This window comes from Leptinotarsa decemlineata, unplaced genomic scaffold (assembly GCF_025532065.1).
Source record: "Leptinotarsa decemlineata unplaced genomic scaffold, Ldec_3_MD MMD2_tig00002082_RagTag_RagTag, whole genome shotgun sequence".
NCBI lineage: Eukaryota > Metazoa > Arthropoda > Insecta > Coleoptera > Chrysomelidae > Leptinotarsa > Leptinotarsa decemlineata.
The window spans coordinates 7,211,520-7,355,698 of NW_027412573.1; the positions used below are offsets into that span (position 1 = coordinate 7,211,520).

Consider the following 144,179-nt stretch of genomic DNA (forward strand, 5'->3'; position numbering starts at 1 on the left):
GTTCCGTGTACAGTGTAATGTAATGACACAGAGTACCTTACTTACAGAAGAGACCTCAGAGTAATAATAAGACATGTTACTCTGAGGAAGATACACTTTGCACGGGACAGGAACCTGTCGAGATGACATCGTTATAATTTGTAGATTGTAATTGAATTATGTATCCGATAAGTTTCAAATAATTTGAATTTACTGTTAAACATGACATTAAACACCTTTCAATATCAAAGTGCTGGTAGACGAGTATGGTAAAGACCAAAGAGTACGCCCACTCTTTGGTAAAGACACGGTTCTTTTAGCATTATAGGCGTTTTCTGGCGCTCATGTATTCAAAACGAATTCGTCTGTGATTGGCTTAATGCGCCTCAATGGAATCAAAAACCATTAACATAGAGAGAGAGAGAGAGAGAATTCACATTCAAATACATTCATTCCGGCGTTGAAACGATGACGTTACTCAACTATGATTAGAAACGTATTCATGTGTGAGGTTGGTTTTGAAATGGAATTTTATTTTACGTTACGTCAGTTTCTGCTTCATTCTGATCGTTATATTTTATAAAGTGCTGAAAATATTTTATCAAATACGTTGTAAGGATGTACAAAATAAAGCTGTATGCACAAATTCGATTTTAATTGAGGTTAGAGGAAATTGAAAAGTTTGTTTTTATTATTGATTTTATTTCATTCTGACGAATCTTCTTATTAATGACGTCACTACGAATCGTTTTTGAATACACGCTCGAATGCGGTTAAACCCCAGAAAACACCTCATACTTGTGGTAAAGATATATTTGAACCCCAATTGCGCCTGAACAGGAAGCATCGGCCAATAAAGAAGAGAAGATATATTTGAGGTTGACATGTGGCATGATATGACAACCAGCAATGAACAAGAATGATTGAACTGATCCTCAATCTAATCCAAATTCATATTGAATAATTCAAAAGAAATAGTAAAAATGGTTACTAAACGAAGACCAATTCATGCAACAAATTTGAATTTTCGACCGAATCTGAACAATTCCAATAACGTTGAGCAAAAAGGAACCAAACCAACTAGTGAACCTACTTCAGTCAAGGAAATTTTTATATTGATGGTATTATACATCTGCAAGAAATCTTTATTCTTCAACACTGACTTGAAAGTATGCATATATTTAGGGTGCCTTTTCGTAATATCACTAATAGCGGACGTTCTCACAATACCGAAGACTTATCTGTCCCGGTCTGACAATATTTTCAACAAATTCTTCGTTAAGTTCGCCTGGGGATGGAATTTGACGTTAGTTTTACCTTTTGTTATTCTCACATCTTTCATTTACTGCTGTGGAAATAAGCAAAAAATCGTCAAACAACATTTGCCTCGGGTTGCAACTGCAACATTTTTCTGGTGGTTTTGGACGACTTTGTTCAATTTTATCGAAGCATCACTTGGAAGGTGTGCAAATAACACCTTCAACGTGAAAGCTGACTGCCTACAAAGTGGCTCTTTATGGAATGGTTTTGATCTTTCCGGGCACTCTTTTATCCTCATATATGGTAGTTTGTTTCTGGTAGAAGAAAGCAGGTGCATAATGAATTGGGATACCATTAAGGAACACATTCGTCTAGAAGAACATAACAGAATGATTAAAGATAATAAAGAAAAATCAAATCCTCTTCGTCATTTATCAGAGAAAGACTTGAGACAAGTAAAAGAAAACTATGAGAAATTTACACCTTATATAAGGCTTTTATTTGTTTGTATAGCGGCTATCCAGATATTGTGGGACGTTATGTTGCTATCTACAATGTTCTACTATCATATAATGATTGAAAAGTTCTTGGGTGGTGCCTTGGCCATATTAACATGGTTTTTTACCTACAGAATTTGGTACGTGAAACCATTTTTAATTCCCAATCTTCCTGGAGAAGGGGAATTCAAATATATGAAATCTAGTACAACGTCACCAACTCCTGTACGTATCAGAAGAAAGGAGAGTCTGATTGATCAAGGACCTCGCTTTATGGGAAGACCAATTTACGGTAATGTGAAAGTTGACGAGACCCTATCTGGAAGATAGCAGCTACTTACGTAATGCACATCACCATATCTGTTTGGTATATTTGTTGAATGTTTTTTTAATTTATTAATGAATTTTATTTATATGGGTATTTTGTTGGAATATTTTGCAAATAAAATTGTTATTCTGATGTGTTCTGATTATTTATCTATCATATAGAATAGAAGATTAATTTTTCAGCAGTATTTCAACAAATTTGGTCAGCACTGTTGACAAATTTGAACAGCAAATATTGTTATTGAAAATGTACACTTTATTTTGCTTGAAAGAACCAGAATGAATAGATCCACTCTTCACAAACATTATTCAAAGGTACTGAATTTAAGACAAATGAAGATTTTGAAATACCCAACAAGGATGAAAAATGAGACTTGAAACTTCCTATGTTTGTATGATCACCTACATCCATCAATTTATCCAACAAGGATATTTGGAATCAAATATATTTCAGCTCTGGGTTTTGCAAATAAAATAGCTTTTTTCGGGAATTCAAATGGGATATTTAAATTATAGTGATGGGGTCATCATGGTTCAAGATACTTTCTTGAAGTCATGGTGTTTTTAAGTCATGGTGATTAGTCCAAATATTCAATGTTTTATTCATTAGGACGAAGTTCTTTCTAGATTATATAGATTCATGCAAACAAGAAATCAGTAAAGTAAAAAACTGGTTGATTGAAAACTGAAAAATTGTACTGATGAACTGTGAAAATGCCTCATTAAACATTTTTTTTTAAGAAAACTGATTTTTAGTTCTGATTTCCTACGTTTTTATACCACTTGTCATGCTGAATAACCTCACAATTTTCAGAAATGAATGCAAACTTTTCTGTAATATTTGTTTTATTAAGACATTAATAGTAAATCACAATTAGGCCTACACTATATTTCCGCGATTACTTAATTGGTAACTCCTGTTGCCATCAGCACAAAAACCTGGTAACATTATTTGTGAAAATCAAATATGTGATCCAAAAATTCATTAACTGAAAACACTTTTGTGTAACGGCAACTAGGGATTTGGAATAACAAAGTAGTACAGAATAGGATTTCTTTGAGAAGCAGCCATTCAAAAAAAAATTAGCTTTATCCCATTCTGCTAGAGTTGACACTTCTCATCCAAAAAACACCTATGGGGGCGTCTATAAATTATGTGAGGCGTTCAGAAGGGGAAGCGTTCCTGCCGAATCTCACCCATTCCCATGCAGGGGAAAGGAGGCAAATAAAACATACTGTTTGGGCAAGATGTGTAGCTACACCACAAAGTGAAAGAGTATATTAAATACTAGTCAACAGGTTTGAATTGAAAATAATCAGCAAATTACGTTTTTTCAAAAGAAATCCAACACAATTATGCGTAAAAAATTACATGAAATTAGAGCCAAATTTTACAACTCGTCAGGGAGGAATGGGAGTCAAAAAATCGCCAAACGTATAATGGACGCCCCCTATCATACCAATTGTGAAGGATGATGAAAGGTAACTCTTTCTTTTTCTATTATTCATTCTATATCTAAAGTAGCTCAAATGTCATACAAAAATAACTCTCATTAAACTCATGGATGAAATGAAAATTATAACTACTTCAATGGCAAATATATTGTATTTACAGTTTCAATTCACGTATCACATGGTTGTATACACCACTAACAAAAAATAAAGCATATTTTGATTTGGTTTCATCGAAAAATCAAGTCTTTGCTTCTTATTGAAAAAAAAAAATGTTAAAAATGGTTTAGTTGTTATAATATATATGTTGGCAGCACTGACGTTTGACACGCGTACTTGCCGATAATGATTACTTTTGACATGGAAAATGATAATCGAGATATTCTCGGGTCAAGATGATTGCCACTGGAAATGGAAGACGATAAGGTAACTTCGATAGAAATAAAAATTCTAGTGATGAACCATTGTGCTTATAAGCCTTACCTACAGTTTACCTTACCAATCAATCATAAACATTACGGATTATTAACTGTGAAACAGATAAAAACTTCAGAACTGATATTCAAAATAAAAACTCTTTTGAAAGTGACAATGTATCACATATTCAAACAAAAAAAATATTATTGTTAAAAATATACAGTGGGGACGTAAATGGCCGCCCTCTCCAACTTTTGAACAGAACAGATATCAAGGCTGGATGAAATTTACGTAAAATGCATCAATCACTTTCATTATCACACTTTCTGAGTTATTAGTAGGGTCATATTAGTTATGGAAATTTAGAAATGTAATGATAAATATAATTTTAAGAAAGAATGTTTTTCTTGAAATTATTATATTTATAGTTTGCAATTCTTTGAACAAACACAAAAGTGCTAATTACTTGGGAATGGCTAATTTGATTTCCAACAATATATTTTTATTTCTTTCAAAAGTTAAGAAGGAGACTATTAACCTTAGTTTCAATAATACACCTTACAGAGTTTAAAATCTTTGAACGGAAACTAAAATCACTCATCCAGGCTGCTAAGATAAATTGATGTTCTTCACAGTTCAATAGCTTCCAATCAAATTACCAACTTTAATTGTGAATCTTTTCAAAACAAGACTTAGTCTTATCACCCAGTTCAGGAATCTAGACAACAAAAATAACTGCCCCAATCTCTACATCAATCAACAAATATAACCTATGAAAATATACATAAAAACCGATCTGCTGATAAACCTTTAAAAACAATATAACAATTCCTAAAGTATATTGTCATTGTCTAAAGCAGAGCCAGGAGGCTATTATAAAAATCTTGTAAGATACAAAATAGATACAAAAACTGGAATATTAATTTCTTCAATACCCTATAAAACAAATGAACTTCCACGGGCTCTGCAAGTGACAGCTACTGTTATGGCTCATTCATTTCTCTGCAATAAGAATGATCTGAAGAAACTTCTATACTGTTCTGACGTGACAAATAGCCAAGTATGATAGCTAGGAACAAGATTAGAATTATGGTTGCTAACTGGTAATACTGTGTCTTCCTGATGGCGGAGTGGAGTTCATTTTGACAAGTGCTCAATTGCGATATGGCAGCTGAGAGTTTGTTGTAGTTATTCTGATCATTTTCTTGAGTCGGGGTACTTTGTGATACAAAATTACCAGTCAAGTTCATGTCTCCACTCTGTATGCATTTCAGTCGGTGCTGATTGATTTTTCGTCCTGACGAATTCTGCAAAACAAATCGTTATTTATTTATTATGCTTTGAAAAACTGATCAAAGTCTATAAAAAAATTGGTTTTACTTTGATGGTCGAGAAAAACTATATTACCATATAAAGTTGTCGAGTTTATTATTATTACTATGCGGACAAACAATTTTAAGATAAAATTTACAATAATATGTGAAAACATATATACGCAGTATGTTTGTTAAAATATGATTCAGTGTAGGAGTAAAAAAATTAAAAAAATATATATACAGTGTCATCCCCAAAGTATGAGAAACTTATTTATTAAGAGTTTTTCGACAAAAAGTTATTCTTGATAAAAGTTTGTGCATCCCCTAAAACTAATCATGCACCAAAAAATACAGTATACCACGCGCAATATGGAGCCTTCAAATTTTTTATTTTTTTCAACATTCAAATACAGACCGATATTTTGACCAAAGTAAATATGAATTTCTGATGAAATTATTAAAAATGTAGCTCTATTTCCTTGAAGGACATTAAAAAATTAAAAGCTCAAGTGACACAGAATTTCCCTTGTTTTATTTGACTTCTTTTCATCATTTGAATGTAATATATTACTCACCTTCCATATTTCAACAGAATCCACATTGCCAATCTCATCAGGTTCAAGCGTTGTGCTCATCACCAGGAATTTATCTTTGGAAAGTCCCCCGAGTTGGAAACCGGGAAATAGAGTAACCGTGACAGTATTAGATTCTCCGGGAGCTAGCAACCCTGTACTAGGTTTGACCCTGAATTTTTCCGGAGATGTCGTCTTCAACTGAAACATCGAATATTCTTGTTGAGATTATTTTGCTTAGATCTGTATGACTAGAAATACCTTATATGATATGTGAATGCTGCTGTCGACATTCTGTAGTTCCATACTACTAACAAGTTCGTTTCCTTCTTTGGTAAATGTAATGATACTGGACGGCGTAACTTTGAGAGGAACGCCATCTGAAATAACATTAGAAACCGTAAATTAATGAAAATATGTATGGTAGATAAATATTTTACTATTGGAATACTACTATGCAGTGATTTCACAAATATATTGTTATTTATCATGCCCTAAAGAAAATAACATCGGCCGCCACTGGTAGCCATAAACCAATTGTGACGTAGAAGCAAGCCTAAAGTTGTCTACAAAGAGAACATGAGTCGTGATGTCCCTTCTTCGAATGTTTTCGGGCCGAACAACCTCAGGGAAGGGGATAGTGTTGTAAATCATGCCCTAAAGGAAATAACGCCGGCCGCCACTGGTAGCCATAAACCAATTGTGACGTAGAAGCAAGCTTAAAGTTGTCCACATAGAGAGACTGTGTCATTACATGGGTCGTGATGTCCCCTCTTGGAATGTTGTTCGGGCCGAACAACCTCAGGGGCGGAGGTCGTGTTGTGAATCATGCCCTAAAAAAAATAGCGCCGGCCGCCACTGGTAACCATAAACCAATTATGACGTAGCTAAGAGCGCGCGACTGTTCGATGTTCACCGCCGTTCCAGACGTGGCGTTTCATCGAGAATAATGCTACCGGCTTCGATGGCATTCCGAGGAATGTTACGGCGCGTTCGATTGCCAAATATAAGCGCCATCCACACGCCCATTGAGACAGTCAAGTGGAAGTTACAGTGCGGTACGCGAAGCGATCTAGTAAGGCGATAGACATTCGAATAATAGTTGAAGTTTTAGTACCCTTTTTTTTAGTTACTGAGGTGTGTTCGGAACAGTGTTCCAAGCTTTTGAGAAGCAGTCTTTGCAATTCCAGCAACATGATTGTGCCAAGACATATTGGTGTCCATTTTAACCCCCAAGAAACATATTGAAGCAGAAAGCGAAATATTCTATCGTGACATTATTATATCCGGTTCGAAGACATGTGTCTTCTTGGAGAAAACCGATGCCTGGGTTTTTGTGGCATTGAATTGAATCTAGTTGCTTTCACTCCAATTCGAAATCACTTCTAGATCCTCATCAAGATATGCAACCTTCTGCTGCCGGTGAAGATGTGCTTTCGTAGCCGATGTCCTTGAATCTAAATGGAATGACGAGACAAGTGTGCTGTCGTCAGCAAAGCAATATATTGGATTCTTGGTTTTCTCCAATAAGTCGTTGATATACAATAAAAAGAGAGTTGGACAATATGGATCCCTGGGGAACACCAGCGTTGATGGTGAAAGTATTCGAGAGATATCCAGCAACGGACACTTGCAGGGAATCTTCTTTCAGGAAGCTGAAGAGCCTGGGAGGAACAAAAAATTTTAAAAATAGAGACAGCCGTTGATGTGATGTATATTCACATCTGTGCAATAAATTGAGATTTACAGCCACTGAGAAACATGAAAACTGCGAAAGTACAATTTTCACGTATTGTGTAATATCTTTCATCACAAAAATACTGAATAGTGGGGTGATATTCCAAAAAAAAAGTTCTTGGGGTTTTTGTTGATGCTTGTATTGTATTGTACGGAAGCGTAGAAGGCTCACAGATTATTTGTTTATTTGATCCACCATAATTTCGAGTTTTATCTCGTAATTTCGACTTTTATTTCGTAATTTCGACTTTTGTCTCGTAATTTCGACTATTATCTCATAATTTCGACTTTTATCTCGTAATTTAGACTTTTATCTCGTAATTTCGACTTTTTTCTCGTAATTTCGACTTTTTTCTCGTAATTTCGACTTGATAGTCATAATTTTGATTCAAAGGTAGAAATATGGTTCCTTGAGTGCATTATAATTTACTACGAGGTGATGTTAACAGGAGGTTCGTGAAATTGTTGTGATTGAAATTTCAATGAAAATATGTGGTTGAAAGTGGGATCAACCTCAAGCGACCCTAAGGTCTGAATCAATCAATAATTTTAACAATAATCATTTCGAACTGATGTTGAATCAAGAACAAATATTTCAGTTGAATATACATTTTTGAAAATGCTCGTGTCAATGATATTTCGTTAAATTTTACCACACTATTCATTATTTCTCATCTTCACACTTCACAAAATTAGTAATTTTGAAGGTAATTTGAAGATATTTCTTAAAAGGAGGATGTCCCAGAACTTTACGAATCGATATGGGCACTGAAAATGAAGTAATGGAGAGGATACAAAAAGCCTTTCATGAAGTATTTACTAAATCAACAGATCGACCATGTTTTTTTGTATGAAAAAAGCATGCACAATCAAAGGATAGAATCTTGGTGGTCTATATTACGTCAACATAATGCACAATACTGGATGAATTTATTTCAAATCCTAATAGAAGACAATTTATTTGATGCATCATTTTCGGACATGTCTCTAGTTCAATTTTGTTTCATACCATTAGTACAAGTAAGTGATGAGTTGTTGTTAATGATATTTCAATTATAATTTTTATTTCAGAGTGATCTTGATCAAGTATGTTTTGAATGGAGTATTCATAGAATACGGAAAACAAGAAATGATTGCTCCAGCAGGGATACCAAGTATATTGTATGCGATGCCTTCCCTTTATGGAGTTACAGATCACCTCATCAAGATTCCATCATTCGCTTTTGAACATTTTTCGTCGGAGTGTACATATCCCCGGACAGCCTGCGATGAAGATTTTTGGAAATTATGTTCAATTTTTATGAAAAAAATGATTACACAAGGTCCCTAGATCCTTATGCCACAATTGATTTATATATTAACCTGAGAAGTGAATTAATTATGTTATTTGAATAAATTTTAGATTGATAATTAGGCATTAATATTATTCAGTACCTTTTCGAAAAAGTAAATGCTTTCCGTACGAGTAGGAGAAAGTTAACTTTGGCCAAAATATTAGTTTCTCATCATAATAAATCAATCTGATCAGTAATATCCTTACTTCATTATCAAAACTTATCTAAAATTCAGTTTTCACTACAACTGAAGAAATTTCTAGTAGAAATTTATTAACATTTTGAAAGAATACAGTTTGCAATGGCAACCAAATAATACTGTTGGTATGTTCTTCGAAGAGATATAATGTTCATTTCTTAGGTATTTTGGGTTTTCTCTCTTCGTTTCGAAAAATCGTAGAGATCTAATGACGCAAAAAACCTAACTGGAGCAGAATGGTTCCCGAAGGTTGAATAAAAAAATGAGTAGGCTTCGAATATTCAATAACATCGGTTTCTGTCATATTCCTTCGTAAAAAACATACCACTATGAGAAGATTGGAGCACTGTCGAAGTGATTTGAAGAGTGTCGAAATTACGAGAAAAAAGCCGAAATTACGAGATAAAAGTCGAAATTTCGACTTTTAAGTCGAAATTATGGTGGATCAATTAAACAAATAATCTTTGGCCCTTCTACGCTTCCGTAGTATTGCTTGTATGAATATCGTTTTTTTTTTCAAAATGATGGTTCAACTGATAAATTATTTTTAAGAAACACTTCACTCCTCAATTGTTTTTATTCATCAACTGTCAATGCTATTCTCTCTCGATCATTTGCTAATACAGTTCGGTTCATCAACCATTATGTACAGTGCTTTGATGATAATTCTCACTGATAAAAAAATGAAATAAGTAATTAAAGTGATAACGTCCTTTGAATGTATTATTATAAACGAAACTTGATAGTTATGTGTTTGGTTGGTCCGATAGGGGCAAGCAATCACGATGACGAGATTTTATTTACCTTGAACAATTGTAACTGAACTTCAACCTTTGGATATTCAGGATATACAGATATATAATAGCAACTATTGAGTTTTATCTGGTATATTATTTGATAATATTTAACAATTTGTTGATATAAGAATACACTATTACTTCAGCGGGGAAAAAAAATTCGATTCAAAGCGTCCTGACCTGGACAATAAAAAAAACATAATGATGAACAAAAGACAAAATAACCAGAAAACATTAACAACTATTACATAACACCCTTTCTGGCGAAAGTTTTGACGCACCACAAAAACTCTGAAGCGCAAATAAACGACAATCACTCAGACATCCGAAAAACGATACAAATAACGTAAATTATAATAAATAAACTCACCAGATTCTTTATCAACACTGCTAGCTGATACTTCTGACATTGAACCATCCACAAAGTGAACCTGCCACAATGTTATTGATTAGTTTTACTCTGTACTGATTCTTCCCCTACAAACAGCTGGATAAGCTTTCTTACGGGGTGATACAAGTACGGAAAAAGGAATGTGAATTATACATGTTTACAGTGCGATCATAATGTAATTAGGATGATATTTTTTAAGTTTCTACTCAGAATAATGATAGTTTCCTTGCCAACATTTCGAATTCAATCAAATTCTTCTTCATGAAGTTTCATGACATACCTCCCACAATATATATTACTTTATATCTGTTGTGGTTTTAATAATATTCTTTTACTAAAATTACTCACCGAAAAGTAGTTTTTCCGTATTAAAAATAGATTTTTTTTAAAATCCATCAGATTCATCAGCTACATCAAGAAATAACAAACACTGGAGACAAACACTGGAGACAAACACCAAACTGAAGACAAACACCACACAAATGACATGAAACAGCCCAATGATTTTATCTATAATGTTGATAAAGTGGTACCCGTTTACAGTTACGTGAGGGAAAATGGGGATGTTAAAAAAGGATGTTTTTTCAAGCCTCTTAGTTATAATGGGAAATGTTCCTCAATTTGGGTTATTATAGCAAATGCAAATTTGAACAAAATAAAATTGAGTTTAATTCATGAGTTTTTCAAATTCACTTCGAAAAGTATTCCAATTGATGTTTCAAATGTTGGGTTTTAATTTTTAAAGAGGTTTGTTTCTAATTCACATATTGTCAACAGCGCATATATCAAGTTGAAATAATTTATACGTACCTAGATATTCTGCTTTAAAAAAAGAAAATTATCTTTATAAATCAACAATTAAGGCAAAACATAAATTATAGTTCAATACCACCGCCACAAGCCACATAAACAACAGTTGTTTTGTTATTTATTTATATAGAGGAAGATAGGTTAAGTGTACAAAATGTCATATGTTACAGAATGTCTCGGAACATAAGTAAACAGAACAGCACGCCTGTGAAATATGTCATCCTTGTTTGTCTCATTCAGATAACAGATTCATTGTCCTTTATTAGCTATAACCGATGTTGCCAAATGGTGAAATAGAAACCAGTCCCTTTAAATGTTGAATGCATTATTTCATTCCTCTTTTTAAAGTATTTAAATAATTTTTTAAAGAAAAAGGTTGAAATGATAAGTTTAAAATCCGTTGTTTTAGAGCTCTTTTATGAAAACTACTTGATTTTCGTCAGGAAGAACATTCCCCATTAAGGCTAGCATCACATCCGCAACTTCATTCAAGCAACTTTTTGATCACAAAAAATATCATTATTGGATGCGGCAGCTAAACAATTCCAACATCTTAGATTTTATTGGAGGCTTAATTGTTTTAGAAACTCGAAATATTGTATATACTCACAAAAATGCAATTTTTGACGTAACCGGATATTTTTCCGACTTCTGGTTTTTCCGGACATCAAAGTTTGATTTTTAAAATACATTTTTCAAATCTACATAATTTTCTGAACCCGATGATACCTCATATTTGATATTTGAATTATAGTTTGGAACACATAGTTCTTTCTGTCAAGTGGCCTGCAAGATAACCCGACTTAACCCCTTTAGACCTCTTTTGGGCCCTTGCGGGTTATCGAAGAAGTTGCTATGAAACAATAAAACAACTTATGGTTTATTGTTAATGTTAATTGAAGAGGTTAAGTTGGATGATTTTACATGCCACCATGTCTAATCCAACCAACTTATTTTCATTGAGCGCTTGCAAAAAACTAGTTACACAGTACACAAGAAACTTCAATTGAGCATGTATAAAGTTTTAGAATGTAAGCCATATGCATGTATCAATTTAAATTTATAATTTTATTAAATTCATGTAATAAGGCCTTGTAAGCCTGTTTGAAGAATAAATAAATAAATAATAAATGAATAATTCAAATATTAATTATGGGATAATATTGGATTCAAAAAATTATGTAGATTTCAAAAATGTAATATACATAAAAATCAAAATTTGATGTCATTTCCGAAAAAAACGGAAGCTGAAAAAATATCCCGTTACTCAAAAAAAATTTCCTCTTTGTGATCATATTCGGTATTTCGAATTTCGTAAAAATAACTCGAGAAATAAAGAAAAAAATGGGGGTGTACTACGAGTCTATGCCACCCGGTATATGTTATGTATCTATATTTTAATATACATTTAAATTTCGGTAAGTTTTACCATTTTCTTTATTATTGTATTTCATGATTTTAGTTACAGATATGAAAAAGCTGAACTAATTTCAATAACGAGGATAACAGAAAAATTACAAGAAAGAAATGCGATCTTCATTATATAACGTATGAATAACAGCCGTGTAATTAGTCTGGTTCACATGTACTCGATTTAGCTTTTTTTGGTGACATTTTTCAGCCCTGTCCAAAAACCATGATTTTTAGAAAAAAAAAGGTTTCTTAAAAAAATTTCTTTGTTGCTAAAAAATGCGTTTGTTAATTAACGATCGTTTTTTGCAACTAAATATTAAAATTAAGGAACCATTTTTTTTAATCATAAATTCTATTGTTCTTTAAGGTTTTGAAAAAGTTTTCGCATTGTTTATTTAACAATCATTTTTTTTTCAATACTTTGTTCTATAATAAAAGTAACTATGGGTTTTTTGTTTTTTAATTTATTTTATTCTTTATAAAACTTTTAATATTGTGATACCTTGATACTTGTGTTTTTCATTCGCTCCTTCGCTTTTATAATTATATAATTATAATAACTTTTAAACTATTGCAGTTATGACAAATATGCTCCAAGTCTTTTTTGTTCATTATGAATTTATTAACAATTTAAGCCTTTTACTAAAGTTGTAGTCCTATTATTTATTTAATTATTGATCGTTATTTATTAAAAAAAAGAAAAATTTCAAGTTTTCAGGGAATTTACTAAATCAAAAACATACTGAAAGTTATTTTGAAAATTTATTAAATCATGTACAGTACAGTTAAAAGTTTTTTTTATAATTTTTATAATTTTTTTTGTAATCTTTTAGATCGTTTTAGTGGCGCTGGCTCATCATCTGTGGTTTCTTCTGTATTTTCTTGTGATGTTCCTTGAACCTCCTCCTCTTCGACTTCTTCAAGTATCGGTTCACAGTATTCTTGAACTCTTACTGGAAAATCTTGATAATCATCAAGGGCGTTTTCATTTCCATCGGGATTACTATCGATAGCATTTAATTGGCCGATGACCGATCATATCAGTATCATCATTGTCATCATCAAGTGATGGCCTTGTACTGTTAGAACATGTTTCACCTTTACAATTTTTGCATAAAGATGAGCAAGGAAGCCCAGCTTTTTTACATCCACATCGATTATTACACTGTTTTATGCAGGCACAATTCACCAGCTTAAGTAAGTCGTCAGGCGCCAGTTTTTCCGTTGTTTTTATCGGCAGGAACATTGTTTCAGATTTGATCCAACCCCAATCTTCCGGATTCAAATTATAATTACCAATCCAAGACAGAACTTGGTAATACGTCCTAAATGAGTGTAAATGTGTTGCTATTGTTGTTGGAGGTAAAGTTGCTAAGTTGATCGCAGTCTTTGATTTCGCAATCATACTTAAGAATCGAGAAACACGACACTGGTCTGATGTTGAATTAGTATCGAATTGACCGTACAAGGTAATTTAAAAATTTGTGAGCATCGGAAATTTAAAGAAGGTTAATGAGTAAACTTATTAAAATTAAATTAACAGAATGACTGATTGCTTCATTTAATTTTCTTAAACTCCAAACAAATATGACAATAAGTGAATGTTAATGATCCTACAACTACTGAAAGTGCAAGTAATAAAATCCTTATGATTTATTGTTACATGACAGGAAGTTTATGTTGAAAAGACTTAATTTTTTTTTTTTAATAAATAACCATCAATAATTAAATAAATAATAGGACTACAACTTTAGTAAGAGGCCTAAATTGTTAATAAATTCATAATGAACAAAAAAGACTTGAAGCATATTTATCATAACTGCAATAGTTTGAAAGTTATTATAATTATAAAAGCGACGGAGCGAATGAAAAAGACAAGTATCAAGGTATCACAATATTAAATGTTTTATAAAAAATAGAATAAATTTAAAAAAAATACATAGTTATTTTTATTATAGAACAAAGTATTAAAAAAAAATTAAATAAAAAAATAATTTGCTTATAACAATTTTTTTTAAATAATCAATAAAAAAATAATAAAAAAAGAGGTTTTTTTAAAACCTTAAAGAACAATAGGATTTATGATTAAAAAAACGGTTTCTTAATTTTAATATTTAGTTGCAAAAAACGATTGTTAATTAACAAACGCATTTTTTAGCAACAAAAATTTTTTTAAGAAACCTTTTTTTTCTAAAAATCATGAATTTTTTTCAATTACCATAATGCAAAAAAAATTTTCGAATTGCTTACAAACAATGTATTTGTTTATAATAAATTTATCAACAATAGCTGTAAAAAATTAAAAAAAAAATATTAATTAGTTTTTAGCCATGAGACATCGAAACAATAAAAAACTTTAAAAAAAATTGTATTGTATTTTTTATAAAATTATAATTTTCAATTGTTAATAAAAAAATATAAAATAATAATTTTTTTATTTTGGCAACGGTAATCTATTTTTTGCCTATTAAGGATAACTTCAACAAAGGAAAAAATGCCAGGGTTTTAGTTTAATAATTATAGGGATTTTTATGTTAACTTTCAATTCAGAAAAAGTTATTAATTAACAAATTTATAATTAACGTTAAAATTGGGACAAAAATTTTTTGACTGCGGATTATTGTTTATTGATGTATCCCAACATTACATGAATTTTTTGATTCCTTAATATTTGCATTTAATATGTTTAAATAATTTTTTTTGTTTTTATGTCAGAGTGACGAAAGGCGCGCGGAAGCCAGACTACCCGCTTTTGACTCTATTTTCAGGGCTCTGTAAAAATTATAAATAATCGAGATACAGTTTCGGGAGTCGGGACTTTTTTTACGCAAATTCATTGATCTTTTCAAATTTTTCTTCAAATTTCCAAAATTTTGAAAATTTTCCGAGATATTAAGAAAAAACTAAAGCCCCATTTTTTTCACTTAATTGTTTATAACTTTTATAATTTTCATCGGCGCGTTTTCGGACCTGTCCTTAAACTTTCTAGGCAAAAATACGAATCGAATGACACCTTGGTCGTAATTTTTGGACAGGGCTGAAAAATGTTACAAAAAAAAGTACATGTGAACTAGACTATAAATGGACTCTAATGCAGACTCCAGTGAGATTGGGACAGATCATATGAATAAAGAACATTTTTATTTTATTTTAATTTAACAATTTTCGTGAGTAATTTTTCATAATCAAGAAAAATTAATTATCTTGACATCAAGCTCGCCAGAATTAGACCTGGCAATGCCGTAAGAATTATCCATCACAGAGCGTGAAATAGAATAGTGTATACAGAGATGTTTAATACACGTGTTTAGTCAAGCAACGGCAATGAAATATGTTTGAAATAGACTAATGGGAAGTTCATGGCTGACTGGGCATTAGAAATCGTTGAAAAAACTTACTTGACTATTGTTATTAAAGAGATGTTTGTACATTTGTTTATCAATGTTTTAATCCACAACTTTCACAAAATCATTTTGAGATTGGTATATTTTCTTTCTATAATCACTTCTTTTATTTCAAAAACTGCTTGAAAATGTCATAGAAGTGTTTCAATCAAAATATTTTCTACTCTCCTAAAAAGATTTAGCAAGTTGTTAAAATACAGAATTCAACTTATTCAAACAATAATATGCTCACCCTTTTCTTTATTTTAGGTGTTATTACGACTTCACTTGAAAAATCGTTTACGTCTAAATAAGAAGAGTCATTCATCTTGCAAGCTATTTGGGAAATGTTTCGGAAGTTTTCACAAAATCTTGTCTCCTATCCACTAGTAGTCAAAGAAAAAAACGGAAAAATACACCACCGAACCTTTCTTAAGCACCAAATAAAGTAAGAAGCATTCAGGTATTAGGTAGTTACCGTACTTAGTCAATGTAATTTTGACTATTTGCGCATGCGCTGTCCTACAAATTCACCATCAACTTATTGCACTTTACAACAGGGCTACCAATTGCTGCATATTTATACATTTTCTGTGAAATTCGAACCCCTGCTGTGTAATGCTCAGTTCTGTGTTATATGAAATCAATCTAGACAATATTATCAAACTTCCTTATTTGAACCATTGCTCCATTATTTCATAATCTTTGAGCCAAAACCTCATTAACAGAAACTACAAATGTTGAAAATAATGAAAAATATTCGGTACTATGGGAAAGAAAGTTTTTGGCTTTCTACTACTCCATCTTAGGAAGATCCCCACCTTTTTTTTATATCAAGTTGGAGTAGTAGAAAGCCAAAAACTTTCCCAAAAATTTGTCACTCCTAAAAGTATAACCCCTTCAATTCATGATCATAATAAACGGCAAATACAAAATAGAGTTTCGCAATCATATAAATGCAAATTTTGTCAAAAATGTAATTTTTCATGATGGCGTTGATTTACTCAATAAAATTCCCAACAATATAAAAAAAGGGGTCTGGAAATTCAAGGCACAACTGAAAGAATATATTTTGAAATAGATTGACAATTTTGTTGTTTCAAATATAAGAAAGTCAGTTAGTCAAAAATTCAATGTTTTGAAGGTTGTAATATTCAGATCTGAACGAAGCATGTTGATCAGCTGTGTAAGGCCTCATACAGTGCTTTTCAGATAAAAGTATCCACCTTTAATAACTTTTGTAATACTGGTATTTAGGAAAAATCCAAAAACACGTCAATTTATGTTGGAAGGGGCAAGCATTATGGCTTATTTAAACTTACTGGAAAAGCCACCCCCTCACCCCTAGCATCATCCCTTTTTTTTCAAATTACTTCTCATATTTTTCATGTAAAATTTGGATACTCCTCTTTGAGCTGATTTCAAAAATGTATAATACTTGTAGGTTAAAGTGGTTAGTTTATGAGATAAACAATTTTTCTTTTAATAGCACAAATTTTACTTATTTTTTACTTTCACTTTATTTGCCTGTACTAAAATGGGTTGGCTCAATCATGAGCCAAGAATGACAGCCTTCTGCATCTGTCCGGCCAAGCCGGTATGAGTGATCTGGATAGAGTCTGCGGAGTTCGAAGAGAAAATCTCCACGACAAATATCGTTTTGTTCTGGTGGCCGAGAAGGACTACATCAGGCTTATTAGCTTGAATGAGCCTGAGGGTGGGAAACGACTAGTTCCAATAAATTCGGCACTTCTCGTTCCCCACAACGGATTCAATATCCCCCGGAGCGTAGGGCAACACCGGTGTCTCGTCAATACCGTAAGAGTGCCGTAGATGGTAATATGGCACTCTTAGGGCCGCGTTATGTCGATAGATATAGGCCGAGACCGCATATACTGGACATGCTGATACCAAGTGCATTAGGGTCCCGGTCGCCTCGCAGCAGGCCCTGCACCTTGTGCCAGGAACATCACGCGACTGCGGTAGACTAAGGTGTTGAAGACACCTTTCTTTGCATAAAATTCTTTTTGTCTCATGTGAATTCGAAGATCTAATCATTGAATTTGAGATGCCCACCAAAATTCTACGATTTCACAACCAAGTCATTTTGCACCTTTTCAAAGGTCTTGGAGTGTATGTGTACACCACATCTATCTAGCGATTTTTCCGCATAATCCAGAATTCTGATAATATATCAAATGAAAGAAAGTCTCATGTCTTACAATTTCTTTACAATTTTCAAAGGCGATTTTACAACGGGCACAATGTGATCAACTTTCCGCCTCTTTCCTTAGAACTTGAAAATGTGAAATTATTATTCAGATTTTTATCAACCATCCCATTTAAAATTCAGATCAAAATTGAAAACATTACATTATGTACCTGATCTCTAGACAGGGTGGATTAGGTCATACACCAATAATGCTGACAGTAAAGACATAACAGGTAGATGAAAATTCTGTGAAAGAAACTTTATTATAGGTTTGAGACCCTAGAAAAAACTTTTGTTAACTGAATGGATATTTTATGGCCATTCATAAAAATTACTGAACCAATGACAAGATTTCAATCAAATAGACTTTTAAACTTTACTAATCTTGATCCCAAATCAGTTTGAAGATATCAAAGAGACGTTCAGTAAGGCTATATAATATTATAACCATTAAGGAATATTTGAAGGGACCAAAGAAATTGTTGTTTCCATGAACAGCACAACAAACTTTCAAGATTGTGTGTATAGTCTAGTCAACGAGCGCTGAAAAGAATAATGTAGTAGTAGAGTGTGTGAAAGATGCGATTGTTTTCGACTTCAAGGTTTGTTAAGAGTAGTAGTAGTAGTTGTAGGTAAATACGAGGGTGATCCGAAAAGTTTCCGACCTAACAAAGATACACGATATTTTTTTTATTTTTCAACATAGTCTCCTTTTAACTCTACACATTTCTCCCAGCGATGCTCCAGTCTCTGTAAACTGCCCAATATAGTACTCGACGGTTTTCTCTGCAAAATAATTGTTCAGGAAAGTGAATGCCTATTCATTTGATTTAAATCTCTGTCCTCCAAGCGCAATTTTTATATGAGTCGCTTGGGACTAGATCTGGTTAGTAAGGCGGATGATCAAGCAGTAATTCGTGGATTTTCGCCATGGCAATCGCTGAGGTGTTAGACGATGCGTTGTCCCGGTGAAATAGGATTTTCTTTTTCCGCAAATGTGACCGTTTTCCGCAAGTTCTGCCTCCATGGTATGCTCCTGCATGGTATGCTCCTGCAATGTTTTTTCCTTTTTGAAAATAATCGACAGCATAGTGTCAGAGACTCGATTAATTTCAACACGACTCCGCTACATATATGAAACCTTAATCTGAGAGATTGTTAACTAGTAACAACTCCATATCGTGAAAAAAGCCTCAAGCGGAGAAGAAACATCTCATATTTCGAAATAATAATCTCTTCCAACTACCTACACAGTAGGCTCTGGTAAACATCGAATACTACGCTGGATTTCTCAGAAACTGGAGAATAAAAAAAATGTTTTTTGAGAAAAATGAAAATTCACCTTTGGTATATCTGTCCCAGATAAAGGGGTTTAACACTATTTTCAAAATATTATTATGGTTTGATACTAATTATTGTATTAATTGCTTTGTATTATTCACTTAGTTTTGCTCTATTAAGTCTGACTTCCACATTGTTTGAACTATTTGATTGTTGAGAGATTCGAATTAAACTACAGGTTTCAAAGTCAAGCAGCAAGCAGTGAAAATAAATAGGAAAATAAAATTTGTCATCCATTTTTAATACCCTATATCTTTGAAAGAATCTGAAAAAACACTACTCATTATGTATTTTTTTGAGATTTTGAACATTGGAATTGTATATAATTTTAGGGAGAATATACATCTGTATCTGTAGAGTAGGGAGGATGAATGTAAGCCCACAGCACTTAGGCCACATGTGACCCATTGTACATCCTCCCGAGGAGTGGTCCTCCTAGGTCATCGTCCATCATGTCCTTTCCAGGAAGGTGGACAGGTCACTGGGATACATCTCCTTTATATCGGCAGGTGTAGGCCAAGACTCGCCGAACATACACTCTCTTATTGACGATAACTCCGGGCACTCGCATAGGACATGCCTGACAGTCTCATCTTCCTGTTCACACATCCTGCATATCGGTGTGTCCACTAGCCCCATATTATGGAGGGATTTCCTAAGTTGACAGTGGCCAGACAGAAATCCTACTGTTAAGCGTAGATTTTTCCTGGTCGCCAGATATTTCTTTCCTGGGCGCCACCTTTCCAGGGTCGCCTAGGGTGATCCTGGCAAGATTGCATTCCATCTCTTCAGGGATTGAGCATGGGCTAGTTCTGCAATTGTCGAAGTCATCAAGCCTTAGGTGCCACTGGATCCTAAAATTCTTAGTCCAGCCGATTCCTTGGCTAAAGAGTCGGCAATGCGATTACCTTTACTCCCTTAATCCACCTCGGGATAATGTTATTATCTACCGAGGCTTTGGCTAAATCTTGGTGACACTTGCTAGTACTAGTACTAGCCCTGAGGTTACACGTTGTCTGTTCAAGGCTAATAGGGCTTGTCTGCTGATTGTTATGTTTTTGCCAGAAATTCTTCTCCTGGTTATTTCTTTTGTGGCGATTGAGATACCAGCCAGTTCTGTTTGGACCACGCTGGTATTTTTCCCATTGCCAACTTAATCCTTAGGCTTGGTGATCTGGAGTATACTCCACATCCTGAGCCTTCTTTGGTTTTTGAGCCGTCTGTATATATGCGTATTGCATTTGTAGCATCTGACTCTATGTTCTGATTTATTTGTATTTTGTAGGGTTTATTAAGCACAAACCTGGGTTCAATTGCATCACTGGTTGTTTGCAGCAGAGGTTGCACAGTAAATGCTTCTCGCCATAGGCCCAGCCTCAATTGACCCATTCCTACTTCGAGGTTTACACCAGCAGTGCGCAATCGTACCATGGCCATTAATGCAACCTTCTTAACGTATAGGTCCAGAGGGGTCAGACCCGTAATTATTTCCATTGCCGCGGTTGGTGTTGTTCTCATGGCTCCTGTGATGTTTAAACAAGCCATTCGCGGATAATATACATATACAATAATCTTATGCTCTAAGAGTCACGGTTTTTACCAGAAAAGGAGAATAGCAAAACAGTATTTTAGAGCTTGTACGAGATAATAAAATCAGAGAAGTGCATAAAGAAGTGAAATGTTTGTTATTACAGGGTTCGCCGTATATCCAAAAGGATATACAATCATAAGGCAAACTTCTGGCTAGGACATTTACACCATCACTATCTATGATATTTAGTATACAGGGTAGGGTGGCCTATCTGTATATAGTCGAAAAACATTTTTGAAGGTTATTTACCGGGCCACTTTGTGAAAATGTTCCTTTATTTTAAAAGATGAAACCACCAAAAATTCAATTCAATCCAAGAAGAGGAAAACTTGTCACAAGTAGGTCAAAATATTAGGTATAGGTACATACAATATTATATTCACATTTTATTTATCTATTGAGGGATAGATCAGTGTCAGACTATTGTGTTGCCTGTAATTAAAATATTTATTTCTCAATGGGTCACTTCTAAGAATAAAAATATACCTGACTCTACAGGTAGTTGTTTTCTGGGAATTTTTCTGTGTTTACAGTGGCTAGCCACTCTATGTAATAATTTCATACTTATCATAGTATGCAACAGACCTATCTAGAGATGAATAGAGTTTGTGTATTTTCTTTGTGAAATTAAAAAACAAAAGTTATAATGTCTAAGACTCGAAGTTTACGAAAAAATAGTGTCGTGTATTTAAGTGGACATTATACACCCCAAATTGTTGGTACTGAATTGCCTTCTGAGAAACAAGTTCTGCATGTTTCATTTTTCAACATGCGTAAAGTGAAACTAAGTTTACGTGAAAGTGCAGCCTAGCTACTAAAGAAGTTTCTATTTCTTGGGACAAAGCTTGCATACCAATACGATAAGAAAATCACTGTATTGAAAAACTGGAAAAATTTTACGCCGAGTGGAGACGGTTACAAAAGTCAGATAAGAGAAAGAGTGAAAGTGCAAAACAAAAAGAACAAAAATTTGTGGAAAAGATGGACGATATATTTGATATACCCCATACATATTCTCTCTATCAAAGCTAGATCCTTACAAACATTATTTAATCTTTCTTTATCTATGGGAATCTTCCTGAATTCTGGAAGCAAAGTTTTCTAACTTCAATTTACAAATCTGGTGATAGAGAAAATATTAAAAACTACCCTCTAGTGAGCAAGCAATCTGAAATTTCCAAGTTGCTGGATTGTTTGATAACTAAAAAACTGACATTCAATACAAAAAACATAATAAATGAACACCAACATGGCTTTATATCTGGTAGATCCAACACTACGAATTTGTTGCTTTATCAACATTTTCTTTAGAATAACCTAGAGGAAAAACACCAAATTGACTATTTATACTGATTTCTCTAAAACCTTTGACAGGGTGAATCATGATCTTCTCATGGCTAAGCTCCTAGCATTAGGCATCAATGGTAACATGTCAAAATGGATAAAGAGTTATTTGCATAATAGAATTCAGTATGTTATATGCTGGTTCCTGTAACGTCTGGCGTACCTCAAGGATCGCATATAGGCCCAATACTCTTCATTATTTTTGTAAACGATGTGTCGGATGTCATACGCCACAGCTATTATTCAATGTTTGCAGATGATCTCAAACTTTACAGGGTTTTAGACAACTTTTATGATGCAGAACTGTTACAGATAAATTTAAATAACTTATCTCGTTGGTGTGATGAAAACATGCTTCTTTTAAATATAAATAAATGTTATCAAATAACATTTTGAAGAGCTGTGAAACCTATTGTACATCCATATAAAATCAAAAACATTAATCTAACGTTGACTAACAGCGTTCGGGGCTTGGGAGTGTTGTTTGATAGCAAAGTAACCTTTAAAGGTCATATTGATCACATTATATCTAAATCACTCAAATTATTGGGATTTGTTCAACAATCCACAGATAAATTTTCTATAAATACCTTTAAAAATATTTTACTGTTCTTTGGTATGCTCGGTCTTGGAAAATAATTGCGTGATATGGAGTCCTCTGTATCAGACAGATATATCTATGATTGAGAAAGTACAAAACAAATTTCTCAGATTTAAACTCGGATATCTGAGGTCCGACTATGAGTACTCAGACATTCTGCTTCTTCTGAATTTATCTACTTTGGAGCACCGCTGAGCTGAAATTGATCTAAGACTTTCCCATAAAGTTATAAATGGTAATATGAACTGTCCATTTGTAACACAAATGATTAACTTCAACGTAAGTTCAAGAAGAACTAGAGTGTCGGAGGTGTTTAAAGTTCCTTACCATTCTACTAGCTATGGCTTAAATGAAACCATCACGAGAATGCTTAGGTTAGCAAATAAGAATAGCAACTATATTGATTTGTTGGACTCATCCTTGTACTCCTTTAAAAATCAGGTTGAACGAATTGACCTACTATGAAGAAACTGCTGATTATTATCAATAATTGATTGATATTTGTTTTTTGGTATTCTATATTATTATTCAATCGTTTATTTTTCCAATCCACTATTTATGTGTTGATTGTATAATGGCAAGTCCGTAAATAAATAAATAAATATAAAGCAAAGTTCCGTCCGGGGTTTATGTATGGCATGGCATCGACTACCAGCTAGCTGATCGGGAAAAAATAGCTGAAGAAAAACATAAAAAAATGTCGGAGCGATTTGAACGAAGTCTTCAAGAAAAATCTAAACTAATGAAAACCGTGACACTTTCATCCTCAGGAAGCAAATCCTCTGTTGAAAGTGAGATAGATGAAAGACTAGAATGCCAAGAGCAAGTACTCCTAAGCCTAGAAGAGCCATCACAGCCAAAAAGAAGAAAATATCGTAAAATGACAACGTAGGTACATTATTGTTCAGATATTTTTTTGTAATTGAATCACTCCAAATTTGAAAAAGTATACATGTAGTGTTATTTTACCTGTCGAGCATAAATTATTCTTTTAAGAGATAATATATTTCTTGCACTAAATGCGCCTTCCGGATAACAAAATCTTGTTTTGTAATAGATTTCCCCTCAACAAATAAAAAATATTTGCAAAACTAGGCAATCATTGATGATTTAAAAAATAATTGAATAATTTTTTATCAGAATTAATGTTGCATGCGGCACCACTTCTTGGTATCCGATCGAAATGAAATTTTGATGGGGATGTTTTTTCATGAAATAGAACCTTTTTGAGGGGTGGCAAAAGATGACCACTCTAAATTACAGGGTGTTTTCTAATAGCAGTGAAAATATGTAAGGACATGTTCAGGAGCAAATTTTATGAAAAAAATTTCATTCAAACATGGGTTTGAAAATGCATTGTTTCCAAGATACAGGGTGATCAACTTTTCTAATAAAAAACCTATTCTGCATTAATATTCAACATTATTGATCAAAAACTGTACGCTAAAGACATTTCTTGTGATATTTAATTTTCTGTTGGTAAGAAATCCAAAAATACAGCTTTTTTATCAATTTTTTTTCATAGGTTGCTTTGTTTTCCACAATAAAAATGAAAAGCACTCTATTGTATATCCCTCGATCACACATTAATTCATTTTCTTATTGCTATGTATGACACATATACAATTTAAAAATTAGATGTATCAACAAATTCTGTTGAAAATTATCCTTTGCCGCCAATATTAATACAAAAAATGAACTTTTGCAAAAAGTTCAGCATCGTGTATTTTAGAAACAATAAGAAAAACTATATACTTTTTAGGGGCATCAGTAATGCTATTTCAAAGTTGGATTTTAACACAACTGGATCTTCATCACTAACCTTTTTGTTGCTGGGCGCACTGGCTTTTTCTTCCTGAACTGTCTCTGGTACAAAACTGAATACATAGGTATTCTGACCACCCCACTTTTCTAAGATATGTTCTGGAGGCACGAAGGTTTTTAAATCCTTTTTACTAACAAACTTGATTTTTTCCACAGCTTTTTCAGGCAACCAACTCTTAACTATTTTGAAGGCAGCTGAAAACAACACAGTTATCTCTGACTGTGAAAGTTTGGAATATGTACAACTATTACAGGAATTTACTTTTGGTGATAAAAATTTGTTGAATGATATCTTTTTTTCATAGTCATATCCTGCAGACCATTCATGGATTCCAATTGTTTTTGCAGGATAAAAAACTTCTATTTCAAAATATTTCTTTTTGGAAACATGTTCTGAATGATATTGCTGCTTCACTCAAAGTTTTTGTTATTATTTGTTGGCAATATCACCAAAATGTAGAAATAAAAATTATGTTGCCAAATTCTGAAAATTTTTCTCAAAATGTTCTTCATGTCGCTCTATCTCTCATTAAAATTAAAGGTGTGTTTACTTTATTTGCTGGTGACACCACAATAGTATGGCACTCAAGAAAGGCTAATAAAATCAGTAAAAAGTATTTATTATCTGTTCTAGAACATATTGGTACATCTGTCCTTTTTCATAAGTTACATATTATATTTTTTAATGTTGAAATTACTGTATTTTCTTTTTGACAGACGAGATAATATCTAAAAAAAGATTTTATATATGAAATGATTTTCCTCTATTGAAAATGAATTTGAAGCAAAAAAACATTGTGAATTGAAGTTTGACTTCACGCTCTCTCGTCACAGTTGTTCATTCTATCAAAGTATGAAAATTAAACAAACATACCTGTTAGGACCCAAGGCATCTCAAAAATGAGTATGTAGTTCAGAAAATATGGATAGTATTCTTTAAAAAGCCCTATAAGATACTTTATCACTTCCATGTCCATATTACTAAGACCACAACCTTCCATATCAAAAAATATGGTTATTTGGTTTCCGTTAACCATCCTAAAATAAATACAAATCATATTGATCTTAAAATAACTAAATATTTTCAATAAAAAAATTAATTCTCACCTCTCTACCCTTTCAAACCAATATATGATACACCTCTTCAGTAAGTTAATATCCACAGCCCCTTTGACATGTTTGTTACATTTGAAAACTAGTAATTTACAACCATCAATATCAGCTCCATGGGTAAAAAAAGCTCCAGAACAGATTAAATCCATTTTGACATTACTTTCATTTATATCTAGAAGAAATAATACCTTTGACAAAAGGATTGTGTATCGACATATATTCCACATACAGAAACAGAAAAAATATTCTTCTTTATATATAAAATAATTTCAAATGAAAGGGTCTTAACACCAGATTTTTTAAATAATTATACTTTTGCTTTCAATACTTTCAGAGAGTTTCTCTTCACAAACAACGAAGTAACCAGGTTTTTCTAATCTTATTTACTCTGTAGCTCCACAAAAGAACTATATCTTGAAACTTTATGTGCCATAAAATACTGAAATCAGAAGGGTTATTTCGTTTATGCAATTATATAAATTAACAAATGCAGTCAGAATTAGCACCTCTCCTTGGATCTACTGTACCTGTATCTACTGTAGTATTTTATGTAGTACCGCTACTTTACCTACCATTAACTTGTTGATCTTTCCTCCATTTTACAGCAACCCATAACATGTTAAGGGCCATTTCTACATTTCCTTCATTATGTAAAATGAATCTCTGCAACCAGCGATCACTTGTTTTCACCTTCTCCACATCTCTTGGATCAACCTCTGAAAAAACAATCATACAGTTTCAGAAAATGAAGAGTTCTCATTTGATTAGTTCTGATAAATGAAACTCATTTTTGAATAGTACATTACCGTCTGGACTTTTGGTAGATAAATCATTTAAAAATCTGGACCTGAGATCATTTATTTTATCTTGAGATATTTCCAAATGATCCTTAACAGGCATCTTGGATATATCAATATTCAACAATATGGTATACTTTTTCTTTTCAGCTGCGGCACCAAGGTCTTAGACTTTATACTATAAGTACTGATAAATATTAAAATTTAAAATCAAACTATTCAAAAATGAATAATCCAAATGTCAACGATCATTGTCATTGTCACCTGTCAGTCATCGTTACATTTCCCAAGGACATAGATATCACAGAAGAGTAAACAATCAGGATCGTCACTCCTAAACTCGAGAAAATCTTGAAGCTTTTCTCGCGTACAAAGGTCGTCATTTTCTCAGGAGAAATTGCTGTCTGACACCTAAATGTCGCTAGTTCAGTGTTTGAGGTCCGATATTTTCACCTAAGATATTTGAAATCAGGTTCGAAAAAACAAATCGGGATTTGTAATCACAATTCTGCAGCAGAAACTTTCGCACTGATTTTACAGATCTGCAAGCTTGATTCACGAAAAGATTATAATATGTGTTTTCAGTTTCTATTATAGAACCAAAGTACACTTGTTATTTTTTGAATATGTGTTCGCAAACAAAGAAAAAACAAGTTGTGGGAGAAGTTAATCTTCAAATCTTCGGTAATGACAGAAATTTTGGAAGCGAGTATTTGGCAAGATAGTATATTAAAATTATTTAGGCTAACTGAAATGTTTTGATTTTCAGATATATAATGGAAAAAAATAACGTTCAGTTGTTCACAGATAGTGTGAAAAGAACATATGTTTTTGAATTGATTGTTGAATTAGATTTCGACGCAGTTGATGTTTCCATAAATATTGATATTCCTGATTTTAATAGTCCCATGTCATGAGAGTATATTTTTTGGGTTATGTAGAATTTATAACCCATCTAACCATAAATGATTGTGTAGTGTGAAGATTTGTGGCTTTTGATGATGAAATGATATATTCAGTACAATTCTTAATCCAAATCTAAGTTCACCACAAAATTTCATTAATCATGTTGAAAAGGCTAGTTACGGCACCCTACAATGGCAAAAGAAGATTATCTACTCTCTTTCAACCACAACAATCAAATGGTATACATTGTACTTGATAAGCAATACCTCAGTGATACATTTTTTATTATGGGATATGCCCATACTCGATAAATATCCGTCGTAAAATTACTGAATACAATTTACTTACTGGTCGAAAAATCTTTTGCATAGCAAAAAAAATTACTTGGTGAAAATCTTTGGTAAAAGCTTTGGATGTACTTCAGTCTCAGATTTCACACAGTTAACTAAACAGCAGCACGTTTTACTATACAATCGCTTTTTCAGTCATGTTTGATACTAAACTGAATTTTAAACAGTGCTTATATACACTAATGATTTGAATTATAATGTACTTCACAAACTACTTAATGACTAATAATTTCAACTGCTCAAAGTACAGACTCATCAAATGAACTTGAAATAAAAACTACAGTTCATCAGGACTAGCCTAATCGGTAAGCTTTGGAAGCGCAGTTGATTGGGCTGTAGAAATCCACTTAGCCCTCTCCCTTCTCTTAAAGCATTTCTCACCTGACATACTATATCTATGTTTTTATTCCAATCTTCATTTGATTACTAGTTTCATGTAAAGAAAAAGTTGGGAAAGAACAGTTATTCAATTCTTTTTGATCATTGAGCAAACATTCCCAATTTTCAAGTCCACCAGTTTAGCAGTAGGTCTTTTTGGAAAAGTGATTTCATGAAAATCTGATATTGAATTGTATTAAGCAATTTTATATATCTATATCATCATTATTTTTCTTCATGTACACTAAATAAAAATTATTGAACTCCTTCTTTTTTCCAGTACTTGAAAAGGAAACAAGAAAAGATGACCCATTACAGCACCCAGACTACTTCAGTGTGCACAATCTATTCACAGTGAAGGATTTGCTTGATGCTAGAGTACACTATGGTCACAAAGAAGGATCTTTGGATGAAAGAATGCTTCCATATATCTACGGAAGCAGACTTGGCCATATAATATTTGACCTAGACATTACTGCAGAATATCTAAGACAAGCTCTCAATGTCGCTGCTCATGTTGCTTATCGGGGAGGTATAATAACTTTTTTTCTTAGAGGTGCACAAAATTCACATCTGGTTGAAACTACAGCTAAAGAATGTGAAGAATATGCACACACGAGATTCTGGAGGGGCGGAATTTTCACCAACGTCGATAAGCAGTTTGGAGCAGTTACAAGACTACCTGATTTATGTATTTTTCTCAATACATTGAATAATGTTCTCATTCAGCATACAGCCATAAGAGATGCTGCTAAAATGGCCATTGCAACCATAGGCATTGTGGATTCAAATTGCAATCCGAATTTGCTAACTTATCCTGTACCAGGAAATGATGATACCCCAACTGCAATTGAACTTTATTGTAGATTATTCAAAAGTGCTATTTTGAGAGGGAAAGAAAAACGAAAAGAACATTTTGGAAGATAGATACTTTGTATGTGTAGAATATCATTAATTATACTTGTTTACTAGAAATTTGTGTTTATTTATTGTAATCCTTGGGAGGAATTCATTTCTGGCAAAAAATATATTGAATGAAACACCCACAAATAAGTAAAATTTCTTGTCACTATTGGAATCCTACTGTGGTACTTCGAGATATTGAACCATACTCTGTCATCTGAAATAAATCAAATATAATATGGGAATATCTGCTATATCCAGAAAAAGAACTTCCACCCACATTTTCATATTTTTTCTTCGATATAATATTGAATTTGCCAGATTTTTTCTGACCTGTAACTAAAGCCTTAAACCATGTTTATAAATTTCATAATTAAAAGAAAATCAAGATATATCTGATGAAATTGATTCTCAAAGTGGTGTAATAAATAGGAGGTCTGTAGTCTATGCTTTGGAAAAAAGTGGTGTAATAAATAGGTCTGTTGTAGTCTATGCTTTGGAAAAAAACTTTTTTTTTCATTCAAACCACATACAACTCCACAATTTGGTGCCCTTCATATAATGTGGATTTTGACATGCTTGAAAGTGTTCAAAACAAGTTTACAAAGAACTCTAGGATATCATATTGGTGAATATAACTATAAAACTATATTGGACATTCTAAACTTGAGTACTCTGACTCATAGATTAGAATCAGATCTTACATTAATTCAAAAAGTACCCTTTTGTCATACCAACTATGGCCAGAATGAGTTTATAGGTAGAATTTTGAGACTTTCAAACAGTTACAATGTGGATTTAGAACTTTTTTATTTGGAATCATTTAAAAAGACTGAAAAGATTGTAATTGATTGGCTTATTTTTGTCTATTTTTTCCTTACATCTAGCTGATAGTTATAGTATTTATGTGTGAATTTGTTAATTATTTTGTAAAAACTGACAAAGCCGTATATAAATAAATAATTGTCATATTGTACAAATTCAATAATTTCTGTACAACTACTTGTCCAGAATATGGACATTGAATTATATCAGACAGACGTTTATGCTCCTCACAGAAGAAATTGTTAGATGCTTCTCGTTCGTCCAGCAGCAGAATCTCACTGAAATTAATCGAGTACATCACCTGCAGATCAGTTTAGGGGTATTACCCCTCATCAGTGTAAAAAATCCAATACAGAAGTGTGTCTGGGACTCGACTGACTTCAACAGCCAACTCAAAAAACAAATCGATTTCAATTAAAGCATGCATCTTAATATTCAAAAAATGAATTCGTAGATGTGCCACATAAATCATAAAATCCTTGTCACTACTCAAAAAACTCACCGACTTGAAATATGAAACTATATACATATTTCAAAATCAATTATAACAGTTCATCCATATGCTGAAGTTCGAATCCTTCTCACAAACGAGAATGCATTATTTGGATAGATAGGGAGCTAAACTACTCAATACTAAATAAAGTTAAAAACTTCAAAAAATCAAAAATATTTATTATTCAACAATCTCTGGATTTGAAATTGTTTCAACAATTGATGCAAATATTTCAAACTAGATAAGTTCAGTTGATTTAATAAATACATGTTTAGTATACCTATATTACAAAACTTAATTACCCCAAGACCATGAAAAGTGCAGACTAGTGCAGTGAAATGAATACAAGAACTTGCAGAATAATGTTAGTAAAGAGTTTGAAAAAAGTCAAATAGTCCTCAAACTATATCTACAGTTGAAGAACCCTCCACCAAATCATCAGTCTTTACGTTTCATCTGAAAATTAAAATCACAGAACATCAATACCAGCATATTACTACCATCCCACCACCTATCAAGTAACCGTCAAAAGGAGCTGACAAAAATAGTTATTTGTGTCAAATATTGTGACTTATTCCACATTTGAACTGACTCAAGAAAAACCTGGTTGAATAAGTTAATACTCTGTACATCTTTTGTCGGTAACTGATATAGCTGATGGGTATATAGTGTGCCTCAAGTTTCATGGAACCGTTCCTACATCACAAAAAATTACGATATATTTTTAATTTTGATTTCAACCGATTAATCCCTGGAGAATCGACATTCACCGTGACTACAGTTTTCATCAGGAGAGAGTTGGAATTTCGGATATACTTTTTTATTATAATGGATACTAAAGTGAAAAATTGTACCAGTTTTCACTCTTTTTATATTTTTCAGTATATCTATTTTTGAATTCATATTGGGTTTTCTTCTACATATTCCTTCTTCAACAGCTCAACCGAAACCTTGAGTACCACACGTGAAAAATATCATTAGGTTAATTTTACTTATTATAAAAACTACCAAGCAAAGCTCATGAATATGACAAGTTCCATCTTGCTGAAACGTCTTGATTGTTTTAAAGATGAACGGATGTACTCCGGGGATACTACTTCAGCACGTGATACCATAAGTGAAGAACTATGCATATAATAATAATAACGAAATATATATAACCACAAGGACTACCGGGTTTTCAGTCGAATCCAGCTTTTAAAAAGAAACTTACTATACTTCTACAGTATGTCTAGCTTTCATCCTAATACTAAGGTGAAGTCTATGTTGAATATTCTTGATTTTATGTACATGGATTTTTAGATAGGCGGCCATATAGTGCTACAAGTTTCTACTCTCACAAATCCGAAAAGATCCTCCATAGCTTTATAAATTGCTGATGTGGCGGGATGGTCAAAAGGCTGTGTTGTGGTCCTTCACTACTAACACTCTCCAATCAAATTGGATATTGTCAAGTGAGGGTTACATTTTATAAATTTTCTACAGAGATGGTAGCTCTTTGTGTGACACTTGCTGATAATAAGAATCATTCCATTGTTTATACCTCAGTCCAGTTTGTCCAAGCTTTTCTCTCTATTTACTACAGAAAGATCAATGGCATACCGATTGCGAATTGGTAATCTTTCAGAGCACATCGAGAATTGAAAATCGTTTTTATTTTTGTGATATTTTTATATAAATTGTAATTTCAAAAGTAACCCCAGATTGTTTGTAATGAGTTTTTTATATATCAGATTTCCAGATCAACACTTGACTTCAATAGCAACAGTCATTTTTAAACTCGTCTTTCTTAGAAGATTTGAGTCGAACACAATCCACATAGAATCAATTCTGCAGATTATTTCGTTCAATGCATAAAAACGATTAAAGACTAGGCAGCATTTATAGAGTTTAACAGCAATTACATGCACTAGACCCATTTAACCTACAAAATGAATATAAATCGGTGCTATTTCAATAAAATCCTAAAATTTGGTTTTTGAAACTAAACTGTTTGAGTTTATATGATCGCTCATTCAATCAATTCTTGCGCAATCAGATTATAATACAATATGATCAATGGCTTAGCAAACCAATTAAACTTGGTGCACTTAGGATATGACCCATGTGAATAAATGTATTGGACAGCATATTTCCATAATAATTTTTTCTTCGTGATTCATATCCCTTCCAAGGACCAAATATAATATTATTGAAAAAAAGTATTATGCTATGTATACATTAGGATATTCTAATGAAGAGGTAAAGAGTAAAGAGATAAAAAAGGTTTTGGAATACAGTATCCGTCCGGGGTTTAGAATAAAAGCTAAGGAAAAACACCAATAATATTGGTATAATGCTGACATCAAGCAATATGTACCTCATCCAAGTCCTTGCTGTCTCTTAATTTGAATAATGTTTCTGGTCCCAGCAGTCTGAGCGCGCTGAAAATCAAAAAAAAATCTTAAATTATATACAAAATATATATATAACTATAACAGTATCAACTTATTTTATGTCTTTGAAATTTCGATTCAAATGAATTTCTGAGAAATATTTTTACTTTGAAACTGAGTAAATTTGTTTAGCAATATGATAAATAAACTTTTGGGACTTGTGGGTTTATGTAACACTCTTCCTAATGAAACAAATAACTAATAGTTCAGTCAAAACTTGACTTAAGCTGTATTTCGGTTCACTATTTCAACAGTTTTCAAACTGTCAAATGTAATCACACTGTTGAGTCTTGAAAAGTTTTAGGATAATCAGCTGGGTAACTTTTTTTAACCAACCTAGAATCGTTTGAACTGCGAACCCAAATACGCCTCAAGACTAAGAACTATGAATAAGACTAAGAGTTAAGGTTAAAACGAAAATGAAAATGCCCCGAATTGAAATATTTACAGTTGCTATTGACCTGATAAATTTCACTAATATTATTTCAAATTTGTACCTATTATAATAATGGAAAAAATGATTTAGAGAGTGTTGAACAATTTTTTGTTTATATAGAATTATTTTCAGTGGTATAGTAAAATATTAAATGAAGAATAATTGTGGTTATGTTAACACGTGCATGAACGCATAAACCAGACACTTTTCTTAGGTGTAATCTTAGTTACTAGTTACTGGGTTTAGTTCACAGGTATTGTTGCATAAACCCGGTACAAAAAGTGTGCATGAAGTAACATGTTTCCATTTTGTGCCCTTCAAAATAGTCCTCTTCAGATATAATACACTTCAAAAAATAATGTAAATGTTCAAATTTCGCGGGCTTTCATATTCGGTTAGCGACTTTTTACTTTTTGTGTTGGTACACTTGTTTCGAACATATGTTCACAGTTTCAGCTCTTTAGAATGTTCAGTTTGTTGGTAAGAGGCATGAAGGATAGAAGTATTTTGCATATTCGGCGATTATCTGCTATCGACAAAAATGGACCAAAGGACTTGCAACAGATTTTGCGTGAAAAATGGAATTAGGTGTTCAAAAAACATTTGAAATGTTGACAGTGGCATACGGTGATTGTACTCTGAATCAGAAAATTGTTTACAAGTGGTGCAAGCTTTTCACAGAGAGAGAGAGAGAGAGAGAGTAAAGAACATTGTTATGGAGAGTCCTCGAATCACTATTAGAGAAATTGCTTAGGATGTTGGGACGGCATTTTTCGACGGTTGTGGAGATAACAATCGAATCGCTGAAAGAGCTCAAGGACATACCAAAAAGTGCATATCATAGTTGCTTCGAAGATTGGAAAAACACCGACACAAGTGTATTATATCTGAGGGGGATTACTTTGAAGCGGACAAAATAAAATTGATGAATAAATAAATATTTTTTGAGAGAAATGAAAATACACCTAATGTTTTTACCAGATCCCGTAAATAAGAAATTTGCCTTTGATTTAGAAATGGTATAAAATTTCAAAGTACTGACAGTACTACATTTAAATGGAAAAGTATTTTCATACATGTTGAAGACGATTGGGAAGTAAACTGCGATATATGTGAATGAAATTAAAGGAAAAACGGCTATCCAAGATTCGGAAGTTTTGTTGGCCAGAGCTACTGCGCTGAGATAGCCACATCTTTCGGCTGTCATCCGCTTGTCTGAGGGCTGGACCGATCCGTTGTATTTCTAAAAAAAAAAAAATAATAAAATCCTTACATAACAAAAGATATCAAGAATAGGCTGATTTTTAAAGAAAATAAATTATGGGTCAGAAAAATCCCGTAGACAATAATTATTGTTTTGGTATTTCATCCATTTTTCTTTTCGAATTGTTGTATATTCTTGACATATCAAGTGCATATATGTGAAATAAAATGAAAATAAATAATGGTGAAAAAGCAGGAGAACACAAGGAAAATATTTCTAATTAGGCTCGTCCATGAAAATTACTGGAGTTTAATCCCAACACAAAAGCGTTATTTTCAACACCTTGACACGTGTTTCAATCACCAAGTGATCATATTCAAGAGAAAGAGTTTAATCTTCCTCTTGAAGATGATCACTTGGTGACCGAAACACGTGTCGAGGTAACGGTTTGGTGTTGGGATTATCCAGTAATATTAATTACTACACCAAAGGTTCCAAAGAGTACATCACAAGGGTCGTTCATGACGTTTCAATCATCTGATGATGACTTTATCTCCTTGACTAAACAAAAAAAATGTGGAGACGAACTTTCATTAGCATTACTGGGTGTCGGGATTGTTAGACAAATCGCAATTTAAACTCTACTTAGGATCAGTCAGGAGTACTGCTAAATCCGCTTTATTCCGGTCAACAATCCATACCCACATCCTCGTCTAAATTGCAAAGAAATTTCAAGTATTATTCTTAAAATTTTCATAAGAAAAAACATAGACCCAAATTCGGATCTTCATTTCATGGGGTTGTTTTCCACATGACAACATTTTCGGTACAACTAGAAGTGAGACGCAAAAATAATTACCTCGCCTTCTTTTTCAGTGAAACATTCCGCCAAGAAGTTAGAAAACGTCGGTCCCGGGCATAAAAGCGTGACATGAATATTTTTACCAAGTCTCTCCGTCCTGAGAGAATTGAAATAACCCTGCAAAATAATATCAATATCAAAAATAGGACATAGCAATTTCCGCATGTTGACTAGTCTTTGAGTGTTATGTTCATCAATCAGTAACAAGTGAGAGATAATTCCGTAAGCTGCAATAATAATAAACGGCGATCAGACAAAATGTCTGATATACAACTGTGCTATATAGTAAAATACAATTGTACAATTTTATAATTAAACTTCAATGAAACAATTTAGATTCAGGTGACGTACAATTCACTTTCGTTTCCTTCAGTCAGTTTCTTCGCTTCAGCCTTTGCAAATAAACTGTTGTACTTGTACTCTAGTATTCTATAGAATCGTTATAGTATGTGATCACACAAAAACTCGTGTAGTAAATGTAATCATTGAGTACATTATATTGTAAATGCTCTAACCCATTATTTAATGAAAATTAATAAAACTGTCCACATTCATGGTAATAATTATGAAATTCAAAGAATGTAAACTTTCACGGCCGGAGCTAACTGTATAAAAGCTATTTTCCGTCGTTTTTATGCCTGACGCTTCGTCTACTACTGCGGTAGACGTTATCAATGGTGATGTGGTAACGGTCGCAGTTGTTGTTTCCGTGGTTCCAATGCAGAACCTATGATGCTGGTTTTGTAGGTGGTATGAATGAAGTGTTAGCAATGAAGAAAAAAGAAGGAGAAGAGTAATAGGTTAGGGTAAAGGAAAAATAATTGTATAGAAAAAAAACCTTCTTTTCTTTGTTCTCCGTTGTAATGGTTGTGTTATCAGATGGTAACATGTAATGTAAGCAAGTGAATATAATGTAAAAGAAAAAACGAGTTCTGACTTATTGCAAAGAAACTACCATAATAAATAACAAGCTGGTGGTTAAAGAATTTAATTTCATCAGAAACCCAATTTTTGATTACTGTACAGTTTGAATCAAAATAATTTAAAATTATTTTTTAAAAACATGTTCGAAGCCTTGGTCAATTTAGTGTTGTACAGTTCACTGCATTTTTCATGCTCAATTTCAGTGATTAATTTATCAATTGTGTTGTCATTATAAGAAAGTTTAGATTACCTAACATCTCCTGCAGATTGATTTTCCAAACAAAAATCGAAAAGTACATATTTGTGATCAGATATGATAGGTATTATCTACAACACAACACCTTTATCGGTGCAATTACTAAATATGTAATCAATAGTACTGTCTGTATTTAATGTGAGCGTGATTGGACATTCTACCATAGATCTCATAAAGCTACCTGTTACTTATTCTATTTGTATTTGTTTATATCAGTTAAATGTTCATCACTATGTATAAGTTGTTTAATAAATATCATAGGTTGTTAGAATTAGACAGATGAAAAACAAATATAATAACTGTCAAGCCAAGTCAAGATTGAATTCGAAATTGTTTGAATTCGTCTTTAATTTGTTGAAGTATTTTACATTGGTCCTTCGAGTAATTATTGAACCGCTTTGGAACAATACAATGGAGCAGATGAATCATCACACGTCATGCAAAAATGTCCTACAGAGTGAGAGGCCCAACAAAGGAGTTCCACCACTTTCGAGATTTATAGATATGTCAAATGTAGTATTTGATTCAAGTGTGGTTACGGGTAAAATTCAACCAGGTCCAAGTAGCTACACAAATTCTGCAAGAAAAGTCACATCTAGTAAAAATTCTCGCCAGTGGAAATTTCCTACAAGTGAACTTCGCAAGAGCTCAATTTCTGCTACAGCAGGGATTGACAGTGTTATTTCTGTAAAAATTTTGAAAGAAAATTCCGTTCCTTCTCACAATTCAAGTATCAATCGACTAATTATGGAAATGGAGCTGATAAAAAGAAAGAACTTACTGAAGAAGAATCTAAGGAAAAGTTGAAAGTCTTAGAACGTCAGTTTTTACGAAAAGAAGCTGAAATACGAAGAAAAATTGGCGATAAAAGTGTAAATAGTTCGGTGAACGAAAAAGAGGTATTTCCAATTTGTTCCAAACATTTTTATGCAAATCCAAATGTTATCGATAATTAACCAGGTGCTCTTAGATATTGTCAAACAATATGCACAAAATGCGAATGCCATAAATGAAGTTCTTGTACAACAAAAAATGAAGAATCTCACGGAATTTTCTGGCGACTCAACTGATTGGCCTATTTTCATATCGACGAGTTTAGAAGATCTACAGACCAGCTTGGGTTATCTGATGAAGACAATTTAATCCGTTTGAACCGGGCATTGAAGGGCAAAGCTCAAAGCTCTTCTTATTTCCCCAACAAATGTCTCCAGAATTATCAAGAAGTTAGAAATGAATTTTGGTAGATCGGAGTGGATAATTTTGTCGCTGATAGAAAAGGCGAAAAAAGCTGGTAACATTAAAGAAGGCAAGTGGGAATCATGGATTTATTTTTCTAATGTTGTAAATAACATGGTAACCATAATGAAAAACGTCAATTATCATCTGTATCTCTACAATCCAGATCTATTATGATCCTACTATGCAAAAGTTATCATGGAAAAAATTCAAGTATCAACGTGATTTGAAAGGAATACCAACGTCATTAGAATATTTTTTATGAATGGTTTGAAGAAGAGCTCAAGTTGATGGCCGCTTTTAGTAATCCTTTTCAAAGAAATTCTATCAGAACAGAAACTATCATGATTTCAAAAAAGAGATAGAATAAAACTAGTGAGTGCATTTTTTGTAAAAACCTGGACCACGTATTATCAAAATGTACGAAATTCTCTGAATTATCAGTGAAAGGAAAGACGAAAGAATGTTCTCAACCTCAAATTATGTTTCCTCAGCCTCAAATTTGGGCATATGTAGAATAAATGTTTTTTGAAGTCGAGGTGTGTTAAGGATAGTTGTAGAGGTAGACATCTTTAATTTGCTTAAGTATTTTACACTACCTTTTTTATTTATTATTATTATGTTCATTATAGTGTTTGGCCCTAGTAAAATTCAGCACGTTGGTTATGCATCCTCTCAAGAATAACATCAATGTTATCTGAAGGGGAAGACTTACCTCTCGAATATAAATTAATGGAGGCTTCCTCAGGCGAACCGTTGCAAAGTCAAACTTCGACAAGATTCTCTACAGCTACAGGTTTCGCTGTAAGGCAACTAGTTGAAACCAGGGCCCAAAATCATGAATGACATGTTTCGGTTCAATCAGTTGCCTTCCAGTGAAAGCTACAGAGAAGTTTGTCGAACCTTAGCTTTGCAACGGTTCGCTTTGGAGATATTCCAGGAGTAACTTTTCGGTCGATCTGATAGATGGCGTCTTCGTAAGGGAAATTCACCGTGTATGCCCAATATATTTTTATATTCTTTTCAAATACTTACATGTATGGCGTGTTTGGAGGCTGTGTAAGTACCGGAATAAGGCACTGGAAGTATCCCCGCCAGACTGGAAACGACGGCCACGTGTCCACAACCGACCTTATCGAAATGCTCCAGTGCTACCCGAGTCAGACTCACGACTCCAAAGACGTTGAGATCGAACAGCTGTCGGTCTACTGACATCTCTGTAGTCGCCCACATCGCTCTCTGAGACCTTCCGGCGTTGTTGACTAGAATATCCACTCGGCCAAAGTGGAGGACGGCATGTTGGAAATGCTTTCGATGGGAGGCTGTGTCGGTCACATCCATCTGGATGACGAGGACATCTCTGTCTTCTAGAAGGCCTTTGGACGAGTCTGAAGAGATTTGATGATTTCAGTAGAAATGTGGTGAAATGAACGAAAATCTATTTTTAAAGATATTCGATACAAACAAATGCAAGAGCGTAAACTTTCACGGTCGCGGATACCTGTGTCAAAGTTTTATTGACAGTTTTCCAGTACTGACATTTTGTCTACGACTTCGGAATTACATCATACTGGCCATGTATGTTGTAATGACTATGTTACGATTGCGCACGGCTGGTGTAAACCTCGAAGTAGGAATAGTCAACTGAGGCTGAGCCTATGGCGAGTAGCGTTTACTGCGCTATCTCTGCTGCAGGCAACCAGTGATGCAATTGAATCCAGGTTTGTGTTTAATAAACCCTACAAAATACAAATAAAACAGAACACAGAGTCAGATGCTACAAATGCAATACACATATATACAGACGGCTCAAAAACCGAAGAAGGCTCAGGATGTGGAGTGTACTCTAGATCACTAAGCCTAAGGATTAAGTGGGGAATGGGAAAAAATACCAGCGTGGTCCAAACAGAACTGGCTGGTATCTCAATCGCTACAAAAGAAATAACCAGGAAAGGAATTTTTGGCAAAAACATAACAATCTGCACTGACACTAGACAAGCCCTATTGGCCTGCTTAGAACAGACGTGTTACCTCAGGGCTAGTATTAGAGTGCCACCATGGCACGACAGGAGTAAAGGTAATCGCATTGCCGACTCTTTAGCCAAGGAAGCGGCTGGTCTAAGAATTTTAGGACCCAGTGGCACCTACGGCCTGATGACTTCGACAATTGCGGAACTAGCCTGGTCATCTGGCGATGACCAGGAAAAATCTACGCCTAACAGTAGGATTTCTGACTGGCCACTGTCAACTAAGGAAACACATCCATAATATGGGGCTAGTGGACACACCTCTATGCAGGATGTGTGAACAGGGAGATGAGACCGTCAGGCATTTCCTATGCGAGTGCGAGTTATCGTCAATAAGAGAGTGTATGTTCGGCGAGTCTTGGCCTACACCTGCCGATATAAAGGAGATGTATCCCAGTGACTTGTCCACCTTCCTGGAAATTACAGGATGGACGATGAACTAGAAGGCAACTCCTCGGGAGGATGTACAATGGGTCACGTGTGGTCACATGTGGCCCTCCCGACTCTACAGATACAACATACTAGTAATATGTGCTGTGAGAGGATAACTCCGTTACTTCAGCGTCTCTGATGTCTACCGCATATGTAGATGAGACTTCAGGCATAAAAACCAGCAGACCAGCGCCCACAAACCAATATAATTATATAATAATAATGATTTATTTTTCCAAAAAATATACATCTAAAATAATTCAAACCTTCAACATAATGAGGTACGAACAGAGCCCTAAAAAAATATAAATCAGAACTGAAACTTGAGAAAAACATTGATGACTGAATATACTTTAATCTCCGGAGTTCGAAAAGTATGCTTCAATATTTCATCGAGGAGGATGACTTCAGGCTTTTTAGCTTGTTTTTGCCTGAGGGTGGGGAACGAGTAGTTTCAATAAATTTGGCTCCCCTAATTTTTCACAACGGATTCAATATCCCGGTGTCTCGTCAATATCGAAGGAGTGTCGAAGGTGGTAAGCTAAGTCACGTTATGTCGGTGAATATAAGGTGAAACCGCATATACTGGACGTGAGAGGTCCTGCAATTGTTGAAAAGGACCTCTATATAGTTATTATTTTTATTATTATTATTACCGAAGGTTAAGCTGGTCGGGTTGTGTCGGGAGGGCGTGCCAGCATTATCAACCAATCATCATACTGCGGGGTAAGTGATAATTGGGTTCGAGGATCATGTGCTCTACGCAGACGTAATGAGTTAAGAATGACAGCCGGCTGAGATTTCTGCCTTAGTGCGGCAAGCCGGAATGATCTCCAATGATCAGAACAATCATGTTAACAGAGTGGTCTGGATAGAGCCTCTTTTGGAAAAAATTCGGAAAATTGACGGAAAATACAAATTTTCTCAAAATATGGTTATTTTGAATCGATATCTCAATTAGTTCTCTAGAAAATGAAAAAATACGACAGATCAGAACCAATCAGGGATGAACAGACAACCATGGGTTTATCTCTTCAAATAAAAGAGTTGGAATCCGCTATCAAAGCCAAAGTACAGTAATCCTTACTCTCTGAAAGCCGTATCAATTAAGAACTTCATCTTTCATCGAAATTATACTACCTATGCAATTTCTCTTGACCCTTTGCAATTCTTCATTTCTTCGTGCTGCCAAAACCAACCTAACACCACATTTGGCTAAAGCGTATGCAATATGCTCTCCAATTCCACTGGAAGCGCCCGTTATAAATACCACCTTTCCTTTCAATCGCCCTAGAAATAAAAAATATATAACTGATATGTCTAATGGTTGATTTATTCCAAATGGAAGAGAAAAAAAATCGCACATTCGAAAATAAAAATTTTAATACTAGGACCTAATTAGAATAAGCAACAATATAAAATGATTCCCACTTGTAAGTAATATTTTTGGAAACAAAATTTCATAAATATGCCCTGAAATGAAGAAAAAAAACTTTAAAATAAATAAAACTCGTCTCGGAGACTAGCTTGAACGTTTGAATTTCATTTCTTTAGATATATTTTTTACTTGGAGTTTGCATTTTTATTTATCTGCTCAGGTAAATCTTGCGACAAGCTTTCAAAAATTAATGCGTTTTTTTTAAGTAAGGTCGACGACGACTATGGATTCGACAGACCGAAGATAACCACGATGTCTGGTTTTCAAGCGTTTTATTTTTTTTATTTTCTTATTTTTAGAGCATTTTAATGAAAGCCTGAAACTATTTTTACTATTGGAGGAGACTAAATTATAGAAATTATCGAAAATAAATAATCTACAAAAGAGTTTACATCGTACCGATTGGTTTTATTCGGGATCGATGGCATACCAATAAATACAGGTTTCCGATGAAATAACATGTTTCCTTGCAAAAATGAAGAAAAGAAAGTTTTCAGGCATCGATTCCCCCTCTCTCAATCAAATTACTTTTCAAAATTGAAAAACCAATCATTCAAAATATTCTTCCGATAATAATGTTCAACATTTTTTTGTGTGATTTCATACTTTATAATTTTCAGAAAGATCTTTTCACACTACTATGGATAGTTTTGGAAATTCAACAATTTTTTGACATCTTGTATAATTCTACTAGGATTTGCTTTCATTTTTTTTAGCAGTAGAACTCAATAATGGTTTTGTCCATGAATAATTGTTTTCTCTTGTATACACTTAGCCGTTTTATTTTTCAAACATATCTCGTGTTCTAATCTGTATTTAATGATCGCATGTTTTCTACGGACGGAGTTTTAAATATATTTTAATTGTTCATTTCTATTGTTTGCTTAATGATAAATTATTCAACAAACAACTATTATTAGACATTGCTATACCTCCCAATCGGAGATGTTTTCATTACTTTTAGAAAAAACAAGTTTTAACTTGGATAAAAAGAGACAGGTCATAAATAATAGCTTCATTTCTGGTGTAGTTTCCGTATTGACATTCTTTTCAAATATACCGGGCGTTGCTGGAAAGTTGTTTGCAAGAAAATAAGAAAGAATGCTATTTATAACACAGAATGATATACATTCAAGTACATATTTAATTGATTCTCAAACAACTGTTTCCAATGAAAATTTTGTTTCTTGCAAGATAAACCTTGCAGTCTTGGTGAAATTTCTTGAAGATTGGACCGGACAGACATAAAATACGGCTAGATTGGACACAAGATTGATTCATTTTCCACAAAATCTTTTATGATATTCACCTCTCATCCTCTGTTGAAGCACATATTATGTTCACAAATTTCAGCTGTTTAGTTTATTGGTGAGAGGTATAAAAGTGGAAGCTTGTTGGTGAGAGGCATAAAAGTAGAAGTATTTTGCTTGTTTGGTGATTTTTTGCTATTTTTGCATGAGTAGCGCTTGCGTTTTGGGAAAAGTTATTGGAATTCAAGGTCAAATCGAGTCATTTTCAAATTCCAATACTACGACGAAATTTTGAGAAATTTTTATCGCTGTTCAAGATATCTGACGTCAATTATATTCGAAAAAAAATGCGTTTTCGTGTTTCCTATTGAAACAAGTTGAAAATAATTCAAATGCTTCAGTTTCAACTATTCTACATTAATTTCCGCACCATTGACTCACATGAAAATAGGACTGAAAGTATATCCATTTTACCTTAATGTTCTGATCAAGGTATTGATTAAACGAGTCGTCAAAAAAATTTGCAATCCTATTTTCACTAGTAATATACCACTAGAGGCAGGGCCGTAGCGAAAAGAAAAACCAGGGGGGGAGGGAATCCAAATTTTCCCAACTTCACCAGCGAAATTTCCCAACTTTTGAAGAAATGAAAGCCGAGGGATTAGTTACTACTATTAATTTTCTTACTTAGCTATCCAAAGATTGACTGAATGCTTATTCCCGTTAGGGTATGCACAAATAAAAATTAATTTTGGTGATTATAAAAATAATAATATTCTACTTTGGACCAAAGTCCTTGGTCTTCCACCATATCCATCATGTATAAGAATATTCAATAGAAATGAAAGGAAACAACACTTAAATAATATTGTAGGGAGGCTCCCCCGCCATGGCGACGGCCCTGACTAGAGGTACAATTATTTCCGAAAATGAGCAAGAAAAATTTCCGGATATTAATTTGACCTCGCGTGGTATTCGGTAAGAAAGTTCCACACCGAATAGTGGTGAAAAATCAAGTATTTTTAAAATTAATATTTCCATTCTCAACAATGCAAATTGGTAATTTCTACTTCATTGTTGTTGCATGGGAATACCATTTCAAGATAAAAAATAGTATATTCTTCAATTTTACATAAGTTTTGAGTAACTACAAGTGGTAGAAAATAGTTTTTTTACGTTTTAATTAATGCAGGTTATGCGCGCTTTAACGGTATGGAATTAATAACCAGCGTCAGCAAGCATCAATCATAGGAGGCCGTGATCATTATATTTTGGATTTCAAAACATCAAAAAAATTCGTGTTTTGTTGCAATAAAGCACAGCCAGTAAAACCAACAAAATTCTTTGTTTAAAAAATGAATCGATTTGAAAATCACACTATATGCAAAATATGCCTGATGTAATGATCAATCATGGTACCACGACTTATTTACTTCCATTAATAGAGGAGTGTGGCTCCAACTTGAAGAAAAAAAAATTGTTCCGAATTGTCCAAGAATATTTGCAACTAAAAACTACGCAAAATTAAAAGTATTGAATGGTTAATAGGTGAATAAATTAGTGTCTAAATATTATATATATTTTATTAGACATACCTATTTAGACACTTAATTGAAAATATTCAAAGTCCTGCACTTTCCCCATTAAGAAGAGAGGAGGTGTCCGAAGAATATAGAAAACATCTTAGCTCTGTAGTTAAAATGTAGTTAAACTAAATATTTTGTGAACAAATAAAAACCAATCTGTCAAAAATGGTTTGTTATTGTAAACGTCAAAAAATGTATAGTATAATTTGCTGTTGGTTATCCCACGAGAAAAAAAATTCCACTAAATTACCTTCATTGCCATGGTGATTTGTCAAAATAACGTATTTTGATTAGTTCAAAATTACAGGTGTGGAATTTTCAACGAAATCGAAGCTGTCGATATAAACACACTGTCAGTAACTCTCAAAATTAAGGATATCAACAAAATCAGATGGAATTTAGTGACAAATTTAAAAGTTTTTTTTCTATAGATCATCTTCAATGAAAAAAACCTAGATTTTTCACAAAATAATAATTAACGCTATTGCCTCTTTTCGTGGCGTATGAAATCTACTATACTTACTTGGCGATTTCCCAAATTTTTCGTAGAATAACAATTGAAGATCACAATCACTCAGAAGAGATAATAATGTAAATATAACTCCATAAGTGAAAACGCCAATTCCTATTAGTGAGAAAAGCATTTTTCAATAATTTCTCTTTTTTTAAAGATAACAAAAATATTTATTGATACGACTGACTAGTTGAAATGTTATGTATGGCACGAAAGAAAAGTTTGTAATAATGATAATTTCACATCAGACAACGACAAATCACCTACAACTCGACTACAGTATATAATAATACTTATACTGTGACTCGACATTCCCAATACATTTACACCTTTTCGATTGAATAGCGGTAAACAGTTAACACACACATACTTATCAGCTAAAGTTAGCTTGATGTAAAAGGTTACTTGTGTATTGTAAATAGTGAATCGTATGCGCGCGTTTGCCGTGTATGAGAACTTTGAACTGACCGTGGCTGTTACCACAGCCACCTGGAGCAAAAAAATAATATTTTTCTTATTTAGATTAACACTTAGGCTTCTGAATAACTACTAATTAGAAATAATTACAGTATTTCCATTTCGTCATATCGTTTTGGAAATCTTAAATTATAATCTCGTCTCCATTTTTCGATCTCGATCTACGTGTACACTGTACACGATAACATAGTAGTAGACACGAGATAATATATCAATGGAGAAACATTTGCTTTAACCCTACTCCGCTCCGTTCAGGAGCGTGATAATGGAGGGGCAAAGGGGTTTAAATTATTATAAGTGAATCATTTTCATTTACAGTTCCTCAACTCTTTTTTAATTTATTTTTATTTCTTATAATAACATTCCTGCGGCAATTGTAAATGTGTAACCCCATTTCTAAATTTGGAAAGCACGATTTCATTGTGGTTGAAATGAAACGATGGAATGAGTCGACTGATTATTGAAGTTGAATCAAGTATCCATTTCACTATTTTTTTATTGGTTACATATCGACAGTATTTCACTCGAAAAAAAGGGGAGACATTTTATGTTATTTTGTTGGCGCTGCACTTTCTGTCGAATATATTATGTATTGTGAAATATAATATAATTAAACTTAATATCATTCAAACTCAGAATGAAAATTTGAAAAATGGCACTGAAATTGAATTTTTGATTTTTGTTCTTAGTAGGGTAGCCAACCGTACAATACGAAATGCTTCCTCTTCTGTCAAGTGAAATACGACCTGTAATCGTGCAGTAAATGTTTCAGTGCTTCTTCTGATATTTCTTTAAAAACTTTTTCCAAATTTACCCAAAACCCGATAAGGAAGATTCTTTGAAATTATGTTTTGAAGCTGAATCACATGATATTTCTATTAATTGATTTTCTTGTACCGTTTGTCAAGCCGATGATATCTGAAACATCTGTGTTGAAAGCGTCTACTATCCAGAGTTTATTTCTGTCGGGTTCTGGAAAATAATCTGGAAGAAAAGATCTCAAACCGCTGAGGTTTTTAATCATTTTTTCTTCCACTCTCATTGGAAACATTTCTCCACCAGAGGATTCCAAAAACGGTACCATTGTAGGAAAGCGATTATTTTTTTTATTGTACCTACGATTAGTTCGAAGTTCAGGTTTTTTGTCATAGTTTCTTTTTACCTTTAACTTAGAAGACGTTGTAATATTTCGCTTGTAGACTTGAGTTCAACTCATCGTTAAGAGCACTAAAGATATCAGCCAAATATGCTGTTTATTGGCGCCACAGAATTCTCCAAAAAAAAAACAAACTGATCTCATCTCTCAGCTCTATGGATCCCCATAGGTTCACATTCTCAAGGACTCACACAGGGGTGCGCGGACCACAGGTTGAGTAACACTGATATAAGAAATTTTCTGGTGGTGCCAAATGGTATCGCCCTATATAGTAAAATCTGAACATAATTTTTAACTAAATGAAAAAAAAATTCATTGATTTTGAAAACTGATATAATTGAGCATTTCCACTAAGAACATAAGTTAATTGGAGTTAAGTTTGAAAAATTCCAAGACTCATAATTTTCTTCTTAATCTTAATCCTTAGTCTTCTTCTCTCTGCTCATCTCTTGATGTTAATACCTAAGAAGCGTTTCCTATTTTATGCTTCCACAGATGCAACCTACTCCCATGACTGATGGATTTCTGTTATTGACTTAATCCCATTAAAACGTCTTTGCTTAACATTTTTTCGCTGAAATATAACATCCAGTAATTAACGGATTTTCAATCACATGATAAAATAACCAATGAATTGATGATTTACGAGGTAAATTGTAACCTCCATTGCCATAAAAATTCATAGTCATAGTCTTTACGCGCGCTTGACTTGGGGAATACGCTGGTGAATGTTTTTTCCCCAACCATATTAGATCGAAAGTAAGTGAAATTTGAGAGGTTATAGCTTTAGAGGTCGAAATTGTTGATCTTTTTCAAATATATCTGCTCTAATCAAAATCAAAATATGGCTCTTTGTATGGTCTTCATTTTACAATTGCTACACTACAATAATTGAGAAAGTTCAATGTCGTTTCCCTAAATTTATTTATGGTGTATGGTATCTATTCAGATTCCATATAAAAAACACAAAAGCAAAAAAGAAAAGAGCTCGAAATGTGACAATTTCTGGCTATTCTTCAAATCGTGGGACATCCACCATCAGGAATCCTCGTCATGAATAACTGTAGGTTGACCACTTCGACGCTGAATCTCCGGAAAAAAATTATTGTCAAATGCCTGATTGATTTTTCGGGCTGTTTCGGCAGCCCTATGGTTCAATTTGAATTGGCCGAAAATCGCTTAGTAATAAGCTGAAAAATTAAATTTCGGCTGTCATCACTCTGTAATTGTTGTAAAGGACGATGCCTGGTTAAATATGCTCAAGACACTATATAATATTAGGTAGTGCTATTAAGCCATAAACAAACTTGGAATTTTACACACTAAGTACACTGTTAAAAAATGTATAGTTTAATACAAGCTGTTCCTGATCACCAGAAACATTTACTACTCTTAAAATATCAAAGCTCACCCACGACACTTTGAACGTTATTTCAACAGCTTTAAGTTTTGACAGTCCGGTGCCTATACATATTTCAGCTGATAGTGTAGGTATGTGAAAGATAACGAACCTACGATCATCATCAACAATGAAATTCATGAATATATATAATACAGGTCAAAAGGAAAACATCCATGAACGTTTCTCGAGATTATCTACGACTAAAAACTAACCAACTCATGATAGCAGTTTCAGTAAAATAAAAGCTTTGATATAAACAATAATGAGAAAAGTTTGATTCTGATTTTCATTCATTTCTTCGCAGCAATAGCTATTTCTACATATCATGCTAACTTGGTTAGCGAAACAAGCGTAAAATGACATAATTTTTATTCTGGTGAGGGAAAAAGGTTTTCAAATAATTAATTTCACTCTAGAGGCTCGAAATTTTACCTGTAAAGTTGTCCAATATATTTCATACAATATGTGAGTGATTTGTGCCGTTCCCATAGTCTGTATAAATTTTGAACATAAATTGTTCCTCAATATAATTATCTAAGCAAAATTTCCATCATCATTTTTCATTTTTCCAAAGACATGTTTTAAAAAGTAATAATATTTGTTCTTTGTATTTTGAACTCTCTATAATCTAAAAACAAACGCAGTCTCAGCATTACTATTTTTATTGATAAATATCATTATTTACAACAAAATAAAACCAACTTATACACCATTATCTATAGAGAACAATTTGGTGATTCTATTTTACCATCTCTGCAGAGATCGAGGACAAATGTTTTAAAGTGCATTACAAAAAAAATTGTTAAGATATTAACCAACCAAGAGCGGTTCATATAACAGATACATATATATTTTGCTACTTGAAAATTTGATCTATTGATATCTCCATGACTATGTAATAATGACTTAATTAGTGAAAGCTATGTATGGAGTGATGATAAAGCAATTACAACTGATAAACATTAACATGATATTCCTATTACTTTCCTATATGTTATACAGTCATTTCTCCAGTCCTTTTTCTTCTGGAACATGTATGAAATTACCACAAGAAATTACTGTTTGTCATAGGCCAAACTCTGGTAGTACAAAAAACGGACGTTTCCAGGTTACAATAAAACAAAAATAGTTTTTCAGACTTCAAACCCTAGAAAGTTTAAACTTCCACGAGTTAGAGATTGAGATCTTACTTTTGAAAATGCATTTCCTAGCATAATATACAATGAAAAGTTCTGAAAGGGTTTAAACTCATTCTAAGAGTAACCTGTCTCTTTTATATATTCATCCATTCATGATGATTATGTTGAAGAAAGGTACAATCAAAAATGAAAATTTTAAAAATATTCACCAATATTCTCTGGTCCTCTACAATGGGGGCATAACAGATAATTCGTGAATTCAAAAAAGTAAAAAATGTTCGATTCAGCCTGTTGATATCCACAGTTTTGGGAATCTCAGGTTGAGAATGGCAGAATTTTTAAATCTACCTGATTCTTAAAATTACACAGGTCATAGCATTCGTAGAACTTTAGCGACATTATTTGCTGATAATGGTGGAAACATCACAAATTTGAAGAGACACGAATACTTGAAACTTTTGTTGTAGTAATGAATATTACTGGAGTTTTTCCCAACAACAAAACTTGAAGATGATCACTTGGTGATCGAAACACGTGTCGAGGTGTTAAAATAACGGTTTGGTGTTGGGAAAAAACTCCAGTAATATTCAAGAATTAGAATGTTTCTGTTAGGTACCTATCTTCTGTTCAAATTTCAATATTCAATTCAAATAATTATTAAATTATTCGAAATTTTGTTTTACAAAAAATATAATAGAGAAATACGTCTCATTGATTTGTTATTCTATGCGGTTGCTGAAAAAATAGTGAACACACGTTTAAAAACAGTTTTTTTCTCTACAATTGAATTTTGTCTACTCGTCAAAAAATAAACAGTATTTTCCAAACCCCTTACGTAAATTACTATTTAGTGATTTGAAAAAATAACAGAAATTCTTCATAAAAAGGTTTGTTAACTTGTTTCGGATACACAAATTGATGATGCATGTGTAATATTTTGCTGCCTCAACTGTATATTTGTATGAAACCACTACATTTCTTCAGTGATATTATATATAGCAAACCTATTTATTGAAATTCAGCTAAAAAAGTCAATTATTTCTGAACAAAATTATATATTTCTCGCGTATTGCTGGCCGTTTTATAGGTATTCTAAGAATTTTATTGAAATCTGTTTCTGTACTACATTTAAAACCTTTTTCTACCTGACCTGCAACTTTTCAGACTCGACTCACTAGTTACTAGTCCATCCTTTACAATCTTGTGAAACATAATACCAAAAAATCTAACTAGTCTCCACAATAGATTATAAATATTCTTCAATTTTTCAAAAGAAAATGAATGATATTTTTCTGAACTAAATTGAATAAATGGAAAAATAAAAGAATGTTGAAATCAAGGAAAATTTATTAGTTTCATTCATAATATTGACGTGTTGAACAAACCTGGAGTTAATTACAATCTCCAAGCGAACTTATGTGTTATTTGTCATCAACATTCCTAAGTAACTTTATTTTCGCTCATCAACTTTTGAAGTATCGTTCGATTCCAACTGAAATGTTTGAAAGAAATATATCACTCACATAATTTTTTGTCAAGTTTAGCTCTTATATATTTAAAACATAAAATAGCAGGCAACACTTGCTTTCCACAAGATAACATTATTCCATAAGGCTTTCTTTAGTTCTCCACAAAGATTCCCAAATATGATATCAATCGTAAAAATTGATAATTCCATATAACCTCATCATAAAACCTAACTAATACCTAAAAAAACTAGCATAAATGACATTGCTGTCAAATATCCTTTTTGAGTGATGTGTCAGGCACAGTCTCGTCATTGATTTCATCTTCTTCCTTTTTCACGGTATTGACGATGTCACTGTGTTTCTTCTTGAACCACCTACCACCAGTGTAACCAACGATTGCGCACCCTATTGCTACTATTCCCCCCACCTTTACTCCGGCGACCATGCCGATGGGGCCACCAACCATGCCACCCAGAAAAGCCCCTGTAACTGGATAGGCAACAGCTTTTAATCTAGAATAAAAACGTCACTTTACAGGGTGGAAACACCCCCGACTGATGTGTTAGTACGCATGGACATTGAAAGTTCAACCGTCATGAAAGTAACATATTTATGATAGGTTTGATGATTTCCGATTCCTCAAAAATGTCTTCAAAATACCAGTGAGACAATACTTTATCTGTGTCAAAGCTATGTTCTGGGTTTGTGGCCCTAGTCTGCAGGTTTTTATGTCTGACATTTCATCTACAACTACAGTATATATTATAAAAGATGAGGCAATGGATGCAGTGCTTTTATTGTTTTCATATCATATACTACATTGTTCAAGGTTTGGGTATTCGATTTCATACCATTTTTGGGGGGCAAGGCTTCTTTGTGCATCATTTGGCTTGATACGTGTGCAGGTTAGTGCAGGTAGCCAGACCTGTTGTTGATTTCTTTCCTCCGGTTGAAATTCTCTTTCTGATATTCTATAGCATCCCTAATTAGTCTTGGATAATAGCTCTGAATTCAATCAAGCACTTAATCGAAACTATTCCTTTTGTCAGTGTCGCAAGAGCTCTTAGGAATTGCCTAATTGAGATGGAACCTTATACAGTCGCCTACTAAAGAAAATTAATCGATCAGTTTCCTTTACTGGTCAAATTGTCTCATTATTATAATCAAGTAGAGTCACGTATATGTAAAAAAACTTTTTTGAACAGAGTTTTGCAGAAATCTGTACAATATTACATGTATACTCTTTTGTTGCATTAAAAAAATCTCTCTTTCTCTATTCCAAGAAACAAATCTGTTCATAATAGGGATTTCAACAGAATTAAAATCAAATAAATGAAAACATAACAACATAAAATATATATATTTTTTAGATAGTTAAGAATAATTAGTGAGTAATAACTTCTCTAATAAAAAAAACTTAAATGGTGAAAGTTCAATTCTCCAAAAAATTTGTTACAATTTGTTTTTAACAATGAATTTTTCATGATATAATTCAGAACAATCTTTTATATTTAGAAACAAACTCTCAAATCTTTCAAAGATTTGTTTTTAAAAAAATAGGAAAAACTAAGAAGAGAACAAGCAAACAGAAACCATAATTATCGATATCAGACGAAAAAAAAAACTGAATTTCAACCTGAAATTGATATAAAACTAGATTTATCGAACAAAAATTATTGCTTTATAGCCACTCAATATAAAATCTACTGCCACCATCCCATTGTACAGTTTGAAAAAGATGTTCTCACCATTAAATTTTATGGGTTTGTACGAGACTGATTTGAATGAGTTGATATCAGTTACAATTGAAAAAAAAAATCATCAGGAGATGAGAACTTGTCAGCAAAATTATTGCTACAGCTGCCAGACGAAGAAGTTACTGCATTGGTTTTAGCCATGAATAATTCATTTGTCACTGGTGTATTTCCTTCTAGTTTACAATCTGCAATTGTGATAACTCTTCACAAAGAAAATTCCACTGATGATCTGATTAACTTCAGACCTATATCGGTTCTGTCAACACCATAGAAAATATTTGAGAAATTGATAAAAAATATAGTGGTCAGTTTCATAGAGAGAAATTAAATTTTAGCTGAAAGATTTGGTTTCCGATTTGAAAAACACCACAGCTGCCATTTTCAATTTTCTTGAAGCGGTATATTTGAGCCTAAACGGGTTCATGTGATATCTTTCTGGCATAAATCAAGGCGCAGTGGTGGAAATATATCTGGAGGTGAAATCATTGTGCTAGGTGCCCCTCAGGGGTCAGTTCTCGGCCCAATTATTTTATGTCTATTCATTAGTAATACAGTTAATATCAAAATTTCTGGATGATTCACATCGTTTTCAGATGATTTTACAACTCTCTGACACAATAAAGAGTGTACTGTTTTAGTCAAGTGCTTCAGTTCTGATATTGAGAAAATGAAAATTTGGTTTTTGGGAAGGAAAGTTTTTAGCTTTCTACTATTCCATCTTGATATAAAAAAAAGGATGAGGGAATCTTCCAAAGAAAGGAAGGAAGTAATCAATTTGAAAATAAGTAACTCTATACATGGATTGAATCAAATAGGTGAATGAATGTCATTACGATTACATAAGCAGATCAAGCTTATTCCATGACATTAAAAATCGTCAATTCATGAATGAATTGTGTGTATTTTCTATAATGTTATCCAATTTGGTACTGAAGAGCCTTGGGGCAAGTGTCTTAAGGCGAAACATTGATGTATACTAGTGAGGATGACAGTGTTCCATGAAAGTGCAATTTGTTACCATTCATTTAAAGTAGAACTCATGTGAATGATATCTGATTTTTATTCCACAACAAATGTTTGAAATACAAACTGAGTAGTGAAAAGTATCTTCTGTATAATTCAGTGTTCATATAGAAGTATTTGTTTCAAAAGAACTTTTTTCTTTCGTGTAATTCAATGTTTATATGAAAGTAGTTGTTTCAGGAGGACTTTCTTTCAGTTTGTGTCTGAAAGTTACTTCTTTGCATATAACTCCTTCAATTCAAAGAAAATTTGGTGTTATGGCAACTTGCTGATGACGAATATATCCAAAACAAACCCGGTAACTTTCGAAATAAATTGATATCAAATAAAATAAGGAAATCAACTAATTGACAGTAAGCCATGGGCTACAAATTAACAATAACCCAAAGTTCAAATCACATATTGCTTTGGAAAAAAAAAACATTAACTGGATGTTCTGCAATAAATGTTATATCCCTTGAATTTGGATTATATACAGCATCGACCGCAGACATAAAAAACTGCAGAGCACGGTCAATAAACTCGAAAAATAGCATTGACAAAGTTATCTCCGGCCATGAAAGCTCACACTCTATTTTGCAATATGAAAACTAGAAATACCTACTTATGGGCTTTAACCAAGCTTTGGACTCCACTTTCAACATTTTGTTGGGTAGACTCCACGTTTTTTTCAACATTTTCCACCAACTCGGCCTGTGTTCCAACAATTTCATTAAGGCTTTGGTACATTTCGTGTAGATCTTCAACATCTTTATGGATATTCTCCACTTCGTTCAGCTGGTCTTGTCTCTGTTTGAGGCGAATTTCTTCAAGACTTCCCTGAATTTGTATTTGAGAAGTTCCCTCAAAAGGATCACAGTTTTCTTTTTGAATCTCTTCTGTAATATTACTATCATTTAAGATTTTGTCTACACTCTTTTCCAACCCTGAAATGATAATGGAGTGTAATTCATTAGTATTTTGTTTAAATTAGTGAAATATTATTGTTGAAAGTGTTCGAATTTTTCAACTTTTATTGGTCTACAGAAAAGTATGCGATGTCCATCTATTGATGGCTTGGGTAGGTCAATTATAGCAAATAGTTACCTGTATATCCATTGATGAGGTTGATTAATATTTTTCTTAGTGACAGAGTTTTAAGATCAAATTTATCGAGGTCTTCATCCTCTACTTGAGTTCTCAATGTATCCAATTCATACATTAGGTCTCTAAGCTGCTTTATTGTCCTCTTTCTGTCCTTCACTTCTTTTTTGAGCTGCCCTGTATCATTGACAGATATTTTCTAGAAATTCCGAAAATCAGATAATGATTAAAGGAACTAATTAAATAAATATATATGGAGGACAAAAACCAGTATACAGTTACCTAACTCGAGCAGAAAAAAGTTTTTAATTAAAAATTGTTGCTTAATTTGATCGTGGAATATCAGTTTTATACTGCTTACTTTGTGTATCATTGCTTTGTACTGATCAAAAACTTTTTGGTGATGGGGGATAACTTCTTCAGAGAATTTGGATAGAGGAACTTCTATCATTTTCAAAGGTTGTTTTGTGATGCTGGGATTTAACACACTAGCCATTTTATATGTTTTCATAAACAATTTAAATTATTCGTATACTTGCAAGTTGTAAACAAAGATACCGATAATTTGGAATTTAGACCTGACAGTGACATATGACAAGGTCACAGCGCAAGGCTTTTTTTAGCTTTATGCTGTGACAAGACCTGTGCACAGAACTCGTAAACTTCACAGAATGTGTATATACTTTATTATTGAAAACGTTTTTGGGATGCTTTTTGCAATGCAGAGATAGTCATCCTTACTTCTACCAAAGAGAATAACTCATCTCGGGAATGTGAAACATATTCTCGACTTATGCTCTCCATTAAAATTCTACAAAGATCAATAATTGATACCTCGAAAGGATTGCCAAATTTTTATTGTGTCATCATCAGCGGAGCTGAGTTTTGTTGGAGACCAGAGAGTAAAGAACAATCACAATCAAAACTAATATTTTTTCTGATATTACTCTTCAAAGGGCATGTAATAGATATTCAAATTTCAAATGTTTGGCATATTGAATCAATGGAATGAAAACGAATAAACTGATTTATATAAAACATTTTATTAAAAATAAAACTGAAACGTGATTTGTACATAAGCACCGATTCACACAGAAAGAATGTCGGGCGGAGACGAGGTGCGGACGTTTGTCTTTTCCGCATCTTCCAATGTAGACAAATGGTTTAAATGCATATAAAAGCGACATAGTGTCACTTCGCATGACGTTTTTTCTATGTGAATCAGAGCTAAGAGCCAACATTACAAATTTTCAATGATTTTACAATATTTTATGAGAGAGATATCAATATATATTTTATTTAACATAACTATTACAATTAGGTAACGTAAAACAATAATTAATTGTTTATCTGAGCAGTTGTGATTTCAACAGGTACAGTTATTTCACACTTGAAGTATGAAATGACTGTACCAAGAATCACGATGGTCAAGTCAATGAAAATAAGTGCCTGAAAATTGTTAATTTTCTGTATGCCTAACTATCACCCTCTTTGAGATTTAGGAAGTATTTACTACCACATTTCTCTTTGATTTAACACTTTAAGAATGAATAAACAATAATTAAAACTACTAATTTATGGTTTTTATAAAGAAAATATCATAATCAAAATTCAATATCATTCACGTTTATCAATATCAAACTATTCTTTTTCAATATTTTGAGTTTTCTCTGTAAGATCAGTTCAGTTCCGTTCTTGTACTTCTTGTTATTTGAATTAATACTGCTAAGATAAACATAATCACCGACAATTAACATAGAGAAAATAATATCTGAAATCAACGATTTTTATTGAAAAAATTCTTGTGTCATGCTCTCAATACTCATAACGTTCTAAAAATATATTTTTCAATTTATAGAATATTTCACTTTTCTTTGAACCATATTTCAAATTTTTTCTGACCTAACTTCATATAAACTTCAATATAAAATTCCTCTTCATACGCTTGATACTTCAATATCAGCTACAAATCTGCAATAAAAAATATTTAAAAATTACTCCAATTCTCAAGATATTTTCAAAACAACATGATGAAATATTCTTGTGACAAACCGACAAATCAGCTGTAGCTGTAACATGCTCTCAACAAAGAAGGTACTCATTCAAAGATACAGTAATATTCGATAAAACTCAAAATTACTGTCCAAGATTATATAGAGGGGCAACAGAAATTCAAAAGCACAGAAATAAGTTTAATAGAAAAGAGGAAATGAACATTAATGAAATCTGGCTACCTGTCCTTAATAGCACGCATACAAGGTCAGGTAATCCAATTAAGAAAAACCAATTCTGGGTCAAATCCATTCGAAATTGGTAACTGCCAATTTTACTGACAGCTCAAGATATTTTTTTAACTTGAAACACAAACTCATCAACTATTATAATATATTGAAATGAAACAAAATATACTCGAGTCATGAAAGCTACTACTCACTTTGCTTATGTATGTTTAATTGAATGCTGTACCAATAAATTAGGATCAGAAAAAGCAGCCAAACATTTCAGGCATCTGAACCGTTTCTTCGTTTTATGCTCTTTTGCTTGGTGTTCCGCATATTCACTCAAGGGAAAATCCGTTGAACAAGGTGCACATCTGTAGAATGAATTTTTTTTATATATTCAAATGAAAAAACAACTAAAAAGGCACAAGCAGTTAAAAATAATGAAAAAAATAACATGCACGCGGTGAAATTAGAAATTAAAAATTTATTTTCGTCACAATCAAACAAGGCAGAGAAAAAAGTTCGACTTTAGTGAGAATTCATCTAGTTGAAGGTGGATTGGTTTTGCTACGTTACATGGTTGATAGCACTGCGAATATCTGTGCCTACGTGGAACGGGAAGTTATTATCAAAAAGATTCAGAAATGGGAAGTTATTCAATTCTATTTGGTTATTCAGTAATTAACACGAATTCTTAACTCAATTCATTTCCAAACATTTTGAAAGATTGAGTTTCAAACTTTTCTCTTCTGAATGTATCATCTCATAGTCGTGATTGAACAGACGTCTGCTATAGAACGTCTTATCTTGGTGAACCCACAAATCGCTCGTTTCTAAAAAAAAAAAATGCTTGGACGTGGCTTATAGAACAAATGATAATTTGAGCAAAACTTCATTGTCGGATAGACTTGGGGCTCATGCCCAAAACTTCATATTTGCCAAACAGCGAGGACTCTTTCCCAAAGAAATAAAGAGCACTGAAGTAGTTTTTTAAATGGAAAGATCAATTCCACATCTTTTAGCACGACTATGACGTGTTACATTTAGAAGAGAAAAGTTTGGAAGTCAATATTTTAGAATGATGAGAAATAAATAGACTTAAGAATTCAGGCAATTTACTGAATGATCAAAATTGAAATAAATAACTCTTCGTCACTGAATCTTTTTCAAATGTGGAAACTGGTAATTAACTGATACATAAGCTCAGGTAATTTAATTCATTACATATTTATTTAAAGGCTAATGTTGATTGATTTATTTTCAAACTCACGTACACATTTTCGACACTAATTGTTTAGGTCAAACTCAGGTACTTAAAATTGTAAAATTATATATAAAGCATTGAATATGTAGATCTTAGACAAGCCCGAAGAAGTTATTGTATAGCGAAACACGTGTTGCTTTTTGGTAAAACTGTTCATTGAAAATCTCACAATGAAATGTTTCTTGAATACATTATAGATTTTCATCACATATATCAAAAACCTTTCAATGCTCATTATTTACTTGCTACAGATTATTATCAATCTGGAATGTTTACGAAAACTTAATGAAAAACAAAAACTACTCAATTTTAGGTAAGACAATGCTATTACCTGAGTTTTCTATCTTCATTATTGGGCTCTATATCAGGAAATACTGTTGGACTAAAACTTTCTCTCGCGTCGGATGGGTTTTTATTCGGACTCGATCTGAACAGTGCACATTTTCGACACTGAAATTTTATTTTATAGAGTGGTACATCAGATAGATGTTTTGGGAACTTAACGCCAACATGAAGTACTCCACATTTCCAACAAGTACAATTTCTGTAAATATCTGCAAGTAAACTATATATAGTTGAAATATATCAACGGAAGTTAACAATACCTTCATTTTTTTTGACAATCAATATATTTTCTTTCCTCCCACTCGATTGTGGACCCTCGATTGTATCTATTGTATCATCAGTAACCATTACTTTTTGTGATATTTTTGAATTACCTTCTTCAGTTATCGATATTTTCTCATCAACATCAACTGAACTTTTTCTTTTTGTTTCGTAATTATCAAACAAGCTCTGTTTAAGATCCTCATCACTTTTCCTAGCCATGTTGATGAATTTTGAAATATCATCAAGTTTTTGTATGCAGTCTGAACACATGTATTTCGGTAGATCATCTCCATCTTCTACCTGAGGATTAGATTGAATTATCACAGTAAAACAATTTGGAAATCAAAGGGATAAATATGTATGAAAGAGAAAAACTTTATTGTCGAAATAAACAGTAATTTGTTGCTGACAAAGTTGAGTTATGTCAATATACACTTACGATATAAAATATTAATGACAATGGGAAAAAGTGTTTGGCCTTCTACTTCTCCATCTTGATACAAAAAATTTGGGAATCTTCCAAAAAAAGGAAGGAATCGATTTCAAAAAATTAACTCTATACAAAGATGTGCAGATCATGCAAAGAAGTAACTTTCAGACACAAACTGGAAGAAAAAACCATATCGAAACAGCTATTTTCAAATGAACTTTGAATTACATGAAGAAAAAAAAACTTCTGAAACAAATACTTTTATACGAAAAACATTTTTCTCTATTCTGTTTGTATTTCGAACGATAAAGTAAATACAACAAAAATTATTTATAATAGTGATCTGGTTGAATGGTTAGTATTTTTCGTATAAAGAAGAACAGTTATTACTGAATGGTATACAACAAATTGTTTATTTTAATTTAAGGTAACTGTCGACTTTTCAGATAGTACCTGCTACAAATCTGCCCATGTAATCAATAAACCTTTTTTATTTTATAAATTGATTCAAGGAAGAAATATCAAATTGATGCATGGGCAGTGATTTTCATTATCAGTTCAAAAACCTGTTGAAGTCTTTTCAAAACATGTTTTTGAAATATCAACTTCATAGTCGGGAATTTGTTTGTATTCATGCAAAAGTGCATGAGGTGAATAGTTTGAAAAACAAAAACGGTTTATTAAAAAAAAACCTTTTTGTGAAAACACTACTGCAAAGACTCGAATTTAAACAGACCTGTGTAAAAAAATAATAATTTTGAGACTTTTATATCACTAAAACCAAGAAATCTGTTGTGTGTAGTATTGATTCCAACATTATTTATAAATCAGCAAAATATGAATCTTACCTTAATACGTGTGATGTTTATGAATAGATTTACCAACGAACGGAGTTTTATTAAAGAGATCAGCTTTCTGGTCTTCAAACAAATTCGACAAATTTGAAGAGAATCTAGAGTCACTTCTTCATTGTATTGATGCTCAGAATCCGAGGAGAGTTTATCATCCATTTCTTCATTTTCCATCTCACTATTACTGAAACATATTTTTTTAAACTCGATATTTATATTCTAGTGTGATGCTCATCAGGTAGCTATGAAAATTGGGAGCATACAGTTTTGTTGTGTGGGAAAAATTGTTTTCTGGATATTTCAACCAAACAATATTTACTTATCTATTGATTCATTCACGGGTAACTCCCAACTAGTATACAACATTTTACAAATATCTGACCGTCAATGAAGTCTTCCAAAATCACTTAAAGTATCCAAGATGCTATGTGATATTTATCAGATATGAAAGAAAATATAAGACCACAAAATTATTGACAGTTTCAAACCCAAAATGAATGTTCTAGAAGGAGAAGCATGAACAGAGGTTAAAAGACTGGTTACTTTCTTTCATTAAATTACTAACCTGCTGCTTGTTTCTTCATCCGAATATCTTGAACTTTCAAATTTTACTGGAGTCAGATATAATACTTCAAATTTATTGTCCTTTTCGAAATCTTTCACTTCCGGTTCATTAGCATAGATACGTTCGAGTTGATTAACAGTTCCTTTGCTTCCATCAACTGAAATTTTCCTGGAATATTCAGGAAATCTGTTAAAAAGAAAAGGAATATAATATTCTAATTTCAAATTACTTGACGCACTTACTTCAAAAGATGTTTTGTCTTCCTGGCATTGAACTCATCCATCTGTTTGGAGACATTTTTCATTCTCAAACGTTTTCTTGATGTTGAATCACCCACTGAAAGTGTTGGGGAAGTGAGATAATCAACTAATTTTAAATTAGCTAGAGGTTGGTAGTCAGTACTACCAAAAAATGAATTCCTAATGTATTGAACTGAACGTGACATTCACAAGAGCTGACTGAAAGTTTAATACTATCAAGAGCAGTCTGAATGATAATATTGTCAGAAAAAAGAAAAGTAGAGAATGTTATCAGATTTTATTCCTTTTGCTGCTCAATTGTTAGAGCAACGATGTCAATTTTGAAATATTTTTTTTCAGTGCATACTTTTTCTCAGTAAAAATGTTTGTTTCTGAATTGAACTATTTCATCATTTCATTATAATGGAAACAAAAACAAAACCATCATTTATATTATTTGGAAAATTTAAACTTTTCAGTAATTTTTGTGTGTGATAATTTTATAAAGGGGAGTATAAGCTGCTCCAGAAATACATCTAAAAATATCGAAACGAGATATTTTCAGCTGTATCTCCTCCGGAAACACTGAACTTTAAATTTAGAATTCAATATTTTTCAGAAATCTGACAAGTTATTAAAAGTGAGTTGATTGTAGAGATTATCTTGAAGGTATAGAATAAATGAAAATATTTGAAATTTATAGACTGAATATTTACCTTTCCTATTAATAACATTTTTCTTTCCAGGTCCTCTATATACAACACTACGTTTTATCCATGAATTTTGATTGTTCAAATGCGGCACTGCAGTGTTCTTCAACCTAGGTTTTTGCGATGGACAATCTAAAATCATTTTAATTAAATCTAACTGAAAATATTAATATAGACAAAAATGTACACTATGATAACCAGTCGACAGTACATGTCACATTGAGCTTCCATTGGAAATTTGATATGAAGGAGTAATTTCATTGAAATACCTTTGGCATTAGACTTTTTTTAAATATTTTACAAACTCATTTGAAGAGTTTGTATTACAAAATTACATTTGTTTTGCTGTAAAATAGTTTTTTTGGGTGTGTTCATTATTGATGGTGAAACACATGCTGCAGCTTTGTACACTATTTAGTGAAAATATCATAATGAAGTTTACGTTTATCACGAATTTTCATGAAGTATTGATCAATTCCATTACACATAACCAGCAGGATTAAACCATTTATTTGAAATGCCGACCAGAATCTTCAAAAGTGTGTTAATTAATAATTACTTCCATTTCATCTAATTCAACACAATATAACTTGAACAAACTAATCTGTTAGATATATTGGAATGATTTATAGTTTTTCCTACTGGCAAATGCTCCAAATAAGTCAGTTGTACAAGGAAAATATTTACACAAGATCATGTTGAGTATGTAGCTGACGACTATTCTCTGAACGTTTGAAACAATCCTAATAGCTAACCATTAAGTCGAAACTTCCCTACCTGGTAGTATAAAATCATCTCTTGTGAAATGTAATGAACATATTGTTGCAGTCTTCGTGATACGTTTTCGCAATTTCAAGGATTGTATCCAAGCCTTGTATCTATCGACTTTTTCTCGAAGTCCTTGCTCATTAACAATGTATACAGACGATTTGTTTTTTGTAGGGAACTTATGAAATGAAAGGTTAGGATTTTTTGCTCTACTACTGGAACATCCATCCAAGCAGCAGGATGTATTGCAAACTGTGCTGGTTTGTGACATAATTTTTACAGTTAGATAAACGATATCAAAATTGCTTATTTTAACGTTTTGAAAAAGAAAATACAGCAATTGACAGGTGTCAAATTTTTTAAATGTTTGGTCCAGTGTTGCCAAAAATGTTTTCAGTAACTTTTAATAAATGCCGTACATTAAGAATGTTTCAAAAATAACCACTTCTAACTGCTACTAACCAGAATTTTTGAAAACGCTTATCTGGAAACATATACTATTGTTTGTTAAATTTGAAACAAGACAGTTGTGTCCATAGTTAAGGGCATTATTAATAAGTCAATGGCTAAATTACTCACTCTGTGACCATACATTTTCTAATTAATCAATGTTATAAATTTCTTTACTATTATTTACTGCACTGTATGATCCTTCATATTCAATAAAACAACTTAATGCTGATTGAGTCATTTTTTTTGAGATCCTGAGTTGAGTATAGTTTTGTTCTTCGAGTGCAGATGCATGTTTTAGGGCAGAAAAAGGCCTCAATGTCTTCGCATGAACACCTTATATTCGGTATAAGAGATGTACAACGATAGTTTGTAGAAATTAAACTGATCCGCTTTACAAGCGCTCAAACTACCCCACTTATATACTTCATTTTTCGAAGATTGTTTTCAATAACAAACTTAATATTTCCTAGTAATTTCAGTACAAAACGTACCTCTTCATTATCATAGAAGTAAACACCTTGCAGAAATGGTCTCCTCAAATATAATTGTTAATGAAACAAAATATAATCTGCAACCTAATGTAGCTGAAGCTAGATTCAACTAATAAAAATGGAATTTGAAAGACATTTCATCGGTATTCACATTATTAGCTTTTATTTGCTCCTAGAGAATTCATGCGAGTTGGTTGTGGTCTGTAGGCACTAGCACACGCGGGCATTGGTGATTCCCAATTCGGCTTGTCACTAGTTAGAATAATTTCCAAGTGAATATTCAAGTAGTCAAATGGTCTTTAGTCGTTAACTGTAGTCATTAATAACACATCAGTAGTTTTTTCTGTGCACGGTTGGATGCATTGATAAAACGAGTCGGTTTTTTGAGAGAAGTTATTTAGAAAAAGAGCATGAAAAAAATAAGCAAACCAGTGACCATAGGTAAAAAAGTTTGAGTAAACTATTATGATCTGTTTGTTGATCTAACACGAGCAGTTTGTGGCCGTTGTAATACATCTAACTGCAGGTCAGAAGCATATTTGTTTCCAAGTATATATCCCATGTTTAATAAAGAAATTGATTGGGGAAATGTTAAGAAATATAAACAAGAGTGCATTCATTCCTAAAACTTTGCCATACCCGGTAAATTATTGTAATAAAGTCTATGAAATGCAGGAAATAGATAATCATTTTCAAAAGTATCACAAAGAATACTGATACGATGATGGTAATGTTCCAATCAAGATGTATATAATTAATGGAACTAGTGATATCAGTAGCGACAGATATGTCTATCATACTAATTTTAAACAGCAAAGTCTACTAGTTTTTGGTTACCTTACTGACTCTGGAATATAAAGCATTTTTTTATATATACAGGAAATATGTTGAGAATTTGAAATACGATTTGAATAAATGTTCTGAAACTGTACTGAAGGATATTGAAATAAACAATTTCATGATTTTGTTTTTTTTTGTCAAGATGAAAGTGCTAAACATTATACAAAATGGAGTTTCGTTGAAACTATGATTCAAAAGTGAAAATTTCAATTTTGATATTTTTCTACATTGTCTTGAGTTTGGCCATCCAAATGTGTTTTCAAAATGTTCAGAAAAGAGAATATCTCAAAATGTGAAACTTTTAAACAAAATACTAAATATAGAAAATATTTTCAATGCAACACAGATACAAACTGGAAAAAAGAGTACACCCGAAACAATTATTTTTGAAGATATAAACATTGAATAACTTGAAAACCACTTTTTCTTATTCAGATAGGACTCCAAATATCTGTAAAGTAATTGAATCATAAATCATTCACAGAAATAAAGAATTTTATGAAAGGGTTACTGGGAGTGATTACTATATATAAAAGTATCTCTGCGCAAAGTGACCTGAAGGGTGAAATTTTTGACCCATGCAGTAAAACCCAATTCAAATCAACAGGTTTCAACACTACGTCAGGCAACGTGTTGAAGTTTTGAGCAGACACTAATTCGTTCAAAATGATACTCATGGGAAGATGAAGACAAGTATTTTTATCCGAAACTTAAAAGTTCACCAGTTTTTCATGTGTGAAATTTTTATATTGAAACTCTTCATATATTACCTTGTGAGGCATTCCTGTGAATGATATCTATTTCAAGTAGTAAATGAATAAGAAACAGTGATATTTATTTATATTCCTTGTTCAAATCCTTGAAAGTAGTTGTTTCGGATGAACTTTTTCTTCCTGAAAGAGACTTCTTTGCATGACCTAAACATCTTTGTAAAGGGTTTTTATTGAAATTATTTGCACACTCAGTCGGCAATTATGTTCAACAATAATTAGAGGTATTAGAAATGGAGCACTAAAATTCATAAACATGAACGTCTAGGACTACAAATGTCAAAAGTTATTTACGAAATAGAATGGAACACATGGTAGAATACTAGAAAATCACTGTCAGAATATGACAAATTTCAAATTATTGAAAAAAATTGTCAACAAGGTGGTTATGGTGGAGCCAAATCAATTAACCATTGAATAAACATTTATGAAATTAATGGAAAGGTAAAATGTGCTGGCAGTACAATACCCAATCTCATGTTGGGCAAGATTTTGAGTTATATTAATGCTTTATTTCAGTTTGTTTATTTAGAGTGAGTTTAATCAATCTACCCTGAAGTAGCAAATGGAACAAAAGTATGTTTGTTTAAAACAAATATAGTAAAAAATAATTTGGGTTTTTATGGAAGTTGCAGTTGCATTAAGTAGGGTTATAGGGAGCATGAATTAAAAAGGGATCTGTATTGAATTCAGACAGTTATCAAAATATTTTAAAATCATCTTACCTGGTAGTATGAAATCTTCTTTCATAAAATGTAATGAACACACCGTTGATGATTTGGAGATAGGTTTTCGCAGTTTTAGAGCTTGGATCCAAGCCCTATTTCTCTTAAGTTTTTTTGAAAATTCTTGTTTATCAGATAGGTACAAGGGGAACTTATGAAATGAAAGATTAGGGTTTTTACTTTTTCTACCGTAACAGCCATCTACACAACAATTTACATTACTTATTTTCGACATTGTCTTTTATATAAAACTAATTTGAAAATCTGATGAAAGGTAAAATAAAACACTTTAACCTTGAAGCATAACAAACAAAACTCGATTTGAGAACGACCAGCTGACAGTTCTCTGATTCAGTGATGCCAACTAGGGGGTTTTCCCCCTAAATTTAGGGGATATAATTTGAAAAAGGGGATTTTTTGGGGAGGACATTTTTTAGGATATTTTTTAGGGAGAAAATAAATAACCGATATCGACACAAAAAAAGCTGATGAGTTTTTCGAAATTATCATTGAATTGGGAATTTATTTATTTTATTTATTTATATATTCGGGATACAAACAGAAAAAAATCCACTACAGTATCCACATAATTAAATTAATATTAAATTAGAGTAATATCTATACTACACATGTACACAGTGTCTAAAGTAAGGGATGAATTAAAATCAAATACAATAACAATAAAAACTGAATAATAGTTATTGACGAAATGTGTTAATTATAATTTATTAAAATAATCTTTCAATATTTTTTTGGCAGTAAGCAAAGAAGTATTGAAAATATCGAAGTAGTTTGCGAGAGAATTACCCCATTTAACGCATCGACATAGAGGAGAGTTCTGCGAACAGTTTGTTCTCTTGAAAGGTAAATTAAAGAGAACAAACTGTTCGCAGAACTCTCCTCTATTAATATAGTATAAGTATTCATGCTCATATATGTGTGCTCATTTGATGTATTTATTTTTTTATTTATTAGTTGATGTTGTGTATAAAGGCAAAAAAAAGTTACCATATTTTAAAAATCTTATTTAACATTTTTCAATAACCTTTTAATTTAAAACTTCGTTATAATAGGAATATGAAAGTAAGTTAATCTATTAACTTATTAACTATTGAATATTATAGCAATTTTGAATATTTAATTAGACTTTTCATTTACTAAAAAAATTTGGGGTATCTTGGTTTGAATTTAGGGGGTTTTGAAATAAGCTTAGGAGAAAAGATTTTGAGCTGTTGGTATCACTGCTCTGATTTACCATTTGGTAGTGCCACCGCAAAGAAGTGAACATCTATACGGTGGTAGTGCTAATAGGTTGGTTTTGGGTTCTGCATATCTGAATTTCGAATGTTAGAGAACCGTTCCGAGTTGTTGCAAAATTGATGCGCAGAACGCTACAATTGCAAAACAGTTCCCACAAATCAAAAAGCAATACAGAAAAATTCATGTTTCCGTAGTTGAGGCATTGTCATTCATTTTTAATTTTTTCGTTTGTAATTGTAATTTCATTTATAAAAAAATAGTTTATTAAAAATAAGTTACACTACGACAATATGAAGGAATAAAAAATTGACCTTATTAGGTGATGCGACCCCATGGTTGCCAACTACGGTAAAATAATGACATTTGACATTTACTAATGGATAAATAACCTATCTTTCTGAGTTCCTCCTGCATTTTCATTTTTGGGACATAATTGATACAGACCATCATTTCCTCATAGCCAAAACAAATCTGATGGTCTGTCTCAATTATGTCCCAAAAATGAAAATGCAGGAGGAACTCAGAAAGATAGGTTATTTATTTATTAGCGAATGTCAAATGTCATTATTTTACCGCTGTTGGCAACCATGTGGTCGCATCACTTAAGGTCAATTCGATGATATTTCATATACTTTATATGAAATTTACATTTTGAAAATGAAAATTATTTGGTAATTACAAATATTGAAAGTATAGATGGAATAAGGATAAAGAATAAGATTATGTTAGCAAAAAGGATTGTACATTCAAACATAACATAAAATGAAAAATTTCATAATTGCGTATGTGCAACATGGAATATTCAAATATTCCCTACTTCATTGTCCGAACCACTAATAATCATCCGTTAGACATTGTATGGGGATGGATGCAAAGAACTCATAAACTTATTATATGTGATGGAATCGAACGATACTTGATAAAAATTCCCCATAACATATTCAATAAACATTTCATTGTGACATTTTCACTAAACAATTTTACAAAAACGCAACACGTGTTTCACTGTAAATTGCTTCTTCAGGCAGGTCTACATGTATAGACACGCCTGAATTATAGTATAGACACGCCTGAAGAAGCTACTGTATAACGAAACACGTCGTGTTTTCGTAAAACTGTTTTTTTTTTCAAGTACAAAACACGCAAGCATTTCAGAAAAACCCTTTAGGCACTCTAAGAGCGATGCCTGTGCGAAAGTAGTTATTCACATTGCATTTGAATCGCTGGAGATTAAATCCATTTGGAAAAACGTTTTCAGGAAGTATATTCCACATAAACGCAGTTCTCCAAATGAAAGAGTTCTTGAACAGTGAAGTTCAAGATGTACTGAGTTGAACCTCAAACGATGAGCAGCCATAATGTGTGTCTTGTATATATCATAAACTTATAAATCAGACATTAAGATATGAGTTTACGAGTTCTGTGGATGGATGGCACAGAAGTTCAGCTTTGCCAATCGAAAATTATCACATTACTCAATTTCTTGATCAAATTTTCCAAAATTCTCTAACACAATTCAAAATTCTTCGAATCATCCTTAATGTGCGATAGCGATATGAACTCTTGGCCATTGTTTCGATATAGGTAGTAACACTATTTGAAAGTGGTTGACAATGTTTCATGGTGAATTTTACTAGTTCGGACTTTAGACATTTGTTCACCTCTTCTTCATCGGTAGTAATTTGTTTACCTGATGCATAGAAAAGTATCTCATTAGCAACCTATCAGAATATTTGTGGCAGTATACTTGCGCGCTACAGGAAACTTTCGGTAACGTTAACCTACAGTGGTCAGAGGTGAAACCAAAAATTTTCCTTGATCGGAACCTATAAAACGGCATTCTTGTCAAATTCACAGTTTAAATTCCAATCGTATTTTAAGCCGAAGTTTTAAAACGGGCCGCCCTTATTCTTGTAGCAACTTGCGCCTCCGATTAGTTGGCAACACTGGGCTAATGGTAAACGTAGTAACGTAGCCAGTATTCTTTAAGGTATTCCTTAAGTTACGGAATACTGTGGAGTGTGGATGAAAGGTGGAGGTATTCCTTGAGTTACAGAAAACTGTGACTTAGATTTGTAAAGCGAATGTTTCTCATATAAATGGCGATGTTCACCAGTACATTGTAAATTGCTTTCAATAATTATTAATAGGTCATCAAATGTACACAAAAAGTGGTTCAGAAATCTAACTGCTTTCCAAATTGCAGTCACTTTCAAGTCAACCGCTGATGAACCAGAACCAAATGCCATCGAGAACGTTCCTTATATTGAAACATGAACTGTGGTTAATTATGACTTGGCATATAAAAACGCCACTAGTAACTAGTTTTTATTCAGTTATTCTTGCTGTTACAAGTGTCAATACATTAATTCCGAACTTGAGTAAAGGATACCAATAAGATCATTGGATTGTCAAGGAAATACCAGCGTCATCACTGAATAAACAAACTTGGCTTACCTATAGGAAATAAGGACCCAAGAAATTATTAATTCAGCCATTTAATCAAATAATGTTTCAAAGTTCTCATCAGATTTATAAAGAAACTTATTACTAACAGGTTGTAATGCTGTGGCTAAATTTTTAGACTACAAACCTCCTCATGGTTTTTAACTAAATGAATTTCTCCAAAAAACTCACAACCAAGATTCATATTCATACAGTTAACTTTTGATGGTTTCAGCCAATTCTTCCAAGAGAAAGTTTCTTTTATCATCAATGTGAGTCTACAGTATGGACATACACGAGTAGCTTTTTTGCAATTTCCACAAATACTGTGTCCTGTATTGCAAATATATATTGGAGCGACCATATACTGGACACAAATAGGGCATTCTAGTTTTTTGCTATTTCAGTATTATATGGTTTCAGTGGTTTCTCAACTTTTTCACTAGATGTTATATCTATTTGATATGATATACTTTGGCAGTTGCCTTCATCGACATTATTGAAACTGACAGAAAGGAACGCATTTCCCTTTTCATGGTAATAATTGGCAGGGCATATTCTGGTGTCCATACATCTAAAGCAGTGGTTCCTTTTATCAAAGGGTATTATATTCTGGTTCTTTTGGGTGTATGAAACCATTTCAGATTCAAGTGTTACTTCAAATTTGATATTGTTGTCGAAATGGGAATTTAGTGCAAAAACACCGAAACAATATCTCATATAAGAATGACTGTTGTAACCATTATAATTTCTATGGTAAGTACCATAAGCGAAAGTTAGAAGACTGTGCTGCATAAACCTAATATGGTAAACTCTTCATTAATCCCATTGTTTTGATTATAATAGGATTGATGCCCAAAACCTGAATCAATTTTTGATGGTGTTGTTATCTTGATTGGAAGGTTTCCATCATATTGCAATTGTCTATGACATTCCCGAAAATGTTCACCTGTTGCCTGTATTTCATATATCTCATTACATTGTTGTACTGGACAAAGGAAAGTTTTATGAATGCAATTCCTTTCATGTAACAGTTTTCTCATCACACTTTGGGTATATACAAGGGAATAAAAAATACTGAGCTAGTTCTTCATATGCTTCAGATTTCTTCTTAGATATATTACAACGGCCACAAACTCCTTGTGTTAGATCGACAGGCGAAAAACAGATAAATATCCTTTACAAACTGAACACTTCAGTTTATTCAAATTTGTATTCGATAAAGTCATTGATTGGGGTATTCTTTCCATTTTCTTAAAATTAAACTTGAAACTAAGAAAAACCCACTAGCATCCACTCACAACATGAATGAAATGACTATGTGGAGAATAAATTTGATGAGCTTTATCAACTGAGATTAGATTAGGGGAAAATAAAATGCGTTTCACATTTATCACGAATAGATATGATTGTTATTGTAGTTGAAAAATTTGCATTTAATTCGTTTCTCAGTGATTCAAAACTAATTAGAAATTCAAAAATTTTCAAATTTCAAACTATACTAGCAGTTTTGAAAGCCACTTTCGTATTCAAAATTTCAAAAATTTGAGCCAGACCGTTGGAGTATTTTGTTTCTTATAAAAGAACTATAATTTTTGAATCTTCGTCTTTCTGAAAAGTCAAGGATTTAGGAAAACACTCTTTTCCTAATTAACTTATCCACTATCTTTGAAGGATTCCTGTTACTCACTGGATAAATTTTTTCTTGGTATCATATCTTCCTTTATTCAAGAGGAATATGACTAAAAAATATGTTCCGTGTTTTGTGTTGTGGTTAAAGCTGGGAGTGTTAGGGATATATCTGAAAGTGCTAGTATTCTTCCTGTACATCAAATTCGTAATCCTTATCGGTGTTTCTTTTAACTGAAATATCTAGGATTGGTAGTTCATTATTTTCAAATTCATACCTTCAATATGTACATCATTCTACTCAATTCAATATTTGAAGAAATATGTGAGAATAAATATCATTTTATTATCATTATTAATAACTTTGAGATTTGACTCCCTGGTGGGCCTCAATTGTCAATCAAAGTAAAAAAATATTGGAGATAATCAGTTTGTACAGTACCTATAATCTAAAGTAGTATATATTTCTTCGAATTGTGAAGTTACGATAAGATTTTAAATGAAATAAAATTGATTGAATAGACCAATAAACATCTCAAGGTTTCACTCTATTATCAAAATTCTAAAGACATGAAAAGGAGCCAAACCAATTTTTTTCACATAGTGAAAATATATTTACATCTGTTTTACATTTTATACCTACATAGATATTTTAGATAGATTGACAAAGGATTCTATATTTTGAGCATAATAATTATAATAGAATATAGTTAATTTATAATTGAAAATAACTTTATTTTTGAAAATATTCTACATAGTGAAGGTATACCCTCTTGCATGCATTCGAATCACGGTATCAACGGTATTTTCTGCCAATAAAAATCGGCCACCGCATTTATTCTTGACGTTCGGGAACAAAAAGAAGCAATTTTCAAGCAAAAGTTCTTTCCCTGGCAGTTACACCTTGCGTGGGCGTTTACATCTGACATGACACTTTATTCAGCTTTTTTGAATGTTATATATTTTGGATATTTATGCTTTAATTCTTTAAAAAGAGTACTACCGTGAAATTTACCTACGAATATTTTGTCTTGTTTTGAAATTTGTTAAATAAAATATTTTGATCCCATGAAGAACATTAAAATTATACATAGACCATGCAAATGATAGACATTCCTAAATGTTTCAGTTATTCAACAAAAGTAATAAAAACTTTGTTAATTTATTCTGAGAAACAGAATATTTCAATTGAGAATAAAGCAAAAAAATATTTGAAAATTTTACACTACATGCGCCACAGACACCAAATCTTCATGCTGAAAAATTTTATAAATGAATTGAATTTTGGAAAATAGATAACAAAAAACAACGTCTGACAATGAACAAATGCCCCGTGTTTTATTATATTTATTTTTTGTCGAAAACTCGTAACAAAAAACATTTTCCTGTTCTCGAAACCTCCAAAATATAAACATTTCAACTGGTGCAATTTTTCAGTGAGATCAACATATCTTTCAATTTATTCTTGCTTCTTTGACCAACTCCATTTACCATCATAATTAAGAATGGTTTTCATCTTTCACATTTCATTTTTAGGCTTGTCTGAAAAAAGAAAAATTAATTGTGCATCTAAAGAATGTTGGAAAGAATGAGAACTAAAGTACAGTGCATTTAAAACTGAAATTTTTTTCGACTCTCACTTCTTTATACAAAATATTTTCTGGAAAACTTTAAAGGAAGAAAGAAAGCAATTTAATTCAAAATAATCTCTTCACAAATATGTCTGGATCATACATAGAAGTTATTCAGATACAAACTGAAGAAAAAGCATTAAGTTACGAAATAAAAATTTCTTTCAAAACAACTGCCTTCAAAAATATACCCCTTTCATATTAAACAAAATTTCTATGACTGGTATTAAATCAAATAAGAATATGAATGTCTTCACATTCACATTATGAATGAAATGAGTGCTGATGAGATATTAAGACAAGTATCTCTTTCATATATTATATTGTGTAGCTTTCCTATGAATGATATTTGATTCAAATCCATAATGAACATTTGGAGTACAAACTGAATAGGAAGAAGTGATTGTCATATAGTTCAATGTTCATATGAAAGTAGTTGTTTCAGGAGGGTTGTTTCTCCCAGTTTGTATTTGAAAGTAACTTCTATGCATGGCCTATCTGAAATTAATATGCACGATCTACATATCTTAATAAAAAGTTCATTTGAACCTAATTGTTTTCTTAATTTTTTCCCACAATTATTTTTTATAAAGATGGAGAAGTGAAAGCCAAAAAGCTTTTTTTCCCTAAAACTAATCTTTCCTGAAATATACCCCTCTAAATTTGTATAAAACCAACCTTCAACCTTACTGTTAGTTATATTCCTATACAATAAAACTACGTTTCCTTATGAAATGGTAATTAAAGAGAAACATCAAGATAATGAAAATTATGGAAAAGAAAAAGTATAGGTTTTGATTAAGGACAATAAACTTTGAATCCACGTCTTTTTGAAAAGTCAAAAATTCAATAAGATTCTCCCTGAATTTACTTTTCCTGAATAAATTATCTACAATATTTGAAGAAACCCGTTGGTAACAGCTATGTCCTTGATAGCATTTTTCCCAATATCATACCTTTCTTTACTCGGGGGAACATATCAAGTCTATGGACAAGAAAGTTTAAACCTGTCATTTTGTGTTGTGGACAAAAATTATTCAATAAATACTGACCAAATATAACGCACATAATAAAGTTGGTAAATATTCCTCAAAATGTTTATATAATTCACTTGGAAAATTACGTTTAAAACAATACTGAGTAATTGGTATTATTTGGTACTTCTCACTGTATGTTTCTACATAATTATATCACTTGTGTGTTTGTGACTCCAGAACTGAATGTTAAAAAAAAACCTTCTGTGTCTGTGCATGCCCACATATAAATACTCACTTTGCGATCAGATGTGCCTCCTTGAATGTCCTCTCAATAGCCTTTGATTAGAAAAACTCAAAAAACACTCTGTGCATCGAAACCGTTTTTCCATTCTATGTTCTTTCAGTCGATGTTTCATATATTCGCTCAAGGGGATATTCTTCAAACATATACTACATCTGCAGAAGGAAATCAATATCAGGAATTGTACACATCATCAGAAAAGTTTTGGTTTTACCAGAAGTTTTATCGATTGTTATTTTAGTTATTTCATTACCTAGGAACCACATATGTTAAATAAACAAGTGATGCGAAACTTTTTTGAAGTAAATATTGATGAAGTTGTTCTTTTTTTTCTGAAAAACTCAAATAATTTAGCAGTGAAAGCGGTTGAACAAATTCTAGAAAAAGTGTTTTCAAATTTAAAGACGCAAATTTTGCCATTAATCTTCAGGTTTACAGGTACTTTGAAAGGTAATTGAAGTACCTCAAGGGTCAATTTTGAGACCCGCCTTATTCATAGTTTATTCAAATGATCTAATGAAATGAGATTATTACTACCTGATTTTTTTTTCTTCCTTAGTCAATTTTTCAAGGTTCATGACATCGGGTGGTTTCTTGTCAGGACGGTTTTCAATTTCAGAACATTTCAGACACTGAAATTTTATATTATTGGGTGGTTCATAGGCGATGATTTTCGGAAACTTAACCCCAATATGGAGAACTCCACATTTCCAACAAGTTATATCTTTGTAAATATCTGAAAATGAAACTAACTGCATTTGGAATAAAGTTTTCTTATTTGAACTGATAGCTGTATATTAATACCTTTATCCTTCTCGATCAACTCCTTTTCTGACTTTTCAACCTCAATCATCAATTTTCCTTGACATTCACTCAAATTTTTTTCTTCACCATCCAAAGTTTCTTCATCATCATTAACTGAAGTTTTCATTTCCTCATTATCCAAAGGCTTTTGTTTGAGCTTTTCATCATTTTTTTTTGCCATAAGAATGAATTTTGAAATATCTTTAAGCTTCTGGATGCAGTCTTCACACATATACTTCGAAAACACATCTCCATCTTCCACCTGCAAAATAAGATAAAAAAACTTATGTATTTATGGCGCATACAAACAGAAGAACCAATTACATATATGTATTCATTAGATTAGGTCCTACACATACGGCCAAGTATAAGGTTATTTCAATAGTTTTGTCCGTTTTTATGAGTCCACTACAAACGGTAATATCTCAGTGAATACTTATTCAATTAAATCAGTGTACTTTTGCCAACGTAACAAGTCAATTCATTTCATCAGAATAAAAACTGAGTGCTCTCGGGATTCGATGAATTAGACGAAGGCCGTTTTTTTGCCTGGTTCTGATCGGCGCAGATTTTACTGGTGAGAAAGTTATCAGAGCTCTTGGAAAGATGGTAGTTGGTTGACAAAAGGTCAGGGGAGTATTGTGCGTGAGGCAGAACTTTGACGTTCAACTTTCGGGCGGTGATTTGTGGAAGGTGCAGAAAACGTTGTCGTGGACTAGGATCAGACCTCTTCAGTTGACCAATGCCGGCTGCTGCTGACGCAATTTTCGATTCATTTCGTTGATATAGTGACTCACACCAGGCGCTGACCACCATTCGGTAACCATCTTTTTTTGGGGGGTTTTTTCCTTTGGAAAGTGCCTGGGTGGCTCATTGGTGTCCTATCAGTGTCCTAAAAGTCTCCTGTTGTAGTAGAGGATCCACTCGTGTGTGATAGAACAATAATGAACAATTATGGGTAAGGCCTTCGATCTTGTTTAGTATAAGGGTTTACTAACTAAAGTTCAATATTATGACTTTCAAGACGTTATATGATTGGTTGATATTGTTTCTCTTTTGGATACTTTTATTATCAACGTTGGTGATCCTCAGAGACCTTTAACCTTCTTTAAGCTGTACCGCATATATAAACAATATCTAAACAAGCATTGAATTTGGTTGGAAAAAATTTTGAGTAATTTATTGCTTTCATTTCTTGTGAATTGCGCAAACAATTGCAATGTTCATGAAATTTTATCATCATTCCAATTACACCAAATCTTACCTCAATATTTGTGAGGTGTACATATAGGTCCACCAATGATTTAGTTGAGCGGATTAGCCTTTTGGTGGCCAAACAAATCATACAAAGGCGTTGAAAAACTGAAGGTATCTCTTCCTTTTTTTGATGTTTAGAATCCAGGGGTAGTTGATTCAAATCTTCATTATCACTGAAATAGGTGGAAAAAGTTTAAAAAACTTCCATTTATTGTGTATAACAGTTTTGACAGAATGAAAAAGTAAAAATAAATGGACCATCCAACCTCGTTTTTCTTTCAACTTCTTTATCAGTCTTTCGAACATTTTGTGCCGAATGTCCCATGTTCTGCGAAGGAACCCAGTCAGGATTAGTTTCATCCTCTAAAGAAGCAGGTTTGCCTGAAAATAATATGTATATTATCAAGTAGTTTTCAGTAAACGCAAATTAGCTATCAGTGGAGACCTGAAGTATTCAGAGACTCACCTGTTATAAAATGTCTGCTGCAGACTTTTTGATACTTGATCTTCGAATCTGTGAGGTCATCTCGCTTGATTGCAGCTAACCATAGGGCTCTTCGCTTTTTGGATAACTCATTTTTATCAGTCAAAAACTTGTGTTTTGAAACTGTAGGAACAGAGTAAAACCCGATTTTATCTTTGTTGTTGCGAGATCCACAGCTAACCACAATACACGTAACGGGCATTTCCCTTTAGTTAAAGCACAAATTATAAACTTTTAATAATTCTAAAATACAAATTATAATTTAAAAACACAAACCGAAATACTCACAGGAAATCACAAAAAAACAATAACTACTATCTATACGGTGCTACTATGGTCGCATATCATACAATGCGTGCCATAAGCCGCCATTTGTATTCGTTTTGACAGGTTGCTGGATTGTGTCATCGACATAACCTTAATTATGTCGGTAGATTGTGTTTACTTCTATACTTTTATACGGTGGTTAGGTTGACAGCACCGGGGCAATTCGATTTGACAGTTAGTTGCATTAGGCTATTTAAGAGGCGTACAATACGATAGCGATAACCGCTTTCGAGATACACTCTTGGTGAAATGTCGAATTTTTGCGATTTAATATCCGAATCGTATTACAAACGATTCCTGAGGGTCCAAACAGTAGGAAAAATGGTAAATCTATTGTTTGGGACTTTACTTGTGTAGATACATTAGCAACTTGCCATCTTCCTGCTACTTCTGCGAAAGCCGGTGCTGCTGCTTCTTTAGGAGAAAGTTCCAAACTACGGAAATATCAGATTTTGGGAAATAATTATATCTTTCGCCCAATAGCTATTGAAACGTTTGGTGTTTTTGGCCCTGAAGCCTTCTTTCATCAATGAAATTGGAAAAAAGGTAACCGATGAAACCCACGAATCAAGAGCCACATCTTTTCTCATACAGAAAATTAGTATTGCCATCCAAAGAGGAAATGCAGCTTCGTTTTTCGGTACTCTCCCTGATTCCAAAAAACTTGATGAAATTTACTTGTTTCCTGAAAACCAATTTTATAAAGAAAAGAGAGGTAATAAGAAACCACTTTATGAAATTAAAATAAAAGCAAATGAAAAAAATACTTTATCTCAGCAAAATTCTCAAATGGGTTTCAAAGATAATTCGGATTGTTCAGTGATAAATTCTTCAGTCAAAACCTTTGGGTTAAATGGTTTAAAAAATATTGGTAACACCTGTTTCATGAACAGCGTAATTCAATGTTTATCAAATACGAGATGGTTATTGGAATATTTGAAAAAGGATGAATTCATGAAAGATATCAATACTAGTATTTCTAGTATGAAGGGTGCTTTGATAAAATCGTTTGCAGAAGTCATCAAGGAGTTGTGGTCAGAAGATTCATTTGATAAAGTAGTAAATACAGCCTCCTTAAAAAATCAGATTCAAAGTTTTGCTCCTCGATTCATGGGTAATTCCCATCAAGACGCCCAGGAGTTTCTCCGTTATCTTTTAGAAGGATTACATGAAGAGGTTAATATAATTAATGAGAAACCTAAACCAATCTTAACGGAGATTGACGAAAAATTGAGCGACAGCGGAAATGCACAAGAGTCATGGCTCACATATTTGAGGATGCATAACTCTAAGATTGTAGATAATTTCGTTGGCCAATTGAAATCCACGATGAAATACACACACTGTGGATACTCTTCAGTAACATTTGATCGTTTCTGGGATTTGTCTCTCTCCATACCACAAAGAACCGACCAATTGAGTTTGTGGCAATGCTTAGATTATTTTACAAGAGAAGAAACTTTGGATGGAATTGAAAAACCGACGTGTTCGAAATGCAAGGAAAGGAGAAAATGCATAAAGTCCCTATCAATCCACAAGTTTCCCTATATTTTAGTAATACATTTAAAAAGATTCTCTCCAACGGAAAGTAGAGGCAAATTGAATGATGTCATCGAATTTCCTCTAGAAATATTGGATATGGACAATTTTGCAGGAGAAAATGTGGCTACTTGTTATAATCTAAGTATATGCACTTTTAAATCACAGTGGGACTACTAACAGAGGACATTATACAGCATACTGCAGACACCCGTATACTAGCGCGTGGCACAAATACAACGATTCACACGTGTCACTAATTTCACCAAAGTCGCTTGTGAGTGGAGAAGCATACGTCCTCTTTTATGTAAAGGATGGAACAAAATCGCGCCTTTACGATAACCGAAGGAAAGTTTTTCTCTTAGTTTCTTCAATTTTGTAATTTTTTTCAACTTCTCATTTTTGTAATTTCTTGCCTAAAGGAAAAAGTGTTTCCGGATTTTTCGGATTCCAAAATTTTTCACTCCTCAGTTGGGTTGGGGTAGGTTTTGGGATAGACGAGGGTTGGGTGACTTTTATTGGAAAAAATATGTAGGCTAGTCTTTAAAAATGCGATTATTTAGGATTTCGAAGAGAAATTAATGAAAAAAACACACTTTTTATTATTCAGGAAGTACAGAATATGCGTTTCGGGTTGTTTTTAATAGCAAAAATTCTAATAAAATTGTAATTTTCATTCAAAAAAAACACAAATGACAAGAAAAAACGTCGTTTTCCAACATAAAAAAAGGTGATTGTATTGATTAGCACAGTATTCCGTAACTATAATACAGATACTGTGGCATTAGAGGCAACCAACTATAAACTAAACTTTCAGATTACAAATCTCCTAATGGTTTTTAACTAAATTAATTTCTACAAAAAAATCTCAACCAAGATTCATATTCATACAGTTCACTTGGATTTTTCAGCCAACTCTTCCAAAAGGAAGTTTTTTTTATTATCAATGCGAGCTTGATAATAAACAGGCCACACGAGTGGCCTGTTTGCAATGTCCACAAATACTGTGTCCTGTATTACAAATATATAATGGAGCGATCATGTACTGGAACACAAATAGGGCATTCCAGTTTTTTAGCTAGTTGCTAGATCAGTATTATATGGTTTCAGTGGTTTCTCAACTCAACAAAAAGGCGCAGTGGCGCCATCTACACTGAGAGTACAACATTTTGAATACAGTTCGAGTTAATTTTACATTAATTCAGCATTAATACAGTTTACTGTCAGGGATTTACAGTGAAAATCTTACAGTAAACTGTATGAGTTGCCACAATCGCTGATGTTCACATTAACAAACCTAGATGTCGCCAACTTCGTGATTTGTCCTAATAAGGGCTGATAGCATTGTCTAAAGATTTATGATAGTCTATACTGTCTATACACAAAGCTTTTATGGTTGTTCATATTACTAGTTTTCTTAATGGATTTCTTACTGATTGTTTTGGTAGTTTGTTGATCTTTTTCAATTTACTGTGATTCATTTTTGAACATTATTTTTGCAATTTACTTTTTGTTTAAAATTTCACACTTTGTAATTTTGAAATTGATGCACGTTTTCATGCTGTGTCGATTGTCTAAAAGGATTCATAAATCCTGTCATTACTATCTAACATTCCAAACTAACTACTAACCGAATAATGAAAATAGAACCTGTTGATGACGATATGAGCTTCCCGAATAATTTTCGGTTCAAATTTACGCTAATGCTTCTCCTTTCTCAATTTGCATCCAGCCAAAAATATTTCACCAAATGAAATGAATATCAACAACAACGTCCTTCGGGCTGTGTTCAGTTGGTGCATGCCACTTGTTAGCAAATTGCTGTTAAATTATGGGGAGTCGAAGTCGACTGGAGAAAGAAGACGCTGGCAGCGCTACAGGTGGCAATTCATGGAACATCTTTGCCGAAATATTATTTATGGGTTTGCACATGCATGTTGTAACTTGTAACTCATAATTTTCCACCTACCGACCTGGATGTTGTGCGGGATCAGAATGTTATGAAAAATGCTCTAGCTACGTTATACAGGGTGATTCATTTTGGTTTGTTGAGAGTTATTTTCAAAAATCAGCTTCATTCTTCACAATCTAGTGAAATAGGATATGGTTACTGATAAAATAGGAATCATGGCTAGAAATGAATACAAGGAAATTACTTTTCCTACACACTGAAACAATACCATTATTTTCAGTAGCCAACTCCACAGTTTTCATTACCAGATGAGGAATTTCTACTTTCTTTTTCATCACGATAGTTATAAATTATCAAGTTCTAAAGTTCCAAAGATGATTTTGAAAAAAGTGATTCATAAAAGAATGAATTGTAGACTGTTTGAAATTGAAATTTTGTTCCTAACAAATATACAAGACATTTTTTCAATTTTAGTTTTTTTTTTAATTTTTCAAAATGGTCTCCTTATAACTCTCCCATTTCTCCCAGCGATGCTCATATCTCTGTAACCCGTCTAAATGGTACTCGGCGTTTTTCTCTGCAAAATAATTTCTTACGAAAGAGATTGCCTCTTCATTTGACAAAAATCTCTGTCTTCGAAGCTTAATTTTTTGATGAGGGAACAAAAAGAAGTCACTTAGGGCTAGATCTGGTGAGTAAGGCGGATAGTTGTGCAGTTTGTGGATTTTCGCCATGGCAACCGCTGAGGTGTGAGACGGTGCGTTGTCTTGGTGAAACAGGATTTCATTTTTCTGCAAATGTGGCCGGTTTTCCGCAAGTTCTGCCTTCAGCTCGTCAAGTAATGATGTGTAGTATGTACTTCTAATAGTTTTTCATTTTTGATGATAATCGATTGAAATAATTCCATGACTATTCCAAAAAGGTGGTCGCCATCACTTTCCCAGTCGAAAAACAGTTTTTGCTTTTTATGGAACCGGTTTCCTCTTTGCAGTCCACTGTTTGTACTGTATTTTTGTTCGGGCGTATAATGGCGTATCCAAGTTTCATCTACAGTAATTAATCGGCGCCAAAACTTGGATTTATTGCGCCTAAACTGCGTCAACAGACCGTTGGAAATGTTCATTCGAACAGTTCTTTGGTCTAACGTGAGCAAACGCGGCACCCAACGAGCGAACAGCTTTTTCTTGCCTTAATGTTGATTCAATATGTGGCAAACACGTTCTTTTAACATGTGTGTAGATCATGCAAAGAGATAATTTTTCAAACACAAACGGGAAGAAAAATCCTTATCGAAACAACTACTCACTTTCATGTGAACATTGAATTATACAAAAAAAGCTTTTTCTCAAGCACTTTGTACTTCAAGGAGGTGACATTTTACTTACATGGAACACTGTCATCCTCAATGGCGGACATCTGATTTTAGAAATAAGACACTTGCCTTATTGCCTCTTTAGCACCAATCTGGATAACATCATGAAATGAAGCATTTTATTCACAAATGAGTTAATCCACTCATGTCATCTATGACAGTACGTAACAGAAATACAGTAGATAGTACAGTAATAGATGAATAGTAGATGAGTACGAGGACAGTCAACATCGGATCTTCACGTGTCCGTTTCGAATCGGATTTTCACGTGTCTGTTTCTAAGCGGATTTTCACGTGTTCGTTTCAAATCGGATTCTCACGTGTCCGTTTCCAATTGGATTTTCACATGTTCGTTTCGAATCGGATTTTCACATATTCATTTCGAATCAGATTTTCACGTGTCTGTTTCGAATCGGATTTTCGCGTATCTGTTTCGAATCGGATTTTCACGTGCCCGTTTCGAATTGGATTTCCACGTGTTAGTTTTGAATCGGATTTTCACGTGTCCGTTTTGAATCGGATTTTCACCTGTCCGTTTCGAATCCGATTTTCACGTGTCCGTTTCGAATCGGATTTTCACGTGTTCGTTTCGAATCGGATTTTCACGTGTCTGTTTCATATCGGATTTTCACGTATTCATTTAGAATTGGATTCTCACGTGTTCGTTTCTAATCGTATTTTCACGTATTCGTTTCGAATCGGATTCTCACGTGTTCGTTTCTTACAGGATTTTCATGTGGCCGTTTCTAATGGTATGTTCAAGTGACCGTTTCGAATCGTTTTTTCACGTGTCCGTTTCGTATCGGATTTTCACGTATTCATTTTGAATAGGATTCTCACGTGTTCGTTTCGAATCGGATTTTCACGTGTCCGTTTGGAATCGGATTTCCACGTGTACGTTTTGAATAGGATTTTCACGTGTCCGTTTTGAATCGAATTTTCACGTGTCCGTTTTGAATAAGATTTTCACGTGTTCGTTTCGAATAGGATTTACACGTGTCCATTTCGAATTGGATTTTCAGGTGTCAGTTTTGAATTGGATTTTCACTTGTGCGTTTCGAATCGGATTTTCACGTGTCCGTTTCGTATCGGATTTTCACGTATTCATTTTGAATCGGATTCTCACGTGTTCGTTTCGAATCGGATTTTCACGTGGCCGTTTCTAATAGTATTTTCACATATTCGTTTCGAATCGGATTCTCACGTGTTCGTTTCTTATCGGATCTACACGTGGCTTTTTCTAATCGTATGTTCACGTGACCGTTTCAAATCGTTTTTTCACGAGTCCGTTTGCAATCGTATTTTCACGTGTCCGTTTTTAATTGGATTTTCACGTGTTCGTTTCTAATCGTATTTTCACGTATTCGTTTCGAATCGGATTCTCACGTGTTCGTTTCTTACATGATTTTCATGTGGCCGTTTCTAATGGTATGTTCACGTGACCGTTTCGAATAAGATTTTCACGTGTTCGTTTCGAATAGGATTTACACGTGTCCATTTCGAATTGGATTTTCACTTGTCCGTTTCGAATCGGATTTTCACGTGGCCGTTTCTAATAGTATTTTCACATATTCGTTTCGAATCGGATTCTCACGTGTTCGTTTCTTATCGGATTTACACGTGGCTTTTTCTAATCGTATGTTCACGTGACCGTTTCGAATCGTTTTTTCACGAGTCCGTTTGCAATCGTATTTTCACGTGTCCGTTTTTAATTGGATTTTCACGTGTTCGTTTCTAATCGTATTTTCACGTATTCGATTCAAATCGGATTCTCACGTGTTCGTTTCTTACAGGATTTTCATGTGGCCGTTTCTAATGGTATGTTCACGTGACCGTTTCGAATAAGAATTTCACGTGTTCGTTTCGAATAGGATTTACACGTGTCCATTTCGAATTGGATTTTCAGGTGTCAGTTTTGAATTGGATTTTCACTTGTGCGTTTCGAATCGGATTCTCACGTGTTCGTTTCGGATCGGATTTTCACGTGGCCGTTTCTAATAGTATTTTCACATATTCGTTTCGAATCGGATTCTCACGTGTTCGTTTCTTATCGGATTTACACGTGGCTTTTTCTAATCGTATGTTCACGTGACCGTTTCGAATCGTTTTTTCACGAGTCCGTTTGCAATCGTATTTTCACGTGTCCGTTTTTAATTGGATTTTCACGTGTTCGTTTCTAATCGTATTTTCACGTATTCGTTTCGAATCGGATTCTCACGTGTTCGTTTCTTACAGGATTTTCATGTGGCCGTTTCTAATGGTATGTTCACGTGACCGTTTCGAATAAGATTTTCACGTGTTCGTTTCGATTAGGATTTACACGTGTCCATTTCGAATTGGATTTTCACTTGTCCGTTTCGAATCGGATTTTCACGTGTCCGTTTCGTATCGGATTTTCACGTATTCATTTTGAATCGAATTCTCACGTGTTCGTTTCGAATCGGGTTTTTGACGTGGCCGTTTCTAATAGTATTTTCACATATTCGTTTCGAATCGGATTCTCACGTGCTCGTTTCTTATCGGATTTACACGTGGCTTTTTCTAATCGTATGTTCACGTGACCGTTTCGAATCGTTTTTTCACGAGTCCGTTTGTAATCGTATTTTCACGTGTCCGTTTTTAATTGGATTTTCACGTGTTCGTTTCTAATCGTATTTTCACGTATTCGTTTCGAATCGGATTCTCACGTGTTCGTTTCTTACAGGATTTTCATGTGGCCGTTTCTAATGGTATGTTCACGTGACCGTTTCGAATAAGATTTTCACGTGTTCGTTTCGAATAGGATTTACACGTGTCCATTTCGAATTGGATTTTCAGGTGTCAGTTTTGAATTGGATTTTCACTTGTGCGTTTCGAATCGGATTTTCACGTGTCCGTTTCGTATCGGATTTTCACGTGTTCGTTTCGAATCGGATTTTCACGTGTCTGTTTCATATCGGATTTTCACGTATTCATTTAGAATTGGATTCTCACGTGTTCGTTTCTAATCGTATTTTCACGTATTCGTTTCGAATCGGATTCTCACGTGTTCGTTTCTTACAGGATTTTCATGTGGCCGTTTCTAATGGTATGTTCACGTGACCGTTTCGAATCGTTTTTTCACGTGTCCGTTTCGTATCGGATTTTCACGTATTCATTTTGAATAGGATTCTCACGTGTTCGTTTCGAATCGGATTTTCACGTGTCCGTTTGGAATCGGATTTCCACGTGTACGTTTTGAATAGGATTTTCACGTGTCCGTTTTGAATCGAATTTTCACATGTCCGTTTTGAATAAGATTTTCACGTGTTCGTTTCGAATAGGATTTACACGTGTCCATTTCGAATTGGATTTTCAGGTGTCAGTTTTGAATTGGATTTTCACTTGTGCGTTTCGAATCGGATTTTCACGTGTCCGTTTCGTATTGGATTTTCACGTATTCATTTTGAATCGGATTCTCACGTGTTCGTTTCGAATCGGATTTTCACGTGGCCGTTTCTAATAGTATTTTCACATATTCGTTTCGAATCGGATTCTCACGTGTTCGTTTCTTATCGGATTTACACGTGGCTTTTTCTAATCGTATGTTCACGTGACCGTTTCGAATCGTTTTTTCACGAGTCCGTTTGCAATCGTATTTTCACGTGTCCGTTTTTAATTGGATTTTCACGTGTTCGTTTCTAATCGTATTTTCACGTATTCGTTTCGAATCGGATTCTCACGTGTTCGTTTCTTACAGGATTTTCATGTGGCCGTTTCTAATGGTATGTTCACGTGACCGTTTCGAATAAGATTTTCACGTGTTCGTTTCGAATAGGATTTACACGTGTCCATTTCGAATTGGATTTTCACTTGTCCGTTTCGAATCGGATTTTCACGTGTCCGTTTCGTATCGGATTTTCACGTATTCATTTTGAATCGGATTCTCACGTGTTCGTTTCGAATCGGATTTTCACGTGGCCGTTTCTAATAGTATTTTCACATATTCGTTTCGAATCGGATTCTCACGTGTTCGTTTCTTATCGGATTTACACGTGGCCTTTTCTAATGGTATGTTCACGTGACCGTTTCGAATCGTTTTTTCACGAGTCCGTTTGCAATCGTATTTTCACGTGTCCGTTTTTAATTGGATTTTCACGTGTTCGTTTCTAATCGTATTTTCACGTATTCGTTTCGAATTGGATTCTCACGTGTACGTTTTGAATAGGATTTTCACGTGTCCGTTTTGAATCGAATTTTTACGTGTCCGTTTTGAATAAGATTTTCACGTGTTCGTTTCGAATAGGATTTACACTTGTCCATTTCGAATTGGATTTTCAGGTGTCAGTTTTGAATTGGATTTTCACTTGTCTGTTTTGAATAAGATTTTCACGTGTTCGTTTCGAATAGGATTTACACGTGTCCATTTCGAATTGGATTTTCAGGTGTCAGTTTTGAATTGGATTTTCACTTGTCCGTTTCGAATCTGATTTTCACGTGTCCGTTTAGTATCGGATTTTTACGTATTCATTCTGAATCGTATTTTCACGTGTCCGTTTTTAATTGGAGTTTCACGTGTTCGTTTCTAATCGTATTTTCACGTATTCGTTCTGAATCGGATTCTCACGTGTTCGTTTCTTACAGGATTTTCATGTGGCCGTTTCTAATGGTATGTTCACGTGATCGTTTCGAATCGTTTTTTCACGTGTCCGTTTCGAATCGTATTTTCACGTGTCCGTTTGGAATCGGATTTTCACGTGTACGTTTTGAATAGGATTTTCACGTGTCCGTTTTGAATCGAATTTTCACGTGTCCGTTTTGAATGAGATTTTCACGTGTTCGTTTCGAATAGGATTTACACGTGTCCATTTCGAATTGGATTTTCAGGTGTCAGTTTTGAATTGGATTTTCACTTGTCCGTTTCGAATCGGATTTTCACGTGCCCGTTTCGTATCGGATTTTCACGTATTCATTTTGAATCGGATTCTCACGTGTTCGTTTCGAATCGGATTTTCACGTGGCCGTTTCTAATAGTATTTTCACATATTCGTTTCGAATTGGATTCTCACGTGTTCGTTTCTTATCGGATTTACACGTGGCCGTTTCTAATGGTATGTTCACGTGATCGTTTCGAATCGTTTTTTCACGAGTCCGTTTGCAATCGTATTTTCTCGTGTCCGTTTTTAATTGGATTTTCACGTGTTCGTTTCGAATAGGATTTACACGTGTCCATTTTGAATTGGATTTTCACGTGCCAGTTTTGAATCGGATTTTCACGTGTGCGCTTCAAATCGGATTTTCACGTGTCCGTTCCGAATCGTATTTTCACTTGTACGTTTTGAATCGGATTTTAACGTGTCCGTTTCGAATCGGATTTTCACCTGATGGAACTTTCACAAGTTCGTTTTGGATATAAATTTCACGTTTTTGAAAAAGAAAGGTTTAGGTTTTCTACTTCTCCATCTTTATATATACAAAAAAAATCCACATTATTTGGAACAGATGTTCCGGTCCCTTTTGCGGTGTCTACTAGATGAATACTAATTGACTCCGGTGACTTACACAGTTGAAATAATTTTGTGGCCCACTTTTTCTCATCCAAATAATTGTTTATTACCTTCATATGTCCAGATTAGTATCTGTCATGTGTTTTTGTTTATTATAATTTTTTTAGTCATACATAGAGACGTCTTCCTTGTTACCGTATGTGAATATTTATTGTAATGCTTTCATACTGCTCAACAAGTGACATAAATATTATTATTATTACTTTTTTAAGCCACTTGCCAATACTCCTCAAGTCCTTTTGGGGTCCTCTATTTCAAAATTTATCCAGGATTTCGGTGTTAGATTTGTGATTGATATTAAATTATATTAAAAGGTGTTATATAATGGCCGTTATATCATTGCAGTGAATCTTCCCACGCCAAAGATAATTTCGCAACCGATATAAAAAATATGTAGAAAGTAAATATTGTCCAAGGAGTTCTTGCGAGGGCGTTTTATTTATCAAATGTCAATAAACTATTGATAATAAATGTCGATAAAAATATTTTTATAGTGCGTGGGATTATTTCGTGAGAATGTAAATATATAACACTTTCAGTTTCAATAATACGGTGTCTTGTGAACACATACAATGAAGTGCACAAGTGAGCTCATATATTTCTGAATATTTCTGATGATAGATAGATCTGTCTGTTTCTGTTCTCTTTAAAATCTGTTTTTCAGTTAACCAACTGTCGCAACCCTACGAACGACAACCATCAGAAGTGTAAACTTGTGCGAGCTAAGGATCAACGAGGTCTTACCTTTTAACGTGTGATTCCTAGATAGATATAAAGGTGAAGATATGGAGATGGATAAGCAGATTCTGAGACGATTATCGAAGAGTGTACTCCAAAGAATCATGTACCGATAATTTTCTTGAATTGGTGGTATTTACTATACGGAATGTTTCACCGAAAACGTTCCGCAACGTACCAGGCAAAAAACTCGAACTCGAAAAAAAAGTCTATTTTAAATTGAAAGTGGTATATTTTTAGAAGAGATCGATTTTTGGGAAATTAAAGGTTTTGACTTTCTACTTCTCCATCTTGATAAAAATATGTGAATCTTTCAAAGAAAGAAAGGAAACAAACAATTTCGAAAAGGTAACTCTATAGAAAAATATGTAGATCATCTAAAGAAGTAACTTTCAGACACAAACTAGAAGAAAAAGCCCTTTCCAAACAGCTACTTTCATACAGTGCATTTTTCAATGTCCTCCTTTTATTTTTTGAACTGGTCAACTCAAAAAATTCAAATTTGAGATAATGATATTGATGCATGAATGTTTTATTTCGAAGTGAAATTGATAGATGAAACTTTCTTGAAAGTTTCATCTGTCCCCAGATGGCGACTGGGCGCCTTTGTACACCTTTCGCTTCGAATAGCCCCACAAAAAAAGTCCAAAGGTGTCAAATCTGGCGAGCGGGCTGTCCACTCTGTAGGACGGTCAATCCAACGACCCGGAAAAGTAGTATCCAAATAGTTTCTTACTAGTCTGGAGTAATGCATTCATGCAATAATTTAAATATCCCAAAATTCAATTTTTTTGAATTGAGCCGTTCAAAAAATAAAAAGGGGGCGGTACATTAAAAAAATGCACTGTAGGTATATTAATGTTGGTACTGACTGTACAAGGTTTGAATTTGACCTAAGTAACTATAAATTGCAGTCTTTGGCAGAATTTGCAAAATGATGAGTATATAGTTCTGTTATAACAGGACGCTCTCCAACAGTATATTATTCAACAGAGTCGAATTCCAGGTTATTGCAGCGATTTATTGAAAAATTCACCAATCACTCATTTGTAATTACCACCTTCCCGAGAAATTTTCTTTCTTATTATATGAAACTGAAATGAAGAAGACGTAACACCAGCAAATTTATGACATGAGAATATAATCGAGCTTCATATAATACTATTACAAATTATCAATAATCGCCGATATATCACACTGGAAGATATACCAATAAAAAGCGAAGACAAATCCGGCGGCACCCTTTTGCTGCTAAACTTGGTCATTCTTCTCGAGGAAAAAAGTAGAAACGTCATAAATAACATTGTTCTTGTAGAATGTCAGTAATTCGACTGTTACGGTTGGACAGATTGCTTTCGTAGAGGCGATATACTCGATTCCATCACTGTTATATAAAGGCACACTGCTGCGAGAAAAAAAGGTGAATACCAAAAGCATTCAAAACTATTCGTGTAATCTTCGAATATGTTGTTTGTCCATGTTGGGTGAGGGTCGGAGAAAAACTATCAGTAAAAAACGACTGCCCGTATCTGTTTTTCAACCGGTTTGATTTAATCTGCAACAAAAGGGTGAATAAGAATTACGTTATTTTATCTGTATCCACAGGATGTTTTTTAATATTTCATGACCATTTTTTGTGGTAACAGTTGGCTGAAAAATTCGTAGGCTAACATAGAATTTTTTTATAAAATTTGAATTTATTATTCAATATAGTTGCCTTCGAGGGTGATATGAGTGATTTTTTTGCTGGTATTTTATGGCAACACTGTTTTTGACAGATCACGCGTGATCTGTCATTGTCATTGTCTTGTGTCTTTGTCAAACTTGTTCAGTTTGGTCTATAATTTAACCATGAATCGATTTACGAATGAACAACGCTTGCAAATTATTGAATTGTATTATAAAAATTCATGCTCGGTGGAGAAAGTGCAACGTGCACTCCTTCCAATTTATGGACAGTTTCATCGGCATACTGAGGGAGCTATTCGGAAGCTTGTGACTAAATTTCGAACCCAGTTTACATTATTGGAGATTAAACCACCAAAACGCATACGTAGAGTGAGGACCGAAGAAAATATTGCGGCTGTATTCGCCAGTGTTCGTGATGACCGTGAAATGTCGATTCGCCACCGTTCGCAGCAATTGGGCCTCTGTTACTCCACTACGTGGAACATTTTGCGAAAGGATTTGGGTTTAAAACCTTATGAGATACAGCTGGTGCAAGAATGGAACCCACACGACCTCCCACAACATCTAACATTTGGTGAATGGGCGCTGGCAAAGTTGGAGAAAGATCCACATTTTTATCGAAAAATTATGTTCAGCGACAAGGCTCATTTCTGGTTGAATGGATACGTTAACAAGCAAAATTGCCTCATCTGGAGTGAAGACTCCACAAGCATTGCAAGAGCTACCGATGCATCCCGAAAAAGTTACTGTTTGGTGTGGATTATGGGTGGGTGGCATCATCGGGCCGTACTTCTTCAAAGACGACAATTGCCGGAACGTTACTGTGAATGGCGAGTGCTACCGTGTGATGATTCAAGACTTTTGTTGCCCAAAATGGAAGAATTGGGCATGCCTGACATGTGGTACTTTGGACTTGTACAATCTGCATTGAGCTACGGATTGATCTTCTGGGGAAACTCAGTACATATGTTTCAGCATTGGTCAGGATTCTCACATATACCAAGGAATCAGATGCTATAACCTACTTATGAATATATTCCCGCACTTAAACTCAGCGAGTGCAAATGTGTTGAAGGATAATCTGACTCGTTATCTAATAAATCAATCATTTTACTCCTTTGAAGAGTTTTTAGACGCTACATTGTAGAGAATTTTAATCCAATCGTATGTGTATTTCTCATACATTGAAGAGCTTTCAGATTCTACATTGTAGAGAATTTTAATCTAATTATTTGTATATTTTTTTATATTTTAAATTGTATATTTCTGAATTTCCTTTATTGCCTTATGACTGGTCCGATAAGTTTTTTGCATGTATATATGAATTCTCTTGTATGTATATGTAATTTCTTCAGTGATGAATAAATAACTTCTTCTTCTTCATGAGTAGGTCATCAATTGAACAAGTCAAAATATTTTGCTGACCAAGGCCTTCCCATCGGAATATTGAATGTTTTCAAAAGTTTTGTCGGTTTTATAAGTCTCATTTAAACTATCATATCTCATTAAATATTTATTTAATTTAACGGAAATAAGCACTATTTGCAAATCTTGCAGTCTTGAAGAAGTTATCGTTTTGCGAAACACGTGTTGAGTTTTTGTAAAACTGTTTAGGGAAAATCTCACAATGAAATGTTTTTTGAATACACTATGTATAGCAATCCTGTGAATGATATCTGGTTCTATTCCGGAAACGTCTCGGACTTCCGAAAACTCACTTTACCTCTAGCTAAATCGTCGGTAACATCAATAAATACTGCAATTTTTTTTTAATTTTCCCATTGATACTTTTCACAGTAGCATTTGAGGGACTATCTTTGTTATAAATACAAAGTATACAACATTGTACATAAGTATAAATCTATGCATCGGTATCTCCCCCCAACCTTGTTTCCATTTCCCTTGTCTCTGAAAATACCTGCAACAGACCATCTTTCCACAAATGTAATTAAATCCAGTGTAATGGACAGTTCATTAACTCTCACTGGAATTACATGAAATATACAATTTCACTCGGATGGAGTTTACATCAATTCGATTAGTTTACACGTGGCGAAATTAATCAGTCAGTTTGTCGGCACGTGATACTATTTGGTTTTCACCAATTCAACGGTTTGTGTTTCACAGGTATAGGCATCGAGGGAACAAAAAAATTCAGTAAAACGTGTTGGCTGCAGAACGGCCACATATTTCTATTATTTGGTGCTTGGAAGTTCCAAAATTTCGATATCGAAGACGAAATTTTGCGGTTAAAGATGAAATTTCAAGATTGAAATCGAAATCCCGAAGAAAAATTATTTTTAGGGAGCGCAGAAAGATCACGTCTGGTTTCATTATCTGTGTCTGGAATATTTGGATTCCAATAGTTGGACTTTCGAGATTAGAGTCCAAATTTTGAGATTTGAATCGAAAATCCGAGTTTGAAGCCAAAATTTTGAATATCCACTTTCAGAAAAGTGCATATTTTTTTTATTCGGTCGAAATTTTGTGATTCAATTCGTGAAATTGAACCAAAGCACTGCCAAAAAATCAACCAATAATAGTGTTAATGTACGCATTGTTGATTAACACAACAACAAGGTCTGTTTTCTTGCTTTTGTGGAACCAAAACGACCATTTTTTAGATCGGATTATCACGTGTGATGAAAAGTGGACAGATCAAAACGGCCTTCGTCGACTCATTCGAATCCCGAGCACGCAATTTTTATGCTGACGGAATCAATTGACTTTTGTTGCGTTAGCAAAAGTGCACTGGTTAAAACAGCGCATATTTCGATTGAATTGAATAAGTATTCACTATCAAAAGCATTTGACAGTCAGCCATGGAATTTTATGCAACAAACCTGATAAATATGGAATCAAAGGCACATCTTTGGACTATATCAAATCCTATTTGACAAACAGAACCCAAAATTTGATTCAAAATGACATCTCGGGGATGAATCAATCAGAATCAATTGTGATAAAGGAAGGTATGCCACAGGGTTCCATCCTAGGCCCATTATTATATATGCTGTACACAAATGAAATACCAAATGTAGTTAATGAAGATATTGTATTATATGCTGATGATATATCGGTCATCGTAAAAGAGAAGAACTTTCAATTGGTCATGACAAAGACTGCAAATGTGCTAGATGTATTAAACAATTTCCGCACAGCAAATGATCTACTACTCAAAACTCAAATAATTCATTTCGCAAATAGATCCTTGCCAGAGTTGAATACCTTTGAGTATAATAATCAAAATATAAACATATGCAATCAGGTAAAATGTTTGGGACTGTTGATAGATAGGAGACTGGACTGGAAAAATCACATAAACTACTTATCAAAAAATATTGTAAAATATTGCTATGCATTGAGAATATTATAGGAACATGTCTCAACGGAAGCTGCCCTCTTTGTATACCATGCTTATACTCAATCTAGGATAAAATATGAAATTATATTCTGGGAAAACTCTGTTGATATCCCTAGGATACTCACACTACAAAAAAAATTACCAGGTATATTTATATAAGATGAAAAAAAACGATAGCTACAGAGAAGCTTCTATTAGGAGTAAAATTTTAGGTTTGATACATACAGAGAAATGTCAAATATAGCGTTATAAACATTTAAAATAAATTTCCACTCAATCTCTTCCAATTTCAACAATGAAAAGTTGTTTGCAGAACTACCTCGTAGAAAAACCTTATTATAGCTTGCAGTGATTCTTAAATGATAGTAGGTATGCTAACAATATGAATGTTATTTATATATGCCTGATTTTATATATATATATATATATATATATATATATATATATATATATATATATATATATATATATATATATATTTTTAAACTACTTGTGTGATACGTATGTGAAGCTTTGATTTGTTATTTAGTTGTTATTTATTACTGACATGTTCCATACTCATCGAACTTTACATATATGTACATTATATGTAACCGGAGCAATTGAAGATCTACCTATCTATCGAAACTTTGACTACAATTGGGAAATTTCGGCGTGAAACTCAAAATTTTGAGGTTAAATCGTAATTTCGAGCTTACTTCCGAAATTTGGAGATTTAAGTCGAAATTTTGAGTTTAAAGTGAAAATTTCCAGAATGAAATCAAAATTCCGAGATTAAAGTCGAAATTTTGAAGTAAAGGGCAGTAAATTTTTGAAAACATTACTGTCTCTTTACTTGCAGGTCTTGATTCGGGATACTTTTTGAAAAGTTCCATGTAATTTCAATCGAATACCTTTATCATGTCAAAGGGACATCAACACCAGCTAAACCGGAGAATTTGTTACCCTGCTACATTCCTTCGTGGACCCGCCTCTGTTCCGATGCCATCGATTGGAATTGAATGAAATTGCATCCTCCAATGGTATCAGTTACCGAACTCTATGCATATTCCCAGTACTAGGAAATCCATTGGAAGTGTAATCAATCTGTAATTAAAGCTGGACGCTCTGGTTGAGTAATGTGAAACTTGGATATGCTGTGGCTGACATTTACATTAAATTCCGGTCGGTCATGGTAGAAAATGGTACAATCCGTAGGGACAGGTACCGTAATTTGGAAGTTATTTGCCGCAACCGATTCCCCCTTCCGGTATATTAGTTTTACTTTTTCTTTAAAGCAAAAGTGGAAATTTTTTTCTGTAGAAAATAAAAAACTTAATTTCCCCCGTCTTAATCTTGTAATAATGAAGATAGCAGGAGTGGGTCAAATCAGAATGGAAAATTTACTGAGTTAATGTTATCCCGTCAATTTGAACAAAAAAATAGGAGTGAAAGTACAAAAATTCGTGCCCACCTCAAAATTGGTAGCAGTGTTGACGACATTATCATAAATGAAATCTAAAAAATCTTCAACGATCCGACACGTGGAAAAACATTTACTCGGGGTCAAAGGTCACAAAACGGGTTTTCGCCATTTTCAGCAAAACGGTCAGTACTAACATAAAATAAGTTGAGAAAAATTTGTAGATCAGATAATTATCTATAAAAAATAACCAGACACTTTTTTCCTAAGAGTCACCGTTTCTGAGATATAACGATTCAAAAAGTTGGAAGAGTTGTAATCGTCACCATATGTTCACGTTTCCACCCCACCTTAGAGGTATAGTACTTAGCGAGGTTTTTTTAAGTGGTTTACCCGGCAGGTCTATTCCACGGATCTGTTGTCATTCTGTTTAATTTGAAACTATTGAATAATAAAATATATTGGCAAGGATTGAAAGTGATAAGAGCGGTGTGAATTAAAGAAAAAATATGGAATTTCATTCATCTGATTCATACTTCTGCTTCCTCTTCTTCTTGTTCTCCTGCTTCTCCTTGTTCTTCTTCATCTTGGGTGCCAGTAAATTGCCTCAATAGTGATATATCGCATGTCTCCTCTCTCTCTCTGTCTCTAGGTTTATTGGACGTTGTTTCCCATTCGGGTGCTTTTGTCCATTTTCCTTCTCTCAAAACTGACAGAAGCTTGATCGGGGGAAGGGGGGGCAGCTGTCTTGCTCGAAGAAATGCTACCACCCTATTTTTGTCGTACTTTTTTATTATAAGAAACACTCGCACGTTTTTATCACATTGTCTCCTGCTCGGGAGACCTTTTGATTTTTTCCACATATACAGGGTGATTCAGAAGTACTTTGACAAACTTCAGGAGGTGATTCCTCACAATTTTCTAATATGAATTGTCCAAATTAATGTCCGGAAACGCTTCGTTTCCAAGATACAGGATGTTGAAGTTTCATTTTTATTTTCGTTTTTTTCAAATAACTTTTGAAATACTGAATTCAATTAAACGAAACTTGGTAATAGGAGGTTTTTGAGGTGTCGAATTCGAACCTGATGTTCTTATTGCTCTTACTCGTAGGGGGCGCCACCTACACGTCTTTTTCTTTTTTAAAGATTCATAACTTTTTTGGGCGTACTTCCAGCACATTTTCAGTAAAAAAATCGATTCCTCTATCATATCTACGTAAATAGTCGCTGTAAGCAACCGTTTTCTAAATATTTGGACTTGAAAACTTCAAGTCGATTATTTGATAATCGATGCATGTTGTTATTACGAATATTTTGCTTTTTTCACGTCCGGAAACGAAGCGTTTCCGGACATTTATTTATTTGGACAATTCATATTAGAATATTGTGAGGAATTACCTCCTGAAGTTTGTCAAAGTACTTTTGAATCACCCTGTATATCGCAAAACTGATTCATTTCTATTCCCAAGTGGACATCCGGTGCACCCCGCCATCTAACGGCGGGAATAGGGGTAGGTATTATATATTCCACTTTAGCACTCTCACGTGGACATCAACTGCGTTGAATGCTTACTGAACATAATAAATAGTTCGTTGGCCCTCAGACACTTCCCCAGTAGGTGGAAGTATGCGGGCGTCGTCATGATCCCAAAACAGGGTCAGAACCCGCTGTTCCCACAGAACTACCGCCCGATCAGTCTACTCTCTTCGGCGGCTGAGCTGGCTGAAAGAATTGTTCTCCAAAGGCTCAACGAAGAAGTTGAGGACTGAAATGTTCTGCCTGATGAACAATTTGGCTTCAGGAGAGACCACTCCACTGAGTTACAGGCTCTAAGGCTGGTTGAAAACACCATCCACGAGTTAAACACCAACAAAAAGTGCACATTGTTCTATTAGACATCTCGAAGGCCTTCGATCGTGTTTGGCACGAAGGTCTTCTGCACAAATTAAACGCGTTCGACCTGCCTCGGGACCTCGTCCGGTGGATCGGGTCTTTCCTGAAAGACAGGACATTTCAGGTTAGAGTAGAGGGATCTCTGTCTGATAACAGAGAGATCCTTGCTGTAGTGCCACAGGGGACCGTGCTCTCTCCGACGTTGTACTCACTTCACACCAGTGACCTTCCGCCTATGACACGGCTCTCCTCTCATCTTCCATGGGTCGGGAGCTCGGCGTCGTCTATATGCAACGTGCATTGGACGACCTCGAGCGCTGGTACCTTGATTGGAAGATCCAAGTGAACCCGGATGAGACTCAGGCAATAACCATTGAAAGAACGAAATCTTCTCCGGCCAGAAAAGTGAGAATCTCTGGTAGGGAGATTGACTGGCAAGTGCGGGTAAAGTACCTCGGCCTTTTAATAGACCGCAGGCTCACTTGGAACCCGCACATAACGAGCGTCAAATCAAAGATCGAGGGTCGGATAGCACGTCTGTACCCTCTGATCAACAGAAAATCCAAAATGAGTCCTAAAAAAATTACCATCTATAATACGATGTTCAAGCCTGTCATCATGTATGCTTCAGGCGTCTGGGGACAAGCGGCGAAATCTAATATCACCATTCTGGAGGTATTGCAAAACAAGCTAATAAGGATGATTGTGAATGCTTCTTGGTTCGTGCGGAATGAAGCCACCCGCAGAGATTTGCAGCTGCCTTCTATTCGGCAGTCCATTTAGTCGAGAAATCAGAGAGTTTTCGATGGTGCAGAAACTCATGAAAACCCATTAGTCAGGAAAGCTATGGATTATACTGTAGACGACCCCTCCCGATATAGAAGGCCCCGACACTCTGTGTCGAATGAGGCCCCTATATCTTCCGTTGAAAGATGAACAACGTTTTCATCCAATTCACCCCAGCCAGGCAGAGGTACACCGTGAAGGGCGGCTGATGTCTGAGGACACTCATGCCGCCATACCATTAACACCCACATCAGTCCAAAGGGTAAGGGAGCCAGGCTCCAACCTGTCTAAATTCAAGATGACTTCCACCACGTGGACATCCGGTCCATCCAGGTCCACCCAGCTATGAACTCGTATAAACTTTTATTTTGACATCCTAAATGGATCTGATACTGATTCTGTGAAACATGTTCTTTTTTGCGAATCAGTAAACAGTTATCCTGAAAATCTTGCGAAGAAAATTGGATTAGATAATTTAAGAACACTTGCTACATGAATAGCATTTTACAAGTGTTGTTTATGACGAAGAATTTCAAAAACGAGTTTTTAACGACGAACGAGAACCAGAATGTACCCTACTTATTCACCAAATTCAAACAACTGTTCATGTAGTTGCAGTTTCGTAAGAATGTATCATCTTTCCCACCAACCGATTTCCTGGAGCCTTTGAAGTCCACTAGATACTCGTTAGGACAACAAAACGATTGCTCCGAATTCTTGGGGTTTTTATTGAATACCCTCCGTGAGCAATGTGGATTGAATGATAAGGTACAGACTATCTCATCTTGTGTTTGTAGATCTTTTGCTGGAAAATCCTCACTTGTTAACTTTGTAGTAAATGGTCAAAAGGTAGCAAAAACGTATGTGATTTTCTTGAACTTCCACTTGAAACTTAAGCATTTGGTTAAATAATACTTTTGAATATATTTCAAATATGGTGTGAAGCTACAGATAACGTTTTTAATTTCTCATTGACATTAACCTTACATTCAGAACGGCAACTCTGACAGTGTTGCCGTTTATTTCTCTCCACGGCTAGTTATTGAAGTGGGCTGTATCCATTACTTTATTCAACTTGCGGGGTCCTTTGATTATTAATGAGACTCGTAAGAGCGCCACTGTGTTACAGTGTTCTCTTATTGTAGAGCCATGTTGAATCGCTTGAAAAAATGAATTCACCAGTTACTTTGTACACTTTTGATTTATACGAGTGCTTAAGATTTTTAACGCCGCCTTGTACGTAAATTATTCCGACTCTATATCACTGATGTTATAGTTAATATTCTGCGACTGATTTATCGATGGGTTGAATATGCATTGTGATGGTTTATTTTCCTTTTATTTCTCTTCCGTTCTGCTGAGTCCGTTTGTGGAGGTTGCAAGTGAAATGCAAATGGAATTTTGAAACTCACTCAATTTTTATTGATCTTCTTTGGATACTATCATCTTTAACAATTTGAATATAAGATCGCCGAATGGCTTACAGAAAAAGTCCAAAATTATAGCGATTTCGCAAGACAGTTTGACTTTCATTACTTCAAAGTAGGTTGAAAGAAAATTACTTCCCCCATAAAAAATGACTTTCGTTAAATATTACCCAATTTATAATAATACTAGTTATACTGTTTTATTTTGTTTTCCACTATCACAAGGTGACATAAGATACGTCGACATTTATGAAAATGTATCATAAAAACATGTAAGATACAACAAATAGTTAACTATTTATACGTTAGCGATTTGAATATTCAGCAATACTGTGAAAGGAACCTCTAAACACATTCAGGATTTGCATACAGGGCCCTAGCGAAAAGAAAAACCAGGGGGGGAGAGAATCTAAATTTTCCTAACCCCACCAGCAAAATTTCCCAACTTTCGAAGAAATGAAAGCCGAGGGATTAGTTACTTAATTTTTTTACTCAGCTATCCAAAGATTGGCTGAATGCTTATGCCCGTTAGGGTGTGCATAAACAAAAATAAATTTTGGTAATTATAAAAATAATAATGGGAATTATTCTACTTTGGACCAAGATCCTTGGTCTTCCACCATATCCACCATGTATAGCAATATTCAATACAAATTAAAGAAAACAACACTTGAATAATATTGTGCTTATTGTTTTCTACTATTATTTTTTCTATCTTAACGGCCCGAAATTTCCCAACTTTTCCAAGACGAAAAAACAGCGAAAAGTTGGGAATTTTGTGAAATTGTCACTTCAAAATTTGTGAACTGTTCAAGAGTGTTTTCTTACTTGGGAGAAATTAAACTTTTTTGAAGATTTCAAACAACTCAGAATTCTCTTAAAGTTATGCATGTTGGGAAATCCCAACCTTCTCCTGGTTCTTTCCCTTTTCTCTCTCCTTTTCTTATCTTTACTATTATTTTTTTCTATCTTAATAGCCCAAAATTTCCCAACTTTTTCCCAAGTCGAAAAAGCAGGAGGGGAGGCCCTCCCCCCAATCCCCTTCCCCCATGGCGACGGCCCTGTTTTTATGACATTCTTTTCTACATTTTCCTTTTTTATGGAACTGCATATAAATTAGTTAAATGATTTTTCAATCTGATTAAATTGCTTTTTCTTGTTCAGTATGCATGAAAATCCGAATTGCGCATATGATTTTGCAATGTTTTCGGAAGTTCAAAATAGATTTCTATGTACAAGCCGTTTTTGTAGCTGATCCTACTAATGCTATTTCGGAAACGGTAAGACCTACAAGGTCAGTTGAATGAGGTACTTGCTATTTTCGACACAAATAGAAGTAAGCTAGAGGATTTTGTCTCTTGTTTCAATAACAGTTCCCCAAATATAACGAAGAACTACCATTTCTGGATGTTCTAGTTTTGTGTATCGCTATAAGTGTTTGGAATTTGATGTTTATGGAAAAAATAGTAGCACTTTCAGATATGTTACATCCCTGTCCACTTCCAACATTGTCCATAACATTGTCCTTGAGCAAAGAGAGATATTATATGGAGAAAGAGGTTATGAAGTAAGTAGGTGAAAGTAATGGTTATCCTTCAAACATAACACATGAGTTAAATAGAAAACAAAAATTTTAGACAGAATCTTCGTGAATCGTCGACTTTTTAGAAAGATCAAGACTCAAAGTTGATAGTTCTTCCATATGGACCAGAATATATAAAAGAATTGGTCCGAATTTTCAAAAAACTAAACAAGAAAGTAACTGTCAAAACTGTTTAGGAATTGGACAATCCAGGATAGCAAAAAAGAAAAATTTTGGAATTTACAAAATGAGCTGAGGTTTTCAACTAAAAGTAATTAGGTCAAACTCAACAGACTGAGATAACGCGTTTCAATTTTCCATTTTCAGTTTCGTAGATGAGAGAAGTCTGATATTGCTCAACATAGTATAGATAATGGTCACAAAGTGAATAAGAAAGGCTTGAAATTATTGATATCAGTATATGATAGCAGGCTTTTAGACGGTTCTGAAACTTTGGAAATCCATGTGGAAGGTGAGAAAATATCTATGAGTAGTGAATTTCAAATATACCGATATTTACTCAATTACTGAAGAAATATATGTATAACCAGTCATCAAACATATAAATTAGAATACAATAACCTTAATGAAGCACTCATTCAATGATACTAATTTGGACACCTTCGGTCAATAAATGAGTGCCTAAATGTATATGAACAATCATGAGATTTAGTTACGTTCACCTCCTGATGATGCTAACCTGGCTAGCGAATCGCGCGTCTAGATACAGTATTTTTGTTCTAGTGTAGGTTTCGATTCAACTGTAATATCTCTGTGAATACTTATTCAACTTGAACGATTTGAACGCCATTTGAATCAGTACACTTCCAACGTGTTAGGAATCACACGTTAAAAGGCAAGACCTCGTTAGTCCTTAGCTCGCATAAGTTTCTCAACTTTTGAGAGTTGTCGTTCGTATGGGGGCGACAGCTGATTAACGGAAAAACAGATTTTAAACTGATTAAACAGATTTTTGTTTTCATAATATATCTACCTTTAATTTGCTATATTGTTTTTTCTACCATCTATATCCATTAATACTTATATTTTATACTTATATTATACTTATAATTTATATCAAAAAACGTGCCAGGTGACAGGTAGCTACAAGGGGGCAGGTAGTTACACTTTTTGGGGTAAGTTGTTAAATGTAACAACTTATCCCAAAAAAATTCAAATAGTATTATCGATACCTGGTCCATCTGGTAAACAAAGTAAATTTGAAAATTTCTCATCTTCAAAAATGAAACCCTTTCCCAAGGCAAAAGCTCGAAAACAATCCATCCATAGTCGTCGTTAACGCAAATCCGCTGTGCTAACTGACACACCTGAAAAATACTTATTAAAAAAAGATTATGAAGAAAAACTGTCCAAGGCCAAAAAAAGTATGACAAAAATAAAAAAAGGGCTCATCTTCGAGACTGAAATCTCCGGAAGGATTTTCACAAACTTTGGTTCAATTTGAATTCGTAGAGAAACACTGGCCAAAAATTATTGAACGACATTATTTAGTAACGAGCTGAAAAGAGGCAAAAAATTAAAATTTGGGAAAAATTAACAACAACATTGTATAGAGTGCAAAATTCTCTATCGATCAATACTTACCACAAAACAGTAGAATAAATATTCATTTAGATATGGAGCTACGAAAAACACATGAAATTTAAACAGGCAAAACTTTTGAAATTAACCTAACAGTTGTAACGCCTAATTATGACTATCATTTTCAGCAATTTTTTTTCATTCTCAAAATTGCTTGTGATTTTCTGATACCGTGGGGGGACGAAAAGAAACATCTTGAAGAAATGGTATTACGTAGGATGTTGGATTGATATGATATAGACGGGAAATATATTTGCAGTGATGTTTTAAAAATCGCTACCGATACAAATCTGTTAACGACCATTAAAGATGGAACGAAATAGCGGCTATAAAATATTTTCAGATCTATCTCCGCAGAAAATCTCTTACATCACTTATATTTATTAGATGCGTGTTTTAATTAAGTCGTTAAATAATAAACCTCGCTAGTTGTTACGACAACTGGATTAAAAGCAGCATTGATTTGAAGCAATTAAACGCCGCTAAATGGCGAATAAATTTGACAAACACCGCCGTTTTGCATTATGTGATATATAATGTGATATACAGGTCATTTTTTCAGCTTATCCCATTATTGGTGTCTCGGAAACGGTAAGACCTATAAGATCGGTTGAATTGGACAAAAGTCCTCTATGTTTCCCAACATAGGGGACTTTTGTCCTCTATGTTGAGGAACATAGGGGACAAAACATGTTTTGTCCGCCAAAAATCTCCATTTCTAATGATATAAAAAGTAGAGGAACTTTCAATACTGTTTCATATTCGTTATAATCTAATTCAAACCGATTTCCAATGCTACGTTTCCTTCAGTAGATTTCATCTTCAACATTATATTTTTGAATACGGACCTGTATTGTAATACTGTAATACATAGCTAAATTTGTTATTACAGTGACTAAAAAAATCGACAGAAGTTTGTAATCAAAAAAATAAAGATAATCCAAAGAACGAAACGTCGCATTGCTGGTTGGTTAATATGAGATTATAACAAATAATAATAATAATAATAATGAACAGCTTTATTTCAGAGTAGATTACAAACTTTCATTGCAAAAGGTCGGTAACATAGAATGAAATGAATGTTCCAGTGAGATATGCGTTCAAATCATAGGGCTCTAAGTTTATGAGAAGTTTTTTTAGTTCTCTTTTGAAACCTCCAATTTTTTTACTTCGTTAGGAACTGTTAGGAAGATGATTGAAAAGCTTGATTGACATATAGTGGGTGCTTTTTTCAGTTACTGTTAGTCTATGAAGGGGATACATATATTCATTTGTTCTAGTGGACCACTCATGAGCAGGTGTATTCTCAGTGAAGAGGTGTGAATTTTTATAAATGAATATTAGGCATTCATAGATATAAATCGCGTAGAATGTCATTATATTGGTGGATTTGAATACTGTTCTGCAAGTTTGGTTATAATTAAAGTTGTTAATTCCTCTTATTATTCCGTATCGAGCAACCAATTCGAACTCTAATTCCATACGATATTCCACTTAGTTTGTTTGCGACGTTATCAATATGAGAAGTCCAATTCATGTTCTTGTCGATGTGGGTTCCTAAAAATTTGGTGTTGTGGGACAGTTCGAAAGAAGAGTTTTGAAGGTCCACCCTAAATGGATAATCAGTGTTGTCTTGGTTTGTTCTAAGCAAATTAATATGTGTCTTTGATTCATTTAGTACAAGTTTATTTTTATTGAACCAGTCCTTAGTTTTGTTGAATAGATCTGTACTATTTACCATCATCTCTGGGAAGATTTGTGTCCTATGCGAAGATAGTTTTGAACTGACGTTGGTTTAGGTTTAGATTACATAAGTCTTTCAAATAGATGACGAATAAAAGAGGGCCGGCAATGCTCCCCTGCGGAATTCCCACGTCTGTGGGAAGGGTTTTGAATTTATAGACTCTTCCATTTCGTTTTATTTCTACAGATTGAAGGCGATCTGATACGTAGGATTCAACCCACTTCAGCGCTGAACTTCTTATTCGATATCTTTCTGATTTTATTAACATTAGTTGATGATTCAAGCAGTCATATGCTTTGGATAGATCCAAAAACATCCCGAGAGTTATCAATTTTTCTTGATATTAAGGTGAATTGATATTAAGGTTAAGTGGAAGAGCAATTGAATGATGACTTGTCATCATGTTAATTGAACTTCGCCTTTTGTCTTCTTATAATAAATGAACTGTACATGATTAATTTGATTTGAATGTATTAGAAGATAATAAAGACGATATTATTATTATTATATATGGCCGTTTGTGTTGTTCTACCCTGTAAGTATCCATGTTAAAGCCTACTGAATAAGTTACATTGATTCATAAACTCTATAATTCTCACTGAGATTGCTAGTTCGAATAATTTTGAAAAACTGGGAGGGATGCATGGGTCGGTAATTGACTCTCTGGATTATCTTTTTTAAAGATTGGCTTCACAATGTAGGTTTTTAATGCTGTTGAGAATATGCCATACTTCAGTGAATTATTGGTGATATATGCCATGATTTCGTTATTGGCAATCAAGCTTTTTTCATAATACTAGTAGGAATTTCATCTTCTCCACTGAGATGTTTATTTTTTAGTTTTTTAGATAGTTCTATTATTTCGTCTGGGGTTATGGGTCTCACGAACATTGACTGCATATTTACAGGGATATCACATTGAAATGGAATATTTGAGGAATTTGCTAGTAATTGAGGTATCATGTCTACCAAATATTTATTGCAATCAATAACTATTTCGTTTGGATCACCTTTTATGCAACACTCTTCATTTCGAACTCTTCCCGTTATTTCGGAGCAAATGCTCCACATGCATTTTGATTTATTATCAGAATGGGTAATTCTTTTTGAGTATGTGTCCTTCTTCGCGTTAATTAATAAATTGTTGTATTTGTTTCTCACCTTATTGTACATATGTTTGTATTGGACATTATGTTGTGTCAACACCAAAAGGGTGTATAACCTGCTCTTACAGTCGGTTATAATTTTACCGTTTGAATGGTTTTTTAATGCAATTTCTTTTTATTTGCCTTAGAAGGAAACTTTCATTGAATATTAAACTAAAGATGTAGTATTGAGAGTCCCTCTGCCTTTTTCTTCATCATCCGGAATGGAGGGTGTAGAGCCAAAAAAAGAAATTCGACATCAGTCAAATCCGTTGCCATTTATTCAGTCTGTCTTGCTAAATTACCGTGGAAAGTTATAGCATTCAACAATACGTGCAGATAATACAATTGTTGTATCAAAGTGGGTGTTCTGTTCGGGCAACGTACCGCGCACTTCGCCCATTTTACGGTCGCCATAATCGTCCTATCGAAAGAACTATTCGCAATGTGGCGGATAAATTTGAGTCCACTGTTTCAGTTAACGATCGACCAACACCCGTACGTCGACGAAACGTAAGATATGCCGAAAACAACGCTGCTGTCAGTGAGAGTGTGAAGGAGAATCCGAAGAAGTCGATTTCGCGTAGCTCACAAGAACTCGGCTTTTCGGAGAACACACCTTGACGAATTTTGCGTGGAGACTTGGGCTTGCACCCGAACAAAATTCAACTGCCCCAGGAACTGAAGGTAAACAACCATAGACAACAACGTGTGTTCGCTGAATGGGATCTGGTGTTATTGCCACACATACAGCTCGATGAAATATCCAGTCTTAGTAGGTCTATTTTTCGTCTACCACGATTTCATGGAGAGGAAGTGATTGACTTGGAAATTAACCACTACCAGATGAGAAAAATGTGATGTGTTAGAAGTTCACGTAATGTTTCGTTGTTCATTAAACAATTGCTGAAATGAATCACCTCTTTTTTATTTCTGAAAAATAAATACACAGTCTATTCACAATATACCTTGTTTATGTTGAAGAAGTTATATAGGTGAAACGTCAAATCACCCACAGATGTAAGAAGAAATGAACATCGTGAATATATAAGGTGATAACAGGTAATAGGATCGGGGATAGAAAAGCATATTCTGAAATCATCTGGTGGTGGTAACACTCTAAAATGAAATTAAAATAAATCTAAAGCAAATGGAACTTCAAACGTTCAAGCCAGTCTCTATATACCTACACAGTAGGTTTAATGGACTGACGCCTATCAGAAAACAACTACTCCCCTGGCTAATACCACGAAGGGCGTTGGATTATATCTGATAGGCGTCAGTCCATTAAACCTACTGTGTAGGTATATAGAGACTGGCTTGAACGTTTGAAGTTCCATTTGCTTTAGATTTGTTTACTGCCAGTCTTCAAGCATAGCCCATTGACTAATAAGAAATTAAAATAGAATTGTTACCAAGGGAACTCTTAAAAAAGTTTGAGAATTCAAACTACAGGTAATAAGGGTATTTCGAATAGTTGTGTGGAAATGGACCGTACCTGGTTGTTATTACTAAGACGAGAAGTTGAAACCGGAAATATGAATCTCGACTGATTTCTCAAATCAACATCCTGTATATGTATTCATGTAGACCAGATGTTCTCAAACTTATTTTGTCTACCGCCCACTTCGAGAATTGATTATTTTCTAGCGCCCCCCAAATTATTTTAATAATTAAATTATGTGTGTCATGTGAAAATAAGACTTTCTGATGAGTGTAATGTCAAACACCATTTTGTAATATTAGGAAAACTTTCATTCATGTTATTAAAACAAACATTTCAATTTGAATTTTAAAACTAATCTAATGGAAAGGATGAATTTGATGATTTTTAACAAGCTTGCTAATATCAGGCTCGAATTTACTCAAAAACAGCCGTAAGTAACCGCGTTCGGTAATCTGCAACCGATTGCGCTTTTCAGTTAACAGCGTTGACACATCACCAAATCCACGTTCACACAAATACGATGATGGGAATGCTATCAAAAATCGTTGAATGATGGACCACAATCCAGGTTACAATTGCGGGATTGGCTTTTGTAGCCAAAATTCTTGGTATACATTTTTGAATTTCATTTTTATTTCCTCGTTCGTTATCAGTTCTATGAGTTCTTCTTCCAGATGGGGTGATCCTGCTGTGATGACATTTGAAAAAGGATCCAACACCCAGTCCGGTATCTCCAATTTTGAAATGTCCTGGAATCGTTCTGCGAAATCACTGTGGAGGTTCTCCAAATGTTTGCAGTGAACAAGCAAGTCGTCGTTGTTGAAGGATACTGCTGACAAATTAGGGAAATTGCGAAACTCACGTCTGCCGATATTATATAAGAACAATTTGGCTACAAAAACAGCAATGAAATTTTTTGTTTTATTCAAATTCAAGTCGTCACCTTGAAGTTAGAGATTGATATCATTAAATAATTTATACAGGTCTGTCAAGTACGCAATATCATTCTTTACAGTGATGAGGTTGTCGTGCAATTCTGTGTCTTTGTTTTCGAAGAGATCTATTACAGAGTAAAATAGATTGTAACATCGAGTCAGACAGTTACCTCTTAATAAACAACGCACTTCTGTTGAAATCTTCATCATTAGCAACACAAAGCTGATTAAATCTGTCATTTAAAGAGCTGTTTCGGATTTCATTGACTGCTTTGATAATATATTGCAGTGATTGAGAGAGGCGCTCACTCAAAATTTTCGCAACCACATGTTGCCTATGAATGACGCAATGTACAGCGAGCACATCTGGAATTTCATTTTTTAAGTACGCTATGAAGCCTTTGTGACGTCCTGTCATAGCAGGAGCGCCATCCGTGGCAGCTGATATAATATTCTTCATTGGACTTTCTTTCTCATCACAAATTTTTTCCAGTGCATTATATATGGTTTCTCTTTTTGTATCCGTCTCTAAATTTCTGGCAAATAGTAGTTCTTGATATATTTTCTCATTTTTAATAAACCTCACGTATGACAACAACAATGCTTCGTTGGTGGGTAAAGTAAACTCATCTAACTGAATTGAGAATTTAGAAGTCTTCAGATGATTGCCCAATGACTCTTCAATGTTTTCAGCCATCTCATCGTCTTTGCGTGGAACTATTGCTCAAAGAAATTTTTCGGATAATATCTGCCGCTGGTGTATGGAGCACAGTAGTTATCATTTCTTTTATTGCCGGTAAAATTAAATCCTCTACAATAGTGTGAGGTTTACCTGTTTGAGCAATTAGCAAGAAGATATTGTAGGAAGCTCGGAGTCCGTCGTCGTCGTCTTGATTAGAAGCAGCTGAAAAAAGTTTTGACACAGCTGGCTGAGCTGAGTGTTTCTTTTTCAGTTCTTGAAAATGAGTCACACTTTTGTTTTTTTCATCTGAATGCATTTTATTCAAATTATCTTGTAGCCTTGAGGGTTTCATCGCTTTATTCGAAAATGTTGAGCAGAAACTTTTCGGGACGAACTTTTCAGTTTTCCCTTCATTACACTTCCACAAAAAATACTTTAAGTTCGATTTTTCTTGTTTTCTTGATTATTTTTTTATTTCGTTGCGCGACGAAACAAAGGAATACTTCTTAATTAGGTGTCCTCCTCCAACAGAAGGCAAATATGGGTTGAAAACACTGAAAGTTGTTCGATACTCGTAACTATTACTTTACACGAACTTTTTGAACATTCTGAAAGAGTCAGTAAGAAAATACATTTTATCCATCCTGTAATCGTTTACAATACGGAGAAGAAATAATAACTGCCACTACTTTCGACAAACATGCTGGGTACCGACGAGTTATTTCAAATATTCTGAGGGAAGACAAAGTAAAATTATAGGAATTCGAAATCTCTGTGTAGCCTGTACAACGACAATGTTCAAAGATATTTAACGGACCACCCGAGCATACAAATACGAACTGGAATTAATAAGAATGGCACTCGAATTAATTAATAACAGATTTAATAAATGCTGGTGGTCACTTAACTATAAAAAGAATTAACCGAAATGGGACATTTCACCGTGTGGTTTATATTTCCTTGACAAATTATTATAATAAAAAGTATGTGCCGTGAGTCTGTCGATGACTTCAAAGCTATATACAGGGTGTCGAACTGAAAAATCACCATATTTTTGTCTCTCGTGAACGAAATGTGATGAAAAATAAAAGGAAGGACGACTTCAAAAATATTTTTTTGAAGATAAGCTTAAAATATGGCACAAAGCGCCCACGCTTTTTTCACAATATTACTAGTATTTTTAGTTCGTTATTGTTTTAAGCTTATTAAAAAAAATTTTTCAACTTTTTAGTTTGATTTTCCTCAAAAGCGTGTTTTTTAGTTTTTTAAACTATATTTGTGTTTTTTTTAGTTTCGTATGCTATACAAGCGTGTTTTTAGTTTTTTTGAACTATATTCATTTTATTTGAACTTTGGGATCAATCAGCTGTATATTGTTTAGAAACATGACCATTAATATTTTCCGATTCCGGAAAGCGAGCCTGAAAATCAGCTACCAAGCCCAAGGCAGCAGGCACGCAAAAGAGGGCAACAAATAATACTTTTTTCAAATGAAGAAATACATGTAAAGTGAGTTCGAATTATATCAAGAAGGTTACGTACAGCACCATCTGACCACGAATAGATCAAGCAATAATGTCGATAATTCTGTCAAATGCAGATCGCGAGCACATATACATATAGGTGAAGCTAATGAAAGCGTGTTAAAAAACTAACTCTTTTGTAGCTGAAATCAATCACGATTCAAAATAGAAAAGGGACCAACTAGCACACCTTCATCCAATTCTCTTGAAAAATGTACTTTAATCCATCATTTTCAACCATTTTTTTGTCAAATAATTTGTCAGCACTGGTAGTAATGATGTACATGTTATTATTTCCTTTTTCCTGCTATACATAAACGATTGAGCATCTCTCGATATAAAAGGAAAATTCACCCTATTTGCTGATGACACCACAATATTGTAGCGTGATAAAACTTTATGTAATCTACACGAGAATATAAGTGCAGATATAAAAAAAAATTAAAAGTGGTGCGACTCTAATCTGCTGTCGTTAAATGTTCCCTAAACAAATTTAATATCATTCCGCTGCTGTGTCGACAGCATCCCTTCACCAACACAGGACGCGGACAGGATAATTGAAAACAGACCTAGTACTAAATTTTTGGGGGTAATGATTGACAATAAACTCAAATTCGCCGATCACATTGTATCCCTCAATAAAAAGCTAGCTTCAGGGTGTTTTGCAGTGAGAATACCATATATTGGTTTGTCTGCCGCTAAATCGGCTTATTTCTCACTTGTTGAGTCACATTTGAGATATGGAATTCCTTTCTGGGGAGTATGTTGCAAAACTCAAATGCAGACGGTGTTCATCATTCAGAAAAGGGCTGGCTATAAGATTCATGTGTAATGCCAAAAGTCGAGACTCCTGCAAACCCCTATTTGAATTACATAAAATCTTGACAGTTTTTGGAATATTCATTTTAGAAACAGTATGTTTAATTAATAAACATAAATTGATATTCAGCGGTTACTCCAATTATTACGCCCTTCGTCAATCTAACGACCTAAGATTACCCATACCAGCCTCTACTCTAGTCAAAGACTCTATATATTATAATGGTCTCAAGATGTTTAATCATTTACCTGTCCATATTGAAATTTTAGAGGAAAACTGTGTTTCGAAAATCAGTAGAAGACTTATTATGTGGTAGACCCTATTATAGTTTAGAAGAGTTTTATGAGGACCGCTCTCTCTAATTTATTTTATCAACTGTATTTTTTATTAAACACAGTATGATATACTTCATTTGAACATTTTAAACTTTTTTGGTATTTTTTATTATATGATATCTTTAATCAATGTGTTTGAATATTTCAACATTATTTGTACCCTATATATGTATGTGTGTGTATAGACATGTATATGTGTATCTGTATATACACAAATCGGAAAAGTCTAGGGATATTTTTATAACATACTAAATATCATAAAAATAAATGCATGAAGTCATTTAATTTCGATTCAATTGGTACACTCGACCACCCTGTAGATTTCTATGGGTTGAACAAAGCCTGCAAAAACGGTAACTAATCTTTTATCAAGTTTTTTACAAACTGTAGGTTTTCGGCTAAAATGAATAATCTGAAAGTGTCGAGTTTGTACATCCTATGCAGTTCTTGCTCAGCAATTGAACTGGAAATATTGTGCTTTAACATGGAACGCCATCACTTACGATTGGCTGGGATGAATAGAGCTGTAGGGCTTCTTCAAGGTGGCATGCGACAAAATGATGTAGCTCTTCGTTGGGGGGTCTCCCAAAGTGTTATCAGTCGATTGTGGCGGCGTTTCCGTGATACTGTCAGTCCAGCCGAACAACATCCAAGGCGAGGACGCGCTACAACTGCAGTTCAAGACCGATTTTTGGTCTTAACCGCAAGAAGACAACCGACAATCACAGCACCTGAGTTGGTTAACGTGTTGCAGCAGACGCACCAGGTAACCATTGGTCGTGATACTGTCAGAAATCGACTGCATGAAGCAGATCTCCACAACAGAAGGCCACTTAGATGTCCACCTTTGTCGAGAGGCAATCGCGGTAGAAGATTAGAGTGGTGTCAAGAACATCTAAACTGGGATGCAAATGATTGGGCCACAGTTTTGTTTACAGACGAATCCAGATTTGGATTTCATCCAGATTCTCGTCGAGTAAGACTGTGGAGACGACCTGGAAATAATGAACGTTTGAGACACGTCCAGGAAGTCCACACATACAGAGGTGGTACAGTAATGCTATGGGGCGGAATCATGATCGGCGGCAGAACCGATCTCGTTTTTCCAAATCGCTCCCTCACAGCTCGACAGTACCTCGACACCATTCTTCTACCTATCGTCCGTCCGTTTGCTGGTGCTGTTGGTGAAAACTTCCACCTAATGCACGATAATGCTCGTCCACATGTCGCGCGTCTAGTGACTGACTGGCTCACCAACGAAGGAGTTGATGTATTGCCATGGCCAGCACAATCACCGGACCTGAATCCCATCGAACACGTGTGGAACATGCTTCAACGAAGAATTACTCCGCATATGGGGAACATTCACACAACGTTTCAATTGAGAGAGCTTTTAATCGCTGAATGGGCAAATGTACCTCAACAAGACATTGACAATCTCATTTTGTCGATGCACGATAGATGTAGAGCCGTAATAAACTAGCGTGGAGGCCATACTTTGTACTGATTCCAATTTTTTTTGTATTATGATTTTTTTTCGAGGTGCCAAAGAAAAGCCATATTTTTTTTTAGTTTTGCTTATATGCGCACTCAGTATTTTTGACCATTTAATAAATTTTGTTGTGAGTTACATTCGTTTGATAATCACCCGTCAACTTTTTTTTCCCTAAAGCGATCTAAAAAAAATATTGCCATTTTTAAAAATATCCCTAGACTTTTCCGATGTATATATATATATATATATATATATATATATATATATATATATATATATATATATATATATATATATATATATATATATATATATATATTATATATATATATATATATATATATTTCGATATTGAATTTTACAAAAAGGATTTGAAGGTTTATATCTTCTATTAATTATCTGCGAGCGCTTTCGACAGTTGGTAGTACTGTCATCTTCTAGGCACTCCTCAAACTGTCTCAGGTACTCTTCTTTGTGTTAGATTTTCTCTAGGAATGTGTATGGTTTTGTTTAATATATTGAATGTGAGGTCTTGTTGTGTTTTGATTTGTACTTGTTCCTCGATAAGTGATTTCAATTTAAGAGCCACCGGTAGACAGCTGTTTCAGCCTATTGGGCATCGTCAGTACCGGGCAGGCGGTCTTCGATTGAAGACGAAATGGGAAAAAACCAAGAAAGTACTTGATAAAAATAGCTGCGTAAACGCAAGCGAAACATAAGCGGAACCACCTGCATTGAGCTTTCTAGATTTTATATATATATATAGCTTTGCCAATAAGACCTAATGTTCTTTGGGCAATAAAGAATATTATTATTATTATTATTCATTGGTTAAAAAAATTGTCTTTCGAATATTTCGACCCGTTATCCTATTAACTTCAAAAAGCGTTTCGTCTATACAATAGCGTCTTCATTTACGATGCAGAAAAACTCAAAATCGTCTCCACAATTTAATACCATCCTCAGATGTTAGAACGGTAAAACCATTAATAAGTACATGTTTTGAACCTACATAGGTTCATCATCGGCTAATTTGTTAAAAACTCTATAATTAAAGATGAACAACATAACAATAGTTGATACAATGAAGTATAAAATTACTTACATGGAGAAGAAAATGTTTATAATGGAGAAAAGAAAATTATCGCATGTTACCAATGAATAATTGATCCCAATGACATATGTTGATTATAATTAAAATTTTTATATGTAGTACTGACGTGTTCTGATCTCTTTGTTCAATCGAGATGACATGGAATAGACAAGAGACGTGCAAACAGAGAATAGATGAAGGACCACCACCTGCATATCAACCCGTGTTCTGAGCAAACAGATTCCATACCATCTATACATGCCAGCTTGTTACAATAACTTGTAAAAGTAATCCTATGAGTTTAACTGAGAGATCAGTACGGTTGGAAGAACAACTGACCCTATCAGAACCATCATGCGAGACATCTATCGCCTATACATGGAATGAAGAAAGAGGTGTCAAACAACTGAAGCAGCCCAAGAAACAACTATATGAACATACCAATAAAATGAATAAAATAAGGGTTTATGGAAGATCAAGGCAGGGGAAATTTAGTTAAAATTAGGGGAATTGAAATTTAATTGCAAAAAGTTTTTCAATTTCCTTTAGCACCAGATTGTTCGATGAGTACATCTAGAAATACTATCCATTGGTCCAGTTCAGTTTCTATGATGAACTTGATGCTGAGGTGTTGAGCGTTCAAGGGGTCCAGAAAAAGGTTCAAAGCGTTCTAACCTCCACCAAATATGGAATTCCATTCTAAGAATTTCAAGAATAGCAAACAGCATGAGGGTACAGGGCTAGGTACAGGATTAGCCCATCAAACTACCTGAGTCAAAATGAACACGCCTTACGCAGCCGTAATATCCAGCCATCGGAGACAACTCAGAATGTATAGATCTCTGAAGAAGCTAGCCATTCCCCAAAGTGGTGTTTGAATTGAAGGATTCTTGTCTCATTTTCGTGAGGTTATGTGAATCGGTACAGTGTGGCAATTCCTTTTCACGTATGAGATGTTGACTTCACGGTGGTCAGTTTCATCGCTGTTGAGAAGAAGCGTTTCATTGCTGTAATACTCCGTATTAGTGGCCTATCTTTCAAGTTCCTCAACATTTCATCGGTTTCAAGGAAATAATCCCAATAATACCTTGTCGGAACACTCTTGTTCCGACAAGGTAAATGACGAATACGTCGAGACGAAACGTGGGCGGGCATCCACCCTCACACTCGCACGACAGATTAAAGGGTGACTCGGCCAGTGGGATGATGTCTGTGCCACCCTCTTTTGGTCAATGAGTGGGCGGACGACGTGTACCTCTCCGCGAGACGGTCTTACTCATAGCGTTCGATTTTTTGGGCCGACAGTCATTGACACCGTCGCTTGTTTGGTTCTAATGAGCTCTTAGTCACGGTTGGGGGTGTCGGAAAGAACTAGCCGATTGTTTAGGTATTCGATATGCACTCGCTTTCCTACGCGGAGTGTTTGTCATTATACGAGGGACGAGATAAAAGTAGGAAATTATTTGAGAGACGATTTACTGAAATCATCTAATGTAGTGATAGTATTAAATGGCTGAATTAATACAACCATAACGAATGTTCATAGAATTGATTTTCATTATGATACAAAGTTATTGCAAAATGTGAACTTCAATATTCACAGTTAGACGAATAAACTGTTTCACTTGACTCAATTATCATTCGTGAAATTATTGTTTTCACAATTTTCCATAGTTTTTACACTTTATAGGGATATAAAGTCTTGATGAACTGAAAATATTCAAAACATCCTGAAAATATTTATTCTCTCACAAAATCTATTATTTCAAATAAAATTTTGAGAAAAAACTTCACACCTAAAGTAAACACAAATAAAAAAACTAATTAATATAGTTTATTGTATGATTTTCACTATAAAAGTGTTTTACAAAAACCGCTGCAATATAGTGAAAATCATACAATAAACTATATTGATTAGTTTTTTAATATGGATTTTTATCCCCTCTATTGTAAATCGGAAACTTTTCGTCTACATGAAATTATCTATCATACTCAATTCTACCTCTTTTTCTTTCACAAAATTTTGATTGAAACTTTTGGTGTTTATGACCCGGAGATTCTGTTATTCGTTCATGAACTCGGAAGGAGAATAGGCCAAGCAACGGAAGATCACCATTCTACCTCTTTTTTGATATAAAGAATTAGTATTGCTATTCAACGTGGTAATGCTGCTTCGGTCCTCGAAACTATTCCTCCTTCACATAATTTTGATGAGATCACGCATTGCCCTAATTTCAGTACGGAACTGAAATCTCTTCGAAACAAGCCGAGATATATGGATATTCCGAATTCTTGGGGTTCTTGTTGAATACTCTTCGTGAGCAAAATCAATACTCCTGACCGCTCTGGATTGAATGATTCCGTACAGTCCATCTCGTCTTGTGTTGGTAAATCTTTTGCTGGAAAAATCCTCAATTGTTTACTTTGTAGTAAATGTTCAAGAGGTAGCGAAAACTTATGTGAATTTCTAGAACTTCATCTAGCGTTTCCTAATATAACTAATAACCAGTCCGTACAAAGGTTATTATTGAATCATCTGAAAATGGAATTTTTAACAGGTGATGATCGACTGTACTGCCAAACATGCGCCAAACTAACTGACTGTTATAAGGAAACAAGTATAGCTGAGGCACCAGTCAATCTAATAATAACACTGATGATCTTCAAACAAGACTCAACCTATGACGGAGGCACCAAACTCTTACGAAGGTTCGAAATAGATGAACACTTCAATCTAGCAGACCACTATTATAATATTCATACAGTCATTGTTCACTGTGGTTCTGGCGTTGAATTTGGTCATTATTACGCCTTGGCCAAAGACGAAACGCACTGATTTAAGTTTGACTATAGTCGTGTCACAAAGTGTTCTGGCGATGTATTGAATCTATTGGAGCCTCTGGAGACACCCAACATTTTGTTTTATGGGAGAGAGGACACTGGCAGATCAAGACCTTCAAATGATGTGGTGCTGCAGGTTTTTTCGGGTTTTCTGCAGCTAAAAAAGCAAATGCTCTACTGGAATAAATGAAGTCACCCCGGAACGCCAATTAATTTGTATTGTTGTTATTATTTCTATCGTTGTTTTTCGTAGTATATTTATTCATTTATTTATTCCCAAGAGACTATGATGGTTTATACAGGAAATTATTTATACAAGAAATATTCTTACATAAGTACATAACATCGAAGGGAACTATTTCAAAATTGGTTAAATCAATAACAAAAAACCACCCAAACAGATAGTTCCTCAATGATATTTTGAATTTGTCTTCATCATTTGGCCTTCCTCTCTCAGAAGGACTTCTAAATACTAATGAATATTCTGATGCATGATCTAGATCCTGAAGGATATTTTTGAATAATAATTCAGAAGAGGAAACCCATACAGCTTTTTTTCCCTGGATATTCTCCTTTCCATGGATTTTCTTGGATATTGCCGCTGCGTAAAGCTGCGTAAATTGTCAATAATCTTTGTTGACCCATTCCACTTGGCGTCGTGATGTTTGCTATTCTTGAACTTTTCAGAATGGGATTCCATATTTGGTTGTGGTTCACAGCTTCTTTTTTTCTGTTGAAATTATCCATGTGTATGTGGATCTCTATTGCCTCCGCACTAGTCGGCCATGGTATCCCTGGCCGGGGGCAATGAGTTCCGTATTTTCAAACAGAATCCTGTGGTTGTCTTCACTGATTGCGTGTTCTGCCACAGCCGACTTGTCCCTTTGGCCTAGTCTGCAGTTTTTATTATGCTCCTCCAGCCTTGTTCCCATGGATCTTTAAGTTGTTGCGATGTATACCTTCCCACAAGTGCACGTTATGCGATATACACCTGTTACTGATAATGGGTCTCTTTTGTCTTTAGTCGCCCCGAGGCTTTTTTGTATTTTCTTGGTGGTCAGTTTGAAAACCGTTTTAATGTTGTCTTTTCCCAAGAGTTTTCCAATTCTGTCTGTGACCCTAAGGATATATATAGTAGATACGCACGTGCAACCATTTGAGTCACCTCACCGTTCTCAACCGTGGAACTTTCCATTTTTATTGTCTTGTTGATCTCGGGTACACTGTATTCGTTCGATCTCAAGGTCACTTGAAAATGTTTCAGTTATTCCTCCAGGTGCTCTGGTTCACAAATTATTTGAGATCGCTCAGTTAGAGTAGTGATGACTCTTCTTTTTTACCAGGATGATGGTTTGATAGTGTGTGCAGGTACCTATCCTTGTGCGTGGGTTTTCGGTACCCTTTGTGGGTTAGTCGAAGCACCACATCTTTTGATGGGTACATCTAGAAATGCTACCCGATGGTCAGGTTCAGTCTCCATGGTTAATTGTTGGTAGGATGTTGAGCGTTTAGACCATCTAAACTTTAGAAAGAACGGTATTAACTCAAAGGTGTCTGACCAGTGATCCCATCGGAAATTTCTCGACTTGAGTATAGAATTCATATTTCATTTGGATATATAGCATTTCCTGACCATCATTGAAGAAATTCTATGATTTCTCCTATTGATTATTTCAATTTGACTTCGAGACATATGGAAAACTTCTGATCTGTAGTACTTCCTTGGTAGGAATGTTGGGGTACAGTCTTATGTTGAAACCGATCAGTCCGTTTTGTTCTGTGACTTTGATTTCCCCCAGTTACTCAAAAAATTGCTTTGTATTCCTCATCTTGTTGATCCTAGGTTGTTTATTCAAGTGAAGATATCGCTTATTAGTGGACATTTTTCCCCGGTATTCAGGGCGTATTCCGAAAGATGATTGCTTATTTTCAGATTCGATATTTCGAATATCGGCAGGAATAAGTAGGGTGAGGGGAACTAAAACTCCCCAAAAGCCTTTGCAAAACATGCCAACGTGGATCAGCCTACCCAAGCAAAGGTGTAAGGAATCGTGCCGACAGATGAATGGCCGCAGGGTGATATGAGGTTACAAACGATCCCTTTGGGGAACTGGGCGAAATCTCATTGTAATCAGCCTACCTCTGGTAATGGGAGGCTCTGCCAGAGATGACCAACTTTCCTCTTGCTACTTGTGGGAACACACATGAATAAAACAAACACAAAAACAGAAACAACATAAACAAAAACCAATCCCAAGGCTGGACAGAAGTGCTCACCTCAATCTTAGGCGTTGACTGGGTATAAACAGAAATGTCCACCCCAATCTACCGCTTGGAATGAGGCTGGACATAGTAGATCACCTCGTGATGGCAGCAACTATAAGTGCACCCTCCTCCTCTCCCACTCCATCTCCAACAGCAAGGGCACTTCCTACGGCGGGCGTCAAGAGCTCCGCCTTGAATAAAGACAAGGAAAAGGCTACTCCTGCAGGAAAGCTCCCTCACCTACGCGGAGGGAACCGCAAGAAGGTTGAAGAAGCCAAACAACGACAGTAATGTCATCTCAATGAGACAACTCAAGGATGCCAAAGAGAGTGTGTGTTCGGCGAGTCTTGGCCTAGACCTGGTTATATAAAGAAGTGACTTGTCCACCTTCCTGGAAAGGACAGGATGGACGATGACCTAGGAGGACAACTCCTCGGAAGGATGTACAATGGGTCACATGTGGCCTAAGTGCTGTGGGTTCTCGCTCACCCACCCTACTCTACAGATACAGATACAGATATTCATTTTCATTTATTTATGTGTCGTATTTCCAGTTGAGGAAAAATATCATTTCAGTTTTGTCATTACGAATCGTTTCTCAAGCGAGAAAACACTTGAACCTTATTACACCGCAGTTGCTCAAAAGCATAAAACCACAAACTACAACACCCAATTAGTGGGCAACATTACCGCGAGCAGCATCTAATTAAGCTTAAGTCGAGTTTAATCTCCTCATTAAGACGCGAGGCTTGCGACTGGCGGTTCCCACACTAAGTGTTGATGGATTTGTTTTACAGGCTTGTCAGATGCAGATTGTGCCTGATTCATAGACTGCTGCATTCGCCGTGAATGTTTTATATGGCAGATGATGAACAAAAGAAGCGCTGATCATTGACTTGTTTCGTGAATGAATGGCTGTCAGAGGATGTTTTCGTCTATTGTGCGCGGGTGTGGATAAACCTATAATTAAAAAACTCGACTCCTATTTTGGAGTAGAGGCCGTTTTTCCTCTTTTGGCATTGTCGACGTGTCCATTAGTGAATGTCGGACCATGTATAAATTATACGTTCGTATTCAAATTAGGAATGGGTTGCCAAGTGATGGCCGAATACCAAAACATCGTACGAAAGAAAGTAATAGAAAAATTTTTTTTCGGAAAATTTTTACTATTTCAAGTACAACAATTGGTATGTTCTTTTATTTTCTGGGAAAAAGTTCTCCCCGTTTAGCCCATAACAAGTTTTGGACATGAATTACAAGTCAACTTATATACTCCTGATCTAACCAACAATGAAGTAATGTCTTTATTGTATTTAATAAACTGCTTAAAATTATTATTTTTTGCGTGAGCCACAACTGAGTTTTTTCTTTAAAAAAATGAGCCATGTTATTGTTGGGTTCACCCCAACGGATATGTCAATGTCCTAAGACGCTTATTATTAACCTGTGGAAGAATAAGTCCATTATATCTCAAAATGGAGTGCGGTAGATTTGTGAAGAATTAAAACTCAAAGTCGTCTCCACAATTTATTATCGTTCTCAGATGTAAGATGTTTCGAACCTATATAGGTTCATCATCAGATAATTATTTGAAATTCTACAATAAAAAAAGAACAACATGACAATAAGTATTACAATGAAGTATAAAATAACATGGAGAAGAAAATATTTTATAATGGAGAAAAGATAATTGTCACATGATACTAATGAATAAATGGTCACAATGACATGTTAATAGTAATGCATTTTTTTATATTTAGTAAATGACGGAAGTTTATAACATCCTAGCTAGGACCACCACATACATATCGACTTGAGTTCTGAGCAAACAGATCCCATACCATCTATACATGCCATTTTGTTAAAATAAATAATTTGTGAAAGTAATCCTATGAGTTGACTTGTGAGATCGAGAAAGTTGGAAGAACAATTGTTCAGATCAACACCACCATACGAGACATCTATTGCCCAATGAAGAAAAGGTGTCAAACAACTGGAGCCGACCACCAAACAACTGTACAATCATACTAATGAAATGAATAAAATAAGGGTTTATGGAAGATCATGGCAGGGGAAATTTGACAATCAAACTGTATTTGTTCATTGAGAAATATAATATTGGGGTCATTAATATCATAGTTGATTTAAAAAATTCCAAGTAAATTGTATTTTTGGCAAACATGTAAAATATCTAAATCATAATCAATATCAAAACTATGGTTGTAATTAAGAATGTGGTTAGAGAACGAACTTTTTATGTTATAATCATTTAAGTGTAGATTTCTGAATTTGTCAATTAGTTTAACATGTTCAAGAATTCTTGTTTTAATTTTCCTACCACTTTGTCCGAGATATTGAGCAGATCAATTTGGTTGTGCACAAGAAATTCTATAAACGACTGATTTATGAGAGATTGGTATTTTATCTTCAGGATTGACTAACAATATGGAAATAGGATCCATAGTATGAAATGAAAAATTAATATCATTACAGTACCGTCTGAGAATATTTGAAATATCTTGTGAAACTTTACCTACCGAAATAAAGAATAGAACAATATTTATTGGAGTTGTTGGCAGAGATTAAACTACGAATAAGAAATTTAATTCTTCTGTGTCTGTTATAGATTCTATTGATTAGATAGACAGGGAAACCATTATTATGACCTATTTGTCTAATAATATTCAACTCTATATCGAAATTTTCAGGCTTTGATATTGATTCCGATTTAGATATTTTACACGTTTGCCAAAAATGCACTTTACTTAATTTACTTTTCCTCAATGGAACGGAGGTGAAATATTTTGGTATTGTACTTGATAAAAAACTCACCTGAAACGCTCACTTGGAAAAAGTTTTACACAAAGCCAGACTCTCCCTATGGACATGTTGAAGAATTTGTGGTGAAACTTGGAGTTCAGGTCCCAAACAAGTCCATTGGATTTATGTAATGATTGTCAAACCAATGATCACCTATGGTGCAATTGCCTGGTGGCCGAAGGCTTTACAGAAAACTGTCCAGACGAAGCTCTCTGGCTTACAGAGACAGGCTTGTCTGGCTATCAGTGGTGCCATCAGTACACCGTTAGCGGCCATGGAGATCCTTCTAGATCTACCTCCTCTTCACATTTTTCTGGAAAGAGAGGCTAGATGGGCTGCATACAGACTTGTGCACATTGCCAACTGCACAAATCAATTCAATGCAGAGTGCAACAGACTGTTGGTTGATATTGGAAGTCACAGCATTCTGGAAATGACCCCTGACTTTATGCCTCCAACTGTCAACGACGAACTACCTAAAGTACTGTTCTCGAGTAGAGAGGATTGGATCCTCCGGGAGAAGGAAATATTAAGAGCAGATAGTTGTTGGTTCACAGATGGATCAAAAACACCTTTCGGTTCTGGTGCAGGTGTTTTCAGTCGCAGACCTAGGACAGATATATCACCTGCCTATGAAACTATGGTACTGTATTTCAAGCGGAAATTCACACTATTAAATTGTGTGCGGAGAGATTGGAAGAATCCTACCTCATACACAAGTCGATAAAAATATTCTCGGACAGTCAAGCGGCGTTGGAAGCTCTTCGCTCCTACCGAGCAACGTTTAAATTGGTAGCAAATTGCCAAAAACGACTCTCTTCAATAGGAAGACTTAACAAATTGTCTCTGCATGGTCTGAATCTCTGGCCATACTGGCCTGGAAGGCAATGAGGCTGCCGACTCCCTTGCACAGGAGGGTGCTGCAAGCAGCTTCATCGGACCAAAACTTGTTATTGACATCGCTTTAGGTTTTGCCAAAGATTGAACATCTGGATGGCAGAAGATTCATGGACTTCTGTCAGAATCTTCCAGAATTGGCTCACTCCAAGGCCTTTAATCGCCCTTCGAAGCTTGATACCAAATAGTTGTTGGACTGCACATACTTTGTGCCTGCCCCGCTGGGGACCGAATCAGGATTTTAGAGTTCGGCAGGGCCGTACTCTCACCATTTGACCTGAAAGACCATTCACCATACAAACTAATCGGCTTTGTTAAGACGCCTATAACGTTGTATACGCATCTGTAGTACTTATTTGTCAATATAAACTGACCAACTATCTCCTGAAGACGCCAACTTGGTGTAACGGGCGTTGAGAAGAGTATTGCATTTCTGCAATAGATTTGAATGTAAGTTGCCTTGGACAAACTGTTGGAATCCCTGAATGGTTTCGTTTTCTATTATTGATTGTTTTTTATCTTCTGGTTTCAGGGCATCGAACATTTATTTTTATTATAACGGATCTGACATGTTCGTGGTCAATAACATAAATAATTCGAAGAGACACGTACCAAATACATCCTTCGAAAATAATTCAGTCTCCGCCTCTGAACATGGATTACGAAAAGTAGCAGTATGAATGAAACATTTCATAATTTGAATACTCATCTCCGAAATATATTCCTATATCAATTTTCTAGTTAATTTTTTTCGTTAATGAGGACGACCAAACCCACAGGGTGCATTGTCTTAATGGAACAATGACACTAATATGAATTTATAAACAGAGAAACAGCCTTTAGATAATTATATGTAAATGTGGCTTTACTTGCACTGTCTTCGGCGACCCACGTTCGAAATATTTTGTAAATCGCGCCATATTCATGTCTTTTCGCTATTTCGGTATTTAGGTTACAAAGCACTTAAGTCGCTGAGAAGGTGATAGTATGCTTGTTCCAATGTTAATTTAGCAGATATCATAGGCATATTATTGGTCTCGTCCGCATTGTGAGAAAATGCGACATGCAGAGCCTGAAATATAAATGTTTTTTGAAAACAAATTCAGCGTTAAGAACTCTAGTTATCTGCTGTTGAACAGGAGATAATACCTATGCAGTGTGTTCTATGGAGAGTGTGATAGGATTTTTTACTCTTTGCACGATTGAAAATTCTATCGAAGATGAAACTGGAACCGCTGGCGTAGAATAAATCCAAGACAAACACTTTTCCGTATCACCAGACATATAGCAGTGTCCCATGAAAGGAAAGTTTTTTCTCTTTCATATATACGGTCTTTCCTCTCCTTGAATTTCATTAAAACGAGATATCGAAATTTTTTATTTGTTTGAAAAATCTTTTGATGCCATTATTAGTGGAATATAACATCGTTCAAATATCTGCCATGGGTTTTCTGGGTGGAGCCAATCCGAAACGTCCAAATTTCTATGACTGACTTTGACCGATGGCGTGAGTTATTTTGGCTATGAGGGCCGCTGTTGTTTGTGGCATATTCACATACACCTGCAACTCGAGGAAACCATACAAGGAAAACTCTAACGGGGTCAAATCGTACATCTCGGTGGCCAGTTCATATCACCTCCACGTGAGATTTCCATACTCTCAAATTGCGCGTGCAGAATATTTAATGTGGCATGAGCTGTGTGGCACGTAGCGCCGTTCTGTTGGAACCACATGTCGTTGGTGTTCAGATCATCCAATTCAGGCCAAAAAAGTTGGTAATCATCGACCTACAGTGCACGCCGCGCCGTTGACAGTGATGACCTGGCCAACGTCGTTCTCAGAGAAATATGGACCAATGATGCTGCCAGCCCAAATCTATACCAAACAGTGACTTTTTCGAGATGCATTTTACGCTCTTGATTCTCATGTCTCAAATTCGACATTTTTGTTTCTTCACGTGCCTATTCATCCAGAAATGGGTCTCATCGCTGAAGATGATTTTTCGATGAAACTGCCTCAGCGAACACCCGTCGTTGTCTATGGTTGTTGATCGATACTTTACTGAACCAGTGGACTCAAATTCATTCCCTACATCAGTGTTGCCAACTGGATAAACTATAAAGCCCGCTAGACTGCTATACTGCTTCCACACTAGTAGCTTCCTATCTAATCAACCGACAAATCCGCGATAAAGTCTGCGAAGCCTTATCCTCCCCCTTCTCTTCCAAAGCCGGTGTCCCCCAGGGCTCAGTCCTCGCTCCCTCCTTATTTCTTATTTATGCTCACGACGTCCCCACGACCCAGAAAATCCTCCTCTGAGAGGCAAGCTCGGGAGATGCGACAGTAAAACTCTTCTACACACATAAAACTTTCATTAGACCAGTCCTAGACTACAAAGCGATGATACGCTTCCTCCGAGACTATCCCACCGTATCCTTATAACCGAGAGAAGAATCCTCCGTAATATAAATAACCTTCCCTACCGATATCCATCTCTGATTCTATATAATCTAATCAATACTACGCCTATCAACCAACGATTTCAGGAACTTCAAGGACGATATGCGATCAGAACGATGAGCAGCCATCAACTCGCTCACAACGCCTTGGACTCCGCGTGGAAGATCCAGGAGGATACCTAGGAAAAAGCTCCCGTTCCCCCCAGCCAGACTCCTGGGAGCAATGGAAAACCCGCCGGAGCCTATCCAGGATATCCTAGTGGAATTCCCACTGGGAATCAGGTAGCGGACAGCAGCGTCCTAGAAAGAGCCGAAATCAGAAATCAGAAGTTATTCACCCCCCATTAGCCCCGGCCTAACAACTTGTACCAAAATACCAATGACCACTGCAACGGACCCGGACCACTCTATCGGAACTACTGAAGAAACAAGAAAAACAAAAGGTACACAAAACAACACAACAATAGACACCATCACATAACACAACACACACACATTCAACCCACTAACCCTGAAGAGGCATACGCCTACAGCAGGGCCCCATACAAAACACACTTCAACAAAATGTATTGTAATTATTTCTTAAAAGATGAATGAATGTTTTTGACTTGACATCTAAAATTAAAAGACCTTAGATTTTGTGTACCGTTCAAATATGCAAAACTCTCAGGAATCAGGATCATGGTCACTTTCAACCGCGCAACTAGTAGGTGGTAAGTAATTTTCTAAATTTACAGCAGTTAATTTTTGGAAGTTGTCGTCTCAACCAAATATTTCTTAGCTTGAAATGATGATTTTGGAATTGAATTTATTATAGAAGAACACTACCTCAAATTCAATAAAAACTAAATAAACATCACATCACAATTTTATAATGATTAGGTACTTATAAGAGATCAAAAGTATACGTATATATTTGTTTTGTAACGAGAAGTAATAGTAATAACATTCCCAAATCTCGAGTTAAATACCAAGACAATCTACTTTGAATCAAACTACGATATGTGGGACGTGTCAGTAGGTTTATTTTTGTGATCGAACATGTATTGGTTGTATTTTTTGTAAAACTTTTCATTGAAGACATACAACATTTATGTTGACTGAAAGTATCTAGTTTTATAGAAAGAATTGCCTTGAGCATGCTGGTGGACATTCTGATTCTTTTTTTAGTTACGATATTATTTAGAATTGAAAATATTCGTTCCACATCAGCATTTCAATGAGGAAAAGTTGAAACTGTAAGGGACAATTCTGATATGGATTTAAACACATTCTTCCTTATCACATTGGATTCTGTCAACAACGGATTATTCAAATATATTCTTCTTCTCTTTCATCATCTAATGGCCTCAACTACTGAGAGTGTGTATTCAATTGTCAGCTCCGAGTACTCTCCACTGCCACTTCTTCTTCCATATTCATTTCAATATTGATTATTTGTACAAAATTCTGCTACCGTCGAGTAAATTCCGCTACGGTAGCGGGTACGTTCCCCGAACAGAACACCCATTTTGATAAAGCAATTTTATTATTTTTAGGTGTTGTTGAATGCTATATCCGTCCATGATCGCTTTGGCGAAACATACTGAGTAAATGACAACTTTCTAAGTGTTGTGTAGCAATCCATTAAATGATATCTAATTGAATTCCATAACACGTGTTTGGAGTATAAACTGAATGTTATGAAGTGTTTTTGTATGATTTAATGTTCATATGAAAGTAGTTGTTTCGAAAGTATGTTTTCTTTCGTGTTTATATGAAAGTAATTGTTTTTATTTTGTGTCTGAAAGTTACTTCTTTGCATGATCTACACATCTTTGTAGAGAATTATGTAGGGTTTTCCTACAAGTTCAGTTTCATTATTTTTTGAGTTTGAGAGCCGTGGATTTTTGGAATTTCTTCTTTCCAAAAATCCACGACTTTCAAACTCGAAAAATGATGACACTGAAAACCTCAGCCGCGAAAGTCTAAGCCATTTTGTCATTTCCTACAACTACTTAGAATAGGAACATTTCATTTCTGTATTGATTTTTATTTTGTATTATGAATTTTTGTTATGAAATTAACTTTTTGTAACTCTATTATCGAGCAGTCGTCCAAAATATCCATCTGCTTGGGTTTCTATATTAATTCTTTTATTTTAATTTTCACTTATCATTTTCGTATTTTCTCATGGCATATCTTTGAAATGGTCTCTTCTTCCGAAACGAAAGTTTATTGCCGAAAAACAGATGAATATACAGAAAGACACCACATGGGATGTTTCGAGTAGGTAGGTACTCATTGTTGACACTCTTATGGATTGAGACAAGAAATTCGGGCCCAAGTGGTTGACCCTTCTGGACTATATTTATAACCCCGACCATTGTCAGTGATGCTTTTTTCCGAGAATTACTCCAAACACATTTTTAACTGAAGCAATTCATTCTGTTCTGGAATTTCGGCCGGAAACTATTTCTTATTCAGGGGTTTCCGCCGAGAACTAAACCCGCTCTACAGGTTTACTTAGCGTTAGTTCCTCGAGGTTATCCTGCAATTTTCTGTTTCGTGTTATGTCATTGTCTTTTGTTGTTCATAAACGCTGTGTTCGTCTAAATAATAATTCACTTATCACCAGTTGTAACATCCGTAGTCGTTGATTGAAACGGGTTACTTTGTTAGTTAGGAGCTAAAATATGGGCTGCCGGAACTCAGCGGAGAGGGATGGTGGGTAAATATAAGTCCACTTGGAGGATAAGTGTATTGTTTCTTTAAACACGCCAAGCTGAAGGTGATTACAGGCTTATGGTCCAGAAGTATACTTTTGGGTTCACAGATATAAACGTAAGCAACTTATGAGTAAACTTAAGGTGTGGTAAATACTTGGGTTATTCTAGAATTCGCAATTTGTGCCGCAATGTTGATTCGAGGTCGTGCGGGAGGGTGTAATACTTAACAGGAAAGACCTTACATGCGTGATATATGGGAAAGTAGTCTCCAGCAGCACGATCCAACCCCTGTACGCAGTCCACTCAGGCAATGATCTTTCCCATGCAGATAACTTGCTCCTCGGAAGACCGTAATCAGAGATATGAGGGGTGTAGTGGTCTATTCTTGCGAGAGATACACCAGGATATAGTTCACAATACCGATTTGAGGTGGTAATAAGAAGGCCTAAAATAAGGTTAGGGTTTAGATGGATATATCCTTTAGTGTATTTTCGGGAAGTGGGTTCTTACCGTAGTTATTGTGTGGCCTGAAGATTGGACTTTGACAAGAGAACGGGTACTTAATAAAAATCCCCAATGCTGTGGGTGAGTTATTCCTTTAGATAACTCAAATATAATTATTCCCGTATTGACTATTTTGGTTTCTTCAAATCCACAATGTGATGAGCTCAAAATACTTGCTCCAGAGAAGATAATCAAAAACTCAAGTCCCATTCCAAGAGAAATTAACCCTTTTTTTCTTTCCTTTTTTTTCTCCATAGTAACGTTATTTCAAGGTCGAACAATTCTGATTATCTTTAGGCAATGAAAAACTAAAACGGAATTGTTTTAAATATTATACAGGGTGGATGCTGTGCATAAATATATGAATTCAAAACATTACTATTCTTTTATATTATAAATACGCTCTTGCATTCTGAGAACCGTAACACAGTCCCGACAGTTTCTTTTAGAATTATTTATTGTTTTTTCTTTCGTTAAGTAGTTATTAGAAATAAATTCTGGTATTTTAAAAGTTTGGAAGACTTGAGTTTTACGTTTTCGGGTTGCCGACTTTCCAAACATATTTTGGAAAGTCGGCAACCCAAGTTTTTCTGTGGACCACCTGCAGCGACTTGCTACAAGCCGTACCATTATCATTCTTAACCTCATTCTAGAGATATAAAAAAAGTTTTTCGAAATTGAACAGTGACTAATTCTTGAAATCGTAGAAAAATGTATTTAACTAGTTAGTATCCACAATCGTCTTCCGGTGATGACTGGACTAATGAGTTTTCTCCTAAACCAATGTTCCTCCCTGTGTATGATCTCAGCTTGGGACCACTCGATGTTACGTTGATGGGTCCACACATGCTCTGATATTCCTGTTTTGATGGTTTCGCCTCGCTGTGTGTGTTTCTTGTGCTCGGCAATGCGAACATTCAATGGCCTCTTAGTTTCACCGATATAGGATTTTCCGCACTCACAAGGTATCCGGTAAATGCAATTCTTGGAATCGAGGTCCGCGTTTGGTGGCCTGGTTTTCGTGAGGTTGCTACGGATATTGTTTCCAGATCTGAAGCAGGTTCTGATGTTGTAGGGAAGGGCAAGCACTGGTTGTGACGGCTTCTCTTCTTCTCGAGGCTCCTGCTGTTTTTTAGCTAAAGGCTATTCCACCATCGCTTTGGAGTAGCCATTCCGTTGAAGATCATTTCTGATGATGTCTAATTCCTTCTCGAGACCTTCCTTCGTACTACAGAGCCCGAAAGCACGGTCTTATAGGGTCTTCATGATTCCTCTTTTAATCGATTGATGGTGGTTGGATTCTTGGTTCAGATAATGTCCCGTGTGAGTCAGGTTTAGGTATAAAGATGTTTGGCACTTAGTGTCGGTTCTCTTCACCAGTACGTCCAAGAATGGCAATTTGTTGTGGGCTTCTTCATTGCGATGTTAATGTGTTTCAGGGAAGGCGTCTAGTTCAGTATTCCCATGGTTCCATATTCTGAAGGTGTCGCCAACGTATCTCAAAAATGTAGTTGTATTGCAAATGTTTCTCCAATCGATAATGCTCCTTCAGATATTTCATATTGTGTGCTTGAATCCAATCAATTTCTGAGATAGGTATTCAATTTTTTTCTGTTGAAATGACGATGCGAATTCTGAAGAGGAATTCTTCAGTATTTCGAAATATATTTTAATTGAAACGTATTTATATTCCATAAATTCTGTGAAAAGGGTCTTCAATCTTTTGTAAATCAAAGAGGCAAATTAAGACAACAGGTGACATTTCAATCATTCTCGTACTAATTACGCATAACATTTGTTGAGCTTTCTGAAGCAGGTGAAAGACGAATTCCAGAATAAATGAAGGTATATTTCAGGAATACTTTCGTAATAGAGGACAGGTATTGAGATTTCAATCAAACAAATGACATTGAAGTGTCCCTATTATCGCATTCACAAGTACCAGCTGGATGATTTCTGCGTTGTTAGTGGATACAGTGAATAAATTTCCTGAAACATCAAAACTGGGTCAAATAAATGACCCTATCATAGTCTATGTTACGGAAAATTACTGAAGTAGGTATCATGAAGCAGTATGAATATCTTAAATGACGAAGGTTGAGCGAAGAATCAGAGGAATCATGGATTGAAAACGAATCATTTTTTGCTTATTTCGAGCTCAAGTTTGAGCTCAAGTTTATTCACAGAGATATACAGTAAGCGTTTCGGAAATAGAAATTGAAATATGTATACGGGATTCGTTAACAAAAAACAAATGCCGTCAACTGAATGTTTGATAGTGTAAAGATCATAAGTTCATTCACCATGAGGTATGAAATAAGTAAATATAAAAAAAAATATGTGACTGACGCATTATCTCGTCTCTCACTAGAGATTGCTGCTGATTGCTGATTGTATGTGACTGACGCATTATCCAGTCTCTCAATAGAGATCGCCGGATGTGATATTTATATGTGACATATGTGTTATCCCGTCTCTCATTAGAGATCATCTGCGACTTGTATGTGATTGACGCATTATCCAGTCACTTAATAGAGATCGTCGGCTGTGATTTATATGTGACATACGTGTTATCCCGTCTCTCATTAGAGATCGTCTGTGATTTGTATGTGATTAACGCATTATCCACTCTCTTAATAGAGATCGCCAGCTGCGCTTTGTGTGTTACACACACGTTATCCAGTTTCTTAATAGATATCATCGGCTGTGATTTGTATTTGAAATACGCCTTATTCCGTCTCTCACTAGATATCGCCGGCTGCGATTTGTATGTGGTATACGCATTATTCAATCTCTCATTAGAGATCGCCGACTGCGATCTGTATGTGACTGACACATTATCCCGTCTCTTAATGGAGATCACCAGCTGAGATTTGTATATGACTGACGCATTACCCGTCTCTTACTAGAAATCGCCGCCGGGGATTCTTATGTGACTGACGCATTATCCAGTCTCTTAACAGAGATGGCCAGCTGCGGTTTGTGTGTTACATATACGTTATCCAGGGTCTTAATAGAAATCGCCAGCTGTGATTTGTATTTGATATACGCATTATCCCATCTCTCACTAGAGATCGCCGACTGCGATTTGTATATGACTGACGCATTATCCCGTCTCTCAATAGATATCACCGACTGCTATTTGTATGTGACTGACGCGTTATCCCGTCACTTACTTGTATGTGACTGATGCATTATCCTGTTTTTTTTTAAATGCCGAATGCGATTTGTATGTAACTGCCGCATTATACCGTCTTTTACTAGAAATCGACGACTGCGATTTATATGTGACTGATGAACTATCATCACTTTTTCTAGAGATCACGCCGTCGATCACTTGTGATCACCGATCGCCTTTTTCTGCAGCTGCTATTGTAAGACAAATAGATGCAACCAAAGCGTAAGGAATACTGATACCTTTAAGGAGAATTGAGCCTGATGAAACCTAGGGCAGGTCGAAACAGCACTGTCTGGTGTTGGATCATGAAAGCTTTGTTTTCTGTTTTCACCTGTAATTTGCAGTTCTTTCGAACGAGTTGTAATAAAGAAATCGAGCAAATAATTCAGGATTGCATCTCGTGGCATGCGAAGAACGAAGTTAAAATGCCACCGTTTCCATGATAATTGTGAAAAACACTGCGTATTTACATAAACCTCTGATTCCATTAGCACACCGATGAATATTTTTCAGCCTCGTTATACGTTCGTTAATAATTCAAGATTGGAAAGTGTTCCGATGTAGATGTCCACCTACGACGAATTCATAAAATAATTAGTACGCTTTAATGCATTAGTGTTTGATCGAGGAAGTTATCATACTCCCACACTCGTGTTTAAATCATAATCTTTCTTCACACTGAGATGCCTTCACGTATTAATTATTGATTATATTCTTGTTTATCTGATTTGATTCTGATTTGAATGATTGATTTTCCTGCATTTATTATTGAAATAATCGATTAACGATATGGTTGTCGTAGTTTTTTTATGGGAGGCAGTTAACTGAAATGAATATGGGATTTTTCCATTCGAAACACGTCTACTTGGATTTGAATTCCACTCCGCATTTTTTTGGTGGATGTTTTCTAGAAAAGTCTCAAAATTCTCCAACTTCATTAGCAGTACCTCTACTGTTTGATGAGGTAAAACACCTGAGAATAATCTTAACTGAAAAACAGTGTTTTTTTAAAATTTTTTTCGTTAGTTAAAATTCTGATTCTTTATCTGAAGAATTTAATTTTGATGATCCACTATTCTTTATTGGTGATACGGAGATGTCTTTGAATAGTTAGTTAGTTTTATTTTTTTAAGATGTTGAAAATCACAAGGTAGAAAAGTAAACCAGACTTTGTTTGTGGAAAACCAACGATTGCCATAAGAGGTGATTTTTGTTGAATCGTGTTGAAAAAGTAATGATAGTAATGATAATGATAGAATCATTTCAAGCCAGATGTTCCAGTTCTACGTATCAAGTATATAACTTGTGTTTAATTACAGTGTCACCATTTTTCGAGTCTGAAAGCCGTCAATTTTTGGATTTTCTTCCAGACGTTTCGCTGACTCGAGTGGCTAGCTTCTTCAGAAGTTTATACACCCCGAGTTTATATCTCCGATGACTCGACGTCAAAACAAAACAAAACTTCTATTTTCCACAGTTATGGAAGGAAGCTCTCGTCAATCCTCTGCCAAAACTGAGTTCATCATCAGAGTTTTCACATTCACGTTCAGTTTCGATTCTACCTGTTCTTTCAAAAGTACTCGAAAGAGCCATTGAGTCTGAAATAGTACCATTTATCAACTTGATAAATTATCTACCAGCGAAACAATCAGGTTTTCAGCCAGTTTACAGCTGTAGCTCTGCATTGACAGATGTGTCAGATGATGTTCTGAGGGGAATGAACGAAAGTAAGGCATCGATCCTGGTACTGGTACCTGGTTCGATATGTTGAATCATAGAATTCTGTTGGCAATTTCAAATCATATCGGCTTTTCTGTGCGAGCTTGCGATTTGATAAAACCATTTCTAACGAACAGATTACGCAAGTAGGGTATAAAAATGAGACTCCACGGCGATTACTGTCACCGCTGGTGTACCTCAAGGGAGTATTTTGGGTCCATTATTTTATGCAATTTATACTGCACCGTTCGTAAAGTCTGTAATATTTCCTCAACTATGATCTGCAAAAACTTTTTAAAATATCAAATGAACATTTATTGAAAATCAATCCAAAAAATCCATGGCTGTATTTTTTTGTAATGATAGAATCAGAGAAGAATTGCAGGCATCTTTGAACATTAGTATGGCTGATGAGATTATTTCTTTTAGAACATCCGCTAGAAATCTGGGTTTGATAATTGACAATAAACTCAAATTCACGGAGCACGTCATGTCAAAGTTGAGATTTACCAGCGGAGGAAATTTCTAAATCAAAGCACAAAGCACACTATGTGATTCAATTGTTCTCTCACACATGAACTTCTGTGATAGTATTTATGGGTGGTGTTTAGATAATAGAGATTCCGGACGCATTCAGAAATTACAAAATTCTAGTAATAAATTTTATTAAAACAACAATAAAAAAAAAAAAAATTCTTGTTTGAGGTTGATATTTGGTATAAGGCGAAGACAGAGAGTGTCGCACAAACTGAAGGAAATGAACTTAATGATTATATCTATAATCGAAGACTACTTCATACAACCTGTTCCACGACCAACACTTTGATTCAATTATTCAAGAATCAGTCCCATTAAAAAAAAATTGATTCAATAAATTTCTACATTGACCCGTTTTCCCTGTTTTATTGGTAGTCTGGAAGTGTCTCCTATGCCTGTGTAGCAACGTTGATCTACAGTGACGAGTGTTCTGTAGATAGCGCCCAAATAAGGCCTTGGGTTTGGTAGCTCTTTTCAGCACCCATTATTGAGCATCTATAAAATATCAAGATACGACCTATGCCCTTGCCTCCACAGAATTCACAGCTAGCCGTGGCACTAGTACCGTTATCCTACTCTGGCTTAAGAAAAGAGTAAGATAACGTTACAGGGCAAGTATTCGACTAGTATAGCTTGTATGATTCATTTGAAAGCATCAGAAGTGCAGAGAGATTTACAATATCTTCTTTTGAAACTCAATTTGAAATATCTCGGACTATACTTCCTGAATAGATGTTTCTCCCAAAGAAGAATATCTTCAGTAATTCCAATCCAACGCAACGAGGAGCACATGCAGGGCATAATCTTTGCATAACCTATGAAAATACATCATTCTTCTCTCACCGAGAGTAACCATTTTTGTGCGAAGATAAGTGTATTATAAGTAGAAGAATACATTATGAAGAGTGATTATCTAACATTACATCTGTCCGAGTTGAAACCGGAAATTACAAAATACTTCAATTATCCTACGCTGCGTATACCACGATCTAACGTTGTTTTCTTGAAGATATCAGATAGATTTCCTCGATGTTGCGGTAATGGCTGCGACTCCTAACTACTTCATATTAATTAGTTGCAGTTATATCCAATATGAGCTGGGTGCGTCTTGCATTTATACGCCATCTATTAAGCGTAGAAAACACGATCAGATCGACGTTATGTTAAATAAAACATTAACAAAGTCAGGACGACTGATTGATGTACAACGCAGACGCATCTACAGTAAACATCTCTTATATGTTAGTCAGTATATTCCACTCGTTTACTCCGTCTTCAGTGAATTAATTGACGTAGACAGTTTCCTTATTTCAAGTTGTGTTTTATGACGTTCAAAAGTTTTATTTTTATCGCATATTGTATGTTTGAGTGTAATGTATATGAACCAAGGTGAAGCGTGATGTTTAAATCAGAGCGTGATTTTTGTTCCGAGTCAGAATAGTTCATAACAGTTCTTGAGCATCTTTTTATGTTTCGGCTTCAGCTACCATTCCTTCTGATCTGATTTTTGTGGAAATGAACACTTCTAGGCTATTGGTAAAATGTGTTATATTGTAGTGGATAGATTAAGAAGAAGAAGAAGAAGAGACAGTTAAGTTTTTATTAAAAAAACAGCAGCATTTTTGTGTGTCTGTTTAAAAACTGATGTTTGTGTTATCTTGGTTTTATTCAACACCAATAAAACGTTCAACAAAAACCCAAACTCATTTTAATCCACGGAAGCCATCCCATAATTTTGAATACTTTCTTTTTCTCATATATTCTTTGGCTGTGCCACAAATTCATTTCAGATTTCAGATTTCAAATTAGTCGAATAACGATAAGAGTTCGACTCCGGATAATTGATACTATTACACGTGAACAATAAAATATGATCCGGCTCAAAGGACCATACATGTTATAATACCTGTAATAGTATCAATAATCCAGGGTCGAAGAACCAAAAATGACGTTCTTTCATGAAAGGTTTGGCTTCTTATTGAGTTATTGAGTTTAATACCATAACACCAATATTCTAATATAGTGCATCTTTCCAGTGGCATAATACATAGTTTGAGTTTGAGTTGACTGGAGTTACTTCAGATATCACCCGATATCTGTGAGCACTGTCAAGTATAATGCTATGCCCGTTTTTTGTAATCTTTTCCTCACTCTATCCCCTAATTCATTTTGGTATTTTGGTTTAGTCGCCTTATTGGTTTCAGACGCAGCAAAAGGTTTGAGTGACATATTGTTTTTTTCAAGGTTGTTGATCTAAGAAGAAATTATTTATCCCGGTTTCGATTCTATGTAATACCACAATCCATTCAATTGGTGTATTTTTCATCTTGAATTTTCATTTATTCTAGATGGATTCGTCACTTCTCCGGTCATCAATTTCTGCGTTTTATGTTTGAAAATGGGAGAACATTGACGATTGCTCTTCCACAACCCCATCTGTTGGGAATTCCAGAACCAACAAAAGCCAATGGTGTATGTTCGATACTATTGAATACAACACTGCACAAAATTCAATTCATAATAAGCCTAATGAACGAACGAACAAAATTAATATATTTCCAGTCAACCTGTTTCCTGTCATCGCGCGCAATTATTTTAATATCGTGGTATTATATCTACTCGTTTTATTTCCTCCATTTTTATAGATAACTGGACATGTTTAGGTGCGTTGGAAAGAATCGAACTTCCATTGCGACACACCCACAGCTGAACTGAATTGAGTAGCATTAGCACTGCTATCGATATTCTATCATGATTCTGGTAGTTGCAATCATGATACTGAGATCGTATTCGCATACGACTAGTACATTTTCAAAAAATGTATGTTTGATTTGGATGCAGTTCAGGGTCTTCAAAATTCCAATCAATAATATTTATTCAGGTGGAAAAAAGAAAATATAATAAAGATTACCACGAAGTTTCATGAAAGAATCATTTCGAAAATTTTAACAAATATTTCCCATTGAACTCGAAATCTTGAAATTTCGACTTTAAACATCAAATTTCGATTTTGATCTCGAAATTTCCACTTTAAGCTCGAAATTTCGACTCATAACTCAAAATTTCGACTCATAACTCAAAATTTCGACTTGAATCTCAAAATATCGACTTTAACCTCGAAATTTCGACTTTGAACTTGAAATTTCGACTTTAAACACTAAATTTCGTCTTTAATCTTTAAATTTCGACTTTGATCTCGAAATTTCCACTTCAAGGTCGAAATTTCGACTCTCAACTCAAAATTTGGACGTCAATCTCGAAATATCGAATTTAACCTCGAAATTTTGACTTTGATCTTGAAATCTTTACTTTAAACACTAAATTTCGAATTTAATCTTTAAATTTCGACTCTGATATCAAAATTTGCACTTGTTAACTCAAAATTTCGATTTCAATCCCGAAATATCGACTTCAACCTCAAAATTTCGACTTTAATTTTCAAATGTCGACTTTGATTTCGAAATTTCTACCTCAATTTCAAAATTTCGACTTTAATCTCGAAATATCGACTTTAAACTCAAAATTCGACTTTAAACTCAAAATTCAACTTTAATCTTGAAATTTCGACTTTAAACACTAAATTTCGACTTAAATTTTTAAATTTCGACTTTGATCACGAAATTTCTACTTTAAGCTCGAAATTTCGACTCTCAACTCAAAATCTCAACTTAAATCTCGAAATATTGAGTTTAATCTGAAAATTTCGACTTTAATCTTTGAATTTTGACTTTGATCTCGAAATTTCGATTCTCAACTCAAAATCTCGACTTCAATCTCGAAATATCCAGTTTAACCTCAAAATTTCGATTTTAATTTCAACTTTAAACAATAAATTTCCACTTCAATCTTTGAATTTCGACGAATCTAGAAATTTCTACTTCAATCTCAAAATATCGACTTTAACCCCGAAATTTCGACGTTAATTTTCGATTTCAAACCTTAAATTTCGACTTTGATCTTTAAATTTTGACTTCGAGCTCGATATTTCTTCTCAAGGCTCGAAATTTCAACTCTCATCTTAAAATCTCGACTTTAAACTCGAAATATTGAGTTTAACCTCAAAATTTCGACTTTACTTTCAACTTTAAACACTGATTTTTGACTTTGATCTTCAAATTTCGACTTTGATCACGAAATTTCTACTTCAAGCTCGAAATTTCGACTCTCAACTCAAAATCTCGACTTTAATCTCGAAATATCGAGTTTAACCTCAAAATTTCGATTTTAATTTCAACTTTGAACACTGAATTTCGACTTTAATTTTCAAATTTTGACTTTGATCACGGAATCACTACTTCAAGCTCGAAATTTCGACTCTCAACTCAAAATCTCGATATATCGAGTTTAATCTTGAAATTTCGATTTTAATTTCAACTTTAAACACTGAATTTCGACTTCAATCTTTAAATTCCCACTATGGTCTCGAAATTTCTACTTTAATCTCGAAATTTCGACTCTCAACTCAAAATTTCGACTTCAATCTCGAAATATCGACTTTAACCCCGAAATTTCGACTTTAATCTCGAAATATGGACTCTCGATTGTTATTGATTTTTTTAAATTTTCAGAGGACGCCTCAGTGTATCCCTACCAATGGATGATTCCATCGCATACCAAAAAGGCCTCGAATGATCCACAATATTCCAGAACATTCCACATCATTCGACAATGTTCTGGAATGTTCCGCAATGGGATGGTGTGTTCTAAAATGTTTCCGTACATTCTAGATTATTCGTGAACAATCTAGAATATTTAAGAATTTTCAGAGGAAGCCTCTTATCTTCGATGGAAAATAGAATATTATCACACCATAAAACACCCTTGACAGTTCCACAATGATCTGGGATATTCCCGAACGATCCAAACTATTTCCAAAATTTTCGTAATATTTCGGGATAGTCAGTCTGGAATGGTCTCGAACATTCTTGAATGTTCTGGACCGCTCTAGAAATTCAGTTAGTATTCTCCTGGTGTTGTTAACTGGTGTGGGAACATGATTTCTGCTAGTAAGTAAGTACTTTCTTCAAAACAATGGGAGGAATTTGAAAATTAATTTTGAGAGAGGGGTCTAGAACGACATTACACTCGACCTTCTGTGAAAGTGGTGGAAACACAAACAGCGAAAAACTATCTACTGGACCCTGCGTTTTTCTGAAATGTTGACGCATTTAGGTACTGGTGAAAGCTCTGTTTCGTTTGGCTATTCTATATTGGTGAATTAATAATTTTTCGGAAAAATACTCTAGTCTTTCATTCTATTGGATTCATATGTCGTTCGAATTGTAAAGAAATAAAAATCCACAAAAGTTTCAGGAAGAGTTTCTGATAATGGTAACAACACTCAAGTTACAGCCAGTTTTTGTTCGAAAACTGAACAACCAAAGGAATTCAGAAAATTCTCCAATCCCATATTCACACAAGCGAATGTAAATTTCCGCAAGAAGTCCGCCATCCGAGTACAATCAAATCCAATGGTTTTTCTCAATTAATCCGAATCGCGCAAGAAGTTGAATTTATTTCCTCGTGCCCGGTTTCGCCATCGAGGAGGCCGAATATGGCGAAAATGCGCCCGAAGACTTCCAGTAAGGCACAAGAAGGGATACAGCAACCGGAGAAAAACCGACTACATAACATTGCGATACGGCGCATCACTAACAATCTGTCACTGACCCGAGAGGCGGACGTGTATCGAATGAAATAATCGAGATCATCTTCTGGTCACTGCACACCGGAGAGAAATACAGGGTCTACCAATACGTGTCTCACAGAAGAACATAGAAGACACAAATTAACTGTGAGAGTTTGTGTGTACAGATATCTACTATCTTTATGAAAACATATTTATTGCCATACAGTTAGGACACAATCCAACCGGAATCTTCTGTGACCTAAGTCTTATATGTGACTGTGTCACATATAAGAGAAATCCTACGAGTGGTTCAATTGTTTCTCGAAGGCAGAACTCAGAGGGTTAAAAATCAGCGACACTAATGCATATAAAATTGATTAATACCTCATTTCCACAAAAAAGTAGTATTGGTGTTCCTGAAAGGTCCGTCTCCTGGAGTCGGACGTCAAACAAGTGGCTGACGCTTCCTCTTTGGAGACGGAGGTCAGATCGAAGCAACAAAGTGCGGCTGTCCTCTGTTGATAACTCCGTATATTTGTATTGTTTCCTGCAACTGACTGTTGAACGTTGTTATTGTGTTGTATTTTTTTAGTGCTTCGTCTATGAACTCGCTTATTTGTGATTTGTATCAAAATCACTCATAGAATCATATCAACCTGGACGTCTCACAAGTGGCCAAAGTTGCCTCTGTCAATACGGCAATCTGATCGAAACTACAAAGTGCGGCTGTCCTCTGTTGATAACTCCATATATTTGTATTGTTTTCTGCTACTGAGTGTTGCCCACTAATATATTGCATTTTTAGTGCTCTGTCGATGAATTCGCTCCATTGCAATTTGTATCAAAACAGTCATAGAATCATATCGTATTATATTTTTTACCCGGGTGCCTCACAAGTAGCCAAAATTGCCTCTGTCGAGACGACAATCTGATCGAAAGTAACTACAAAGTGTGGCTGTCCTCTTTTGTTAACTCCTTATATTTGTACTGTTTCCTGCTACTTAGTGTTGCCCACTGTTATATTGCATTTTTAGGGCTTTGTTGATGAATTCGCACCATTGCAATTTATATCAAAACAGTCATTGAGTCATATCGTATTATATTTTTTACCCGAGTGCCTCACAAGTAGCCAAAATTGCCTCTGTCGAGATGACAATCTGATCGAAAGTAACTACAAAGTGTGGCTGTCCTCTTTTGTTAACTCCTTATATTTGTACTGTTTCCTGCTACTTAGTGTTGCCCACTGTTATATTGCATTTTTAGTGCTTTGTTGATGAATTCGCACCATTGGAATTTGCATCAAAATAGTCATAGAATCATATCGCATTATATTTTTTACCCGGACACCTCACAAGTAGCCAAAATTGCCTATGTCGAGACGGCAATCTGATCGAAACTAACTACAAAGTGTGGCTGTCCTCTTTTGTTAACTCCTCATATTTGTACTGTTTCCCGCTATTGAGTGTTGCCCAATGTTATATTGCATTTTTAGTGCTTTGTCAATGAATTCGCTCCATTGCAATTTGTATCAAAACAGTCATAGAATCATATCGCATCATATTTTTTACCCGGGCACCTCACAAGTAGCCAAAATTGCCTCTGTCGAGACGGCAATCTGATCGAAACTAACTACAAAGTGTGGCTGTCCTCTTTTGTTAACTCCTTATATTTGTAATGTTTCCTGCTACTTAGTGTTGCCCACTGTTATATTGCATTTTTAGTGCTTTGTTGATGAATTCGCACCATTGGAATTTGCATCAAAATAGTCATAGAATCATATCGCATTATATTTTTTACCCGGACACCTCACAAGTAGCCAAAATTGCCTATGTCGAGACGGCAATCTGATCGAAACTAATTACAAAGTGTGGCTGTCCTCTTTTGTTAACTCCTCATATTTGTACTGTTTCCCGCTATTGAGTGTTGCCCAATGTTATATTGCATTTTTAGTGCTTTGTCAATGAATTCGGTCCATTGCAATTTGTATCAAAACTGGATGCCAAAGAGACGTATACTTACCTCAGGGTGGAACAACGCCACTCACAAGACGTAACAGCAGTGAAAAACTCTTTACGCGGCAAGTATCAGCACAAACTTCGACAGATCTGGTCATCGGAACTATCGAGGAAGAACAAAGTTGCTGCAACAAATATGCTTGCTGTTCCAATCTTACTCTACTTGTTTGGAGTAGTGAAGTGGACTCGAGAGGAGCTGTATCAACTCGACATAAAGACCCGAAAAATGATGCATCTCTATAGAAGCTTGCATCTCAAATCGTCCGTTCCACGGTTGTACTTCCCCCGACAACAGGGAGGCCGTGGACTTTTGAGTTTGGAGTGTCTACATGACAGAATGTTACTGGATCATATCGAATTATATTTTTTTCCCGAGCGCCTCACAAGTAGCTAAAATTGTCTCTGTCGAGACGGCAATCTGATCGAAACTAACTACAAAGTGTGGCTATCCTCTTTTATCAACTTCGTATATTTGTATCGTTCCCTGAAACTAAGTGTTGCTTATTCTTATTGTGTTGCAGTTTTTAGTGCTTTGTCCATGAATTTACTTCGTTGTAATTTGTATCAAAATTACTCATAGAATCATATCGTATTACATCCTGGATCCAGACGTCACACAAGTGGCTAAAGCTGCCTCTATGACGTAGATGAGGTCTATGTAGATCTGTTGAAATCTCAACACAACACTCAGCTCGAAAGCATGGGATTCATGATGGTTTACTTTATAACGCGCGATTCCTAGATATAGTAGTAGTTTTCCGGTCAAAAATGTTTCTGCTTATGAATAATTTTTTAAAAAAAATTTCCATGCGTTATTCCTTTGGTAGTTGCATCTTATCGCCTACTCTGTATAGAGTAATAACTATACTGAGTCCTCTACTACCCACTAGCTCCAATGAACTTCATATAAGTGCGTATTTCAACACTTTTATCAAGTACTATTAAAATATCATCTTCTGTATTTCTTCAAAGATACTCTGTTCACCAAATAGTACACAATTAAAGCTGGATTACCTTTTTGGTCGCTTATTGGATCATTATATAGAGACCGCTACCTGCATATTCAATTCTTGAATTCAATTGTCGACTCCGCTGCCTACATGTGATCACGTATCCAGTGGTCATTAAATTTAATTCACTTCTATAATTAATTATAATATGTCATAAATAACGTCACATTCCGGTGCAATAAAAATTTTTATATTGTTTCACGATCCACACCTTGAATGACACGTTTATGGTAGTTTGCTTTTTAACTAATTGGTGAATCTTATACCGTAAGTCAGCGACTTATGGTAATTCTATTTTCTTCTCAATTCTTCCATTATTGAAACTGAACTTTTTTCTAGTTCTGGAAAAGACATCAACTGTTGATTTTTGAATGATGTATTTCACTAATGAAGAAGCATTAAAAATAAATAGCTGTAAATAACAATTATATTAGTCAAAAAAACCTGAAATGAAATAATAGTGAAATAAAATACAAATAAAAAATAGAAAAATTGAACAAAAAATACAAATAAAGAAATACAAAATGAAAATAAAGATAAAAATAAAAAGTCAAGAGATTTCAAGCCAATTTAGTTCACGACGTTTCGATTGTTAGTATCCACAATCGTCTTCGGGTGATGACTAGACTGATTCCTCTGAGAGATGACTATTTATGGGTCGTTCGAGTACTTTCACTTATTCCCGCTTCACTGGTTCAGTGGGAGATGACCGTTTGGCGGGAGTTGGCCATTTTTCGCTTGATGATGGGTTTCCATATGTTGCGTATTTCTACGCTGGCTTGGCTGAATACGTTGTTGGACAACATGTATGCGGCTTCCTTGAATTTTCTCCTAAACCAATGTTCCTCTCTCTGTGCTATTCCTGATTTGCTGGTTTCCCCTCGCTGTGGGTGTTTCTTGTGCTCGGCAATGCGAACATTCGATGGCCTCTTAGTTTCACCAATATAGGATTTTTCGCACTCACAGGGTATCCGGTAAATACAATTTTTGGAATCGCAGTCCGCGTTTGGTGGCCTGGTTTCCGTGAGGCTGCTACGGATAGTGTTACCGGATCTGAAGCAGGTTCTGATGTTGTACTTGAAACCAATTCTGCTTATCTTCTCCGATAATCCTCTGATGTAGGGAAGCGCAAGCACTGGTTGTGACGGTTTCTCTTCCTTGCTAGGCTCCTGCTGTCTTTCAGCCAAAATTTTTTCTACCATCGCTTTGGAGTAGCCATTCCGTTGAAGATCATTTTTGATGATATCTAGTTCCTTCACGAGACCTTCCTTCGTGTTACAGAGCCCGAAAGCACGGTATAATAGAGTCTTGATGATTTCTCTTCTAGTTGATTGATGGTGGCTGGATTCGTGGTTCAGATACTGTCTCGTGTGAGTGAGTTTCCGGTATACAGATGTTTCCCACTTAGTGTCGGTCCTCTTCACCAACACGTCTAAGAATGGCAATTCCTTGTGGATTTTCTTCTCCATTGTGGAAGTGATGGAAGGTCTCACGCTGTTGATGTATTTCAGGAAGGCGTCTAGTTCAGTATTCCCATGGTTCTATAATATAAAGTTGTTGTCAACATATCTCAACCAGACTCGAAGTTTCTTGTGGGCTTCTTCAATGGCCAGAGTGTCAAACCACTCCATATATATGTTGGCTATAACCGGTCAAAGTGGCGATCCCAACGGCAGTCCCTCATCTGGTGTAAAGAATTCATCTTTCAGTTGGAAAGGACATTGAATGTTCGCATTGCCGAGCACAAGAAACAGACACAGTGAGGAAAAACCAGCAAATCAGGAATAGCCGACCATGTTTGGACCTATCAACACAACATCGAGTGGTCCCAAGCTGAGATCTTACACAGAGAGGAACATTGGTTTAGGAGAAAACTCAGGGAAGCCGCATACATGTTGTCCAACAACGTATTCTGCAAAGCCAGCGTATAATCACGCAACATATGGAAACCCTTCATCAAGCGGAAACTAGCCATCTCCCGCCTAACGGTCAGCTCCCACTGAACCAGTGAAGCGGAGAAAAAAAATGGAAAGCGGAGATAAGTGAAAGTACTCGAACGACCCATAAATAGTCATCTCTCGGAGGAATCAGTCCAGTCATCACCCGAAGACGATTGTGGATACTAACAATCGAAACGTCGTGAATTAACTTGGCTTGAAATCTCTTAACTTTTCATTTTCATCTTTATTTTCATTTGGTATTTCTTTATTTTTGATTTTTGTTCAATTGTTTTATTTCTTACTTGTATTTTATTTCACTATTATTTCATTTCAAGTTTTTTTGCTTAATATAATTGTTATTTACAGCTATTTATTTTCAATTCTTCTTTTTCAGTTGTTTCAGGGATTTCAAATCATTTTGTATATTAGACCAAAATTCATCATGAAACATTGTCAATCACCTTCAAACAACCGTTTGAATGATGTATTGCACCATAATTTTGCTTCATAATTTTTTGAACAACAACCGTTATTTTTTATGGGATCGTCCAGTTCCTTGTAGCCAATCTCCTCATAAAAGTGTGTGAGAAAGTTTGCAAACATGCAAATATACAGTGTGTGAAAGCCAAATGGAAAAATCCATATAGCTGTTACGTATTTAAAAAAAATCCCGAAACACATCAAATGTAAATTATTATTTGACATTCTTCAAGATATAAATGCCACCCCTTTCGAATGACAGGTACAACTCCCAATTTTTTAAACGAGAAGTATAGGTTTGTGATATCTCGTTTGAAAGGTCTCTTCATTCTCTATTCAAAAATGTTATCGCTTTCAAGTTTATTACAACAAGCAAGATGAAATAAATTGAAATCATATAGTT

At 34.6% G+C, this 144,179-nt stretch overlaps 7 protein-coding genes across 14 annotated transcripts; 2 read left to right on the forward strand and 5 right to left on the reverse strand.

Annotated features, from left to right (window-relative positions):
* Positions 1–836: 836 nt before the first annotated feature.
* On the forward strand, positions 837–2,192 carry Fitm (acyl-coenzyme A diphosphatase Fitm). Its single transcript, XM_023160428.2, has one exon. It carries the CDS (start codon positions 963–965, stop codon positions 2,064–2,066), a length of 1,104 nt encoding a protein of 367 aa, XP_023016196.2. The 5' UTR covers positions 837–962; the 3' UTR covers positions 2,067–2,192.
* A 699-nt stretch (positions 2,193–2,891) lies between these two features.
* LOC111515700 (motile sperm domain-containing protein 2) lies at positions 2,892–26,956 on the reverse strand. The gene is made up of 9 exons (XM_074176928.1): positions 26,717–26,956; positions 26,483–26,626; positions 25,905–26,082; positions 25,672–25,835; positions 24,796–24,992; positions 10,258–10,318; positions 6,082–6,200; positions 5,824–6,021; positions 2,892–5,239 (listed from the first exon to the last, which is right to left on the reverse strand). Exons 1-9 carry the CDS (start codon positions 26,808–26,810, stop codon positions 4,916–4,918), a joined length of 1,479 nt encoding a protein of 492 aa, XP_074033029.1. The 5' UTR covers positions 26,811–26,956; the 3' UTR covers positions 2,892–4,915.
* A 665-nt stretch (positions 26,957–27,621) lies between these two features.
* On the forward strand, positions 27,622–29,316 carry mRpS2 (mitochondrial ribosomal protein S2). The gene is made up of 2 exons (XM_023171907.2): positions 27,622–27,852; positions 28,622–29,316. The coding sequence occupies exons 1-2, from the start codon at positions 27,774–27,776 to the stop codon at positions 29,266–29,268; spliced, it is 726 nt and encodes a 241-aa protein (XP_023027675.2). The 5' UTR covers positions 27,622–27,773; the 3' UTR covers positions 29,269–29,316.
* On the reverse strand, positions 29,050–45,590 carry LOC111515698 (dehydrogenase/reductase SDR family member 7). Of its 3 annotated transcripts, none has more exons than XM_074176929.1 (7): positions 45,172–45,586; positions 41,515–41,664; positions 38,951–39,303; positions 35,497–35,616; positions 34,510–34,676; positions 32,922–32,985; positions 29,050–29,461 (listed from the first exon to the last, which is right to left on the reverse strand). In XM_074176929.1, exons 1-7 carry the CDS (start codon positions 45,290–45,292, stop codon positions 29,411–29,413), a joined length of 1,026 nt encoding a protein of 341 aa, XP_074033030.1. In that variant the 5' UTR covers positions 45,293–45,586; the 3' UTR covers positions 29,050–29,410. The 3 variants fall into 3 exon arrangements, with proteins under 3 accessions (XP_074033030.1, XP_074033032.1, XP_074033031.1); XM_074176930.1 differs by lacking the exon at positions 29,050–29,461 and adding an exon at positions 30,721–31,018 and having other exon boundaries at positions 45,172–45,585; XM_074176931.1 differs by lacking the exon at positions 35,497–35,616 and having other exon boundaries at positions 45,172–45,590.
* A 3,253-nt stretch (positions 45,591–48,843) lies between these two features.
* On the reverse strand, positions 48,844–55,269 carry Syx17 (Syntaxin 17). Of its 2 annotated transcripts, none has more exons than XM_023168540.2 (4): positions 55,030–55,269; positions 54,672–54,867; positions 54,190–54,511; positions 48,844–51,294 (listed from the first exon to the last, which is right to left on the reverse strand). In XM_023168540.2, exons 1-4 carry the CDS (start codon positions 55,177–55,179, stop codon positions 51,180–51,182), a joined length of 783 nt encoding a protein of 260 aa, XP_023024308.1. In that variant the 5' UTR covers positions 55,180–55,269; the 3' UTR covers positions 48,844–51,179. The 2 variants fall into 2 exon arrangements, with proteins under 2 accessions (XP_023024308.1, XP_023024307.1); XM_023168539.2 differs by having other exon boundaries at positions 48,844–51,317; positions 55,030–55,268.
* Positions 55,270–55,692: 423 nt separating this feature from the next.
* LOC111512417 (uncharacterized) lies at positions 55,693–65,951 on the reverse strand. 3 transcript variants are annotated; one of them, XM_023168538.2, is made up of 9 exons: positions 65,606–65,951; positions 61,565–61,690; positions 60,852–60,945; positions 60,610–60,795; positions 60,042–60,228; positions 58,760–59,063; positions 58,486–58,708; positions 57,103–57,261; positions 55,693–56,639 (listed from the first exon to the last, which is right to left on the reverse strand). In XM_023168538.2, the coding sequence occupies exons 1-8, from the start codon at positions 65,838–65,840 to the stop codon at positions 57,108–57,110; spliced, it is 1,509 nt and encodes a 502-aa protein (XP_023024306.2). In that variant the 5' UTR covers positions 65,841–65,951; the 3' UTR covers positions 55,693–56,639; positions 57,103–57,107. The 3 variants fall into 3 exon arrangements, with proteins under 3 accessions (XP_023024306.2, XP_023024305.2, XP_023024304.2); XM_023168537.2 differs by lacking the exon at positions 65,606–65,951 and adding an exon at positions 62,336–62,694 and having other exon boundaries at positions 60,610–60,777; XM_023168536.2 differs by lacking the exon at positions 65,606–65,951 and adding an exon at positions 62,336–62,693.
* Positions 65,952–69,347: 3,396 nt separating this feature from the next.
* Positions 69,348–76,822, reverse strand: LOC111512416 (uncharacterized). 3 transcript variants are annotated; one of them, XM_023168531.2, is made up of 8 exons: positions 76,682–76,822; positions 76,376–76,599; positions 76,176–76,290; positions 75,917–76,082; positions 74,653–74,914; positions 74,386–74,596; positions 73,843–74,003; positions 69,348–72,481 (listed from the first exon to the last, which is right to left on the reverse strand). In XM_023168531.2, exons 2-7 carry the CDS (start codon positions 76,593–76,595, stop codon positions 73,850–73,852), a joined length of 1,128 nt encoding a protein of 375 aa, XP_023024299.2. In that variant the 5' UTR covers positions 76,596–76,599; positions 76,682–76,822; the 3' UTR covers positions 69,348–72,481; positions 73,843–73,849. The 3 variants fall into 3 exon arrangements, with proteins under 3 accessions (XP_023024299.2, XP_023024301.2, XP_023024300.2); XM_023168533.2 differs by having other exon boundaries at positions 74,386–74,584; positions 76,682–76,821; XM_023168532.2 differs by having other exon boundaries at positions 76,376–76,636; positions 76,682–76,810.
* Positions 76,823–144,179: the final 67,357 nt, after the last annotated feature.

What these genes read in the sequence shown, in the direction of transcription:
- Fitm (XM_023160428.2), top strand. Translation starts at nt 963, where the DNA reads ATGGTTACTAAACGAAGACCAATTCATGCAACAAATTTGAATTTTCGA.
- LOC111515700 (XM_074176928.1), bottom strand. Translation starts at nt 26,810, where the DNA reads ATGCCTGTTAAGGATCATTTGGAAATATCTCAAGATAAAATAAATGAT. An exon ending in GTGCGCCCAGCAACAAAAAG is followed by an intron (nt 10,319 to 24,795) that starts GTTAGTGATGAA and finishes ACATTGTGGCAG; the next exon opens with GTTCACTTTGTGGATGGTTC. An exon ending in CAGTGTTGATAAAGAATCTG is followed by an intron (nt 6,201 to 10,257) that starts GTGAGTTTATTT and finishes ATGTTATTTCAG; the next exon opens with ATGGCGTTCCTCTCAAAGTT.
- mRpS2 (XM_023171907.2), top strand. Translation starts at nt 27,774, where the DNA reads ATGTTGAAAAGGCTAGTTACGGCACCCTACAATGGCAAAAGAAGATTA. An exon ending in TCAACCACAACAATCAAATG is followed by an intron (nt 27,853 to 28,621) that starts GTATACATTGTA and finishes TCTTTTTTCCAG; the next exon opens with TACTTGAAAAGGAAACAAGA.
- LOC111515698 (XM_074176929.1), bottom strand. Translation starts at nt 45,292, where the DNA reads ATGCTTTTCTCACTAATAGGAATTGGCGTTTTCACTTATGGAGTTATA. An exon ending in GGTCAAGAGAAATTGCATAG is followed by an intron (nt 39,304 to 41,514) that starts GTAGTATAATTT and finishes AAATCTCTTCAG; the next exon opens with ACTCGTCCAAAGGCCTTCTA. An exon ending in TTCCCAATCGTCTTCAACAT is followed by an intron (nt 32,986 to 34,509) that starts GTATGAAAATAC and finishes TTTGATTTTCAG; the next exon opens with CGCGCTCAGACTGCTGGGAC.
- Syx17 (XM_023168539.2), bottom strand. Translation starts at nt 55,179, where the DNA reads ATGAAAACATATAAAATGGCTAGTGTGTTAAATCCCAGCATCACAAAA. An exon ending in ACAAAGCAATGATACACAAA is followed by an intron (nt 54,868 to 55,029) that starts GTAAGCAGTATA and finishes CGGAATTTCTAG; the next exon opens with AAAATATCTGTCAATGATAC. An exon ending in CCTCATCAATGGATATACAG is followed by an intron (nt 54,512 to 54,671) that starts GTAACTATTTGC and finishes TTATCATTTCAG; the next exon opens with GGTTGGAAAAGAGTGTAGAC.
- LOC111512417 (XM_023168536.2), bottom strand. Translation starts at nt 62,597, where the DNA reads ATGTCACAAACCAGCACAGTTTGCAATACATCCTGCTGCTTGGATGGA. An exon ending in AAATGTTATTAATAGGAAAG is followed by an intron (nt 60,946 to 61,564) that starts GTAAATATTCAG and finishes CAACACTTTCAG; the next exon opens with TGGGTGATTCAACATCAAGA. An exon ending in AATGAAGATAGAAAACTCAG is followed by an intron (nt 57,262 to 58,485) that starts GTAATAGCATTG and finishes TTCATTCTACAG; the next exon opens with ATGTGCACCTTGTTCAACGG.
- LOC111512416 (XM_023168531.2), bottom strand. Translation starts at nt 76,595, where the DNA reads ATGCCCGTTACGTGTATTGTGGTTAGCTGTGGATCTCGCAACAACAAA. An exon ending in GAAGTTGAAAGAAAAACGAG is followed by an intron (nt 76,083 to 76,175) that starts GTTGGATGGTCC and finishes CACCTATTTCAG; the next exon opens with TGATAATGAAGATTTGAATC. An exon ending in GTTGATCGAGAAGGATAAAG is followed by an intron (nt 74,597 to 74,652) that starts GTATTAATATAC and finishes AAATGCAGTTAG; the next exon opens with TTTCATTTTCAGATATTTAC.